Consider the following 143105-nt stretch of genomic DNA (forward strand, 5'->3'; position numbering starts at 1 on the left):
GCCCAACCAATTGAGCTTGAGAATTTACATCAGTTTTCTCTCTTGTCAGCTGTAGGGTTAGGAATAAAACTGCATCGCTATGAGGTTGGCTACTGCTATGTGATCACACTCAGTTGTGTTCGTCGTTTTGTGACCCCCATGGACTGTAGCCTACCAGGCCCCACTGTCCATGGGATTTCCCAGGCAAGAATACTGGAGTGGGTTTCCATTTCCTCCTCCAGGGGATCTTCCTGACCCAGGGGATCTTCCTGATCCCACATCTCCTGTATTGCAGGTGGATTTTTCTTTTTTTGAACCAGTGAGAAACCAGAGAAGTTAGTAAAGACTGTGTAAAAATGCTTCTCATCTTTTGTCTGCTTGCATATTACTTGGTGAGGAGGGGGTTCTAAGACCCAGGAGGCATGAGCTGACTCCGGTTTCAGTGAAACCCTTGCCGTTTCTTTGCAGAAGCTGCGTGTTTGCAGGTACTGCCGAGCTTACACACCTGCCGCCAAAGCAGGGGTGCTGTTACCATTTCCTGAGTGCTTACGAAGTTCCAGGCTCTGTTTCACCAACTGATTAAACCTTCACACTGTTCATGGCTAACTTGTTCCCCCCTGTTTTATAGATGGAGGCATTAAGTTTCAGAGAGAATGAGAAACTTGTCCAGTGTAACTCAGATTGTAAGTGGCAGAATCTGAACTTGATCCCATGTCCACTTGGCTCAAGATCTCCATCTTTAATTGCTCCTCACACAGCCTCCTGTGAAGATAATGCCCAGAACTGCCGTGGTGATGGACAAGCTTTTCTCCTTTTCAGAATGAAAGCTTCCAGGGGATCTTCCTGCGCATCTCTTGCGTTGGCAGGTGGATTCTTTACCACTGCCCCATCTGGGAAACCCAGAGGTTCTATTTGAGTCCCCCGTAAAGTGCTATTATTGTGTCGCTGGCAATGTGTGCTCTTAGATTTGCATCCCAGAGCGGAGGCTTTGCAGGATGAGGATGGAGCCTGGCACAATCTACTCTACCGCGGGGTTGTTCCTCCTGGGTCGGGGGGCAGGGAAGGTAGGGGGACAAATCCAAGAGCTCCCAAGCTGCCTTAAGCCCTTGCTCCACGGTTCGATTAGGTTTTCCGCTTCAGTATTACTCTCTTCCTGCAGTAGTCATGAGCTAGTCAGCACCTCTGGCAGCTGTTCAAACCTTAAAAAAAACAACAGTCCTCTTCCCCCTGCAGCCCTGCCTTTGCTCTGTGTCGAATATTTCCTCAATAGCTGGCTCAGGAAAACAGCCGCTAATTTATGACGATCTGTGAGCCCTTCACCTTCCCAGAGCAGTTTACAGTTTTGAAGAAATGGAATCTAGAGTTTCAGGCAGTGAGTCAGAGAGCAATCCCAGCTCGCAAGCACTGGGATATTAACGATGCCCTTCTTACAATGCCATTTTGAGAATGATGGGGCTGATTGGTGCCCCATCTGATTCCTTACCTAATACTTTTATGACGGAAGATACTTTGAGGCAGGCCAACTTCACTTGGAAGTTTGACCTGGGATCGTGCTGATGCTGAAGCTGAAGCTCCAATACTGTGGCCACCTGATGCAAAGAGCCAATGGATTGGAAAAGACCCTGGTGCTGGGAAAGACTGAAGGCAGGAGGAGAAGGGGACGACAGAGGACGAGATGGTTGGATGGCATCACCAACGCGATGGACATGAGTTCGAGCAAACTCTATGGGATAGTGGAGGAAGCCTGGCGTGCCGCAGTCCATGCGGTTGCAGAGTTGGACGCAATGAGGGGCTGAACAACAACATCTCTCTTAAGCTGATCTTGTTGTCTTCATCACCTCTTCCCTTCTTCCATTCCTTAAGCCAGTTTTTTTTTTTTTTTTTTTCCTAAAAGCCTCTGGATTAAAAAAAAAAGTTGTAAGGTAGACTGACTGGTAAAAACTGGGACCTCTGATAGGGCACGTGCTCGTTCAGTGACCAAGTCAGGGATTGTCGATGTATTTGTGTGAGACACAAGCAATGCATGCAGGCCAGTGACAGAGCGTGTGGGTGACGGGTCACTGAGGACTAAAGTTCTCATCTTGTCCAAGCCAAAATTCCGGACACATGATCTGACAAGTACAAATAAATTTATGAGACAACGGAACCAAAGAATTGAAACTGGAATGCATGCCAGAGACATGACAGCTGAAAGAGCCAGAAAGATAACCGGAGAGAGGAGGCTTGCGGGGCAGCAGGAAGAGTCTTGACATTTCTATATTCCTGTGTCATGGGCAAAGACCAAGATGAATAGCCCAATGACCCACGGCGCCCCTTCCAAACAGAACAGGGAATTAGTGATGCCCTTTCTACAGCACTGGAGCAAAAAACACTGTGCACCCGCTCCGCTCCCGACCAGCACTTCTAACTGCTTCTCAAGCATCCTTTCCTGGATGTGCAGGAAGTGCCTCAGAGGGAACGCTGATCTTTGGTCTCAGTTCACGGCTTCATGATGAACAGAACCATCCAAACTAAATATATTGATTTTTTTGTCTTCCTCTTCCTCACTTAAAAATCCAGCTGGCCCCTGAGAACTTTTATTTCTACATTTCTATCACTGCAATGTCTTTTCTATCCCTATTGGCCGTCATGATCCTCTGTTTTAACTGCTTCATTGGTTCCCTAGTTGACATCCTTGCATTCCATCTCCTCCTCCCTATTTTTCCCAGACACACACACACACACACACACTGTCCTCCCAAAACACTTTGCATATTTATTGTCTAGAATAAACTACAATGCCCCACCATAGTGCTGAAAGTTTTCCTTAGTTTAATTTCAAACTCTTCTAACTTCATCTCAGTCCCTGCATCCTGCATTGACTTACACTGGACTAGTCATTTCCTGAAGTAAGCCTCTGTGCCTTTGCAAATGCTGTTCTTCCTTTCCCACTTTTCTCTGTTTTATTTTTAAATGTCTCTTTCTCTGTGGAGCTTGTCCTAGCTCTCCTGATCAGAATGCATCATTCTCTCCTGGGCGCTCCCTACATTGTCCCCACTCGATTCTAGCACATTCAAAGACTAACATGTCTACACCCCCTCCTTGACTCGCCCTCACAGGTGTTGTCTTTAGACCCCAATCACTTAGCCCACTGTCAGCATCTGAAAGATACAAGTGCAAGTGTTGCTCAGTCATGTCCGACTCTTTTCAACCCCATGGACTGTAACCCACTAGGCTCCTCTGTCCATGGGATTCTCCAGGCAAGAATACTGGAGTGAGTTGCCATGCCCTCCTCCAGGGGATCTTCCCGACTCAGGGATCGAACCCAGGTCTACTACACCACGGGCGGGTTCTTTACCAACTGAACCACCAGGGACTTGCTAATAAATGCATAAAGTCAGAGCTGAAATCCAAACTGAGGGAGTTTGGCTTCAAAGTCTGTACTTCTCACCATTAAAGACTATTTAGCTTTGAATCACAATCTTTAGCACCATGACAATGAAGTGTCCTTGGTCATAAGGGAGAGCTGTTAGGAGACATGAATGATTCAACAAAGCTCATCTCCACTAATGCAAAATGTCTCAAATCTTAAGCATTACTGAGGGCAGGTCAGTCCTTTTTATCCCTTAGTTACAACCCAAATAGCTGGACTGGAGCTGTGTGATGTGGCCACAAAAGTCTAAGTTTAAGAAAATTACTAATCAAGGGAAAGAAGCCTCTGAGAATCAGGAGAGTAATGATACTGAACACTTTCCATGTTATAATGCCTGGTATTTTTATAAGCTAACTTGAAAACTCAGAAAAATCCCTCCTTATAGATTAGGCAATGAAAGCTTAGAGACATTAAGTAACCCGTGCAGAAACATATTTAAGTTCCTGAGATGAGATTTGGACACAGTTCTGAAAGACCTCAAAATTTAGACTCTTTACATACGTCAATAAACAAGCAAAATTAATTTTATACATTTTCTGTTGGTACAAACTATTACAACCAAAAATATCTGGATTAAGAATATGATGTAATTTTTATTTTAACTGATAAGCTATTTGTTATCAGTTGTAATTACTGGGAACACAGAGAGCAAATGCTTTTCTGCAAACTACTCCTGCTCTGAATTCATCTTGCACCTTGGTAAGTAAGAAGCACAAAAACCAGTAAGATAAGACTGGAAACATTGTGACGGTGTGTCTGGTTTTCAGGGACACATTGTTGCAACCAGAGTTTCAGCCAGATGAAAAGAAATTCAGCAGGCATGGGCTCTCACTTTGCACCTTCTTACCTGTTACTGTTCAGTTGAAACTCCTTTTTTTTTTTTTAATATTTATTTTTAGGCTTCCCTGCATGTGGGATCTTAGCTCCCTGACCAGGGATTGAACCCGTGCCTCCTGCAATGGAAGCATGGATTCTTTTTTTTTTTTTTTTTTAGTTTATTTTTGGCTGCACTGAGTCATTGTTGCCTTGTGTAGACTTTGTCTAGTTGCACCAAGCAGGATCTATTCTCCAACTTTGGTGTTTGGGCTTCTCTTTGCAGTGGCTTCCCTTGGCGAGCACAGGCTCTAGGAGAATGGGCTCAGCAGTGGTGGTGCACGGGCTTGGTTGCTCCATGGCATGTGGAATCATCCCGGACCAGGGATCGAACCCAGGAAGCATGGATTCTTAACCACTGGACTGCTGGCTGAGTGCCAAAGAATCCATGCTTTTGAACTGTGGAGTTGGAGAAGGACTCTTGAGAGTCCCTTGGACTGCAAGGAGATCCAACCAGTCCATCCTAAAGGAGATCAGTCCTGAATATTTGCTGGAAGAACTGATGCTGAAGCTGAAACACCAATACTTTGGCCACCTGATGTGAAGAGCTGACTCATTGGAAAAGACCCTGATGCTGGGAAAGATTGAAGGCAGGAGGAGAAGGGGATGACAGAGGATGAGATGGTTGGATGGCATCACCGACTCGATGGACATGGGTTTGAGTGAGCTCTGGGAGTTGGTGATGGACACAGAAGCCTGGCGTGCTGCAGTCCATGGGGTCGCAAAGAGTTGGACACGACCGAGCGACTGAACTGGACTGGACTGGGCTGCCAGGGAAGCCCCTCGGGTGGAAATTCTACAAGTTTCCCTGCACATCTTCTCCTGCCCAAAGGGACCAAGTCAATATCCAGTGAAGATAAGTTGAAATGGTACAGTCTTGCTTCCTTTATTCTCTTATATTAATAAGTGTGTGCTGTGATGCTTCTAAAAAATGTTCTAGAATGAACATCAATAAGGAAAGGGGAGGCCCTGGGAAGGCAGCTCCTCCAAAACCTGTTGCTTGTGAGATTGCACAATGGCAAGAAGCATTTGGGCCAAGCTCTTGGCAGAACGTCCTGTCCAGATTGCCTGGCGTCCAGTTCTACTACTCAGCAGTTTCATTCCCATTGGCAGAAGAATTAGATTTTTATTGGATGCTACTCAGTCTCGAGAACATATAGTGATTGCCTAATGGGAGTCCTTGGGCATTTGTTACTGGAAATAGAAGACATTCAAGGTGAAGAGCTCAAAAAATTTCAAAGTGTATTTGAAATTCTCAAAGGACACGATTGTTCTGAAGGACTGAATGTTGAGATTCCTTCTGGCTCTAATATACACTGAACCTCTGCTTACCAAATGCTGGCTTTGAACAATTTAGCATCTCCCTATTTTGTCGAGAGGGCCTAAAGAAAGTGCCCAGAACAAAATTAAAGTTTTACTGGCTTCCCTGGTGGCTCAGCCGGTAAAGAATCCGCCTGCAATGCAGGAGACCTGGATTTGATCCCTGAGTCGGGAAGATGCCCTGGAGGAGGGCATGGCAACCCACTCCAGTATTCTTGCCTGGAGAATCCCATGGACAGAGGAGCCCGGTGGGCTACAGTCTATGGGGTTGCAAAGAGTTGGACAGGACTGAGTGACTAAGCACATATCTTAATTGAAAAGTACAAGCCTTGGTTTCCTTATTTGATTAAGAGAGGTTTTCATAATACCTCCCTCTTGGGATTATGATGATTGAATGTGTGATGGACTGAAAGTGCTTTTGTGAGCTTTTGCTGTCATCCAGCCTTCTCCCTAAGAAGTGGCTGGGAAATAGTTCCAGATAAAACCATAATACTGTTTGGCAGAACAGAAGACCTCATTAGAGTGCATCTCTGCAGACCTCAGCTATAGACGCTGACAGCATAGGTGCTTTATTCTGATGAGAGTCATAAAGATGCACCTGTCCTGAATGAAAAGATGAAGCGGATTTGCACTGAAACTGGAAGGATGAGTGAGCTCTGAACGGAATCAGGAAGGGTGGAGAGCATGGGGTAGGCAAAGAAGAATGTTCTAGACTGCAGAGCCTGCCTGAAGACCAGACGATAGAGAGGGTTTGGTCGGTCGTCCGTCGTGCCCAGACGTGTCAAGGATGTCTAGTGAGATGAGATTAGAAAGGTGACTTGGGGGACTTCTCTGCTGGCCCATTGGCTAAGACCCCCAGTGCAGGTGGCCTGGGTTCAATCCCTGGTCAGGAAACTAGATCCCACACCCTGCAGCTAAGCGTTTGAATGCCACAACTCAAAGATCCTGCCTGACGTCACCAAGATCCCCAGTGCCACAACTAAGACTGTGCAGCCAAACTGAAAAAAACCAAGCTGGTGACTCGGGAACAGATCATGGAGGACCTTGAATGCCACCTGAGGGCTGGGATCAGCTTCTCCAAGAGGGAGTCGCTGAAGACTGTGGGGAAAGGAGACAGACGTGAGGGACAGAGGTCCTGGGTCTCGCCAGGTTGCTTCTCCTAGCAGGGCAACTCACCTCAGAGATGTCTTGGGTGGGGAAAACATGGAGATAGGCTGGCTGGTGGGTAGCTACGGAGTAGTTTAGCAAGAGTGACAGAGGAAAAAAGCAGAAGGGTAGGTATCAGGGATGTGAAGAGACTGAATGGACAGTGCAAGAGGGGAGGCGGTCGAGGACCAGTTTTCCGGTCGAAGTCACTGCCGTGGGTGCAGGCAGAAGCAGCAGAATCGATCTGAATAAAGTCAGTGTTAGTTGCTCAATTTGTCCGACTCTTTGTGACGCCATGGGCTATAACCCACCAGGCTCCTCTGTCCATGGAATTCTCCAGGCAAAAATACAGGAGTGGGTTGCCATGCCCTGCTCCAGGGACTCTTCCCAACCCAGGGATCAAACTAGAGTCTCCTGCGTTGCAGGCAGATTCTTTATCATCTGAGCCTCCAGAGAAGCCCCTGGTGATTTCCTTCCCAGGCTTGTGGTTTTAGGTCGGTTATCAACTCAGCGCACTCCGGCCAATCAGCTCTAGCTTGGACCATTTTGTCCCACTATTGCCAAGCCCTCTGGGAGGTCCATTGACTGCAATGACAGACCCTTCCTCTTGAAGGAGGGTGCCAGCTACTTTCAAAGGAATGGGCCCTACTTTTGGGGCACTCTTTTCTCTATTTGCATCCTCATGGCAACAGAGAACACACTGATCGCTTCTGCCCACAGCTTTGCAACTTAAGATTCATAGAGCCACTGGCTGGGCAGCTTTTCAGGATAGCCTTTCGTTTTTGTGTTCTTTTTCCTTCTTGGCCCAGCAAGACTAGTTAAATGCAGGAAATGAAGATCACATTGTCTGAGTGTGCCCTGACTAAATTCCATTAGATTGACAAGCTCTGTAAGTCCTGATTATTTTAAGTTGTCTTCGTATGCATAAAAATTGTAACCAGCATCAAACATGTTTATTAAAGGTTCATTGGAGAGTGATGCTGGCTTATCCAGACCTCAGGAGAGTAGTTATGAGACAGTCCTGTCGTCTGCCATGGAAGAGATGCTGAATTCTATACAGGAAGACTTCCTGTTCCCACATTTCTGTCCCTTTAGGAGTTGGGGGATGGAGGAGTAGGAAGTCATTGTTGGGTAGAAACATAGTAAAGAGAAGCCTCTTTCTGTCACGGGAAGTCAACTAAAAAGTCCTCTCACTATAAGGAGAGAGTAGAATTTTGCAAAGTATATTGGAAGGAGCAAACCTTAGCAATACAATTAACAGAGATTGTACTTGAAGTACCTCTTACAGAATGGGAGGTTTGTTTCTCTGTGGGTGTTTTGGCCTTTGTCAAAAGGGATGCCATCAGTCTCCGATCCATAGGAGTTTATGACCTCAGAAGAATAACAGAGAACATGCTTTGATATATAGAAAAAAACAGTGAAAACACTAACACAGAAATCACACGGAAGGTTCGCCTTTATTTGCTTTTGATGATGACAAGAAAGCAAGTAAAAACAAATGTTATGTGTAATTGAGAGGCTTAACAACTGCTGATGACTTCCATTTATTTAAGAACCTTTCACTGAGTGGCCACAAAATGTCAGAAGTGCCCGATAACCCAAAGACATAAAATTATCGGAGACATACTTCTGCTCTCAGGCTGGTGTACCAGGGGCGATGGAAGCGCAACCGTTGTGATGCCATCAGATAAGCGAACACGTGGACGATGTAGGAGGCTCTCCGAGTCCAAAGGAGAGCGAGACGACTCTTTCTGGAAGCTGAGGGAGAGCTTCAGAGAAGGGGCAGAGCTCCACCTGGGTCAGCAAGGAAGAGGCTAGAGGAGTGAAAAGACACGGAATGAGCGACCGTATGTGGTTTCATCAGGAGAATGACGAGTGAGGCGGAAACTGTTGTCCTTCTCCACATGCGGGCTAAGTTGCTTCAGCTGCGTCCGACCCTCTGTGGACCACTCTACTGTAGACCTGGAGAAGGAAACTGCAGCCCACTCCAGTACTCTTGCCTGGAGAATGCCGTGGACAGAAGAGCCTGGTGGGCTATAGTCTGAGGGGTCGCAGAGAGTCGGACACGACTGAGCGACTCACACTCTCACTACTACAGACTGTAGCCCACCAGGCTCCTCTGTTCACGGGATGCTTCAGGCAAGAATAATGAAGTGGGTTGCCATGCCCCCTCCAGGGGATCTTCCCGACCCACGGATAGAACCTGCGCCTCTTTTGTCTCCTGCATTGGCGGGTGGGTTTTTTACCACTAGCGCCACCTGGAAAGTCATTCCCCTTATGCTCATCAGATCCCATTAGCCGCAGGTATGGGTGCCATATGCTTCTGAAGACATGACAAGGCTCCTCACCAGCCCAGGGGTGTGGTTTTAATAGTCTAAGCTAATCAAATGCATCAATCCCCCTCACCAGTGGCTGTTTTTGGTATAAGCTGGTGTTATTACGAGCTAAACTGTCTCCCCCAAAGCCATGCTGGAGTAGTCACCCCAGCACCTGTAAAAGGGATCTTATTTGGAAACAAGGCCTTTACAGATGAGATCAAGGTAAGATGAGGTCATTAGGGCAGGTCTTAATCCAGTGTGACTGGTCCTTATAAGAAGAGAACACCAGGGACTTTCCTGGTGATGCACTGGTTAAGATTCCACGCTCCCAATGCAGGGGGCCCTGGTTCGATTCCTCATCAGGGAGCTAGATTTCACGCGCAGTGACTAAGACTCTGTGCAGCCAAACGCGTGCGTGCTGTCGCCTCTGACTCTCTGCCACCCTGTGGACTAGAGCCCACAAGCCTCCTCTGCCACAGAATTACCCAGGCAAGAATGTTGGAGTGGGTTGCCATTGCCTCCTCTGGGGGATTTTCCTGACCTAGGAACCGAACTCGCATCTCCTGCATTGGCAGGTGGATTCTTTACCGCTGAGCCACCCGGGAAGCCCGGCGCAGCCACATAAATAAATATTAAAAAGGAAGAGAACGCCAGGTGATGGTGCAGAAACAGAGGGAGAGCATGGCGTTGAGACGGAGGCAGAGACTGGAGTGATGCATCTATAAGCTGAGAACACCAGGGATTTCTGGGAACACCGGGGCTCCTCCTCGAGGCTTCGGCGAGGATTGGTCCTGCTGACATCTCGATTTTGACCTTCTGCCCTATCATGAGATGATAAATATCCGTTGTTTTAGGCCATCAAGTTTCTAGTACTTCTACACTGATGTCATCCAACGGTTGAATTACCCTGGAATTTCTGGATTTTCTTTATACGGAATAATAAAATTTGCTCCTGTGCCCCCTGAAGAAATCTCTGTTCCCCGCATGTGAAAACGCCTTTACTCAAACATCAAGGGTTAGTGGGGTCGAGAGGACCCATTTGAAGTCAGGAAGTCTTTTGCTTGCTACCAGCTGCTGGCCTTGGTCGCCATTTCCAGTAAGTCCTTTGCAGAAGGGACACTCCCTGAAAAGGAACCGCCTTTATTACTGGTGCTGCAGCTAAGTCGCTTAAGTTGTGTCCGATTCTGTGTGACCCCCTAGACGGCAGCCCACCAGGCTCCTCCGTCCCGGGGATTCTCCAGGCAAGAACACTGGAGTGGGTTGCCATTTCCTTCTCCAATGCATGAAAGTGAAAAGTGAAAGTGCAGTCGCTCAGTCGCATCCGACTCTTCACGACCCCATGGACTGCAGCCTTTATTACTAGGCAGTTCCAAATCCCACTAAGGGTTCTTCCCTGGTGAAGGTGACAGGGCCGTCTATGAGTCTTGAGGTCCTCTGGCCTCCTCGTCCCAGAAATCCTCTCCTGCCCCACCCTCTCCACCATCGAGTATTTCTCCATCCACCCTCTGGGTTTCAGCTTAGGCACCGTTGCTCTGAGAAGGCTTCACTGACTCCTAAGACAGGTGTAGATGCCCTGTTTGGCTTTTTTTTTTTTTTTGGCATGCTGTGTTTTCTTTGCTGTGAGGGCTTTTCTCTAGTCGTGGAGGGCAAGGGTTACGCTTTAGTTGTGGTGCTCAGACTTCTGCTATCTCTCACAAGACTCTAAAGTCTTATGGGCAGAGGGTAACCCTGACCCTGGTGGTCCAGGGTCTAAAACTCTGTGCAACTAAAGATCCTGCATGCTACAGTGAAGACCCAGTGCAGCCAAGTAAATAAATAAATAAATATTAAAAAAAAAATGTCTTAGGGGCAAAGACTGCAAATGTCCCACTTACTGTTTCATGCCCTGTCTAATGCAAGGCCTGTCCCATAGTAGGCAGTTGATAAATATGTGTTAAGGGAGTGAAAGAGGTTGTAGTGCTGACTGTCTGCAACCTAGAGTTTATCCACAGAATTCTGATGAGGGCCACGGAACAGTGGGGTTGGCCAGGGCTTTGGCAAAACACAAGGGAGGCAAGTGAGCCTTTGCCCCCAGCCTTGGGGTGCTAAGCATCCCCGGTGGCTCAGAGGTTAAAGCCTGCAATGCGGGAGACCTGGGTTCGATCCCTGGGTCGGGAAGATCCCCTGGAGAAGGAAATGGCAACCCACTCCAGTATTCTTGCCTGGAGAATCCCATGGACGCAGGAGCCTGGTGGACTACAGTCCACAGGGTCGCAAAGAGTCGGACACGACTGAGCGACTTCACTTACTTACTTCAGGGTCCTATACAGGCTTTCCTCCACACTCCTCACCTTTCTTTTCTTCCCACCTCTACTTCTCTTTCTAGGTTCCTCAAAAATTTTCTAGATCTGGGCCTTATTTGACCTGAATAGGTTAAGGAAAAAAAAAGGGAATCATCATGGGTTATCTAACGTGATCAAGTAATCTACCACTACTTCTCATATGGAAAAAGTTTAAAAATGCTTTTAATACCAGTTAAACTGCATGGAACTACGTCTCCAGAAGAGTCCTAAAAAGTAAGGTCAGGAATACATGATAGGGAGGGAGCAGGAAGCACGTGGGACCTTCCCGACCTTCATAACATAGTTGGTAAGTGGTGCGTACTTCGATCCGGGTTCCAGGAAGATCTTTTGGACATCACTTCACCTTTGATACTTGAGAATATGTTCCATAATGATCCTGGTGTAGTGTTAACCTGATTGAAGGTCAATCACCCCTTAAAGCTGTCGGTGCATTTGTTGCACCGGTTTTTCTTCTATAGAGGAAAGCATGCAGTGTTTGACAGGTGTAAGAATTCTAAGGTCAAGTTTTTTTTTTTTTTCTTTATTAAGAAAACATTTGGGTGTTTCCCGGAGAAGGCAATGGCACCCCGCTCCAGTACTCTTGCCTGGAAAATCCCATGGACGGAGGAGCCTGGTGGGCAGCAGTCCATGGGGTCGCTAAGAGTCGGACACGACTGAGCGACTTCACTTTCACTTTTCACTTTCATGCATTGGAGAAGGAAATGGCAATCCACTCCAATGTTCTTGCCAGGAGAATCCCAGGGACCGGGGAGCCTGGTGGGCTGCTGTCTATGGGGTCGCACAGAGTCGGACACGACTGACGCGACTTAGCAGCAGTTGCAGCAGCATGAATGCACCAAATACTGTGCTGCGCATCCTTGTCATCAGTGGGAAGACATTCAGGAGCCGTATCTAGCGGAGCCTATAGCCTGCTATAGGAGTACAAATAAATATATATACACGGAATAAATTTACTCCAAATGTTGTGAAGCAAAGCAATAGATTGTTGAGATAGTGAGTAAGGTGCGGGGGGGAGGGGGCATCTAGCAGATGAGCAGGGACAGCTTCGCTGAGAAGGTGACATCTGAGCGGAGACTTAAAAGGATGAGGAGTCAGGCTTCGAGGTCAAGTCCACGGTAAGTCAGTTAGACGAGCTCACAGCCTCTCCCGCAGCAAGGTGGGACGTACGGGCAACGAGGCCCCGCTGCCAGCACTAAAGATGGCGGGCGGCCGGGGGCGGGGACAGGGCGTGTCCTCGTAGTGATTGGTCAGACGGCGGTGGGCGGGGCGTCACGTGGGCCGGCGGCGAGCATCCGGGCTCCCGGCGGCGGCGCTGCGGAGGCTCCCGGGAGCCCGGCGGCTGCGCGGGGCGGCGAGCGGGCCGGCGATCGGGGGAGCCTCCCGGGCCGGCCGCGTGGGCCGAGCATGGCGGGCTCCCTGCCTCCCTGCGTGGTGGACTGCGGCACCGGGTAAGAGCCGCGGGCGCCTGCTCCGGCCCCGGCGCGCCTGGCGCCTGGCTGCCCCGCGGCCCGGCCCCCCGGTCTCACCTGGGGTGCCCCGGGCCCGGGTCGCGGCCCTCACCTGCCCAGGGGCCCCCTGACTCACTCACCTTGCTGGGGAGGGAGCCGAAGGGAGACGTGGCCTCCTCGCCTACTCCCGGCGCTCGGCCGGGGCTCCTCGGGACCCCTCCGCCTCCCGGGGGTGCCGGCTGCGCACCCCGCTGCCGTTCCCTCGCCTTCCGCCTGCCTCACGGCGCCCCTGCCTTCTCTTCAGAAGTGGCCCTCGTCCTGGGTCCCCAAGCGCATGCCATTTCTCCTCGCTGATAGGGCTTCTTTATCACTTACTTGTGGGAGGTTTTTACAACCGTCTCCCAAGTTGACATCTTAAAAAAAAAAATGTTTGTTTTTGCAGCCCACTCTGTCCTCTTCCAATATTGAATGGCTCAGTCAGGCTAAGGTCTTGCTTTAGTTTGCCTAGAGTTGCCTTTGCATTTAAAAATGTTAAAAAGGCTCCATTTTGAAAAACAGAAACATGTAAAATGTGGGAAAGGCTGTTGGTGGTAGTATAGTTTCTATCTCTCCCCCGCGCCCCCCCCGCCCCCCGCACCCCCGCCGGACCCCCCAGCGCATTACTTGTGGGCCATGATTGCTTCTTTTGATGTTGAGATATGCCAGAGATACCCTTCGGAAATCTCCCGGTCCATTCCAGTGGCCCAGGCTCCGCTCATTTTTAGGAAGGTGCTCGCTGAATCCATTTAGGTTTTGGTTTAGAAATTCAAGCTTCCCTGCTTGCACTGTAGGTGAAGTGCTTAATAAAATAGCCTGGAAGTAAGTTTAGCCTCTTAAAAAGATTTTTCAAGATGGGATTTTAGTCATTTTTTGCCACAGAATGAATATTCCATGGCACGTTCACCTTAGCCTCGATTCTTTGTAGAGAAACGCACTCGGTTTAGTTTCCTTGACAACCTTGTGGGGGTGTCTTCCTTAATTTGCTACAGTCCATCTCCTACGGATTGTTCTTTCCTTTTGCTGCAGAAAAAGGAGTGGTTACAAGCTGGAAAAAACTGCCTCTTTGCATGTATTAAATTTCCTTTCAGAGATACACACTGTACCAGAAGTTTTGGGGCTTTTTATTTCAGTAGTTGTTTGGCTACCCAGAACCTGAGCCAATAGCGGTGTTGATAGGAACACCCCCCAGGTACTGGCTTCCTTACGTGTCCCCTTCTCCAGCCATCTAGTGTTCACCCCACACCCACCTGAGGTCTGGTTGTGTCAGGAGAGAAGGCAGCTGGTCAAAGAATCTTTCATCCCCACATTTGCACGAGGTTTTTGTGGTTTTGGTCTCATAAAACTATTGAAATACAAAGCATTTCTTGGTACAAGCAGTAAAATGTGCCCACAGGATTTGTCATACCTTTAATAATAGTAAGCTGGGAGCCTTACTCATCGTTCTTGCTATAAATATCAAAAGTGTGGTGCTCAGTTATGACCGTTGGAGGTAGGTGGTATCTCACGTGGCGGTATAACTTCAGGATATCTTTGTTTTCTGGCTCCAAGTTATGTTATCGTCTTCACGCTGTTGTAGGCTTTGTGTCAGGACTTAGAAATAGTGGCCGGGAATCCTCCCAGTGGGTTTCACACGGACATAGTCTGTTGTGGAAATGGTGATGGTCAGTCAGGAATTTCCAGTGTCCAGTGTGTGGCCAGGAGGAGGAGCCTGGAAGAGCCCAGGTTTATTTAAGCATATTACTGCTGCTTGTATTTCCTGCAGAGCCAAGTGATTTTGGATTGACCTTTAACTCAAAATAGGATAAAAAGGGATAAAATGCAGATAAATATAACTAGGACCGAAGACAAGAACGGGCCTGGAAAGTCACCTTAAACTGTAGGTCCGTCGTGTAGCTGCTTTGGTCTCAAGCTTGGGCTTCCTGTATGGGATAGGATTATGAGAGAGTCATTGTCAGTTACGTAATTCCTGTCATCAGGGAAGAAGAGAAATACCTGTTTTTCAGGTGAAAAATCTTTTTCTCGTACTAAATTCTAAAAGGAAAATTCATACTGATAGTGGGCATTTATGATTGAGTAGACAGTATACTAAATGGTGCTTTTTTAAAATAGCAAATAAATTTCATCCTGGGAGCCTGGCCTCATCTAATAAACCCTGAGACCAGCTTGGTGAGCTCAGATGTTCTGGGGGCTGGGATGACATGGACCACGGCTCTGCCTGCCCCACTTAAGTGAGTTACTGGGCTGCAGAGTGTTCGGAGAATAGCCTCACTTTTCCTAACTGAACTTGTAGTTCTGGAGATTTTTGTATTCTTTAAACTTATTTTGAGAAACTTCAAATCTACTAAAAAGCTGCAAGAAGAGTACCAAAAAAATGCTATATAGTCTCCATCCAGCATTCTAACTACTAACATTTGCTTTACTGTTCTCTGTATACTTTATACATCATTATCTTTTTGAACTGTTTGTGAGTTGCAGCCATCCTGCTTTTTACACCAGGGTACTTCAGTATATCCTTTATGAGAACATACAAGCACAGACCAGTGATCAGAACCAGAAAATGTGACATTTATGCCGAGTGTTATCTGCTCTGCAGTCTGGATCCCATGAATGGTCTCGCTGTGTCTCTGGACGCTCAGCTCTCCGCCCTCATCAGCACCGTACACCGTGTTTGCTTGTCATCATGTCTTTTTAGTCTCGTTTCCCTGGACCGGCTCCTTAGGCTTTTTTTCTTTCAGGACGTTGGTATTTTTGGCAGCCAGTTGTTACGGATAATGCTCCTCAGTTTACACTTGTCTGGTGTTTCCTTACAGTAGACACAGGGTGTGCGTTTTTGTCAGGTACCAGAGAAGTCATGTCAGAGCTTCTCAGTGCATCAAATCAGCTTTATTGAGAAGTAGTTGACATATTACATTGCATAAATCTAAGGTTACAGCATGTTGATTTGGTGTGTTTGTACATTGCGGAATGATTATCATATTGCATTACTGACACCTCCATCCTGTCATTGTAAACACCCTTTTCTTGTGATCTAAGATCCACTTGTCTTGGCAACTTTCAAGTATATAACAACACAGTGTTGCTAATATTATCTCTGTGCTGTCCGCCACCTCCCTAGAACTTAACTCCTCTTATCAGGAGGCTTAAGGCAGTTGATGAAGTTCACTTGGATCATTGGATATAGTGCCCCCACTAGAGTTCTCGCTGTGTGGTCACCGTTTTCCCCTTTGTGATTCATGTCTTTTGTGGAGAGAGGTTAGGAGATTGTGTAAATACCCTGTTCTGCCTTAAAACTTTTCACCCATCAGTTTTAGTATCCATTGGTGGTATTCTTGTTCTAATTGATGATTACAGCAATGGTTGCAAAATTGTGTGTGTATTTTAAACTCGAGTATTATCTACATTTTTTAGTTAACATTTTACAAAAAGGGTGCACTTTCCAGTAACTCCCTTTTACTTATCATCTGTATGGGTTACGGTTTTCAAAGAGTTACTTATGGTGATTCTTACTACATTCAATGGTTCATGATTTCTTACTGCTGTTCCTTGTTTTCATGCTTCAGCTGTCCAGTAGTAGAAGCCCCATTCAGGGTGTTTCTGGTCATCTTGAGACATGTCCCCATCAATTTTTGAGCATTTTGTTTTTATCAAAAGACTGCAGTGAAGTCAGTGCTGTGCATTTGTCTTTTTTTGCATTTTTTTTCTGGAGCATCTCTGAGACAGGTTTCTAGAAGTGGGACTTCTGAGTCATAAGGTCCTTTTGCCGGATTGTGTCAGATCCCACCCTGGAGTGTGTGTCTTCCCCAGCGATGTGTATCAGTGCTTACGTCTTCTTACAGACTCATCTCTGTAATTGCTGAGTTAAAGAAGTTTTTTTTTTTTTTTACCAATCTGGAAGGTGGGAAATGATATCGTTTTAATTTGAATTTCTTATTATGTGGGAAGATGAGCGTCCTTCCACCTGATGAAGTGGCATCTGCATTTCCGTTTTCTGTCTTCATTTCTCTAGCCCGTTTTTCTGCAGGTCTTCGGCCTTTTGCTGCTTTAGTTTTGGAAGCTCCTTGTGGATTAGGGTCTATTGAGGGTCCCACAGGCCACCACCAGGTTCAGAGATTTGCTAGGAATAATCCCAGGATGACAGTGAAAAGGTAAACGCAGAAACAGCCGAGGAGAAAGGCGTGTGGGGCGGAGTCTGGGGGAGCCAGCCGTGGGCATCCCAAGTCCTTTCTCAGTGGAGTCACTGACATCCAGTGTGCTGTGTGTGAGACCCTGTTCACTGGGGAAGCTCCTTAGACACTCAGTGCCCAGAGTATCTCTTGTGGGGCTGGTTGTGGCACCTTCCGCCTGGCACAAACCAAAATTCCAGCCCCAGAAGGAAAGGAGGTGTTCAGCATCCACTGTATTTGGGGCATGATGGGAACCCTCCTGAAATCTTAAGTTCCCAGATGCCAGCCCGGGGCCAAGTTCAGTTCAGTCGCTCAGTCGTGTCCGACTCTTTGCGACCCCATGAATCGCAGTACGCCAGGCCTCCCTGTCCATCACCCACTCCTGGAGTTCTCTCAAACTCATGTCCATCGAGTTGGTGATGCCATCTAGCCATCTCATCCTCTGTCAACCCCTTCTCCTCCTGCCCCCAATCCCTCCCAGCATCAGGGTCTTTTCCAATGATTCAACTCTTCGCACGAGATGGAGTTTCAGCTTTAGCATCAGTCCTTCCAGTGAACACCCAGGACTGGTCTCCTTTAGGATGGACTGGTTAGATCTCCCTGCAGTCCAAGGGACTCGAAAGAGTCTTCTCCAACACCACAGTTCAAAAGCATCAATTCTTTGGCGCTCAGCTTTCTTCACAGTCCAACTCTCACATCCATACATGACTACTGGAAAAACCATAGCCTTGACTAGACAGACCTTCGTTGGCAAAGTAATGTCTCAACTTTTGAATATGCTATTTAGGTTGGTCATAACTTTCCTTCCAAGGAGTAAGCATCTTTTAATTTCATGGCTGCAATCACCATCTGCAGTGATTTTGGAGCCCAAAAAATAAAGTCTGACACTGTTTCCACTGTTTCCCCATCTATTTCCCATGAAGTGATGGGACCAGATGCCATAATCTTCGTTTCCTGAATGTTGAGCTTTAAGCCAACTTTTTCACTCTCCTCTTTCACTTTCATCAAGAGGCTTTTTAGAGGCCAAAGTTACAAGCAAACTTTCACCTTCACCTTGGTAGGGAGAGCAGTCTGAGGCCTCCTTCCTGCATACTGAGGCATCAGCCTTTTGTGATACAACTTGCAAATACATTTTCCCTATGTATCATTTGTCTTTTGCCATGCAAAGAGTTTTTTTTTTTTTTTTTTTTAAGCAGTAGGTTTATTTGTCTTTTCTTTATTGTTGTTAGATTTTCAATCATAGTTAAGATGGGTGTTCCCCCTCCCCATTGCCGGATTTTATATGAATCTCTGTTCCACTTGAAATTTATCCTGGGATGGGGTATGAAGAATGGACCTCATTGGAGCCAATTCTATCTTCTTTCCTTCTGGTTGCCCCGTTTATCTCAGCCTCATTTATGAAAAAAGCGTAACAAAACACTGCTTGAAGATACCGCTTTCATTGTGTACTGCATCTGTCTATGCAGTGGTTTATTTCTGGATTCGTTTTGGGTGCCTGAACCTGTCTGCTTCTATGGCAGCATCACTGAGTTTAACTCCTGAGGCTTTATGACTTCATATGTGATGAGGTTGGTGTCCCAGCCACCTCATTTTTAAGAGTATAAATGACTCTTACTTTATTTGATAGTAAATCATCCAGAAAAATAAATCCCTGTGTTCACTGTAAAAAATTATTATTGTCAGGTAATATTGTTTGGACTTTTTAGTCTTTTTTTTTGAACTTTTTATTTTGTACTGAGGTATAGCCGGTTAACAGTGTTGCTATAGTTTCAGGTCAACAGCGAAGGGACTCAACTGTACACCTTGTTAAAAAAAAAAAAAAATGATTTATTTGGCCGTGCTGGGTCTTAGTTGCTTCACCTGGGGTCAGTTGGAGCGTGTGGGATGCTCCCTGAACAGGAATCAAACCCAGGCCCCTGCTTCGGGAGCGCGCAGCCGTAACCACTGGAGCGCCAGGGAAGTTTCTCCACCCCCTCTTGTAAAACGTGTTTTCCAGTCTATTCTCCTTATTATTTCTCCAAATGGACTTCACATGCAGGTTCTTCTTTTAGTCCCCGGGGAAAACTGCTGATGGTATTTTGACTTGGATTGCATTAAACTCATATGTTAATGAGGACTATTATATTTATGATACAGTCTTCCTATCAGAGAATATGGTGTATTCTTTCCATCAGTTCAAGTCTGTTTTGTGCCTTGTAGGAATATTGTGTTTACCTCAGGTAGCTTTCTTGTTAATCACTCAGTTATGTGATTTTCTTTTTGGTTATTGTAAATGACGTTTTCTCTCCGTTACATTTTCTGTTTTTCTTCACTATATTAAAGCCATTTATTTTGTCTGCTTCTTTACTGAATTACTAAATGATTTTTATTGTTTGAATGAATTTTTTCCCTTCATCTTTCAGGCTTTCTAGATAGAGAATTTTGTCACGGGCAAATAGAGATTGTTTTTCCTTTCCATTTTTAGGAGTCTGCTTACTTTTTTCCCTGACACACTGCAGTGGCCATTGCCTCCAAATGGTGTTAACAGGAGTGGAGTTAGTGGGCATTATCCTTTGTTCTTATCTTAGTGGAATAGTTTCTGGTGTTTGTAAAATAAGTAAGATGCAGGCTTTTGGGCTGCTGTTTGTGTGTATATGTACACCCGTACACATACATGTTAAGAAAGCTACCCAGATATGTCTAGAAGTATCTGTCAACTGCTGTGTTTTGGGATGTTAAAGCATGAATGCGTGTTGCATGTTACATGATTTATCATAAATGGGACGTGCGGTTTTCTTTCTTAGTTCACATGGTGGATTTCCTGACGTTGAAGCACTCCAGCATTTCGTAATAATCCCCCCTTGATCATGATGCCTCATTTTTTGATGTGTAGGTAGATTCTGTTAGTACTTTATTTAGGTTTTCCCGTTGGAACTTGGTATGCATTATAGTTTAGTTTTCTGGTGAGTTCTTTGTCAGCGTGTGGGATCAGTGTTACACTGTCTTCGTGAAACAAAGGAAGGAGTTTTCTTTCTTATTCTGTGCTCTAGGGTAGTTTAAGTAATTTTGGAATTATCTGAGGTTTAAGGTCTGGGTAGAATTTCAGTGCTCCTCTGTGTAGTTCTTCTGAGGCTGGTTAGATGCCCCCTCTCGAATTGAATCAATTTTGGTTATGTTGTATTTGTCTAAAAACAATTCTGTTTTATCTAAATTTTTCAAATTTATGTATAGAGTAGCCATGATTTTCAAAAATCTCTGTTTTTATGGTTGTTTTCCTTTCGTCACTTGAATTTATCTGTCTTGTCTTCATCCTTTCTTCTTCAGGGCTTAGCTAATAATATGGCTGTGCTGTGGATCTTTTTTTTTTTTTAAAGGATAAGCTTTGGGGTTCACTTATTCTATTATTTTTCTGTTTTTTTGATTAATTTATTTCTACTTTTATCTCCTCTGCTTTCCTTTTCTTTTTTTTGAGTTGGATATTAAATTCATTTTAATTTTCCCTTTGTATTGAGAAGGCATTTGATGCTGTGAAACTTTGGCTGTTAAGTCTTTAAGATTTATTTTGGATGTGAGCCATTTTTTAAACTGTTGCATTTGTTACAGTGTTGTGTCTGTTTCTCGTTTTGGAGTTTTGGCTGGGAGGTTTGTAGGATCTTAGCTCCTGACCAGGCATGGAACCCACACCCCCTGCACTGGAAGGCGAGCTGTTAACACTGGACCGCCAGGAGAGTCCCCAGCTCTGATGTCTTTAACTGTATGTATCCCTCACTGGGATTTGCATATAGTTTATTGATACCATTTTCAAGAAATTTCTGTGTTTTTCTTTTGAATTCCCCTCTTAACTCAGTATTTCTATACTAGTATGTTTGAAAATTTTCAAGTAGAAGGGCCTTTTCAAATTTTGTTTTTGATTCTAATTTAATTACATTATGCTCAGAGTGCTGTTTATATTCTGTTCTTTAGATTTCACTGAGTCTACGGTATGGGCAGTTTTGTGAATGTTCTCTGTATGCTTCAGAAGAGGTATATTCCCTGTTGGTGTGTTCTGAGTATATCTGTATGAGCTATCTTATTAATGACATTTTTGAGGCCTTCTGCTTATTTTTGTCCACCTCAGTTCAGTCGCCCAGTCGTGTCTTTGCGACCCCATGGCTGCAGCACGCCAGGTCTCCCTGTCCATCACCAATCCTGGAGCTTGCTGAAACTCAAGTCCATTGAGTCGGTGATGCCATCCAACCATCTCATACTCTGTCGTCCCCTTCTCCTCCCGCCTTCAATCTTTCCCAGAATCAGGGTCCACTGACTCATCTTTAACTGAGAATGATGTGTTAGATGTTCCTGTCTTTAGTGTGTTTCTTATTTCTTCTTGTTCTATGAAAGTTACTGCTGCCTTATTTTTTAATTAATTAAAAATTTGTTTATTTAGTTTTGGTTGCGCTGGGTCTTCATTGCTGTGGGGGCTGCTCTCTGGTGGCGGTGCGAGGGCTTCTCACTGCAGTGGCTTCTCTTGTTGCAGAGCACAGGCTCTCAGCACACAGGTTTTAGTTGCTCCATACCTTGTGGAATCTTCCCAGACCAAGTATCGAACCTGTGTCCCCTGCATTGGCAGGCAGGTTCTTATCCACTGCACCACCAGGGAAGCCCTGCCTTATGCAGTAGATCAGGTCTGTAGATTTGGCGGGTGATACAGGCGGCTTCCCTCATAGCTCAGTTGGTAAATCATCTGCCTTGCCAATTCAGGAGACCTGGGTTCGATCCCTGGGTCGGGAAGATCCCCTGGAGAAGGAAGGGGCACCACACTCCAGTCTTCTTGCCTGGAGAATCCTATGGACAGAGGAGCCTGGTGGGCTACAGTCCTTGGGGTCACAAGAGTTGGACACGACTTGGCGACTAAGCCGCCACCACCACCACCACCCCAGGTGGATTGTTGTTGGAATAGCTTCTGTCTTAACGGTCTTTGGGTCTTTCTTCTTGAGCTGGTCACTTTCCCCAGAGAGTGCACTTTTGACCCTCTGCGTGGAGGGCCGGGTCTGTGTTCTGAGAGCCGGGTTGGGGGCAGGGAGCACGTCTCAGCTATCAGGGTTTTCTGTGTTCAGTCGGGTAGTTCTCAGAGTGGTTCCCGGACTCTCCCAGGCCGGTGACCTTGCTTCACACTCCAAGTCTCGCTTTGCACTCCCCGAGTCAGCTTGTGGGGACTCGGGGGTCAGGGAAGAGCAGCCGCCGCCCTGGTGCGGGGTGGGGGCCGCGCTCATCTTGGCCTGTGTTTTGGGCCCTTCAGTCCTGGATCCACAGGGCCCTGTGCAGCCGCCCATCGCGGGGCCTTTCTTCAGGGTCCCGGGGGTGTGGGGCCGGTTCTCAGCTTTGCCCACGGCTGGTTTTCGGACGTTCCCAGGACAGTTAGCGCTGATCCTCAGCTGTCCGGGGCCCAATTACTGCAGTTGCCACCTCTTCTTTTCTCCCTGTTGTTGTGGTTTCTGCGTCTTAGAAAGAATCATTTTGTTTTGGTTTTAGTGTGGCTTCAGGACAGAGTGAAATTAGATCACGTGTTTAGTCTACTGTTTTACCCTGGAAGTCAAAAATCACTTGATAATACCCCAAACCCATAAGGAAGCCACAGGTCACGATATTGTATTTACCAGACATGGAGCAAAGGTGTGCTAGTGGTAAAGAACCCACCTGCCGACGCGGGAGACATAAGACATGTGGGTTCCATCCCTGGGTCGGGACGATCCCCTGGAGGAGGGCACAGCAACCCACTGCAGTCCTGGAGAGTCCCATGGACGGAGGAGCCTGGCGGTTACAGTCCCTGGGGTCACAAAGAGTCGGACACGACTGAAGCGACTTAGCATGTAGAAGTGGACATGTATATTGGGTAATGTAAAACTTACAGACGAAATAGAGAAAAAGAAAAACACAGACTGTTGGATTTAGAGAAAATAAATCAATTTGAACTTACATATTTAACTGTGTCCTGTAAACGGAAACTACCATGTTCTCTATGACAACCTAAGGAATGTTTCAAGAACTTGGTTATGATCATATATTAATTTTTGCCGTATACAGTGTGTGGAGTGTGTGTTATCTAGAATACTACATTAAGGTCTGGGAACAATTTTAGTTTTATCAAAGTCATGCTCTGAAGCAATGTAGTCACTTTTTTTTTTTTAAACAGAACATCTTAGGAGTGGGTAGGGCTGTCCTGGTTGAATTTGGGGTTTGAGACTGGACCTCATACGGGGTCTCACATAAGGGGTCTCACATAAGGGGTCTCACATAAGGGGTCTCACATAAGGGGCCTCACACAAAAGAACCTGCGCCCTGGATGCAGCTTTAAGAACGCTGTTTTAAGATGTGACATCTCCGCTTTCAAACATAAATTGGTTGAGCTGACACTGTCACCTTCTGCTCTAGACACAGGGCTGTAGGAGGGAGATATGTAAGTGCGTAGAGTTGACACTAGTCAGATCAGCCCTCCTCACTGCAGGCAGTTACTGCTGTGTGGAGAGGGGCCTTTAACACGGGGAGCAGAAGAAGCTTCGCACAAGGACCTTTTAAAATGTTCGAGATGAATAAGGATGTGTTGTGTTTGCAGACAGAGAACATTGGGGTACACGTGTCTCTTTCAATTCACGGACCTTTTAAAATGTTCAAGATGAATAAGGACGTGTTGTGTTTGCAGACAGAGACGTTGGAGGCTACACGAGAATAGAGTGGAAGGCGAAGTGGGTGGTGGGTGTCGGAGTGGGAGCGAGGCTTCTCCAGGACCTCGTGAGCGGGTTTGGAAGTTCGACGTGCAGGAACGTTCTGGTTAGTGGCAGACTTGTCACTCTTGGGCCTGCCTTATGCAGCCCTCGGTTCTGTTTCTGTAACCTCGGTCTGTCCTGGCTTCCGAATGAGAAGAGGCTTCGGGTCCGGGATGCTCAGAGGTGGCACTGTGTTTGGGAAGACTGCTGTCTGTAAGCAGGGTTTCTGTGTTTTGAGAATGATGCTTGGCTGTGCCATGCTAGCTGTCCTTTGGGAAGATAGTTTTCAGATAAACATTAAACAAAGCCTTTTAATGTGAACGTTGTCAATCTTAATTCTTCATGTACACGTGCCTGGGAAAATCTTGACTGCTGTATCTCTTCATATATAGGTATATCGGATGTTCACAGAACTGGAAGGGAAATGAGTGTAGGGAGAGACTTTCAAAGTAGAAACTGCAAAGGAAATTGTTCAGGAAAATAATTGATAGATTTGATCATCTAAATTGTTTCAACGATTATCCTTCAGAAAATGTATAATTGCAGGTAAACCACAAATTCAGAAAAATTAGTAATATATGTGAGCAAACATTACATCCTCAGTGTCTAAAGTGAAGTCGCTCAGTTGTGTCCAACTTTTTGCGACCCTTTGGCCTATAACCCACCAGGCACCTCTGTCCATGGGATTCTCCAGGCAAGAATACTGGAGTGGGTTGCCTTTCCTTCTCCAGAGGATCTTCCCACCCAGGGATTGAACCTAGGTCTTCCACGTTGCAGGCAGACACTTTACCATCTGAGCCACCAGGGAGCCCTCAGTGTGCAAAAGTTTATACAAATTGATGATACCGAAAGTCCAGTGGAAAAATGATCTACGGGCAGTTCATGGAAGAAATACAGTTGGTGACTATATATCAAATAATTCAGCAGTTGAATGAAATTATTGACTATGAGATCCTTTTACTTTTTGGATTAGGAGATATTTTCTAGAAACGGTGAGTCACATTTAGCACTGAGGTAGGGATTGATATTGGGCTTCCCTGGTGGCTCAGTAGTAAAGAATCCACCTGCAATGCAGGAGATGCTGGTTCAATCTCTGAGTCAGGATGATCCGTGGAGAAGGGAATGGCTACCCGCTCCAGTGTTCCTGCCTGGGAAATCCCATGGACAGAGAGCCTGGTGGGCTACAGTGGAGTCACGAAGAGTCAGACACGACTGAGCAACTAAACGGCAACAACAGAGGCATTGTTATTACCTTGTACTAATGAAGAAACGGAAGCTGGAGGGATTCCTTTACTTCCTGAAATCCCAGAGCTAGGGCTGCGCTTTGAACCCGGCACTGAGGGCCCTGTTTAACTCCCTGCAGTGTGAATACGTGCTGTCTGGCAGCTGTTTTCACTGTGAACCTTCCCCCTAAGAACTGCTTTTGCTGCATCCCATAGATTGTGTGTGATTGTGTTTTCCTTGTCATTTGTCTCAAGGTATTTTTTAATTTCCTCTTCGATTTCTCTGTTGACTGATTCATTTTTTGGGTCAACTATTTTCAAAGTATACTTATATATGACCAGTAACATGTCTGCTTCATTTTTGATGATTGTGTAGCATTTTATTGAACGATTGCAATCTATTTAATTTATCCTATTGATGGCATTTGCGTGTTTCCAGTTTTTGTTGTTGTTGTTTTCCTGTTATACTGCTGTAGAGGACATTTTTTGTGCATTTCTTTTTATACATGTAAAATGATTCAGTGGGGTGAATTCCTAGAAATGTGCTATTTGGACAGTGGGGTATATGCATTTAAAACTATTTGAATAAAATGGTGTATGCATTTACAGTATTGAAAAATAAGATGAAACTTCTCCTTATAATGAGACTTCAACTTTTTAATTGTAAAGTTAAGTGTAATTTTCAGTGTAAAATGTACTACCACCTTTTTCAGTATTGGCCCAGATTTTGAATGGTTTCGCATTAAATTCGTAGGTGAGTTTAGTGGTGATATGTGCTGCTGCTTTTACACCCATTGATGCTTCCTATATGAGTGAGGCGTGTCTCTGTCTCCGTGTGTATGGAGTGTTCCTCCCATCATATGTCTCATTCTCAGGGGTAATGTTGCCGTTCTGAATAGCATCTTTCCATCCAGTGTGGATTCTTACTTGTTACTGGTAGGAAAGTTGCTGATTCTTGTCTCTTTTTTTGTTAGGACGTGAGCACGAGGATGGGGAGCTCGCATTTTATAAAAATTCAGAGATGACTGCATGTGATATATACTTGAGTCAGCGATTCCTACACTGGTTGGTCTTCAGAACTGTGGCTGACGGTGGTGGGGAGGAAGGAAGGGGATGTTTAAAATACAAAAATCCAGGTGACTTCTCTGTGACTCTGGGACAGGCCCTAGGAATCTGCATTTTTCAGAAGCTTCCCAGGTGATCCGGTCAGTCAGGGTTGGTACTTTCTTTCCAGACACCTTCCCAGATAATCTGAAACTCACCTGCCAGATAATGTAGGCCATGCTACTGTGAGAAGCACAACCTGAAATCATGTTTCTGACAGGTGACCTTTTTTAAAAAAACCTAATTCTCATCATTTATTTGGAGAAGGCAATGGCACCCCACTCCAGTACTCTTGCCTGGAAAATCCCATGGACGGAGGAGCCTGGTAGGCTGCAGGCCATGGGGTCGCTAAGAGTCGGACACGACTGAGCGACTTCACTTTCACTTTTCACTTGCATGCATTGGAGGAGGAAATGGCAATTTCCAATGGTTTTTCAGATTCTTTCCTCTTGTAGATTATTACAAGATGCTGAGTATAGTTCCCTATGCTGTACAGCAGGACCTTGTTGTTATTGTTTTGTGTATAGTCGTGTGTACCTGCGAATCCCAGGCTCCTGATTTGTCCTCCTGCCCCTTGCCCCTTTGATTGTCGTAAGTGTGTTTTCCGTGTCTGCGTCTAACAGGTGAGCATTTGGGGAGCGTTTGGAGCACTAGGACTGTGCTTCCCTCCCCTCCCCTCTCCGTATCCTCATATGTGCCTGCTATGTGGTTTCTGGCTAGCAGGCTGGTTGGAATGTATCTTTGCATAAATGGTGTCTAGAACACCTTCCCTATTTTAAGAGCTGTGTTTTGCTCGATGATTTTTGTAAAGCTGAGCTGTTGTCAGGTCACCTCTAACGGGGCGTGCCAGTCCTTCTAGAGAGAACTGTAGGAGGACCACTTGTTAGTTACATGTACAAACGTTCTATCTAATAGGGTCTCGTTGAGGTTCCATATGGACCTGCGTTGATGAAGATTTTGTTGAAATTTAAAATTTGCATGTCTCTTAAAAAATCTTAAAAGATGTTCCTTACATTGTGAGTATTCAAAGTAAGAAAGCCTCAACTGTGCTTGATGCTGTGTCAAAATCAGCACAGGAGAGTTTATAAAGACGTTGAATCACCATAAAGGGATCTGAGTCATTGGTGCTCTTGCCAGTGTTGTTTTTAATAAAGGTTTTGGTTTTGCCAGGAAGGTGAGGAGGGAAGGCCTCATAGTGGTTAGCGCCTACACCTGTTAATGGTCTCTTCGTGTTGGTTGTGGGGATCATTGCTTGCAGCATATTACTGCCGCCCGGTACCCATGTGACTCTGTGACAGAGGCCTCCTGTGAGGGCTGTGCCATCTCAGCGCGGTGACTTCAGAACCCGAACACCCTGGCAACTGTTGCCGGGCGGCATGCGGTGGCGGCATCATCCGCAGAAGGTGGAATGTTAGAGCTGTGGGACCCGGAAGGGCCGTGTCCATTTGTCCAGCCTGACCTTTGGCCACGGTGGGCCGATGTTTGTGATTTCAGGGCACACAGCTTGGAGATGGGGATGAGACACAGCTGTTGAGGGACACCTGGTATCTTCAGTGTCACCGTCGGCGCATTTTATCTCCTCCACTTCACGCATGAGTGTGTCTGTGGTGTTCAGAGTGGGCACAGCAGAAAGACTGAGCGGTGCGGTTTGGGACACATGAACGCACAGCTTTGGAAACATTTTTTTTTTTTTTTAATTTAAATTAGGAAGTATTTTAGTCCATCCTAAAGGAAATCAATCCTGAATATTCATTGGAAGGACTGATGCTGAAGCAGAAACTCCAATACTTTGGCCACCTGATGCGAAGAACTGACTCATTTGAAAAGACTCTGATCCTGGGAAAGATTGAAGGTGGGAGGAGAAGGGGATGACAGAGGATGAGATGGTTGGATGGCATCACCAACTTGATGGACATGAGTTTGAGTAAAGTCCGGGAGTTGGTGATGGACAGGGAGGCCTGGCGTGCTGCAGTCCATGGGGTCGCAAAGAGTCGGACACGACTGAGCGACTGAACTGAACTGAATCACACATAAAAATAGTAGTAGGCAGATGAAAAATATAGAGAGCACTGCTGTCATGCTTGTTCTCTTTCTAATTACACTTTGAATGCATTAGCTCGCCACCCCTAGGAAGTGGGCTGTGTTATGACCCTGCTTTTACAGATGGAGAAACTGAGGCACAGAGAGACCTGTTGGGCAAAGGAGAGAGCTGGGGTTTGAGCTCTGGCAGTCTGGTGCCAGAGCGCATGGCCTCAACCAGTGCAGTATACTCTGTTGCCTTTCAGAAATATAAAAAGTAATATAACAGACATGAGTGATACTTAGCACCTAATTTTAATAAATGTTAGCATTTTTCTGTACAGCTGACCCTTGGACAACACTGCGGTTAGGGGCACCGACCCCAGCACAGTTGTAAATTTACGTATAACTTTTTACTCTCCCAAAACTTAACTACTACTAATAGTCTTCCGTTGACCAGAAGCCCTCAGTTCAGTTCAGTCCAGTCATGTCTGACTCTCTGTGACCCCATGGACTGCAGCGTGCCAGGCTTCCCTGTCCATCGCCAACTCCCGGAGTTTGCTCAAACTCATGTCCATCGAGTCAGTGATGCCATCCAACCATCTCATCCTCTGTTGTCCCCTTCTCCTCCTGCCTTCAATCTTTCCCAGCATCAGGGTCTTTTCCAGTGAGTCAGTTCTTCACATCAGGTGGCCAAAGTATTGAAGTTTCAGCTTCAGTCCTTCCAATGAATTTTCAGGATGGATTTCCTTTATGATGGACTGGTTGGATCTCCTTCCAGCCCAAGGGACTCTCAAGAGTCTTCTCCAGCACCACAGTTCGAAAGCATCGACTCTTTGGCGCTCAGCTTGCTTTATAGTCGGTCGTGTGCTGTATTTATCGATACTGCTAAGTGTACATCGTCTGTATGTAAGACGAATCACCTGTCAGTCCCTACATCAATATTATATTACATAAAACACTGTTATTAACAGTAGACATCAAAAATGAAAAGGTAATGAAATGTAAAGAAATTCAGATCTATTTACAGTGTAGTTCATGCATTGATAACACTGAGGCAGAGAGTGATGGAAGCAGGTGTAACTGCTGTTACAGTTTCTTGGTAGCCCAGCCTCTACACTGGGGAATGAATGGTTACAGAGTTCTTATGGCAGGCAGTATTACAGCCCTATTCCTGTAGAGTTGGAAACACTGTTGCATTTTAACCACCACCACTGGCCTGTAGTGATAGCCAATCTGCAGGGTCTCCAGTTACTGGGGGTGGAGGGGCAGTCATGCTGTACAATAATGTGACTCCTTGAAAGTAATGCAAGGAGTAAGAAAATTAACACATTATTAAGTTTATATTAAATTTCAGTCATCTTACGCTTGTGTAAGGATAGGCTCTCCACTTGAATGCAGGTCTTGCACACGATCTTCTGTGTATATTCATTGAAAATAAATCCACCTGTAAGTGGACCTGCCCAGTTCAAACCTGTGTTTATGAGAGTCAGCTGTATTTGTTTCAAGGTTGGTTTGTTTCTGAAATGACCCTGTTACACACACACAGTGTAAAGGAGAGATTCAACAGTGTCTTTGTCTTCTTTGTGTTCATTAAAACAATGTCTAAAGTATTAAGCAAAGTCTTTGGTCTTCTTTGCATATAAGTTAAACAGAGTGACAATATACGGCCTTGACATACTCCTTTCCCAATTTGGAACCAGTCTGTTGTTCCATGTCTGGTTCTAACTGTCGCTTCTTGACCTGCAGACAGATTTCTCAGGAGGCAGGGAAGGTGGTCTGATATTCCCATCTCTTTAAGAATTTCCCACAGTTTGTTGTGATCCACATAGTCAAAGACATTGGTGTAGTCCGTAAAGCAGAAGTAGATGTTTTTCTGTAATTCTCTTGCTTTTTCTATGATCCAACAGATGTTGGCAATTAGATCTCTGGTTCCTCTCCCTTTTCTAAATCCAGCTTCCACATCTGGAAGTTCTCGGTTCATGTACTGTTAAAGCCTTGCTTGGAGAATTTTGAGCATTTCTTTGCTAGCGTGTGAGATGAGTGCAGCTGTGCGGTAGTTTGAACATCCTTTGGGACTGGAATGAAAACTAACCTTTTTCAATCCCGTGGCCACTGCTGAGTTTTTCAAATTTACTGGCATACTGAGTGCAGCACTTTCATAGCATCATCTTTTAGGGTTTGAAATAGCTCAGCTGGAATTCGGTCACCTCCACTAGCTTTGTTTGCAGTGATGCTTCCTAAGGCCCACTTGACTTTGAATTCCAGGATGTCTGGCTCTAGGTGAGTGATCACACTATCATGGTTATCTGGGTCATGAAGATCTTTTCTGTATATTTCTTCTGTGTATTCTTGCCACCTCTTCTTAATATCTTCTGCTTCTGTTAGGTCCATAGCGTTTCTGTCCTTTATTGAGCCCATCTTTGCATGAAATGTTCCCTTGGTATCTAATTTTCTTGAAGAGATCTCTAGACTTTCCATTCTATTGTTTTCCTCTATTTCTTTGCATTAATCACTGAGGAAGGCTTTCTTATCTCTCCTTGATATTCTTTGGAACTCTGCATTAAAATAGGTATATCTTTCCTTTTCTCCTTTGCCTTTCGCTTCTCTTCTTTTCTCAGCTATTTTAAGGCCTCCTCAGACAGCCATTTTGCTTTTTGGCTTTTCTTTTTCTTGGGGACGGTTTTGATCACTGCCTCCTATACAGTGTTATGCACCTCTGTCCATAGTTTTTCAGGCACTCTGTCTATCAGATCTAATCCCTTGAATCTATTTGTCACTTCTACTGTATAATTGTAAGGGATTTGATTTCAGTCATACCTGAATGGCCTAGTGGTCTTCCCTACTTTCTTCAATTTAAGTCTGAATTTGGCAATAAGGAGTTCATGATCTGAGCCCCAGTCACCTCCCAGTCTTGTTTTTGCTGACTGTACAGAGCTTCTCCATCTTTGGTTGCAAAGAATAAAATGAGTCTGATTTCGATATTGACCATCTGGTGATGTCCATATGTAGAGTTGTCTCTTGTGTTGTTGGAAGAGGGTGTTTGCTATGACCAGTGTATTTTCTTGGCAAAACTCTGTTAGCCTTTGCCCTGCTTAATATTGTACTCCAAGGCCAAATTTGCCTGTTACTCCAGGTTATCTCTTATATACCATCATGTATGGATGTGAGAGTTGGACCATAAAGAAAACTGATTGCTGAAGAATTGATGCTTTTGAACTGTGGTGTTGGAGAAGACTCTTGAGAGTCCCTTGGACTGCAAGGGGATCCAACCAGTCCATTCTATAGGAAATCAGTCCTGAATATTCATTGGAAGGACTGGTGCTGAAGCTGAAACTCCACTACTTTGGCCACCTGATGTGAAGAGTTGACTCATTGGAAAAGACCCTGATGCTGGGGAAGATTGAAGGTGGGAGGAGAAGGGGACGACAGAGGAGGCATCACCAACTCCATGGACATGAGTTTGAATAAGCTCCGGGAGTTGGTGATGGACAGGGAGGCCTCGTGTGCTGCAGTCCATGGGGTTGCAAAGGATTGGACATGACTGAGCGACTGCACTGAACTTGGTCTTCTCTGGTTCCATCAGAATGTTTTTCTGACTGTCAGCACCACCCCCCGCCCTGCCATTTCAAATGCTGGTTCCTTGCCCAGCAGTTTGACAGTGACTGCCTCTTCTTACACCCCGTGAGAAGTCATTCAGCAGATGTTTATGGAATGTCTGCTACTTGTCAGGGCTATACCAGGGGTGGGAGACAGTCCAGAAAAAGGACCCTGTCCTGGTCATCCTGAAACTCACACTCTAATCCACGTGGAAAGGCAGACTTATTTATATACAAGGTGTGTAATTTTGGAAAGGCCTGGGGGCAGTGGGCCATGTGACCTGTTAAAAGCACAGACTTGGGTGTAGTGATTTCAGTGATTCCCGGCCTGCTTGTTAGCTTCTTGAGGCTTCTTTAGCCTTGGGTCAGTCATTCAGTTTTTATATTTGTTAGTTGGAATATACTTCTAGAAAAATGGTTCGATTGAGGATGGCCTGGGATTTTTGAAGCTCAGTATATATTTCTTTCCTTTCAGTAAGTCCCTGCCCCCTGGGTTGGCTCTGGACGTCTCTTGTGGGTCTGGCAAGCCCTGGAGTGGAGGTCTTGCGTGCCCACTTGTTTTGTGTCCTGAGTAGAACCTGGGAGTGCCCTCAGATGGGTCTTGCCTTTTATGAACTGACTGGATGGGTCTCAGGGCCAGGCCTTGCCCCACCTTCTAATGATACCAGGACCCTAGATCCTTGGAGACTGAGCAGTCAGGCATGATTTAAGTGGGGTTGACTTGCTTTTTTTTTGTTTTTTTTCTTCATAAACTTTGTTCATTTACTGTATGCTCAAAAAAAGTAAAATTAGCAGATGGTTAATGTATATTTAAAAACCACAAAATTAATTTATTAAGATGTGGAATGATTTAATCACATAGAAAATTTAGGACTTCCCTGGTGGGATAGTGGATGGGAATCTGCCTGCCAATGCAGAGGACACAGGTTTGATCCCTGTTCCGGGAAGATCCCACATGCTGCAGGGCAGCTAAGCGTGTGAGCTGCAACTGCTGAAGCCTGTGCTCTGCAGCGAGAAGCCACTGCAGCAGAAGCCTGTGCGCTGTCACAGAGGGTCTCCTCTGCTCACTTCAACGAGAGAGGGCCCTCCCGTAGCACCAAAGACCCAGCACAGCCCAAAACAACCAGTTAACTAACTGCATACCTCCCTGGTGGCTCGGACGGTCAAGAATCTGTCTGCAATGCAGGAGACTCAGGTTCGGTCCCTGGGTCAGGAAGATCCTCTGGAGGAGGGGATGGCCACCCACTCCAGTATTCTTGCCTGGAGAATCCCATGGACAGAGGAGCCTGGTGGGCTATGCAGTCCATGGGGTTGCACAGAGTCAGACATGACTGAGTGACTGACACTTTTCAAGTAAATAAATGAATAAAAGTACATTTAAAAAATTGAGTATCAAGCATCTTGAACTAATTCATAAAATAAGATGAATTAATAAAATGACTTTCAGCGCGGCTAGGAAGTGTTTCTGTTCATTGTAAGCGTTACTGCAGAACGAAGCCTCCTTTCCGGGCCTGACCCCTCAGGACTGCGGGCCTGCTGAGAAGGGGGTGCTCAGGAGTGTTTCCAGGGTTGCATTTCCAGCAGATGGTTCCGAGTGGTGGTCCCCCTCCCCACTTTGTTTTTTTCTTTTTTTTAATATATTTAGGAGATTAGCAAGTGCTTTTGGAACAGATAGTAGTATTTTGGCATTCATTTTCGTTAAGACTTTTGGAATCCATCATACAGAGCATCTTGACAGAAAGTGGGCTCGCTCTGCAACGAGATGATAAAGAGACGCTTCTGTCAGATATTCTCGGGAGGTGGCAGTAGCTTTTCTAGACATATGCCATGACATTTTAAGAAAATTATATAATTTCCTGAGCCCCCTAAAAGTTCACGAAGTTTGCGAAGTAAGTACACTTTGCTGAGAGGCAGCTCTAGAATTAGAGCCCGCGTGTTGGGATGTGGGCTCTCTCTCCCGTTCACTGGCTCTTTGGCTTTGGGCAGCTCAGTTAACTTCCCAGTGCCTTGTGTTTTCTCACCGGCCAAACGGGGACAATATTTACTTCCTTTGTGGGATTCCTGTAAAGGTTAAAAGAGTATGAAAGCACCTTAAAAATCATTAGGGATACACAGATGTGCTGTATGTATGAATGTATGTGTGCAACAGTTTTTCCAGTAGAGACAAGCATGTTTTTAACATTTTTGTTAACTGCTTGCTGATCTGAACTTAGTGCTTGATTCTTAGTCACCACAAGGTTTTTATTTTTAAGTTCATGGGGGTATTTTGAGTCTTGATATTTTAGGACTTGGAGAGCTCATAATAAAAGACGTTAATGGAACACAGAGGAGAGTATTATTATCTAAACCTGTGTTGATGACTTTGTGCTTTTAGGTATACCAAGCTTGGCTACGCAGGCAACACAGAGCCACAGTTCATTATCCCTTCATGTAAGTAAAGCTCCGCCCTTGGTTTATAAAGGGTTGTGTTTTTCATAACTGTTCTAAGCATTCTGATTCTGGTTTTCAAGGTATGTTAATTTATTTGCCATCTCCTTTTAGAAGATTGTCCTGGTTCCTGGGGAGTTACTCATCTGGCTGCCGAGAGTTGCTATTGGCTACGGCTGTCACCTAATTCTCATGCCACCCACCCACCCTCAACATACACCCCAGTCCTCTGATTTTCTTGTGATACAGTCCTTTGTCACAGTCAGTGGCGTTTCAGCTTGGGTGGGCTTCCCTGGTGGCTCAGACAGTAAAGAGCCTGCCTGCAGTGCGGGAGACCCAGGTTCGATCCCTGGGTCAGGAAGATCCCCTGGAGAAGGGAGTGGCCACCCACTCCAGTATTCTTGCCTGGAGAATCCCATGGATGGAGGAGCCTAGTGGGCTACACAGTCCATAGGGTCACAAAGAGTCGGTCATGCCTGAGCGACTTCACTTTCTTTTCACTTTTCAGCTTGGGTGGTTGCCTCCTAAATGTAGCCCTTACGACCTTGTTGCCCTCATTTGGCCTGTGTTACTTCCTGAGACAGCCTGTCTCCAAATGAGTCACACAGTTCGTTCAGGCATACATGTCTGAGCTGCTTGCAAGAGGTGTGCCTGTTGCTTAAGGTTAATTTGTAATTTTAAGTAAGTATAGTTTTATTAATTTAGCACTTTGGTGGATTATCTGTTGTGTTACACTGTTCCCTTTATTGAAGGATTTTTTTTTAAACTGAGAGGCCCAGTGATTGTTGTACTGTGTTCGGAAGCGTCCTGTTCTGTTTTAGTCGGTCGAGCATGCTAGGGGAAGAAACGCCCTCCCTTTTGGCCAGCGTGCCCCTGCCCACTCTTTACGCACAGTCGTCGTCTCCAGGGCAGAATTCTTCTCTGAAACTGTGTAACTGCTGGGTTATTGTTTGGAGACTGTTGACCGAAGAGGTTATGTCAGGCAGGAGTGAGGTTCTGCCTCCTAAATGTAGCCCCTCGTCAGGTAAGTTGTGCTCTTAGAAATGGTCAGCGGTTGCGGGCTCAGGACGTTGGAGTCGCAGGCTCTGGTGCCAGCGTGGAGCGTGGTGGGCAGCCCTGCAGAGCCGGGGGGGAAGGGGCTTCGTCACGAGTATCGTTCGAGGGAGACTAAGGCCTTTTTGGCAGAGATGAGTATTCACGCCACCAGAAAGTGCACCCAGATTCCTTGAGAAGGCCTAACTCACCTCATTCCAGGTCCGTCCTTGCTGGGTCACCGATCACGAGTTTGGTTTTCTAGGTCTCAGTACCTGATTTCCGTGATGGGGCATCCCTGACAGTTGGCATCATTGTCTGCTGCATCTTCATCTTAAATTCATGATTTGGTGTATTCGTTTGCTAGGGCTGCCGTAACGGAGCACCACAGACCGGATGTCTTGACAACAGAAATTAAACGGATGGCACAGCGGAGGCTCTGCAGTCCCAGATCTGGGCGCGGTCTGGGTTGGTCTCCCGTGAGGCCTCTCTTCTCCGTTTGCAGGTGGTGGCTCTGACTGTGGCCTCACATGGCCATTTTTTTCTGCAAATGGCTGAGAGGGAGACCTCTGGCGTCTCCTCCTTTTCACATAAGGACACCGGTCCTGTGGAGTTGAGGCCCCACCCTTGTGACCTCATTTACCCTGTGTTACTTCCTGAGACATCCTGTCTCCAGATACAGTCACACTGGGGTTAGGGCTTCAACATAGGAATTTTGAGGGGACACAGTTCAGTTAAGGGCTTCCCTGGTGGCTCAGTGCTAAAGAATCCGCTTTGCCAATGCAGGAGTCATGGGTTTGATCCCTGGGTTGGGAAGATCCCCTGGAGGAGGAAATGGCAACCCACTCCAGTATTCTTGTCTGGAGAATCCCATGGACAGAGGAGCCTGGAAAGTTACAGTCTATGGGGTCGTAAAGAGCCGGACAGGACCAAGTGACTAAACAACAACAGAATTGGATCATTCCATGCTGAATTGATACCTTGGAATTGGGCTGTCTGATTTTTCCGAGCAGCGTAGTTTTTACCTTCAGTGCTGCAGCTCTAAGAGGCTGACCTTGCAGCTTTTGCTTTAATAAGGCTGTCAGCAGCATGCAGTTGGCCGCCCCACTGACCTGTCATCACCAATAGAGAGGGCAATTGAAGTCAGCTATTAGCAGGATTTCAGTCCAGAAGCTGTCAGGTCCTTGCTGTCAGAACAGCAGTGGCAGGAGCTAGAGAGAAAAATGTCAAGGAGATGGACATCAAGGAAGAGTTACATCACCGGCTGAATTTGTTGCAAGAGTAGAGAAGCTGGGAGGCAGCGCGAGGTGTTTGGGTTGTAGGGAGTGTGGTGAGACAAGTGGAGAGCGGGCCTCAGGTGCCTTGGGCAGCTGGCGGGCTGCTCCTTCCAGCCCGGGGAGCTGAACTGTGTTCTTGGTCACAGAGGCTTTGCTCCCACGGTGGAAGTTCAAGGTGCAGGGTGCCTTCCAGGGAGAGAAGATGGAGCTCGTATACGTGTATGGCTGTGTAGAGATGCCGGAGCAGGGCTTCCTGGTTCTGTGGGCACAGAGGGGAGGCAAGCCCTGATGTGTGGTCATCACCCCAGGCAGAGGGTGGCCGGAGAGCTGGCCGGGAACGTGGAGAATGGAGCTGTGATTTTGTTTTGCATCCCAGGAATCTTCACTTTCCAGGGGCCTTGTCCTGGCCTAGAGAGAGAGGAACAGTGCCCTGTCCTGTTTCACCAGGGTGGCCTGCTTGAGTCTCATTTATCAGTATTTGAGCTTCTGTGCAGAATTCACTTGATTGTTTGAATTTTTTTTTTTTTTCCCCCACGTTGTTGGGAAATGGGGAGCGTGATGGAAAAGTTTTAGGCAGACGAGTGTGTGCGTGCTGATCCCACCCGTAGAAGGAGGGCATGGGAGGGCGGGAGGGGTCAGGAGACATGGAGCACACTTCAGACAGTCCCATGTGTGGAAGGTCAGGTGTACAGGTCCCGTCAGCAGCTGGGAAAAGGCGTGGTGCTGTGGGGGAAGGTCTAGACTGGAGACAGAGCCAAGAGATGTGTTTGTGTTTTGAATGTCTTTAAAGCCTTTATTTTGGTCAAAAAAAAAAAAAGATTATATAACAAAGACCCATTTACCCACCACCCAGAAAGAACAGATGTGAGCACCGTTGCGTCCTGTAAATACATAAACACAGACGCCCTCAGAGCGAGTGCCAGCCCCTCCTCCTCCTCCAGGCCTCCCCACTGCCCCTCCTCCGCTGGGTGTTGTATCCAGTCCAGGCTTCATCCTCATGTCTCAGATGCAGGATGCAATGACAGTTTCTCGTATTGTTTTGTGAGTTTAAACATTTCCAAAATGATATCATGGGGAAGATAACTTCATGTGGTTTTTTTTGGGGGAAAATATACCCCTCAGTACTATGTTTTTTAAGATGTATCAGTGTTGCTCTATGCAGATCTAGATGAGAATTCTTAATCCGTGAATCTATAGCATCTGGGCATTTTCCAGTTTTCCCTGGTATACAAAATGCTGCAGTGTGTCTCTTATCTGCTCGTGCCGGTTTCCCAGGAGTCATAATGAGAAATGGGGTCATGTCACCACTCAGGTGCGCACCTCCTCAGCCTTGTCACTTACTGCCAGGAGGGTGGCTCTTCTGTACTGACTGGAAGCCTGTACTGACCTCCGCGCATATCAGCAGCGGACGGCAGTTTCTGGTTCTGCACATCCTAACCTTTTGAATGCCAATTTCTTGCAAATACCTTCTCCTATTTTATGACATCTTTTTAAAATTTTTTTTTTTATTTTCTTTAAGATACAATTTTAAAGCCTTTATTGAGAAATTTGAGACACTCTTTTAAGCATGGTAATTTCCTATGTATCATGTTTTTGCAAAATTGATTACCTCAAAGTATTTTCCCATGGGATTACCATATGTTTTTACTATAACATTTATTCCAACAAAGGGAATTTATAATGCAGCGCATGTGATTTAAACACATACAGTCAAATCAAATTTGATTTAAATAAGAATTTTGCACACGGTGGCTCAGCGGTAAGGAAAACACCTGCCAGTGGTGGGAGACATTGGGTCCCCAGGTCGGGAAGATCCTCTGGAGAAGGAAGTGGCACCCCATTGCAGCACCCTTGTCTGGAGAGCCCCGTGGACAGAGCCTGGTGGGCTACGGTCCCTAGGGTCGCAAAGAGCTGGGCAGGACTTAGCAACTGAACAACGTGTGACTTGATGTATTCACGTGCACAGCTAGCACTTTAAAAAATTTCACGTAGTACAGTTTTCCAGTCTTTTTATAATCTGTTTCTATTAAAAATGCATTTGTATTCCAATGTCATAAAGATTTTGTGTTTTCTTCTAAGGAAATTTTAAGTTTTTAAAAAGCATGGTGTGGGAGAGAAGCGCGGTTTTCCAAGTGGAAGGCCAGTTGCCCCGCCGCCGTTCGTCGCAGAGCGCCTCTCCAGGCCTGTGAGGCGCCTTGTGTGGTGGGAGCGCTTCTGGTGGTATTTTGTTTCGCTCGTGCATTTGTTTCTCTCTGTTCCAAATTCATTTACAAATTGTTGTAAATACTGTTAGTTTGGCTTGTCTCTTTATATCTGGTAGGTCTGGTTCCTCCTCCTTTTTCTTTCTTAAATACCCTCGGCTGTTCTTAGACCCTTACTCTTTATCCGGCTTCCCTTGTGGCTCAGCTGGTAAAGAATCCACCTGCAATGCGGGAGACCTGGGTTCAGTTTCTGGTTTGGGAAGATCCCCTGGAGAAGGGAAAGGCTACCCGCTCCAGTATTCTGGCCTGGAGAATTCCACGGACTGTGTAGTCCAAGGGGTCGTGAAGAGTCGGTCGGACACAACTGAGTGACTTTCACTTTACTCTTTATCAATAAATTTTAGAATCAGTTTAAGTCCATGAAAAATTATGATGGGATTTTGATTAGAGACACATTAAATTTGTAGAGTAATTTGGAGGAAAACTTGGTATCTCACTGCATTGAATTTTCCTATCCATGAATATGGTATATGTATTTTATTATTTATTTCTATCTCCTGTGTTTTTCAGTGTTCATTAAAAAGCCCATACATAGCTTTTGCTGCATTTATTTTTAGGTACCTTTCTTTATGTTTTCACTGTGAATGTTTTTTGAAATTAAAATTCCTAATTGCCAGCATGGTAGGAATGCTGCTGGATCTTTGAAGTTTTTTTAATCGACAATCTTGCTGTCCTGTCTTACTTGTTCTGATTGCCTGCAGGTTCTTTTTAAGTTTTCTACATAAGCTATTGTGTTAATTGCAAATAATGGTTATTTTGTCTCTTCCAGTCTGAGTTCTTCATTTTTTTTTTTTCTTGACCTGGCTGCACTGGCCAGGACTCCTGTCAGTGACCAGAACTGGGGATGGCAGGTACTTTTGTCTTTTTGAATTTAAAAAGAATGGTTTTGGTCTTTCAGGAGCGATTGCTGTAGGCTTTTGAGGAGATTCCTTTTCAGGTTAATACAGTGTCCTTGTATTCCTAGTTTACTAAAGAGGTTTTTAAAATTAAAAAAAAAAATTATGAATGGATGTTGATCTTAAGGCTTTTTGTGTATCTGTTGAGACAATTATGTGGTTTTGACATTTAAACTTTAATATGATGTATTACATTGATATATTTTTGAATGTTGAACAGTGTTTTATCATTCTTGAAATAAACCCTACATGGTTAGAAATATCAAGTACATGAATTGTATCTGCAAATGTTTATTTGGGATTTTTGTATCAGTGTTCGAAAGTGAGATTAGGCTATAATTTTCCTTTTTTGTACTAGTTTCGTCTAGTTTGTGTATCAAAATTATACTGGCTTTATAAAATGAGTTTGTTAGCTTTCTTTTCTGTCCTTCGGAACAGTTTATGTAAGTTAGGAATTATCCTTTGAGGGTTTAGTAAAATAAATGACATTCTTTTGGGAAATACACTGAATATTTTTATTTTTTAAAAATTACTGTTGTCTGTTAACTGCTGTAGCAAAGTTTGAAATGCTGTGAGAATTGCCAACATGTGACACGGAGACATGAAGTGAGGAGGTGTGGTTGGATAAGTGGAGCTGCTAGACTCGCTGGACCCTGGGCTGCCCCACACCTTCAACTGGTGAAAAACTAAACAGAGCAGAGTGCGATAAAACCAGGCGTGCCTGTGTATTGTTATGGTCGAAGAGCGTTGTGGACGGTGTAGAGCTCAAGTCTTTTGTTTTTTTCATTTAAATCCACTGGACCTGTGTCTGTCTTTTAGCTGGTGTGTTTAAACAACTTACATTTATATGAATTCCCTGGAGGTCCAGTGGTTAGGACTCCATGCTCTCACCGCCAAGGGCCTGGGTTTGATCTCTGGTCAGGGAACTAGGATCCCACAAGCTGTGCAGTGCGACCAAAAACAAAAAAAGACCACTTACGTTTACTGTGATTATTGATTAGTGCTTTTTCTGTTCGTTCTTTCTGTTTTTCATTTCTTTGTTTTGTTTTACCTTTGTGTGGATTACTTTGAGTGTGTTTTAGAATTTCATTTTGACTTATCTGGGGTGTTTTCGAGTGCTTCTCTTTGTGTGTTTTTTTTTTTTTTTAAAGTGGTTGCTCTACCTCTTATATGGGCTTCCCTCATAGCTCAGTTGGTAAATCATCTGCCTGCAATGCAGGAGACCCAAGTTCGATCTCTGGGTTGGGAAGATCCCCTGGAGGAGGAAATGGCAACCCACTCCAGTATTCTTGCCTGGAGAATGGACAGAGGAGCCTGATAGGCTGCAGTCCACGGGATCACAAGAGTCGGATACGACTTAGCAACGAAACCGTCACCTAGCTCTTATGTATACACGGGTTTTCTTAGTCTGATTGTGTTAACATTTACCAGTTTTAGTGACATGTAGAAACCTTATCTGCTATAAGGATAGGTCTCTTTAGCCTCCTTTCTGTTATATTAAGATTTTACATTGAGAAACACTTCAGCGTTAACAATCTTTGCTTCAACTGCCAAACACTATCTAGCAAGCAAAAGAGGAGAAGGAAAGTAATCGTAATTGCCCGTGTTTTCGCTCTTTTCATCAGTTTCCTTCCTTCTTGGTGTCCCAGGATTCCTTCTTTTATCTTGTATCATTTCTCCTCTGTGTAGAGATCTTTCTTTAGCCATTCTTTTAGAGTAGATATGTTGGTGACAGATTCTGTTAGTTTTTGTTCATCTGAGAATGTCTTGATTTGTTCTTCATCTTTGAAGGAGATTTTTGCTGAATATAGAATTCGTAGCAGACGTTTCTCTCAGCAGTTAGAAATGCGCAGTCTCCTTTTGAGCTCCCTGATTTCTGATGGCAGATTTGCTGGAGGTCTTCCGAATTTTCTGTTTGGTCCTTAGTTTTTAGATGTTTGACTATAATGTTTCTTGGTGTGGATTTCTTTGGGTTTATCCTCTTTGGAGTTTACTCCGCCTTGAATCTGTAGGTTTCTTTTGGTTCCTTTTGTGTTTTTTTTTGGTCAGATTTGACAAATTTTTAATGATCATTTCTTTGGATACTTTTTCAGCCCTCCTCCCTTTCTCCTGTTGTCTGGGACTCAGGGTGTATGAATGTTCAGTTCAGTTAAGTTCGTGTCACTCTGAACTGAACTGAACGTTCAGAGCGTGTTCCCGTCGCTCAGTCGTGTCCGACTCTTTGCAACCCCATGAATCGCAGCATGCCAGGCCTCCCTGTCCATCAACTCCCGGAGTTCACTCAGACTCATGTCCATCGAGTTGGCGGTGCCATCCAGCCATCTCATCCTCTGTCGTGCCCTTCTCCTCCTGCCCCCAATCCCATATGAATGTTTCGTCTGCCTTGGTCCAGCCCACACGTCCCAAAGGTACTGTTCATTTGTTTTCCAGTGTGTTTTCTCTCCGTTGTTCAGATTGGGCAATTTCTGTTGTTACGTCTTCAAGTTCATTGATTTGTTCCCCATCCTTTTCTTCTTCTGGGCCAATATTGAGGTTTTATTTCAGGTATTGTGTTTTTTGGCTCTTAAATTGGTGTGTGGTTTTGTCTTTATATCTTCTGTCTTTGCTGTGACCTTCTTTTCTTTTTCATTTGTTTCAGATATGTTTGTAGTTGCTCCTTGAAATGTTCTGTGATGGCTCCTAAAATCTTGTTTGCTAATTCTATTATCTGTGTCATCTCAATGTTGGCATTATGGGCCATCTTTTCCTTTTTCACTTGAGATATTCCTGGTTCCTGCTATGGTGAGAAATTTTTTTTTAAAACCTGGACATTTTGGTTATTATGAGATTCCAGGTCTTACTTAACTCTTAGCTTTTAGCAAGTCATTTCTGGTGTTGCTTCAAGCAGGAAAAGGGGGATACCCCTTGTTAATGCTGGTTTGGGGTTCAAGTTCAGGTTTTCCTCTTGGCCTTTGTTGAGAGTCATTTGGGGAGGGGTTGCATGCTACTGCTGAATGAGGGCAGGAGTTTGGCACCACCCCCCAGGCCTCTGCAGGTACCGTGCACTGGGAGGGCGGCAGGTGGCGGTGCTGACTTCCACGGGGCCTTCTCTGATGGAGCCGCGTGTGAGCCCTGCCTCCCGGGTGGTGTCTACACTGTGTGTGGGGGTTTGCTCTTCTGTTGAGTTTGACTGGAGTCGGAGAGTGGCATGTCTCTATTGCCCCTTTCATCTTTGGCTCGAGATAGCAGGCTTTTGGGGACCAGCTTTGTTTGCTCCCATTGATGTTTCTGGGTCGTTGGCTTCCCTGGCAGCCAGGGTGTCTATGGGACAAAGGAGACCCAGGAAGTCACCCCTGTCTTGGTCCTCGGGTCCTGGGGTCCCCAGCCAGTCTGCCGCTTCACCCCTCAGCATTTTTATGTTTCTTTCAAACATAAAGTCCAATTATTCCAGCAGTGCTTAGAGAGAGGAGTAGGGAAAAGTATGTTTATTCCATCTTTCCAGAAGCAGAACTCGAAGTTTAATGAATTTTGGATGCTTTTGAACTGTGGTGTTGGAGAAGAGTCTTGAGAGTCCCTTGTACTGCAAGGAGATCAAGCCAGTCAATCCTAAAGGAGATCAGTCCTGAATATTCATTGGAAGGACTGATGCTGAAGCTGAAACTCCAATACTTTGGCCACCTGATGCAAAGAACTGACTCATTTGAAGAGACCCCGATGCTGGGAAAGATTGAGGGTGGGAGAAAGAGGGGACGACAGAGGATGAGATGGTTGGATGGCATCACCGACTCAATGGACATGAGTTTGAGCAAGCTCTGGGAGTTGGTGATGGACAGGGAAGCCTGGCGTGCTGCAGTCCATGGGGTCACAAAGAGTCAGACAGGACTGAGCAACTGAACTGAACTGAACTGGATAGGCAGTACAGTCATGTGACATACACATTAAATGTTATTAAAAATGTCCAGTGAAAATTCACTTTCTCCTGCCCACTGCCCTCTTAGATGGGCAGCTAATGATTCTGGTTTCTTGTGCTTCCTTCCCAAGCTAACCCTACATGCACCAGCAAATATTAATATTCACAGACGTGTTTGTACCCAAGTGGTGGCATTCCACAGACACCATTTTGGACCTTGCTTTTTCTTTTTTTTCTCATGACCCTCCTGTGGATTAACACATGGAGAACCGTTTGGCTCTTCTTCACAACCTCATGGTATTTCGTTGCATGGAGATGCCACATGGATGTAAGCAGCTGGAAGGCCTAGGTGTTGACCCTGTTATCTGTTATATTTATTGTCCTACATCTCAGTGTTGGCTGCACACTTCTTGTCTCTCTGTTTCCACCTGAGTCAGGGTCCTGTAGTAAGGTTTGGTGTGCTGGAGAAAGCTATGGGTTACTTATGTGTTTTGCGATGACTCACGTATATATACTCCAGGAACACTCAGAGGTTCTCACTGATAGCCACGCTTTTCTCCAACATGTTCACAAGGACTGCTTGGTCCACATTTTGCTTTCGTAGGGATAAACAAAAGGTTTTGAATATAAGCTCTGTGTACCCACCTTTCCTCTCTTTCATGACTTCGGTTACTTCTGTATAACAGTTAAAAGAAGCACACTTTATGGTTTTGTTGTTGCTAAGGGCCACTAAAACATTGGTCCTTTGTAATTTGGGGTCAGAGTACTTGCGTGTAGCTTTTGGGATTACAACAGAGACTGACTTTGTTGTTGTGTAAATTTTTGAGTGCGGTGGCTTCATTCTCATGAAATTTAGCATGTTTTTCTTTAAGGTGGTGATTTTTCTTTCGTTAGATCGATTGCCCACGGCGTCATGAATGGAAGAGTCTTTGTGTGTCTGCAGTCTCTGACGCTGACTTGGGGTGGGATTCTAGGTTCAGGCCTGGTTAAGTTTGTCCGGCGCCGCCGCGCGGTCAGGAGCTCCGAGGTCTCCGGCAGGGCGCTCGCGGGGCCCCCTGAGGTGCCGAGGGTGCTGGATGACGGCGTGTCCGTGTGCCGTGTGGTGGTGCGCGCCGTGTCCACAGGTGGGCTGTGCTTGTTTCTGCAGGCGCCTTCGTACGCCTTGGCCCTCCGGACTCTTCTGGCCCCTTTCTCAGCCTCGAGGCCCCGACAGGCTCACTGCTTCTCAGCCGAATGCCTTCTCTGGCTCAGTCCCCAGCGTGTCCTGCAGGAAATTCTGGTCCTTCAGATGCGTGCCACCCTTCATAACTTGAAAGCTTCGAGGCTCAATGTGCAGTGGGTTGGGGTGAGAAAAGGAGGCGGGCAGAGTGACTTCTGTCCTTTTTTTCCTGCTTTTGAGGCTGTTACTTGAAGATGCCTTTCTGAGGAAAAGGATTAAAATTCACTCCCATAGCTTTGTTGCTGTTCTTCATTTGTAAATAAATGGGGAATTTCAGATAGTCTACCTTTAAAAATAACTGTATGTGTTTACTAATTTGTTTTGGAATAAAGTTGATGAAGAAGAGTTTATAGGAATTCAGAATGTAACCAGGGGCTAGGAATTGAAATGGAAAATTAAATCTTTGTAAGGCTTTCCACATTAGATGTTAAATTCTGGAGTTAAGTTTTATATGATTATTTACTATTAAGTATATTTCTAAATATCAAGGTTAAGCTCTTATTAAAATTTTTCCCAAAAGTCATTAATATTTTTACATAATACAGTTGTTTGATTATTTTACTTTTCTTTTGTCAGATATTAGCAAAATCTTGGTTTTTCTTTTAATGAGAAGTCAGGTTTTTTTTGTAACAATACTAAAAATGTATTTTAAATCTGACATAGAGCTTTATGAATATGACTTGAGAGCATATAGTCATTTTTCAGTTTACTCTTTAAAATATTTTAAATTTTGTCTCTTTCTATATTTTAAATTTTGGCACCTATTTGATACTCCATGGGCATTTCATTTACTGTCTTGAGGGATTTTTTTTTTCAAATGAAACTAAGAAATTTAGTAATACAGCTTTTGTCAGCTTTGAAAGTAGACCAGCTAAGTTTCTTTGTGCCTTGCTGAAAATAATACTGGGACCTAACAGCTTGTTTCTGTATTACTTTATGTACTCCTCAATAATAGTCTTTTCTGTGAGCACGCTTGACCCCAAATAAAACCCTAACATTGAAATTTTGCTTATACCTCTATAGGGACTATGTTATCCTTTCTTGATGGTTGGAGTGAGCGTGTGTGGTGATGGATGCTTTGTGCTGTTTTCCCTCAGGTATCGCCATCAGAGAGTCGGCGAAGGTGGTCGACCAAGCTCAGAGGAGAGTACTGAGGGGAGTTGACGACCTGGACTTCTTCATAGGGGACGAAGCCATAGATAAACCCACGTATGCCACCAAGGTAAACCCCTCTGTGAGCGCACAGATGCCGCCAGGGTAAACCCCCCTGTAAGAGCACAGCCAGGAAGGGCAGCAGGACAGGTGATGCAGAGGGGTGCTTTGTGTGGAGACGGTGCCCGTGAACGGCAGAGTGCATTTTAATTCTTCTGTTGGAAAAGAGGTTTTTGTTGTTGTTGGTTTGACTCGGGTGTTTTGATGTGGGAGAGCAGGTGAACTCACACAGCCTCGGGATGCAGGACTGACCTGGGATGCTGGACCGTGTGGGAAGCAAGGTCTGCTCCCCTGGGGTATTGCAGGTGGGCTAAATACCCGCCAGATGCGGAAAAGTTGTAGATTGATCAGGTGAAAAAGCAGCACTAAAATTATTTAACTAGACATTTGTTCTAAAAACCCTACAAACTCCACAGATCAAATGGTGTGGTAGGTTAGCTGTACTTTCCCATCTGTTACCTATCCCATTGTTAAGACAATTCTTTGTGCTTAGAAATGGCTGGAGTAGAATATAAGCAATAATCTAATACAATCTTTCTGGCAAAATGCCTGTTACTTCTTTATGTAAGTTCACATTCTCTCCATGCAAAGGCCCTATTTTCTCTAATAACTGGGTCTCTTCCATCTCTCCTGGGCCAGTGTGGTTGTTAAACTGTTGATCTTACTGATACGAACGTGGTTTGGTTTCTCTTGCTCTAGTGGCCAATAAGGCATGGAATAATTGAAGACTGGGATCTGATGGAAAGGTTCATGGAACAAGTGATTTTTAAATATCTTCGAGCTGAACCTGAGGATCATTATTTTTTAATGGTGAGTGACTGGAACTAACAAGAATATATCCCCGTAAATTCCAAGTTGCTTAGATTTTAAGTCCAAGTTTCATTCTTCCCTGCGGAGCTTTAAATTCCTGCTGAAGCTGTTTGTATGAATCGGGGTACTTTTTGGGTAAATGACAGAAGGCTCAGCAAAAATGTCTAGAACCAAAAGGGGCTTATTGTCTCACAAAATGGGAAGGCTGCTCCAGGGCTGGTTATTTCAGCAGCTCAGAGATGGGAGGCGATGGCCAGCCTAGGCACTAGTTCGGCCTCTCATGTTGGTTGCCCCCGGCCGGGATGGCGGCCCGAGTTCCTGTACCACCTCTTGGTGTGTTGGCTTTCAGACGTAGAAGTGCTTCCTAAGAATTAAGAACCCCTTCCCAGAAACCTTCCTGGTAGATTTGCGCCATCCCTCCATGCCTAACCTGGTCCCTTGCAAGGGGAGTGCAGTGACCTTCACAGGTGTGGGTAACCAAGATTCTCCCTGGGGCTGATGAGGGGACCACGTCAGACACCTGGCCCCAGGAGGGCAGGTCCGTAAATGGGCCTCCAGAGACACCGAAAATGGGGGAGGAATGGATTTGGGTGGGAACCCAGCTGTGTACTCAGATGTCCTCCTGAAGTAAGCGTATGACTCTGATTTTGCTTCTTATAGCGGAGGAAACTGAGTCAAGATGTTACTTTGCCAGGATTTAAATCTTACTCTGAAATAAAATTGAGCTGAATTATGGGCCCTGGTAGTGTGGTACTTAATTGATCTTGTTCAAACAAGGTAAAACATGACAGAGAAATGAAAAGAAATCTCTCATTATGGAATCTTTCCCAATTGTTCTCTTCAACATCACATGTTCCCTTCCATGAAATGTTCTTTTTAAGTTAAAATTAATTGCACATAGAAAACACGTGCGTTATGGAGAGAACTTGCACACAACATAAATTGCACATTAAAACCTACATAATTTAGCTTTGGATTTTTTCCATTTAAGTACATTCTCAAATGGTCCCTGGTCCAATTATATAGTTCTCTCTAATGTTAAATATGGAGTGTTCTTTAGAATTATCTGCCTTAAAATATGCTAACTACAAAGACTGTTACAGTGGCCCATGGAATCTGTATATTTAAATCTATTAGAGCAAGTCCTTGAAGGTGCTCTGATCTTTTTTTTCTGGCTATGTCACCACAACTAGAAATTATCGAGGGTGAGTACCGTGTTTTTCTGGCCACGTGTATTTTCTCTCTTGTGCATCTACTGTGGTTTATGTAAAACAATTGGAGCCAGGAAGCTGATGGTGTGTCTGAGTGGCTTTATCTTTAGAGCCAGAGCAAATCACAGATTCCCACCTGTCACATTTGGCGTTTCCCCTTCTCTTGCACATCACGTAACTACCTACCTGCTGGACAGGACTTTAGGGGAGGTGCCACCCAGCAGCTTCCTTCTGTCTGCCCCAGCTTCCCTGCCAGAGCTTTCTTCTCCCTCCACTCGGGATGCCTGCTCTTAGCCTGTGGGGCAGATGCACACCGCTAGGACACAGCTCACAGGCAACGTTTCCTCCAAGAAATTTTTTTCTGCTTGAGCCTGCATTAGCCTGGGAAGCGCTAGTGGTAAAGAACCCGCCCGCCAGTGAGGAGACACAGGACCCGTGAGGTCGATCCCAGAGTCAGGATCCCCTGGAGAAGAAAACGGCAACCTGGCAGCCCTCTCCAGTGTTCTTGCCTGGGAAACGCCATGGACAGAGGAGCCTGGTGGCTGTGGTCCGTGGGGTCACAAGGAGTCGGGCACAGCTGAGCACACACTCGAACAAGATAAACCACGGTCTTGAAAGAAGTGTGGCGTGCTTCATATGAACATGGAAAGGTTCATTGGCCAAAAACGAGTACCTACAATGAACCCTCAGAAATAATCCAGTTTTTTAAAGGTCAGAAAATCCTGTGTTCCACGTATTGTGCTTTGGACTTTCCAGATCAGTTCATCGCACAGTGTGACCGAGGCGTGTCTTTCAGGTTCATCCCCGCAGTCCTCTGTTAATGGGGAAGTTCCAGGGGGTGAAGCTGGTGTAGAGAGATGTATGGTCGAGTCTGAAAGTTAGCTGAAGACATTTATGAAACTGTGGCATCAGATGAAGGCTTCTTGGGATAAGAGAAGCCAATGGGGTTAAATTAAAGGTCCTCAGTCATCCCGCAGATTGTTCTTTATGGCTGTGGTGACCAGATGCCTGGATAGCGTGAGAATGATCTCATCGTGGCTCATGTATTTCAAGACGTTTCAGAGACTCAGCTCCTCTCGGTCATGTGGATTGAGCAGATAGCAAATGGGAGTCCTGCCCTTTTCCCAACACTGATTTGCCCAGAGCTCAAAACAGAATCGCTTGTGTTAGAATCTTGGGGTGCTCTTGAGTGGGAATTGAGTTGTCTCGTTGGAGAGATTTGCAGACTTTTTGAATATGAGTCAAGGAGGAGGAGCAAGCGGCATGCATGCCCGAGAACCAGGAGCAGCAGGAAAGATGGACGTGCCAGCTCAGAGAGAACCGCCCTTCCTTCGTGTGTTTCTGCCACGGGGTCCTCAGTGGCCTGGGTGATGCCCGCCCGTGTGGGTGAGGGCCTTTCTCTCTACTTGGTCCTGACTGCTCATGTCTCGCTGAGACACCTCACAGACACACCCAGAAGCGATGCCGCACCCGCTTTCTCGTCCCTCACGCTGCCGTGTGTCCTGACCCTCTGTGCTGCTTCCCTTCCTGACTCTTGAGAGTGATGTGGACCCACTCTGTCCAGCGTGGTGGTCGCCGGCTGGAGCGGAGGTGGACGGCCCTGGGTTCGCGTGGTCCCACCCCTGACTGCGTGCTTTCCACCTTCCAGCACCTTGTCATCTCCTCTCCTGTTCTCCCCTCCTTGAGGATTTATACTTTTGAAAAGGTTACTTCGCTGCAGTTATCGAGAGTCTTGGGGGTGGAGCATTGTTAGCCCATGTGTTCAGTTTGCTGTCTTCATCAGGCGTGTGGATTGGTTTTGAGGCACCGATTCATTCATTCATTTAGAGTTAGTGCCAGATGATGTGTCACCATTATTAATGAATAAAAATGTGTAACTTGTGTTCATGTGACGTTTCAATCGTGTTTCAGTATTAAAAAAATAAGAATTTGATATCTCTAGTTTAAATCTCATACTAAATAATGGTTTGGGAAAGCTTCATTTAGATTGGTGTCCTAAAGGAACAGTTATGAGTGGGACACAAAGGAAGTGGAGGATTGAGAAAAAACAGATTTATGATTACGGTTCTCAGACCCCATGAGAATTGGCTCTTAATAATGCTGAATTTAATTTGGGAACCAGGAGAACCTAATTATATTGAAAACATTCCCTTAAATGGAAGTATACAGATTTTAAGGTAAATTCTTCCCAGATGGTGAATTGTTTGGTAGCAAGTAATTAAAATGTAAAATGCAGTGGTTTAAGCAAGTTAAGGGTTCTCTTTTTCTTAAATACATTTGTAGTAAGCAGGGCAGCTTCTTTATGTTACTGGAGATCTGTTTAGCACATGGCTTCCATTCAAAGGTTACCTTATGACCACAGATTGACTGCTGCAGCTCCAGTCATAACCTCTGCATTCCAGGAAGGTGTTAAGAGCAGCAGAAGGGAGTCTACTATTTGAGTATCCCTTCAGCCTTGTAAGGAGCTCTCCTAGAAGCCACATCCACCAGCTTTAGCTTCTTGTTGGCCAGAACTTAATCACTTAGCCGTCCCTGTCCAGAAGGAAGTCTGGGAAATGCTTTTCCTGTGGGCCCATGGTAGATCAGTGGTCATTAAAGCAGAAGGGAGGCTGGGTGCTGGGTAGGGAGCTCGCATTGCCTGCCGTAATGACGTGACTGTGGGCATGAAGACAGTGGCAAGACAAGATCCCATTCAGCGTCTTAACACTCTGGCCGGGTGTGGCGAGGTCGCCTGTGCTAGGAGCCAGCAGGCCACTTCCCCAGCTCTGCTCGCCGCCCTGCCTCTGTGAGTCTCTCCGTCTGGATAGATACATCAGACAGCTGTACTGGGCAATTCTGTGGAACTTTGCACACAAGCTGTAACCCCAGATTTCACAACATTTGTAAAGATTTTTTAGTATAGGACTGTAAGTGTGAATTAGAAAATTTGGAAGATATCTGTGGGACTTTTCACACCCCTGTGCCATTAACATACATTTTAATATTTAGCGTATCTTCACTTAATCTTTTCACTGTGTTTTTATATGTTTTTGCATCAGTATTATGTTTTCCATCCCTCTCCCCCCATGAGGGGAGAGGTTTTCATAATCCTCATTTTAGTGGCTATATAATCCTCTATCCAGTGAATACTGCCTGTCTGTTTAGCACTTCCACTATTTTTAGATGTTTACTTTCACTTCCAATTTCTTGGTTTTATAAGAAGTAATATGAAGTAATCTTTGCATAGTTTTGTCTATATTTAGAATACTTGTTATGTTAAAGATATAAAAGTTATGTATTAATATGATTTTGGGGTCCAGAAGTATTAATAAGTTTGAATCTTTAGTGTACTATTTCATACTAAAATCTTCAGTGTACAAGAGACCACATTATTTGAACTCTTGTCGGAATTGGATTAATATTTTTGATTATCTGACATTAATTCGCATTTTTAATAACTTGGACCTTAAACCTTTTTCGTATGTTAGTTGTCTGTCCTGTTTTGTGAATTGCCTGTTCATGTCCTGTGCTGTGTTTTTACATATCAGTGTTATATTGCTTTTCCTATAGCTGTGATTTCTATGAACTTTTTTTTTAACCTAGAAGATTTTTTTAATGTGTTAGTCACCCACTCGCGTCCAACTCTTTGTGATCCCCTTGTACCAACCCACCAGGCTCCTCCGTCCGTGCGATTCTCCAGGCAAGAGAGTACCGGAGTGGGTAGCCATTCCCTTCTTCGGGGATCTGCCCAACCCAGGAATTGAACCCGGGTCTCCTGCACTGCAGGTGATTCTTTACTGTCTGAGCCACCAGGGAAGAAAGATTTTGGCATCTGGTCTATTACTTCATGACGAATAATAAATGGGGAAAAAGTGGAAACAGTAACAGATTTTATTTCTTGAGTTCCACAATCACTGTGGATGGTGACTGCAGCCATGAAATTAAAAGATGCTTGCTCCTTGGAAGAAAAGCTATGATAAACCTAGAGAGCATATTTTGCTGACAAAGGTCCGTGTAATCAAAGCTCTGGTTTTCCAGTAGTCATGTACAGATGTGAGGGGGGGTGGACATAAGGCTGAACACTGAAGAACTGATGCTTCTGAACTGTGGTGTTGGAGAAGACTCTTGAGAGTCTCTTGAAGTGCAAGGAGATCCAACCAGTCCATCCTAAAGGAAATCAACTCTGATTATTCATTGGAAGGACTGATGCTGAAGCTGAAGCTCTAATACTTTGGCCACATGATGCAACTCATTGGAAAAGACTGATGCTGGGAAAGCTTGAAGGCAAGAGGAGAAGGGGACGACAGAGGATGAGATGGTTGATGGCATCACCGACTCAGTGGACATGAGGTTGAGCAAACTCCAGGAGATAGTGAAGGATAGGGAAGCCTGACTTGCAGTTCATGGAGTCGCAAAGATTCGGATATGACTGATAGACTGAACAACAAAAGTTTCTTTTGTGGTAAAACGTACATACCGTAAAATTTACCATTTTAACCATTTTTGAACGTCCGGTTTGGTGAATGGAATACATTCCCATTGTTGTGCAGCTGTTACCACCATCCACCTCCAGGACTGGTTTATCTTCCAGCCTGGCACTCTGACCCTGTTAAAGAATAACTCCCCCCTTTCCCCTCCCCCGGCTCCCCCATCCTCCTTTGTATGTCTGTGACTGCAGCTCTTCCAGGCCCTCATACAAGCAGACTTGAACAGTATTTGCCCTTTTGTGACTGGCATGCCTCACTTAGTATAATGTCTTCAAGGTTCAGCCACATTGTAGCGTATCACAATTTCCATCTTTTTAGGGCCAATAAATATTCTTGTTGTAGGTATGTACCATATTTTGTTTATACTGTGAACTCTTACGTATAATAGGTAGCAACCTTTTGTCAAGAGCACATACTTGTTTTTATCATTTTCCCCCCTTTGCACATTATGTTTTGAGCTAATATACCTGTGAATTTTTATGTAGTAAGCCTATTTTGCTTTGATGTTGACACATAATTTTCATCCGTCTGGGATTTATTTGGAGCACCAGTTGACACTGAGCTCAAACCCAGGAAGAATCCAGGAGCCTGGCTTCATCTGTTTTCTTGCTGGGAACGTCTTCCGTAGGCTCAGTTTTTGCTTCACACCAAACAGGCAGCTCTTGGCTGGGAGACGAGAAACACTCCCTGTTAGCACGCACACTTTCCATGCTGTTTTTGTCTTCTCCTGATCCTTTTTTCCCCTCTACTTAGTTTAAATGCTTTGTTTATCAAGTGTACTTATTAAGGTGCTTGCATTCCTCTTCAAGGTGAGAAAAGATTTTGTAGCTCTCTGTGGTTAATCTATATAATTTCTTCTGGCATGAGTTAGGTTATCGACAGTATAGCTGACATTTGCCCAGCACCTGCTGTGTGCCCTGCCCCTCCCCCACTCAGCGTTTGCATGTATTTACCCAGTTATTTAACCCCACCAACAGCCTTTGTTTTTCAGGTTGATATGCTATGCTATGCTAAGTCACTTCAGTCGTGTCCGACTCTGTGCGACCCCACAGACGGCAGCCCACCAGGCTCCTCCGTCCCGGGGATTCTCCAGGCAAGAACACTGGAGTGGGTTGCCATTTCCTTCTCCAATGCATGAAAGTGAAAAGTGAAAGGGAGGTCACTCAGTCGTGTCCGACTCTTAGCGACCCCATGGATTGCAGCCTAACAAGCTCCTCCATCCATGGGATTTTCCAGGCAAGAGTACTGGAGTGGGGTACCATTGCCGTCTCCGTTTCAGGTTGATAGGAAGCACTTTAAGGAGATACTTGGTAGCCAGCACTGTTGAAACCTGCAGCTGTTACTCACGTGCTTTAGATGAAAGAGGTCTAGAGTAGCAGCATGAGGCTGTGCTGACCATGCAGTGGGTTTGTTTCTTTTTAAGGAAGTAACAGGTTTAATCCCAACACCTTGAGGCTGGCACGTTAAAATAAGTTACATGTTGGGTGACTTTTAGATCCCTTATTTACAGTCTGCTTTTGGTGCCTCTATTATTTCTTCCTTAAGATTGCGTTCTCTCTCCCATCCGGGGAATATATTGATTCTAATTACAGTAATTACAACTTGCTTGGGGCACTGTGTTTGAGCTTTGCCTTAGTTGCTAGACAGGAGTCTGAACCAAAGCCCCCCGTCGACAGCCCGCTGACTTGTTTGAAGAGACAGCGCACAGCACAGAGTCAGAAGGTGCAGAGGACTTCCAGTCCTCGGGGCCTCCTCTCGGCTCTGCGCTGCCGCCCGGTGTGCGTCCTGAGAGGACACGTTCCTGAGAGGACCCGCCTTTCCTGGGTCTCAAGCAGAGGGCTTAGTGTGCAGGCACGGGCACTGCACACGAGCTTGTGTGTGCCGTGGTGACGAGATACGCACACTGCTGTACATCTCGGGTTTACATTTTATTTTAGACTCAATCGTGATGAAAAGCGTTGTGTGAAATGTACCCCTTTATCCGTATGTTCGTGTTTAGTCCAGCGTGCTGCCTGTGTTCACCCTGTGCTGTGACAGGTCTCTGGAACGTTCCCATCTCATTATCTGACACTCTGCCCTTGAAGCAGCTCCCATTCCTCTCCACTGCACACCTTGTTTTGTTTTTTTGAAGTTGTTGACACAGAAGAACATGAAGGCGTGTTCATGTGACAGCTTGTTCGAGGGAGTGTCCCGTGTCAGCACCCATAGAGCCCATGCTTTTTAATCGCTGCGGAAGGTTGTGTTTATGGATGTGGGGTCGTTTGTTGCATCAGTTCTTAGAGACGGGCATTTGGGTTTTTTCCCACCTTAGAAACAGCGCCTCTCTGAGGCACTTTGGTTTTTTTGCGGGGATAGGGTGATGCGATTTTGTTTCCTGGTCTTAGCCGAGAGACTGTCGCTAGTAGGCGTGTCTCTCACTGCTCCTTGCTGATGCTTTTGGTAACAATAACTCACCACATGCCAGGTGCTGCCTGGGTTTAGGCTCCTGTGAGGTCAGCACTAATTGTGCAGAGAGAGGAAGTCAGTTTCCAAACTTAGGAAAATCGAAGGCGGGGCGTGAACCACAGAGCTCTCCTCCTGGGCGGGCTGGTGTGGGCTCGGCTCAGCTGTTTTGCTGCCCGCTATGGTGTCTGGTTTTTATGTGTTTTGTTTGTGTGTTCATGTTTGAAAACTCAGGTTTGATTTTTCTCTTTGATTTTTATTGGGTGAGTTCTTCCTGAGAATTCAGTAATTTTTAAAAATTGTTTTAGTTACTTTTATTTGTACAGTTTAAAATATTTTGAAAGAATGTTAGACTTGAAAGTTTAAAAAAATCTTTACAGATTACTTCCATATACTCTTTCTCCAGCTCCCTCTGTTAACATCTTTCGTAACCGCAATGTAATTATCAAAACTAGAAAATCAACATTGATGTGATGCTGCTAACTCATCCACAATCCAGATTTGAATTTTTCTGGTATTTCCCTTTTTTGGTCCCAAGACTCAGTATTTAAAACTTTTTTTTAATGTAGCTGTACGTTTGTGTATTTACTTGCATTTGTAGGGGTGACTGCTTCCTCCTGTGCTTAGTGACTAAGTTGTTACACTTCCACTTTTTCTCACCTTCTCTTCCTTTCCTCTGTCACCTGCTTTGGACTGATTGTTACTAAACACTGGGCTTCCCTGGTGGCTCAGAGGGTAAAGAATTGCCTGCAGTACAGGAGACCCGGGTTCGATCCCTGGGTCAGGAAGATCTCCTGGAGAAGGGATTGGTTACCCACTCCAGTATTGCTGCCTCGAGAATTCCACAGATGGAGGAGCCTGGCTGTAGTCCATGGGGTTGCAAAGAGTTGGACACGACTAACACTTTCACTAAACATTCTAATATTTACATCGATAACGTTATGTATACTAATATATGTGATACTCTGTCAATAAAACAATTATTTTTTGATTCCATGATACAAGGTTATCAATGTCTTTTTATTCTTTCCTCCTTTCCATGTATACCTCTCAACTTAATACTGGTTCTGATGATTTAATTTACGGTGTTTACATTCTGTTCTATGGCTATAATTCTCAGAAAAGAAAAATCTTTATTTCTACATCTTATATGGATTAATTGCTCACTGTGAGTCATTGGTTGTACTTTCTGCATTTTGATTGTCTGGCTAAAACTTATCTCCTAATAGTTAATTCAGGAAAGCTTCATAGGAATGAGATTCTCCCAGGTTCTTATATGTTTAAAAGTGAAAAGGGAAAGTCACTCAGTTGTGTCCGACTCTTTGCGACCCCGTGGACTATACAGTAACTCTCCAGGCCAGAATATTGGAACCTTTCCCTGCCCCAGGGGATCTTCCCAACCCAGGGATCGAACCCAGGTCTCCCGCATTGCAGGCAGATTCTTTACCAACTGAGCCACCAGGGAAGATTTGTTTTTACAACACAACTGGTTAGCAATGTGGCCACACCCTCCTGCCCTGAGGACCCTGTAAGTGACCCAGTGGTACACACCTGTGTAGTGTTGATGGCTGAGACCGGCTGTACTTTCTGTGCTTTAAGGGTTGTTCTGTGTGCTCGAACATTTTCTGTTGTTCAGTTGCTAAGTCGTGTCTGACTCTTTGCAACCCCATGGATTGCAGCTCGCCAGGCTTCCCTGTCCTTTACTATCTCCTGGAGTTTGCTTAAACTCATGTCCACAGAGTTGGTGATGCCATCTAACCATCTCATCCTCTGTCTTCCCCTTCTCCTCTTGCCCTCAAGCTTTCCCAGCATCAGGGTCTTTTCCACCGAGTCAGCTTTTCTCATCATGTGGCCAAGGTATCTGGAGCTATTTCTCCGCTCTTCTCCAGTAGCATATTGGACACCTTTCGACCTGGGGGGGGGGGGGTCCATCTTCTGATGCCGTATCTTTTTGCCTTTTTGTACTATTCATGAGATTCTCCTGGCAGGAATACTGGAGTAGGTTGCCATTTTCTTATCCAATGAACCACGTTTTGTCAGAACTCTCCACCATGACCCATCCATCTTGGGTCGCCCTGCCGGGCATGGCTCATCACTTCACTGAGTTATGCAAGCCCCTTCGCCATGACAGATGTGTGATCCATGAAGGGGCTGCTCAGACTAAGCGTGCTAAAATCCCACAGTGTTCTCTCAGAGTTCTGGAGGCTTCAGGTCTCTAGTCAGGTGCCATCAGGGCTGGTGTCTGGTGAGACTGTCCTTCCTGACCTCTCCGTGTCCTCCACAGTCTTCCCTCTGTGCGGGTGTGAAAGAGAGCTGTCCGGTCTGCCTTCCTTTTCTTGCAAAGACATTAATCCTGTGGAATAAGGGCTCCCCCATGACCTCATGTACCCCTCTCCCCTCCCTAGAGGCTTCCTCTCCAGATGCGTTCACACAAGGGTTGGGGCTTCAATGTAGGAATTCTGGGAGACACAGCTCAGTCTATAACAAAGGGTAATGTGGAATTTTTTGCCTAAAGGCCCAGAGAATTTTTATTTATTTATTTTTTCTTTCTTTTTTTTTGCAGCTTAAATATATGATGTATATCCATATTTATTGACATGGAAAAGTGTTCACAACATACTGCTGAATGACAAAAAGCAGGTTTATTTATTCTTTTTCTGTAATCCTGTTTACTTCCTCCTCTTTGATAATGGTAGTTATTTTAAAACAGATATTTGAATTTTCTGAAATGTCTTTACCATGATTTTCACCTGATTCGTTTTTTTCTGTTTTTCTGGGTGAATGTTTTTTGGTCTGCCGTTTGTTTTTCCTGTTACTTTTCTGCCTTCCCTCCCTTTCTCGTGCGGTGTTTTTATATGGCCTTTGGCTGGTTTCTTTGAGTTCTTTCCTCATCTTGGAATGAAGGGAGTTCTTCTGGACAGCTCTGCGTGTGAGTTTGGGCCGGGCGCGGGTGAAGAGGGTCTGGGCGAAGCTGCTTCTGCGTGGGTCTTTCTGCCTCACAGCTGATGGCAAAGTTGCCTCATCTGACCTTGTGGCCTGTGCTCTCACAGCAGCTGGGGCTTGGGGAGGGAGGCTTCTCAGCTCTTCTCTGCTCAGACTGGTCTTGTTCCACGCCGGGGCGCCCTGCTTCAGCTCTTCTCGGAGACCTGCGTGGCTGGCCTGCCATCTGGAGTCACCGGTCCTTCCCCTTCTTGGTGTCCTCTCTTGTCCCGGGGGACGGGGGGGTGTTACTGCCCTTGGCAGCTCGCCGCAGGTCTCCTCAGCTTCAGGGTGTGTGGGTGTTGCATTATCGAAGGTAGAGTTTCCTTTTCTGTGTCTGGTTCTTGTTTTGGGGGTGGCTAGTAAGAGCAGAAGTGTTTAGAGAGGTCCTTGCTCTACTGTGTCAAAGCTCCTAAGACATTAGGAGCTGTAAGACCATTTCTTTCTTTTTTTTTTTTTTTTTTAGACCATTTCTTAAAGTACTGATTTCTTTAGAGTACTCCCTGAGTGTGCCCTACCTGTGAAATTAAGAAATGGTACAGCAGCCTAGTTATCATGCTTTTAGGGTAACTCTTTTATGATTCTGCTGTAGTGACATGAAATTTGAGTGAACGCTACATACAGTGAATGTTTTCTTACAGACAGAACCGCCACTGAATACACCAGAAAATCGAGAGTATCTCGCAGAAATTATGTTTGAATCATTTAATGTCCCAGGACTCTACATTGCAGTTCAGGTAAAAGCAGAGTGATTTTTATGATTCTTAAATATCCTTGGCTGTCTCATAGTGGAAGGTGATCCTAAAGGCTCCTGTTGTGAGACTGCTGTGTGTTCTTCCTTTTCTGCACCCTCCACACACACACACACACACACACACACACACACACACACACACTCTATTTGGGTTTGAACTCAAATGCTGTCTGAACATGTTCTGTGATCTGTGTTTTTACTGCTGGTATGGAGCTGTCCAGCTTTTGTCTTTTCACATACATGAGCATCTAAGGTATTTGGGTGACAGGCTTGAGACAATGGTTCTTTTTTGGCTTCTTTCCCTTCTGATCATAAAAAAGAAAAGATGCTATAGAATCTGTTGAAAAACAGAACAAAACTCTCTAGAGAACAAAAATCCCTTTGGGATTTGGGCTCCATGAGCTTGTAGAAGCTAATTGTTCTGAATGTGGGGTTTTTGTTGGTTTTGGTTGTTGTTATTTATCTGCTACTCTATATAAAGGAACTGAGATTTTTGGGGATAAATTTTTAAAAAGTATCTCCCAAAATATTTTCTGCATACTCTGGTCCTTCACTTCTAAGAAAAAGGAGGAGGAGGAGTTACATAGAAAATTAATCTGGGAGATAGCAAATGCCATGACCTCTGGTGGTTCTTACCAGCTTTTCTTTGCAAGACTCTGGTTTATTTTGCGGAAAGCTTGACTCCTTAGGTGAAGCTTACAGAATTTGCATGTTAGTCCCCCATGGGATTGGGATTTGAATTCTTGGGGGAAGATGGAGGGTGGGGAAGGGAAGAAGTTACTCAGACTTGTTGAGTAAGAGAAGGCTTGACTGAACCTGAGAACCCTCAGGTGAAGGCCTTGGGAAGAGTCTCCCCGAAGGCTCATGGTCTCCGTGTCTCCCGTGCAGGCAGTGCTGGCTCTGGCCGCCTCGTGGACATCGCGCCAGGTGGGCGAACGCACGTTAACGGGGATCGTCATCGACAGCGGGGACGGGGTCACCCACGCCATCCCAGTGGTAAGCGGCATCTTCAGGGCCTCACTCTGTGGGCCTCACCTGATCAGAGGTGAGGGAAGAGACGAAGGGAAAACACCCTTCTGGAGTTAAGACACCACTTTAGAGGACATGGCTGTACTCAGCCAAGGTAGCAGGAGTTTCACACCCAGGAGTGTGAGAAAGAAGACAGCGGCCCGTGTCCATGGTGCTGGCAGTTTGGGATCTGCAGTGGGAGGTTCCTGCAGTCAGAGTATCAGCAGTGGTTTGGGGTCTCCTGGGTTCCGCGTGATCCCACGGTACATCACCAGGGGGTTTTCCTGGCTCACGTTCTGAGCTGTCCGCTTGGGTATCAGTAGCTCAGGATGACCTCTTTGGTGTGTCACAAGAGGTGGGTAGCTTGACCCAGCTCCTGCTTTAGAGGAATCACGTCTTGCTTCTTATTTAAGAGCCAAGAAAGGGAGATGCCCTGGTGGCTCAGATGGTAAAGAATCTGCCTGCAATGCAGGAGACCGAGGTTTGATCCCTAGGTTGGAAAGATTCCCTGGAGAATAGAATGGCACCACGCTCCAGTATTCTTGCTTGGAGAATCCCACAGACAGAGGAGCTATAGTCCATAGAGTTGCAGAGTTGGACATGACTGATTTTCACTTTCAAGGGATGATTGTTTATTTTGGCCTGCAGAATACTCTGCAATGTCAGTTTTTGGTTTTAAATTTCAAAGTGTTAGAGAAGTGATTTCTTAATTCAGGCTTCAAGAGAACACTATCTGTTTTTTCTTTCAGTCCAGTGGATTATTTAAATTAATTATTTGAAAGTGAAAGTCACTCAGTCGTGTCCAACTGTTGACCCCGTGGACTACACAGTCCATAGGATTCTCTAGGCCAGAATACTGGAGTGGCTATCTGTTCCCTTCTCCAAGGGGGATCTTTCCAACCCAGGGATTGAGCCCAGGTCTCCCGCATTGCAGGTGGATTCTTTACCAGCTGAGCCACCAGGGAAGCACATTATTTGGTTTGCTCTTTTAAAGATGAATTGAAGCTGCCTGCAGGGGGCGCACAATGGACAGTCAGACCCGCTCTGATTCCTCATCTTCCTCCTGCAGACTCAGATTCAACCCTGTTACTAGTTATCAATGGATACTGCAAGTGTGTTTTTTGCATACATGGGTGCGTGTGTGTGTCTTTTAAAAGTGCAAACTGGTGGTTTTTTTTTAAAAGCAATTCATTTACTTTAATTGAAAAAATAGTCACCATTTCATTTCAGGCATTTGAGAAGTGATATACTAATATGCTAAAGCTTTAATTCCTGGAAGGCCAGCGTTCACTGCAGGGCAAGGTTCCTGTGTCCACAGTCCACAGTCAGGAGGATACAGCCACATTCCTCCCGCCTGCCCCCCTGCCAGTGTGCCCTGAGCCCCGGGGGGGTGAGGAGAGACGGGGCAGAGCCTTCTCCGTGCTGGCAGAGCACCCTCCGCTGGGCCCTGAGCCCTCCCCACTCTTGAGGGCCATGACCAGTGTTGGAGACCCTCGAGGTTACTGCTGAGGGCTGGCCTCCGCGTTGAGGTCATGCCCTCAGAGACAGGGCAGACCTGGGTCTGGACGGTGCCCTGCTTTTTGCCTCCCTCTGGCATCTGGTTGAGGAGAAGAAAAGAAAACTTCTACATGGTGTTCAGGCCCACAGAGAAAGCTGTTGTTCAGCTTTTTATCTGTTTCTTATTTCCAGTATTTTCCTGATTATAAAAATTACATTTGTTGAACAAAATTTGGACAGATAGAGAAGGGAAAAAAAAAAAAGACCTGTAGTACCCACTCAGAGGACTGCATTATGCTTTTGGTTATGTATCTTTCTAAGCTCTTAAACACACGTGCATATATTTTAAGCAGAATTAGAATATTCTGTGTCTGATTTTGTATTCTGACTGTACAGTGTAATCCTAAATTTATATTTTGCATATTGGTTTATCCCTAGTGTATGGTTAAATATTCTGTGTAAAAAATAGTTACTACATAATAGCCCATCCTCTGGGTATAGCATCACTCATTTATTTTCCTGTTGTTGGTTTTGTGGGCCGTTTTAATATATTTAATGCTGCAATGAAGCTGATTGAACACTGGTTGAATTCATTTTAGAAAGTGTTATATATAAAGCATAGATGGTAAAGAATCTGCCTGCAGTGTGGGAGACCTGGGTTTGATCCCTGTGTCAGGAAGATCCCTTGGAGAAGGGAATGGCAACCCACTCCAGTATTCTTGCCTGGAGAATTCTGTGGACAGAGGAGCCTGGTGGGTTACAAAGACGGAGTGACTAACACAAGACATAGAATATAAAAATTGTGAGTGGTTTGTGTCAGAGAGAGCTCATATTCTTATGAGTGTTTATGTTTCTCTTTATTATTTTAATAATTTGTTCATATCTTTTATCTCGATCTTAAAATATTTAATAAATGGCTTGGACTCTTTGGGAAGGCCACAGCTTCTCTGCTAGATGGAGTTACGTCAGAAGAAACCTCAAGAGGAACTCAGGGACTTGTTCCTGCAACTTAACTGGTGATGGCGTCTGTGCTTACAGCTGTTAGGACTGACACGCTGTGACACGGAGCCGCCTCTGTCCGCTCTGTCCCAGGGGCTCGTGGCCCAGGAGACAGGGCTTCACGGGAGACTGAGGGTCCCTTCTGCACTCGAGGAAGCTGGCCTCGCTGACCGTCAGCTCCCTGGAGCGAGCTAGAGGCGCCCAGCCTGGCTTCTGTGGTGGCTGTGCCCGCAGGGCAGTGGGCGGGGGCGCCAGGCTGCAGCTCCTTGCTGGCACCGGCGGAGGACGGCCCAGCCCCTCCCAGCATGGTCCCCCGCGGCGGAGCGCTCAGGGGGGCTGACCAGTCATCCCTGAGCAGTGCCACTCACTGCATGGTGGAGGGCACCACTTCCTGGGCGCTTACTACCTGCCCGGGACTGGCTGGGTGCTGGACTTACCCATGAAGGCTGTGTCACCAACATCCGCCCCATGTGCCCCACGTTATGGATGAGGGCACCGAGGCTGAAACGTGTCACCAGCGTCCGCGGCCCCTCAGCCCATGCCTGTGGAACCAGACCGAGTCCAGGTTGCTGGCATCTGCGTCCTGCCTGCTAACCAGATTGCTGAATTTTCACGACAGGTCCACTTCTCGTTGCTGTAACACTTATAAATAAAACTTTTTCCTTTTCGTTAGAGGAACAAAAGGAGGATTCATCCGTTGTTCTGACTGGCAGCCATACTTTTTGGAAATGAACTGTCTTACAGGGTTTTCTCTTCACATTCTTGAAAACATCAGGTTCTACTGATGGAACCGCACTTGGCTCCAGGCCTGAGTGAGCCCTCCGCAGACAGTGTGGCTGAGGGAAACCCCGTGGTGCTGCGCGGGCAGGGCCGACTCAGCCCGGGAGCCCGTGCCTCCTGGACTTGCTCACAGGCCTCCCCTGGTCTTTTCCCTCCTTCCCTAGGCAGAAGGCTACGTGATTGGAAGCTGCATCAAGCACATCCCGATTGCAGGGCGGGACATCACCTATTTCATCCAGCAGCTGCTGCGGGAGCGGGAGGCGGGGATCCCCCCGGAGCAGTCTCTGGAGACCGCCAAAGCCATCAAGGTAGAGACAGGCGGGGGCAGGCTGGTCTGCCCGGAGAGAAATGGTGTTTGGAGGGTTCCCTTGCTGCCATCCCCCCCGCCCCCCGCTTCATCTTCCTTCCTCCTCCCTCCCCAAGAGAACGTGGGTCTCTATCCGTTTATGCTTGCGGGGGTTCCTGCTGTTAATGAGGGCAGCTTGGTGGCCAGGGTTGAGCACCGGACCCAGGCCAGCATCATTTCAAGAAGCCTAATTAGGTTAGAACTTCAGTTAGCTGAGCGTGTCTGCCTCCCCTCCCTCCAAGTTCATCTCTAGCTTAGGGAGCAGCAGCAGTGATGTCAGGGGTCTGGTGAAGTCAGCCAGCGTTCAGACGCATTTCCAGCACCTGTAGAGTGTGGTTCTGAGCCCTGTGAATTACAGCTCAGAGTAATGCTGTTCCAGGGTGGGGTCATTGATCGGCGCCCCCCACCCCGCCCTCTGTCGTTTCTAGACTGTAATGACCATGCTGGAAAGGTTTCAGGGGCTTTAAGATCAAATCAGTAAGATGAGAAGAAAAACGTCCTACCGGGCCTTTCTAAAAGTGCCTGCTTGACCAGGCCCATCAGTCTGGTCTTTGTGTTTCTCTGTATCTAGCAGCTGACAGACCCTTTTTAAAGAAGCTTTCTTTCCAGGTTGAAAATCAGGACAAATAACTGAAAATCAGGACAAATCACTAGAAATCAGGACAAATTACCGTTTTTTATTAGAGCCAAAATGCAAGAGAGTCTTCATAATACAAGGGTGATTATTATACAGATGAAGAGCAAGGGTTTTGTTTATGGAGAAGCATTTAAGTGTGGGGGTGACACGGGGCCTTGGGCGTCTCCCCTTCTCATAGAGCACACAGCATCTGAACCTCAGGGAGTTTAACCTCCCCTGCCTGTCCCCAACTAAGCACCCAGTAAGGGGCTTGAAGGGAGCAAGGGGGCACTCCCTTTTTTCCCCCCGCCCTCGGTGAGCACAGGTGTTCTGGGGCCGGGGCTTCTGCGAGGAGGGGCCCCCGCTACCCTGGGTGTCCAGGACAGGAGCTTCCAGGGAGGAGGCGCCTCAGAGCCGAAATTGCAGCCCCGGCCCGACCCCAGATCCACCCTCTCTCCTGGGAAGGTCACGGAAGCGTCCTTTAGACTGAAACCTCCCCCATCTGCCCTCCCTTCGCCTTTCTTCTTGTCCCTTCCCCGCCCCCTCTGTCATGCACGTGACCAGCCCTCGGGGTGGACGTGGGGGAGCGGAGCCCTGAGCGGTGACTGGGGGGCTGCTTTCCGGGTCCCCGTGGTGGCCTTTCCTTGTCGCGGGCCCTCTGGGGCCCGGTGCTGACCCTGACCCTGGATCTGGTGCGTTCAGGACGCACAGCGTGTGGCTCAGCTGTGAAGTGGGGCTGAGAGAGACCCCTGTCCCTCTAGCCAGCTGCCTGGCCTGTGGTTAGTCCTCCACTCACTCCTTCCTGAGACCGGGGCGGGGGCGTCCTGGAAAGGTGGTGGAGCCCCTGCACCCCACAGGGGTGGTCTCCGCAGGCCTGAGGCTGGTGGGCCTGGCACTCACGGTCCTGGCAGCGGGGGTTCAGAGCTTAGTGCAGACACGGCTGCGCCCCATCCAGCGTCACTGAGGTGTTCATGCCGTCACTTAGACCAGTTGAGATGCCCTAAGAACTCAGCAGGCCTCCAGGGCAGCGGCACACTTCTGTCTGCAGTCTGCAGACTTGCAGTCGTATGGACTCACTCTGATGTTAACGAGCACAGTGTTGTGGAGCTTATAATTTGACAGAGTATATCAAGGATGGCAATAGGATCTGTTTCAGGGATTCTAGGACACTTCAAACTTATTATCGTGAAACCACCTTCAGTTCAGTTCAGTCTCTCAGTCGTGTCTGACTCTTTGCGACTCCATGGACTGCAGCACGCCAGGCCTCCCTGTCTATCACCAACTCCTGAGGCCCTAAGATGTGCGGTGAGCATGAGTTCTGTGCCTGGTGTTGAACACAGCCTACGTTGCCCACAGGAAGCTTATTTCAGGATCTGGTAACCAAGAGCCACCTGCTTCTCTGCTGAGGTCAGCTCTCAGGACAGGTGGTTGACCAGAGATCCCCAGGGGAGCATCACCAGACGCCAAGGAGACACTGGGCACGTCTCAGGCTGGTGCTGGTGCCTGGGTGAAAACCAGGAGCAGGTTCTCAGGCTGCGGTGCGTGGCCACTCTGTCCTGCCCATTGGCCTCTTGTCCGTGGCGCCTGGCACCTTGTAGCGTGCCGTGTCGTCTGCTTCTTCGTCACGTCGTTGCTTCCTCTCCTGACTCCGTGCTGGAGTGTGTGCTCCAGCGGGCAGGGGTGTGTGTTTTCTTGTGAGTCCTGTGTGTCCACGTTGTAGAGCTGGTGGCTGTGCCGTGTCAGACTGCACAGCAGGTTCACGACCCGTGATCAGCCGTGTTCGGTATCAGGGTGAAGTCGGCCGTGTTCAGTGTGGGGCTGCAGTGCAGGTCTGCTGGCCTGGGTGGACGGCTGTGAGTGCCTGGGCAGGCGCCGCGTGGGGCCCCACGAGGAATAAGGAGACGGGAGATGGAGACAAGATACCTAGTACATGCTGTCAGTACTTCAGCTGATAAGCAGCAGAATATGACAGGGGAGGGCTGAGATGAATAGCCGAGCTGCAAAGCAAGCAGGTTCACTCATAGTCTGGAGCAGAGTCATGAAAAGTCTGTGAGGCCGGACCGCGTCCGCACTGGAGTTGTGATGAGCGGGCAGGACTGGTTTCGGGGTGTCCAGGGCTGGGGGTCACTGGGTCTCGGTCAGAGGCAGACTCTGGTGACTTCGCTGTGTGTGTGTGTCTGCAGGAGAAATACTGCTACATCTGCCCTGATATAGTCAAGGAGTTCGCCAAGTACGACGTGGATCCTCGGAAGTGGATCAAACAGTACACGGGGATCAATGCCATCAACCAGAAGAAGTTCGTCATAGATGTTGGCTACGAAAGGTTCCTGGGCCCTGAGATTTTCTTTCACCCGGAGGTAAAGAGGCGGGCTTTCTGAGAGCAAAGTCCGTCGTGTGTGGTGGAGCGATGCTGCCCCCTGGTGTATGTAGGCAGCAGTCCTCGGGCCGCCTTCCCGTAAGGACCGCCGGGCGCCTGCTGTACCCTCTGCAGCTGTTACAGCGCCGTGTGTTATAGCACCTGCTTGACTGTTGCCCTTTTTAGACCTGGCTCTCTGTTGAAAAAACAGGTAACAAGTGATTAGGAAGATGCTTTAAGAGCAACAGAAGATAATGGAATGGTGTTGCTCTTATAGTAACGAGAAAACTAGTTAACCCCCGCAGACCATCAGTGTGGGCGTAGGAGGGCACGTGACCTTTCCATTCTTTGTGACGGTCTGTCCCAACTCCAGTTTTGAACCCCGTGTTTCCTGCTGCAAATTAAAATTAGTTAGAGCTCCTGTCTGAGCAGCAGCCTTTCCGTCAGACAGGCTTTAAGAATTACAGGCCTCATTGTGTTAACTATAGTCACAAAGAGTTATTATTAACTCTTACAGATACAGTAATGAAGAGACGACATTTTAAGATTTAATAAAATGGGTTGTATTCGTATTTTGGTTTGTTTTTCTAATTCAGTTTGCTTTTGGTAGGTAGGTTACACGCTGCCACCTGTTTCCACTGTGTGTCACCTTTCGTGCAGGCAGATGGCTCACAGTGTCACCTCACCACAGTCTTAACACTCATTCGTGCCCTTTGATATCATAGATTTAAAACAGACACAAAACTGACCATGACCAGTGAACAGCTGGTGAGCACCTGGATGTTACTTTCTTGAGTTCATTAAAGGTGTCCTTGATTTTTAAAGCATAGTTCAAATGTTTAAAATTGAATTCTTTTACACTTTACCTTATTTGACTTACAGAACTGAATCGAAGACTGTTTACTCAGTGACGTGACCGTTACCATATTGTTTCATTGGAAAGCCACCCCTTCCAGCCGTCCCCCTTGCACCTCCGCCAGGCTTCTGGCTCAGGTTTCCAGTGTGATTGTTCATTGGCTGTGTTTTCTCTTGTATCCTGGGCTAATTTTTACATGACATTAATACTCATAAGTGATACACTTGTTCTTACTCACGGTGTTTCCATAACATCACACACATGTGACTTACAGTCTTGGACTGAAGGACTCCTGGTGTCTCCTGACGCAGGAGACACCTGCGTGCTCTTGGCTCCTATGTGATGTTTTCCCCTCACTGAGCCCACACGTGTCGCCGGGACGTGTCACCATCAGTCACCCCATGCACACTCACTTGGGTTCGTTTGACATACCAATATTTGACGTGGTCATTCTAGCCTGATGGTTTTAAAAGTTACAGTACATACTGTATTTATTACAGTCACTTTAAAAAAAAGTTATTGAGAGAAGTATGTAATGTTTCTTTTATGTTTGTACAAAATTCAGTTTGCCAACCCAGATTTCATGGAGTCCATCTCGGAGGTTGTTGATGAAGTCATACAGAACTGCCCCATCGACGTTCGTCGTCCGCTGTATAAGGTATCAGCCGCCTGGGGAGGTGCTCGGGTTTCATCCCACAGCCTAAGGCCCAGCATTCTTAGAAGAACAGGTTCTTAACATCAGTGTGCAGACGTTCCTGTCTCACCGTGGTCTTGTAGGATTTGTTAAAGGCCAGCATACTGGTGAAATGTTTTTCTTGGAGTGGCGATGACATAAATGTTTGGAAATAGGACTCAGTTAACCGGAAGTTTTTAAGTCTTCTTGTATCTTTATTCTTATCTGGCCAGCTGTATTTTAAATTGGACAATTTTAACCCTGCATAGTGACCGATAGCCTTATATAACTATAACTATATAACTATATAACTTCCCCGCCTGCTCTCCCTGAATTCGCTGGTCTTGCTTCACGCATGTTTAGGTTTGTCCCACATGTGCTGTTGCCAGAAAGAAGTTAGATCCTAACTGAAGCGTCGGGTGGGAATGCCCATGTGATAATGTTTTCCAGAATTCTGTGTGACCAGGGAGCTTTGAAACCTGAGATGAGAAAAGACTAGTCTGTGTAATTACTGGATAAAAGGAGATGTTGCTGACAGCTGGATATTGAGAGCAGGAAGTGGCGGTCAGCTGGCCTTCCTTCACCTGTGGTTGCCCTCTGCCTCATGCTCTAGGCCCGCAGCCTCTGCCGAGTCTTACCTTCTCAGCTCGGGGGGCTGAGCTTAGAGGAGACCATCAGGCCCGGGAGTGAGGGCGTACACAGCAGAGTACTGTGTAGTCTTCAAAAAGAATGAGGTGAATCAGTGTAAATTCAGATGAAAAGACGTTATAGTATATGTTAAGTGAAAAGGGAAATCGTAAAATTTATATATACTATTATTTAATTTAAAATGTAGTTTGTGTATGTATATATACATACATCAGATCAGATCAGATCAGAGTCACTCAGTCGTGTCCGACTCTTTGCGACCCCATGAATCGCAGCACGCCAGGCCTCCCTGTCCATCACCAACTCCCGGAGTTCACTCAGACTCATATCCATCGAGTCAGTGATGCCATCCAGCCATCTCATCCTCTGTCCTCCCCTTCTCCTCCTGCCCCCAATCCCTCCCAGCATCAGAGTCTTTTCCAATGAGTCAACTCTTCGCATGAGGTGGCCAAAGTACTGGATTTTCAGCTTCAGCATCAGTCCTTTCAATGAACACCCAGGACTGATCTCCTTCAGAATGGACTGGTTGGATCTCCTTGCAGTCCAAGGGACTCTCAAGAGTCTTCTCCAACACCATAGTTCAAAAGCATCAATTCTTCAGCACTCAGCCTTCTTCACAGTCCAACTCTCACATCTATACATGACCACAGGAAAAACCATAGCCTTGACTAGACGAACCTTTGTTGGCCAAGTAATGTCTCTGCTTTTGAATATGCTATCTAGGTTGGTCATAACTTTCCTTCCAAAGAGTAAGCATCTTTTAATTTCATGGCTGCAGTCACCATCTGTAGTGATTTTGGAGCCCAGAAAAATAAAGTCTGACACTGTTTCCACTGTTTCCCCATCTATTTCCCATGAAGTGATGGGACCAGATGCCATGATCTTCTTTTTCTGAATGTTGAGCTTTAAGCCAACTTTTTCACTCTCCACTTTCCCAGTATGCTACTGGAGATCAGTGGAGAAATAACTCCAGAAAGAATGAAGAGATGGAGCCAAAGCAAAAACAATACCCAGCTGTGGATGTGACTGGTGATAGAAGCAAGGTCCGATGCTGTAAAGAGCAATATTGCATAGGAACCTGGAATGTCAGGTCCATGAATCAAGGCAAATTGGAAGTGGTTAAACAAGAGATGGCAAGAGTGAATGTCAACATTCTAGGAATCAGCGAACTGAAATGGACTGGAATGAGTGAATTTAACTCAGATGACCATTATATCTACTACTGCGGGCAGGAATCCCTCAGAAGAAATGGAGTGGTCACCATGGTCAACAAAAGAGTCCGAAATGCAGTACTTGGATGCAATCTCAAAAATGACAGAATGATCTCTGTTCGTTTCCAAGGCAAACCATTCAATATACATACATACATACATATATATTTGAAAATGTTTTGAATGATATATGCCAGACTTAAAATATCTTTGGGGTTGGGAGATGGATAACTTTTACTTTCTACTTTTTGTGTTTTAAAATTGTTTGAAATTTTATAGTTAAATATTATTTTTATTATTTCCTATGTAGGAACATTCTCCTATGTAGACAGCTTTTTATGGGTGAAAACAAATTATAATTTTATTTTTATTGTTCAGTTCAGTTGCTCAGGCATGTCTGTTTTTGACCCCATGGACTGCAGCATACCAGGCTTCCCTGTCCATCACCAACTCCCAGAGCTTGCTCAAACTCATGTCCATTGAGTCGGTGATACCATCCAACCATCTCATCCTCTGTTGTCCCCTTCTCCTCCTGCCTTCAGTCTTTCCCAGCATTAGGGTCTTTTCCAATGAGTCATTTCTTCGCATCAGGTGGCCAGAGTACTGGAGCTTCAGCTTCAGCATCAGTCCTTCCAATGAATATTCAGGACTGATTTCCTTTAGGATTGACTGGTTTGATCTTGCAGTCTAAGGGACTGTCAAGAGTCTTCTCCAACACCACAGTTCAAAAGCATCAATACTTCAGTGGTCAGCTTTCTTTATGGTCCAACTCACATCCATGCATGACTATTGGAAAAACCATAGCTTTGACTAGATGGACCTTTGTCAGCAAGATAGTATCTCTGCTTTTTAATATGCTATCTAGGTTGGTCATAGCTTTTCTTCCGAGGAGCAAGCATCTTTTAATTTCATGACTGCAGTCACCATCTACAGTAATTTTGCAAGAAAATAAAGTCTGCAAGAAAACAAAGTCTCTCACTGTTTCCATTGTTTCCCCATCTATTTGCCATGAAGTGATGGGACCGGATACCATGATGTTCATTTTTTGAATGTTGAGCTTTACGCCAGCTTTTTCACTCTCCTCTTTCACTTTCATTAAGAGGCTCTTTAGTTCCTCTTCACTTTCTGCCATAAGGGTGATGTCATCCGCGTATCTGAGGTTATTGATATTTCTCCCGGCAATCTTGATTTCAGCTTGTGCTTCATCCAGCCCAGCATTCCACATGATGTACAAGGTGACAATATACCGTCTTGACATACTCCTTTCCCAACTTGGAACCAGTCCACTGTTCCATGTCTAGTTCTAACTGTTGCTTCTTGACCTGCATACAGATTTCTCAGGAGGCAGAACAATTACACCAAAGAAAGTCTCAGACCTACAAAAGATTTTCCAACCTGGAGATCTGGCAAAGGGACCGAGAACCCCAGGGAATTTGACTTTAGAGGCCAGTGGGATTTGATTTTTACTGTTACATGTGCTTAATTAAACATCTCTCTCCTCCAATAAAATGTGCAAGAAAGGGAAACTAGAGACAGAGGAGAGTATTAAAGCTTAGTAAAATTCATGCCTTGTTCTCTTTACTTCTTAAATCTCAGCTGACATTGGCTGTATCTTCATGTCCGTGAAAGCACGGAACAGGTGTGCTCTCTTCAGTCTTCGTTTCATTGTAATGGAGATGAAACTTGTGCCAGTGGCTACGAAGGTTCAGGATGGGGTGAGATTTTTTTCTTTAGACCGTTGAGTTCACTTTCAGTGGAATTACAGGAAGTAGAGATGGCCTGGTAGCCTGAGCTCCTTCCTTACTTAATAGAGGACTGCCCTGGGCCCCAGAATAGACGGACCCAGGTTAAATGGAGCAAATTGGTCTTGGACTTGTAGTTATAAAATCCTGGCTGTATTTCCTGAGTTGCACAGCATGTCTTGTAGCTTATTTATTTTATGCAGAATAGTTTGTATCTCTCAATCCCCTGCCCCTGTCTTGCCTCTTCCCGATCCAACTGGTAACCACTGATTGTTCTCTATGAAGAGTGAAAGTGGAAGTTGCTTAGTTGTGTCCGACTCTTTGGGACCCCATGCACTACACAGTCCATGGACTTCTCCAGGCCGAATACTGGAGTGGGTAGCCTTTCCCTTCTCCAGGGGATCTTCCCAACCCAGGGGTTGAACCCAGGTGTCCCGCATTGCAGGCAGATTTTTTATCAGTTTAGCCACCAGGGAAGCAGATTGTTTCTATAACTGTGTCTTATTTCTTGTTATGTTCATTAGTTTTTTATATTCCATCTATGTGATTTCATACAGTATTGTTTTTTTCTGCCTTATCCCTCTAGCCTATTGCCCTCCAAGTCCATCCATGTTGCTGCAAATGGCATTATTTCATTCATTTTATGGCTCGGTAACATTTCATTGTATATATGTACCACATCTTTATCCATTCATCTGTTGATGGACACTTAGATTGCTTCCACGTCTTGGCAATTGTAAATAAAGTTGCCATGAACATAGGTGTGCTTGTATCTTTTGAGTTAGTACGGTTGTCAGGCTTCTCTATCCCTGAGACCTATGGCCCCCACCGGCCACTGCTCTGCCCGTCACCTCTGGAGGCTGTCACCCCAGGTTACAGGCTCTCGGGTAGGCAGCCTTGTTCTTCGGATTCACTCTGTACTTGTGGTCCCGCTTCCTGTCGTCAGCTCCTCCTTGTGAGCGTGGACATGAGCATGCTGTGGCCAGAACCTTCAACCATGACGTCTGTGTTCATGAAATGCAAGGATGTACGGTTGGTGGGATTTTACGAGTAACTCTAAAGCCCTCTTCTGGTTAGAGACATGCTACATACAAGTGCTTCTGCAGAACACACGGATATCATGCTCTAGAGAGCTGAGTGGGCATGTCTTTGGGATCATGTCTTTCCTCTCCAGTCTTACTGTCATTCTCTTGTTTGTTTCTGATGCTTCTTCCTGCTTGCTGGGCCCACTCTTGTCAGTGTCTCAGGCACCTGCCATGGGGCTTCCAAAATGCTCAGTAAACCACCCAGGAAGTAGGAAGCAGGTTCACACCCACACAAGCTCATGACTGCTGTCTGCTGAGCCCTGATGGGTTACCCACTCAGGCACGAGGCCCTGCAGGAGGCTGGGCTCCTGACTTCTGCTTTCGTGCCTGGTCCCTCCAGTCCCCACAAGCTGAGATGGGCAGTTCTGGTGGCAGAGAGGGTTATAGGGGAACCTGCAGGGAAGGCTCTGAGGCAGCTCCCTGGGGCCCTGAGGCCTGCCCTTAGCTTCAGAGCAGGGTGTCTCCCCTTTGCCTCATCTGCTTCAAGGCACCGCCTGGACCAGGAGGGTCAGGATTTCTTGTGTTTCCCAGGCCCAGTCGCAGAAACTAGGTGGAGTGTATTATGGTGAAGTGAGCAGAAGGCTTATTGTAGGCCCTACTGAAAACACCCGAGACCTCCTCGAGCCTTGAGTTAACATGTTCCTCAGGCTAGTAGGCAAGAAAAAGAAGTTGGTGGAAAATACGATGTACCTTTGAAAACTGAGAATCTTAAAAAAAGCCAAACAATTGTTTTAGACAAAAGGAGGAGTCGTAATCTTAATTTTTTTTTGTCTGGCCTGAAGATAAGAAGGTTATTCATGGTACTTTCCTGATGGTCCAGTGGGTAAGAATCTGCCTGCCAATGCAAGGGACATGGGTTCAATCCCTGGTCCAAGAAGATTCCACGTGCCACAGAGCAACTAAGCCCATGCACCACAACTACTGAGCCTGCGAGCCTCAACTACTGAATCCTTGCTCCACAGCAAGGGAAGCCACCGCGGTGAGAAGCCCACACACTGCAATGAAGACTAGCCTCTGCTGGCTGCAACCAGAGAAAGCCTGTGCAAAGAAGAAAAATTTAAAAATTAATTTTTTAAAAGGGGTATTCACACGCCGCCTTTTTCTGTTTAGTCTCTAAGTGTGATGGAAGTTGGGTCTGGAGAGGACTAGCATGTGAGAGCTGACTCTTGGCCTGTGACTTCCCCACGAGGCCAAGTCATTCCAGGCAGCAGATGCTGCTGGAAACAAGATGTTTTTGGCCCTGGCTGTCTGTGGGCTTCATCCCAGGAGCAGTAAAGTACATAGATGTCTGGGTCTCACCCTGAGATTCTGATATAATTTTCTGGGCATCTGGATTTTAAAAGCTTCCCAGATTTTGATGTGCAGCTGAACTGAGAACCATTGTTAGCAGCTAGTCACTCTGAGGTTTTCTCAACCTGTAGGGAGCTGTTGGCATGGAGATCTCTTCAGGGACAAGTGAAGAAGTGAAGTGAAAGTCACTCAGTCATGTCCGACTCTGCGACCCCACGGACTATACAGTCCATGGACTTCTCCAGGCCAGAATACTGGAGTGGGTAGCCTTTCCCTTCTCCAGGGGATCTTCCCAACCCAGGGATCGAACCCATATCTCCTGCATTGCAGGCGGATTCTTTACCAGCTGAGCCAAGAGCGGAACCCAAATACTGCAATCCCAGCAAAACATGCAGCTATTTTGTGCCTACAGTTTAGAGAGGAAGCTGGCTAAGGTACACAGGATGGTGGGCAGGGGGCGCTGTGAATCTGTCAAGCTGGATGAAGAATAAGGATAGAGCCTCTAGCACAAAATACACTTCATGTTACAGGAGTGGAACTTTTGTTATTTTTAATCCCATATAAGATATTCAGTGGACTTTACTATTAATACAGACTTTGTGTTTCTACTTAAAAAGGTGACAGGCTCTGGCTAGTGTATATGATGATGTTGGCCAGGATGTTTCTTACTGGCATAAAGACAGGGCCTGTCCTATAGAGATAATTATGACTGAGACTTTTTATTTAACATCATGGAATAGACATTTATGTAGCAAAGTAAGGACCTGTTGAAAAGGCCAGTCCACTACAGGGGTTTCAACAAGCAGATGAGTGAAAGGTGTGTTGTGCAGATTGGGGTCCGTGGCCTTTGAGCAAGTCAGCGGACAGCACTATGAAAACACAGGAAAACGTAGACTCTGCGGATGAGCAGAGATGACTATTTCCAGATTAAAATGCATTTAGAAAATTTGAGAAGTAGCCCTGGCCTGACAGCTCAGCTGGTAAAGAATCCGCCTGCAATGTGAGAGACCTGGGTTCGATCTCTGGGTTGGGAAGATCCCCTGGAGAAGGGAAAGGCTATCCACTCCAGTATTCTAGCCTGGAGAATTCCAGGGACTGTATAGTCCATGGGGTCGCAAAGAGTCCAACACGACTGAGTGACTTTCACTCACTCAAAATCTTTAATAAAACAGTAACCACTGCTTATCAGTTATCACTTTGTCTTTCTCCTTTTCTTGAAATATAGGTAGGTAGGTAAATATATCATGCTGTATTTACATTTTGTATCTTGTATATTAACCTAGCATTGTGTTGTGAACATTGTCTTAAGGAATTAACGTTTTTCAGAAGCATTTTTTTATGGTATCTAATGCTCCACACTTCATCTGCTTCGGTATCCAACTGGTTTTCCTGCGTGTTAAGTTTTGGATATTTTTCTAGCTCAGGTCAAGCTTTCCTTCTCTCCCAGGACACACTTGGTGGTGTGTTGACTAGTGATGCTTCTTGATGGGCAGGTTCCGGTCTGAGGTTTGCTGACTTGATGGAGCGGACGCCTTCCAAAATGCTGAGATGCTCGCGTGGGTCAGCGGGCTCTGAGCTCGTCAGGATCTCCAGGCAGGATCCCACAGGAGCTGGCGGGAGGGGGTAACTGGGTGTTGGGGGAACGTCTTTCCTGAGGAGGGCGGACTGCTAGAAACTCGTACCTTGGAAACTTACCCACCACTCTTGTTCCGTGTGATAAAGGATCACCTGGTCTTTTAAATTTTCTTTAGAATGAATCACATTGAACTTCGGCTTTTGTTGAAAGTTTCTCGAGGAGTGTCATTTTTTGTATCGTAACATGTAAGAGTGTAGGCTCCGGAGCCAGACCACGGGGTTTCTTCATGCTGCCTGAGGCGTCAGGCGGCGTCACTTCAGTGCAGTGATGGTTGGCGCTCTCTGAGCCTCTTCCTGCCCTGGAGCATGGTGGGTACGATCAGCGTAATGGTCCCTCAGAACTCTCGCGATGATTCGGTTAGAGAACGCATGCGCAGGGTAGAGCTTGAGCCTGGATGTAGGAAGTACTGTGTGAATGTTAACTACTGCCATTTTATTAGCGTCTCTAAACCTCATGGCCACAAGCTCGGGCTGTGCGGTCAGGCCTACAGCTTACTCGCTGTGTGGCTCCAGACTGTGATTTGACTGCCGGCCCTGCTCTTTTATCTGTGAAATGGTGTGGCAATGCCTGTTTTATAACGCCATGTGAGGCTTACTTACGTGGGACAGCGACCATCACCCGGCACCTTGCTAAATAAGCATGTGGTCACCGTTAGGACTGTTCATAGGCCAGGAATTTGAAATGACACCATAATGTTCTGGTTTAGTTCAGAGAAAATGCTGTGGTATTTTAAAAAATTTTATCCCGATAAAGGGTTGAAATATGCAGTTTTGTTATTTGACTCAGTTAAGGGAAGGCAGGAATTCTTTGATTTAGTAAATCAGTGATCAGTCTTGCTAAGACTTCCAGCAGGTTAGTGCATTTTGAGTTTTTACTTCAGTTAAGATCAGTCGCTCAGTCGTGTCCAACTCTTTGCGACCCCAGGGACTGCAGTAGGCCAGACTTCCCTGTCCATCACCATCTCCCAGAGCTTGCTCAAACTTATGTGTGTCAAGTAGGTGATGCTATCCAGCCATCTCATCCTCTGTTGTCCCCTTCTCCTGCCTTCAATCCTTCCCAGCCTCAGGGTCTTTTTCCAGTGAGTCAGTTTTTCGCATCAAGTGGCCAAAGGATTGGAGCTTCAGCTTCAGTATCAATCCTTGCAGTAAATATTCAGGACTGATTTCCTTTAGGATGAACTGGTTGGATCTCCTTGCAATCCAAGGGACTCTCAAGAGTCTTTTCCAATACCAGAGTTCAAAAGCTTTCATTCTTTGGCACCCAACTTTATCGTCCAACTCTCACATCCATACATGACTACTTTAAAAACCAAAGCTTTGACTAGACGGATCTTTGTTGGCAAAGTAATGTTTTGGCTTTTTAATATGCTGTTTAGGTGGGTCATAGCTTTTCTTCCAAGGAGCAAGCATCTTTTAATTTCATGGCTGCAGTCACCATCTGCAGTGATTTTGGAGCCCAAGAAAATGAAGTCTCTCACTGTTTCCATTGTTTCCCCATCTATTTGCCATGAGATGTTGGGACCGGATGCCATGATCTTAGTTTTTGAATGTTGAGTTTTATGCCAGCTTTCTCACTCTTCTCTTTCACTTTCATTAAGAGGCTCTTTAGTTCCTCGTTGCTTTCTGCCATAAGGGTGGTGTCATCTGCATATCTGAGGTTATTGATATTTCTCCCGGCAGTCTTGATTCCAGCTTGTGCTTCGTCCAGCCTGGCATTTTATATGATGTACTCTGCATGTAAGTTAAATAGCCACGGTGACAATATACAGCCTCGACCTACTCCTTTCCCAGTTTGGAACCAGTCTGTTGTTCCATGTCCAGTTCTAACTGTTGCTTCTTGACCTGCATACAGGTTTCTCAAGAGGCAGGTCAGGTGGTCTGGTATTCCCATCTCTTTGAGAATTTTCCACAGTTTGTTGTGATCCATACAGTCAAAGGCTTTGGCGTAGTCAGTGAAGCAGAAGTGGATGTTTTCCTGGAATTCTCTTGCTTTTTCAATGATCCAACGGATGTTGGCAATTTGATCTCTGATTCCTCTGCCTTTTCTAAGTCCAGCTTGAACATCTGGAAGTTCACGTACTGTTGAAGCCTGGCTTGGAAAATTTTGTGCATTACTTTGCTCTCATGTGAAATGAGTGCAATTGTGTGGTAGTTTGAACATTCTTTGGCATTGCCTTTCTTTGGGATTGGAATGAAAACTGATCTTTTCCAGTCCTGTGGCCACTGCTGAGTTTTGGTTTAGTTCAGAAAATGCTACATTTTAAAAACATTTTATTCCGATAAAGTAGTTGTTGAAATATGCATTTTTTATTATTTGAATTGACTCAGTTAAGGAAAAGGGAGGAATTCTGTAATTTGGTAAATCAATAATCAGACTTGCTAAGACTTTCAGCAGGTGAGTGCATTTTGAGATTTTACTTCTTATTAGAGCTTCATAAAGACTCTGCATGATGGCAATACAGGAGAGAGGGTCCCCCTCAGCTGAAGTTGATTGCCAGAAGGTCCAGATAGAGGTGGACGGGTGAGCCACCTCCATGGGTGGAGGACAGGGTGGCTGAGGCCAAGAAGACCTGTGAGTAGACACGGGCAGGGTAAGCATGGCATCTGAGTGGGCATGGCGATGTCTAGCAAACCCACTCATTTATTCAGTGTGCAGTAAATTCCATTGATATCCCTACCACCCCAAAACCTTTCAGAAATGGAAAGGCCAATCCTACCTCATCCCCCAGGTTGTACTAGAGGAGTCAGTGGCACAGATTGGTGCCTGGAGGGAGGTGCCATCCCCTGACTTGAGTGCTTGGCAGGCCTGGAGTTGTGCTGCGAGCAGCCCGTGCAGCAGCCTGGGGCCATAGGGGCTAATGGCAGGGCTTCAGCTCTTGGCCCGAGAGAGCCGACTGTCCCTCGTTCATTTGGACGTACAGCTGCACCTCCCCTCTTGCGATAGGTCAGGTTCTTTGCCTGCACCAGCCGGCTCTCAGGCTGTGTGGGGCCACGTGAACGGATGAGCGTGTGGAGTGCCTCGTGAGTCCCTGACCCTTGACTGCTCACACTCAGGGAAGGACGGGCCCTTAGATCGGAGGGCGGGGTGCAGGACCTTTGAGACACAGTGACGTCCCGTGGGGAGAGCAGGGCCTGAAAGAACCCGGCGAGACCAGGGAGGAGGTGGGAACGTGGGCTGGGGTGAGATGCGAAGGGCGTGTGTATGGATTAGAGCATAAGACGAGAACCTTAGTGAAATGAGGATTTCCAAAGGGAGCCTCAGTACATATTTGCTCAGCTGTTAAATGCTGAGTTAAAAAATCTTATTTTAAGAGATTGTGTTGGCCTGTGCTGTACAAACAGTGAAGTAAGGTGGGGGGCTTACAGTGTTCTCTCATGACTTCAAAGATGGTATTAGTTAAGGAGGGCATTAGAAACGCTTTCTCTGAGCTGGGGTTTCTGCTGAGAGCTCTCTGTACATGTCTTGTGGTGTCTGCTTAGGAGGCTGTTTCCTTCCTGTAAGTGGGGGGCTTAAATTACAGTATTAAAGTTTTACTATTTGTGATATCATATTGAAAGACTTCCCTTAGAAGAATATTTGCGTACTTTTCTGTGTGGAAATTGGTTAAGAATCCTGTGAGGCTAAATGTTCCTATTTCTAAGGTGCAAAATCATTAAGAGAAGCACTGTTGCTTCCCTTGAAATGAGATGGACAGAATTCATGTATTGGTAATTTCACTTATTTCTCTATTTTTGTTTTTTTCCCACCATTCTGAAAGTGGAACAAGCATAGGTGATAATAGACCAAAGCCAACACTGCCTATTAGCTAAGTTTAAACTCTCAGGATAACTCTGAATAGCCACTTGGGTTGAAAATAATAAGTTTGTGTAACATTCTCATGCTCATAAAACACTAGTTAGCGAACCAGCCTTATTTTCATGAAGCCAGCCAATTACTGCTGGAGAAGGTATGCTGAGAACATGGACAGCAGAGTGTGTCATCTCCTCTGCCTATGTCATAGTTACGAAGACTTTAAGGAAATATTTTCTTCTAGAAATTCTGTACATTTTAGCCCTTAAATCTATGATCCATATTGAGTTCAGTTGTGTGTGTAAAGTAAGATAGTTAGTAAATGTTCATTTCCCCTGCATGGATATTAATCGTTCACCATCATTTGTTGAAAAAGACTATTCTTTTCCTATTGAAGCATCTTGGCAACTTTGTCCAAAATCATTTAACCATGTGTACACAGCACTGTTTTGTATAAATGGATGAATGAATCTTACACGTTATGCCTTTGCAAGTGACTCCAGAGTACATCATGAGAAACGCTGGGCTGGAAGAAGCACACGCTGGAATCAAGATTGCTGGGAGAAATATCAGTAACCTCAGATATGCAGATGACACCACCCTTACGGCAGAAAGTGAAGAGGAACTAAAAAGCCTCTTGATGAAAGTGAAAGAGGAGAGTGAAAAAGTTGGCTTAAAGCTCAACATTCAGAAAAAGAAGATCATGGCATCCGGTCCCATCACTTCATGGGAAATAGATGGGGAAACAGTGGAAACAGTGTCAGACTTTATTTTTTTGGGCTCCAAAATCACTGCAGATGGTGACCTAAGGCATGAAATTAAAAGACACTTACTCCTTGGAAAGTTATGACCAACCTAGATGGTGTATTAAAAAGCAGAGATATTACTTTGCTAACAAAGGTCCATCTAGTCAAGGCTATGGTTTTTCCAGTAGTCATGTATGGATGTGAGAGTTGGACTGTGAAGAAAGCTGAGCACCGAAGAATTGATGCTTTTGAACTGTGGTGTTGGAGAAGACTCTTGAGAGTCCCTTGGACTGCAAGGAGATCCAACCAGTCCATTCTGAAAGAGATCAGCCCTGGGATTTCTTTGGAAGGAATGATGCTGAAGCTGAAACTCCAGTACTTTGGCCACCTTCTGCGAAGAGTTGACTCATTGGAAAAGACCCTGATGCTCGGAGGGATTGGGGCAGGAGGAGAAGGGGAGGACAGAGGATGAGACGGCTGGATGGCATCACCGACTCGATGGACATGAGTTTAAGTGAACTCCGGGATTTGGTAATGGACAGGGAGGCCTGGCGTGCTGCAATTCATGGGGTCGCAAACAGTCGGACACGGCTGAGAGACTGAATTGAACTGAACTGAAGATCTTGCAATGCTTCTGAAATATAATGAACATTCGTTTTTTCATACTCTAATGAATTAATTTGTAAATTAAAAAAATCCATTACAGAGATATGACCGGTAATTGCAGTAACTGGCCCATGACTGTATCCTGGACTGGAGTTAAAAATGCTAGGAAGTGCTAATAGAACAGGTGACAGAATTGCAGTAACAGTAATAGGTGAAAGTTATTGTATTAGTGTAAATTTATGAGGTTGAGAATTGTACTGTGAGTCTTCTTCTACAAGCCAATGCCCAAAATAACCAAGAATGCTTTTAAACTGTGATTCTTAGTAGCTCACAGGTACGCATTTTGTGTGAAGGTGTTAGCAGGAGTCTCTTCAAGAAGATGAGGGTCGTGGTGCTCTGCAACGCCCCGGTGGGGTGGGATGGGGAGGGAAGCTCACAAGGGAGGGAGTATATGTATACTTACAGGTGATACACAGTGTCGTACAGCAGCAACCAACACAACATTGCAGAGCAATTATCTTCCAATTAAAAAAAAAAGATGAGGCTCAGAAGACCCTTGTTTTACTCTATTAAGGTTGCTGTCTGACCCGTCCTAGACTTGGTCCTGGTGTTCTCAGCTCCTAGCCGTGTTGAGGGGGGGCACCTGGCAGGGGCAGCAGGCAACGCTGGGTGCAGCGTTGGTGGGTGGCCCCCTGACTCTTGGCGGGAACCAAGCCCCCTCCTGTTGTTTCTGAGTGATTTTGCCACAGATGACAGGGTGCGGCAGTGATTATCGGTGACATTGATGTTGGGGCAGGATGTTGTTAGAAAGATGCAGATTTGTGATTTGTCAAGAGAAGACGGAGGCCTGTGTGGGGAGGGGTGTGGTAGAAGTTGCCCCCTTGAGAGGTAGAACAGGCAGCGTGATTTTACTTGGTTATGGTGGAGGAAAAGCACCAAGAGACAATTTGTGACGCAGGAGAAAAGCTCAGTTTGTACTTTAAAAAAATATATTTATGCATTTATTTGGCTGCGTTGGGTCTTAGTTGCAACACGTGGGGTCTTTGTTGCAAGCCCGTGGGATCTTTGGTTCTGGCCCACCGACTCACTAGTTGCGGCACGGACTTAGTTGCCCCAAGGCACGAGGGCTCTTCCTTCCCCCACCAGGGATTGAACCAGTGTCCCTTGCATTGCAAGGTGGATTCTTAACCACTGGACCACCAGGGAAGCCCCAATTTATACTTCTTCCTTGATAGCACTGACGTTGCCTCAGTGATTAGCTTCTCATAAAGCTTGAAGTGTATTACTCAGATGACTGAAGGGTGAGTGGGGAATGTGTTGTGGGCAGGTGATTTCACGTGAGGAAACCTCTGTTTTGTGTCTTTTAGAATGTCGTTCTTTCGGGAGGCTCGACAATGTTCAGGGATTTCGGACGTCGTCTGCAGAGAGACTTAAAGAGGGTGGTGGACGCCAGGCTGAAGCTCAGCGAGGAGCTCAGCGGTGGCAGGATAAAGGTGAGGCCTCTGGGCAGCCAGGCGGGGCTGGACGCTGCGCTGGTCTGGGCCATGAGGGGTAAACACGAGTTGGAGCCACTTTCTTAGCCACACTGTGAAGTCACAGTCAGAGGTCTGTTGCCCGGACTCCCTCCAGCTGTGCAGTCAGGACAGGTGCGGACCTCCCAATGCACCAACGCAACTCTTCCCCAGCACCCCCCCTCCTCCCCCCGCCCTCTACGCCTGCCAGCAGTTTCTTCCCTCTTGTCAGAGATCAGGCATGTCCTGTGATGACCAGTACCCCAAGGAAGTGGATCACTTTTCAGTGAGGAACTCTAATGTCCTTTGGAACGTTCTGATTAAGCTCTCATCACTGGAATGAGCATGGCACTCCACTGTGTTCCTCAAGATCATAACCCTTAACCAGCTGGTGGATTTACAGTGTTGGGTTTGGTGTGGGGCCCATGGGAGCAAACCCCGTGTCCTCACCTCCTGGGATCACCCCAAGGTGGTATCATTTCTTGGAGTATTGTTGGGACACCTAAGTGTTACTGCCCCACGGTTTTCCTGATAGCTCAGTTGGTAAAGAGTCCACCTGCAATGCAGAGACCCTGGTTTCATTCCTGGGTTGGGAAGATCCCCTGGAGAAGGGAAAGGCTATCCACTCCAGTGTTCTGGCCTAGAGAATTCCTAGAGAATTCTATAGTTCATGGGGTCGCAAAGAGTCGGACATGACTAAGTGACTTTGGGCTTCTCATGTAGCTCAGTTGGTAAAGAATCTGTGTGCAATGTTGGAGACCTGGTTCAATCCCTGGGTTGGGAAGATGTCCTGGAGAAGGAAATGGCAACCCACTCCAGTATTCTTGCCTGGGGAATCCCATGGACAGAGGAGCTTGGCGGGCAACAGTCCATGGGGTTGTAAGAGTCGGACACCATTTAGCCCTATCTTTCTTAAGTGTTTCTTAGAATTATCTCTAGATGTGAAAACATCTAATTTGCTTAGTTCAAAAAAATAAGCTGGGTTAGTTGCATGGAGTGTTTATTTCTTAAAAATGCCTTTAAATTGAGGTAACCTGCCCTTGTGTTGTATACTTTGTTCTCTGCACCACCTGGGCTGGGATTGGGGCTGGGGCCGTGGACTTGGCAGTGGGAGGGCTGAGCACCTTCCTTTCAGGGTGGAGGTGTTGAGCCTGAAGGTGGGGCCAGCGGGGTGGGAGGAGGGTCCCAGGTGGGAAGGTGTCAGGGTGCCCTGTGCACAGGACAGTCAGCTCACACCACTTCCCTTGCAGCCCAAGCCCGTGGAGGTCCAGGTGATAACGCACCACATGCAGCGCTACGCCGTGTGGTTCGGAGGCTCCATGCTGGCCTCAACTGTGAGTCCTTTCCTGGATTGTGCTCTTTTCATCTCTGTTCTCTGTTGAGTTTGAATTAATTCTCTCTTACCGGAGATGAAATGGTGTGTGCTCTAATTGTGTGTGGCTCTAAACAGCCCCACATTTAATTGAGATAGAAAAAAGACTTTAATGACCATTAGTGGTGCAAATTAGTACCACTAATTCATAAATACCCTTGCAAATTAGGGGTTACAGATATTGTAGATAAGTGAATCTGAAAATAACCTACAATGTCGCATTAATCATTAATTCTAGAAATTTTCTGAGTAATTACTGCTTTTTCTCCTCAAATTTGTGACTAGCTAACGAATTGCTAACTTAGGGCGAGCAAGCACATAGTTGCTCCTAAATAGAAGCTAAATAAGTTTTCTTGCCTGAAAAATCCCATGGACAAAGGAGCCTGGCGGACGACAGTCCATGGGGTTGCCAAGAGGCAGATGCGATTGAGCGCCTGAGCACGCGGGCAACTTTTTAAAAAAACGAAATAAAACTCCCGTTTGGCAGTTCAGGCTCACACAGTCCGCGGCCGAGGTGGGGGAGAGGGTGGCGGTTCGGATGGGGGATTGTCTGCTCTGCTTGGTCGTCTGTCTGATGCTGTTCCCTTGCCGGCGCGTGTGCGTGCTCCTCTCGCAGCCGGAGTTCTTGCAGGTCTGTCACACCAAGAAGGACTACGAGGAGTGCGGCCCGAGCATCTGCCGTCACAACCCTGTCTTCGGGGTCATGTCTTAGTGGCGGCTTGGGCACCGCCCCCGCAGTGGTGTCGGAGCGCAAGTGTCCTTCAGACCCGGAGATGACGGGCCCTGTACATAGAGCGCGAGCGTGGTGTCCCATTGCATGCGGCGCCGCCCGCCGGACAGCTCGCAAAGCCATCTGCGCGCCCGTCCCGCCCCTCGCCCTTGCCCTCGCCCCGCCCCGCCCCGCCCCGCCCCGCCCCGCCCCTCACTCGCCCTGCCCCGCCCCGCCCCTCACTCGCCCTGCCCCATTCCTAACCCTCACCCTACCTCGCCTTGCCCCGCCCCACTCCGCCCACTCATCCCCACCCCGCCCATGTCTCCGCCCTCACCCCATCCATCTCACCGCCCTCACCCTGCCCACCTGATTCGCCCCACCCCTCACCCCGCCCCATTTCCAACCCCCGCCCCACCTCTCACCTTGCCAATCTCCCTGCCCCGCTCCTCTATGCCCCGACCCGGCTCTATGCTCTCGCCCCGCCCCTCACCCCGCCTCTCACCTCGCCCTGCCCCCGCCCATCTCTCCACCCTGCCCCTCACTTCACCCCGCCCTCGCCCCTCACCCTGCCCCATCCTTGCCCCTGCGCCCCCTACCCCTGCCCGTGCTCCCTGCCCCCACCCCCGCCCCTCACAGAGCTCTGCCCCTCGCCCCGCCCCATTCTCGCCCCCGTCCCGCCCTTGCTCCCCGCCCCCTCACTCCGCCCCTAGCTCCCCCCACCCATTGCTCCGCTCCACTCTGCCCTCGCCTCCGCCCCGCCTCTCACACAGCTCTGCCCCACCCCCGACCAGCCCCTCGGCCCGCCCCCTCGCCCTCCTCTCCACCCAAGCTTCTAGTCCACAGTTGGGTTCTGGAGTTCAGCTGCGACTCTTGAGTCATAGGTAGGGAAAACCCTAGAATGTGACAATAGCTCCCCCCCACCCCCCCTGCCCAGGACAGAGTATGGGACTGTAAAGCCTCTTCCTCCCAGACTATTTTTGTAAATAAAATGTTATAAACTTGAAATACAAAATTGATGTTTATATTTCCTATCATTTTGTATTTTATGGTTCTTTGGTACAACTGGCTTGACCGCGAGCACGCGTAGATGTCGGTGTCATGGAGTGTCGTCATAAAGCGTTTCTAATCATGAGGCATGTTCTGACGTGTTTGTAGGCGAGCAAAATAAAGCAGAGCAAAACGTTTTTGCCACATGTTTGCTAGATAACGACTACACTTGATTGAGCGACATGAAGTTTAACCACTAAGCAGTATTGTATGAGAATCATAACAGACAATGTATCTTTTCCTTTTCCTGTGTGAACTTTCTGGAACTTTTATAGAAGATGCCAGTGTGCTGTTGGTGAGCGTTGGATGAAATACTACCTTGCACTATTGTAATAAAAGCACTTAAACTCTTTATAAAGATTTACTGTGGTGCTGTGGTGGTCTTTGGGTTTTCACCTTGGTGCCTGTGGTTTTTTCAAAGAGTATCGAAATTTGTTTCACATCCGCGGAGGCTTTGATGATAACAGAAGTTTGGGGAGGAAGTTTCCTGAAACGGTGTGGGATGCCTGTGATGCAGGGACCACTCCGTCATTCAAAGTGGTGTGGATGGTGCTGGATGAACTTGTGCGAGTGTTGGGGCTTGGGTGATCCTGGTGGTTTCCACCATCCCGTCCCAGGAATTCAGAATTCATGGCTTTAAGACTGGAGCAACTACTCTGACATCTGCTGAGTAGATTGCTGGCTTAAAAGGTAGTTTGCTAAATTAAGGGATTTAGTTTTAGCCCATTCTTCATATAATACTTATGTTCCTGTTTAAGCTGCTATTTTATGGCGTTTCTTCTAGGTCACGAAGTATGTTTTGTTTTTTCTCTAAAGATCTGAATTTGTAAAGAAACATTTGGTTTTATTATTTAAGGTTAAGATGACATTGGGGATAATAAAGGAATCTTTGTGCTCAGTATGGTAAAATCTGGGTTTCCTGGGCTGTAGGTGGCCCCTGCCACTTGTTCCCGATGGTCAGTGACCCAGGCCCTTCAGCGGAGGGTCTCAGGCCACCTGGTTCTTCCTTTGTCCAGACAGTTTCTCCACTTTCTCTGGGGTTGGCTCTGCTCAGAGTCCCAGGGCTGCTGTTTGAATCTTCCAGCCACCACTTTGTCACAAGTCCAGGTGGGTGTGTCTCCTTCAGCAGCCCTCCCACCGTGTACCAAACAGCATACTGGCAGGATCACCTGCCCTGACACCACTTCTGCTTCTGCTCAGAAACCACTGGACCCAGGGGCCCCTCTGCTGTCCCATCTCCATATCAGTTGGCGTCTTCACATGTGGGCCCTTTGCCTCCCCAGCCTCCCGGTCTCTGCGCTTCTCACCGTGAACACACCATGTCTCCTCCCTCCTTCATTCCCACCTTGCCTTGACTTGGCCAGGCGCCAAGTAGATTGGAGTTATCATTTTTTGTTTCTTCAATCAACCTGCCAGATGCCATATGTCAAAGTGAAAGTGAAAGTCGCTCAGTCGTGTCCAAATCTTTGTGACCCCACGGACTATATACAGTCCATGGAATTCTCCGGGTCAGAATACTGGAGTGGGTAGCCATTCCCTCCTCCAGGGGATGTTCCCAACCCAGGGATCACTCAGGTCTCCTGCATTGCAGGTGGATTCTTTACCAGGTGAGCCACCTGCAATGTGCATTGGTCATTCTATAAGGAGGGTAAATGCTTAGAGTTATGGTGGTAGTTTTCAGATTGAATTAATACAAGATCATAATATCGTGAGTTAGGTATTACTGGTTGATGGGTAAAATCAGCCTTCTATGATGAAAATGCCTTGTAGCTCTCAATGAACAGTTTTCTATTAAAAAAATTTCAATGAACTTACACTTTCACAGAACATATTCTAAAATGTCAATAGTTCTTTTTTTAAAAACAACTATTAAGCTTTTAGATAGCATAAGAAATCATGGTACCCTATTTGACAGATGTAGACATAATCTCAACTTTACGATGATAAGCGTATTATTGGGATGCTTTACTTAAAATTTGGTAACTGATGTGTGAGCATTCCCCCTCTAATCCAAATCCCTTGGTATGTAATGTGTGCTAGGGAGCTGCTGATCGAGGATGCTTAGATGTTAAATTATTTTCATTTTCGTTCATAAGGCTTTGTGAATGTATGTTTTGTCGTGTGCATTGACTGGATTGTATAAGGCAAATAAGATAAAAGAGAGCAATAATGGGACCATGATAAGTGTTCAGTAAATTTTAGCCTTTGTTATTCTGTTATAAAGCAATTATTGTGTCTTGAGACATCATATTGTTGTTCCATCGCTGAGTCGTGTCTGTTTTCAACCCCATGGACTGCAGCACACCAGGCTCCTCTGTCCTCCACTGTCTCCTGAGGTTTGCTCAAATTCGTGTCCATTGAGTCAGTGATGCTATCTAACCATCTATCCTCTGCCCCCGTCTCCTTTTGCTTCAGCCTCTCCCAGCATCAGGGTCTTTTCCAATGAGTCAGTTCTTCACATCAGGTGACCAAAGTATTGAAGCTTCAGCTTCAGTCCTTCCAGTCAATATTCAGAGTTGATTTCCTTTAGGATTGACTAATTTGATCTCCTTGCTGTCCAAGATACTCTCAAGAGTCTTCTCCAGCATCACAATTTGAAAGCATCAGTTCTTTGGCACTGAATCTTCTTTATGGTCCACCTCTCACATCCACACATGACTGGAAAAACCATAGCTTTGACTGTATGGACCTTTGCGGGCAAAGTGATGTCTCTGCATTTTGCATCATAATTGTAATAAAATTGTATTAAAAATTTTAAATTGTAATAAAATTGTTTGAGTAGGGGAAAATAAAATTTTAGGACCATGAACTAAATGGCCTTAAGGACTTTCAATAAGAAGGTACTTTTTAAAAAGATATTACAGGACTTCCCTGGTGGTCCAGTGGTTAAGAATCCAGCTTGCAATGCAGGAAACACGGATTCGATTCCTGGTCAGAGAACTAAAACTCCACATGCCTCAGACCAGCTAATAAGCCTGCTTGGTGCAACTGCTGAGCCACATGCCACAATTAGAAGGAAGCCAGCGTGCAGCAAGTGAGATCCAACACAGCCAAGTATTTTTTAAAAAGTCATTTTTTTTAGAAAAGGTATATAGTTGTAGAATCTAAACATCACAGGGTACTTTCTTTTAATCACAATGCTGATATAGCTGAATCATTCTCATCATCCATGTGATAAAGCTATCCTGTTCCTTCACAGCGGCTGTTCCTCCCCTGGTTCTGGGAGCTGTCTCTCTCTGACACCGTGAGGATGCTCAGTGTTGGCTGTATGTGCACCATAGACATGCTTCAGTTGATCGTGCCTGGATTTGACAGTTACTCTTTGGTGTTAACGGCGTGGTTTCAGCAGCAGGTTGGTGCACAGCATCCTGAAGGGGTCCGCCCAGAAGCGGCTTCTTTCTGAGTACCCTTGCCCTCAGCTGCAGCATCACCTGTGCGGGAAGTCTTCTCGGACCTTCCCCACCGAGTCAGTCTCGAGTTACCCAGACACCAGTTGTGCCTGCTGTCCCTCAGTGGACTGAGGTTCCTGAAAACGGGACTGATGTTTGTGCCGCCAGGACCCTCGCTATGTCTGGCACATGGTGGGTACCCAGTAAATATTGAATGAAGGTTCTTTTCAAGTGAAGACTCCATCCCGTTTTCCAGGCTGGGTGTGAGAAGCATTGTGTGTTTGGGTAACCTTAGATGAAAGCTGGGTTTTGGAGGTGTGGGATGTTTCCCATTGGTATTTTAAGATTTGTTAACAATATAAAATATAGCTTGTGCATGGATAAAGGAGATGTGGTCCATGTACAATGAAATATTACTCAGCCATAAAAAAGAATGGAGTATTACTATTTGCGGCAATATGGATGGACCTAGAGACTGTCATACTCAGTGAGGTAAAGCAGAGACAAATACTCCATGACATCCTTTACATGTGGAATCTGAAGCAGTGGTACAAATGAACCTATTGACAACACAGAGCTCGAGTGACTGATGTAGAAAACAGAATTCCGGTTACTAGGGGGTAAGGGGGAGGGGTAAGTTGGGAGGTTGGCACTGACAAGACATGTACACACCACTGTGTATAATGCAGATAACCAGCACAGAAGGACCAGTGCAGATAATTAGAAGCACAGCATAGGGAGCTCTGCTCAGTGCTCTGCAATGACCTATGCGAAGTGAAAATCGCTCAGTGTGTCAGACTCTACGATCCCATGGACTGTACAGTCCGTGGAATTCTCCAGGCCAGAATACTGGAGTGGGTAGCCTTTCCCTTCTCCAGGGGATCTTCCCAACTCAGGGATCGAACTCAGATCTCCCACATTGCAGGCGGATTCTTTACCAGCTGAGCCACAAGGCAAGTCTGCAATGACCTGTGTGAGAAAAGAATCTAAAAAAGGGTGGATATATGTATAACTGATTCACTTTGTTGTATACTTGAAACTAACTGGATGTTGTATGAATAAATCAACTATACTCCAATAAATTTTTTTAAAGAGAAAATAAGATTGTCTACTATAACTCCATCCACCCAATCTAGCTCTTCTATCAAATAGATCAGTGATTGCTTGGGAGAGGATTGTGGGCAGGGGCAGGGAAGGTTGGGAGGAAATGTAACTACCAGTAGGAACGGGGTTTTTTTCTGGGGTGAGTAAACTCTCCAAGGGAGCTTCCCAGGTGGCTCAGTGGTAAAGAATCTGCCCGCCAATGCAGGAGACACAAGAGACTCGGGTACGATACCTGGGTTGGGAAGATTCCCTAGAGATGGCAGCCCACTTCAGTATTCTTGCCTGGAGAATCCCATGGACGGAGGAGCCTGACAGGCTCCAGTCCGTGGGGTTGCAAAGAGCTGGACATGACTGAGTGACTAAACGCACACAAAGTGTCCAAAATTGATCCACAACTGTGAATACACTAAAAGCTGTTGAATTATTAATATATGCGTTAAGTGGGTGAATTCTATAGCATGGGAATTATATTTCAGTAAAGCTGTTAAAAAACAGAAAAAAAAAAAATCCAGCTCTTAAAGTGTAACTCCAGTAAATGTTCTGTAAACCTGAGAGGTAGGTGTTCAGCGCGGTGGAACACGTGTGTGAGTGGACCTCTTTCCGCTGTGTCACTGTCTGCAGTGTGGTCAGTGAGCAAGCCCAGCAGAAGAAATGACCCCCCAGGAATCTTGAAAACATAAGCAGATTTTATGGAAGTGATAACCAGTTCATTCTCCAAGGTAACTAGTATGAATCATGAGCTCGTCTCTGATGGATGCACCCAGAGTTTTGTGATTTCATTGTTTATGATCCCTCCATTGTATCTCATTTGTAAAAAGCACCGTTGTGCCAAACAAGCTTGTGAGGTTAATTGAGCGTGTCGCTTATTTAAAACCACAAGAGAGCCTCATTAAGAATATTTATCTGTTAAATAATTCTTTACTTAGTTGAAATATATTTCATGTGTTTCTTTTAAAACTAACTGTCAGGATTCTTAAATGGCAAAATAATTGTGTGGGGTTCTGATTGGCAATTACATCAATTTCACTTGGTTGGAGGGAAATAAATCTCGTTAATTAAAAAGAGGAAAAGTCCTGTAGTTTGCTATTGGTATCATGGAAGGATTTTTTTTTAATGTTAAAATATGAATTCCTTCTACCCTGTATTATGTCTCAAAAGTAAGCAGCTGTTCATTCTTTGAAGATTGATTTCTCAGGTTTTATCCATTAAAAAAAATTATTTTTGGCTGTGCTTCTGAGGCTTTTCTCTAGTGGAGAGCAGGGGCTACTCTCTGGTTGCAGAGTGTGGGTCTCTCTCGTTGCGGAGCATGGGCTCAAGGGTGCGTGGGCTTCAGTAGTTTTGGCTTCCGGGCTCCAGAGCATATGTAGTGGTTGTGGTTCACAGGTTTAGTTGCTTTGAGGCACGTGGGATCTTCCTGGATCAGGGATCGAACCTGTGTCTCCTGCATTTGTTCAGTTCAGTCAGTTCAGTTCAGTTGCTCAGTCATGTCTGACTCTTTGCGATCCGATGGGTTGTAGCACGCCAGGCCCCCCGTCCATCACCACTCCCAGAGCTTGCTCAAACTCATGTCCATCGAGTCGGTGATGCCATCCAACCATCTCCTCCTCTGTTGTCCCCTTCTCCTTCCACCATCAATCTTTCCCAGCATCAGGGTCTTTTCCAATGAGTCAGTTCTTCACATCAGGTGGCCAAAGTATTGGAGCTTCAGCTTAAGCATCAGTCCCTCCAATGAACATTCAGGACTGATCTCCTTTAGGATGGACTGGTTGGATCTCCTTGCAGTCCAAGGGACTCTCAAGAGTCTTCTCCAACACCACAGTTCAAAAGCATCAATTCTTCGGTGCTCAGCCCTCGAGCTCTCACATCCATACGTTCTTTACCGCTGAGCCACGGGGGAAGGCCTAGTCATTGTTTTTAGCCTGGGATGCTACAGATTATTTCTGCTTATGAGGGTCTATGCAGGTGGCACTACTGGTAAAGAATTCACCTGCCAACTCAGGAGACGCAGCCCTGGGTCTGGAAGACCCTTTGGAGGAGGAAATGGCTGCCCACTCCAGTATTCTTGCCTGGAAAATCCCATGGACAGAGGAGCCTGGTAGTCCATGGGGTCCCAAAGAGTCGGACACAACTGAGCAACCGAGCACACATACACACACATGCGCATGCACACACACACCCAGTCATATATATATATTCCTCCTGGTGAGGGACAGGGAGGCCTGGGGTGCTGCAGTCAGACACTGAGTCACAAAGAGTCAGACACGACTGGGCCACTGAACAACAACAATTATGTGTGTGTGTGTGTATGTTAATAGTATTTACCATAAAGAATTCCAAAAAATTTTAATTGATAAAAGGGAAATACAGTTATAAATTATAACAAATCAATAATCACCAACCCAAGAGTTTATGGTGTCCAATAAAATTTAAATGATATGCCATTGCTTATATTTTCAATATTAAGGGGTCAGATCAGCTGCAGTAATTGATCAGATCTCCATTTAATTCAGTCATGGCTACACTAGCACTTACTGCAGATAAATTTTTAATGGCTTCCCATCAGACACAGTTTGACCTCGAGTAGTCTTTCTTCGTGCTTCTAGCTTGTCTGGCCGTGGTGATCAGATGAGAAGGGGGTCTGAGGGAAGGCTCTTGGTGTTCCTGTTCAGGACAGTGTGGCTGACCGTGGGGACGGAGCAGAGAACTGGCCGCCTGAAATCCTGACTCTCGACTCTGGCATCGCTGTTGGCTTGCTGCTGGTCCTTGTTAACATCAGTTCATTTCTGTCTCCTCCTCACCTTCTGAGAAGTGATAATGTGGGCCAGAGGAGTCAATGACCACAGGATCCCACTGGACGACTCCAGTGATGAGAGTTTCTGGAAAAATGAGATAAGGACGTTGTCAAGGAAACAACAGCAGGCTGTGGTCCAGCTCTCCGTGCACCTCTCAGATTGTGCGGTTGCCTCAGGTTTTTGTTTTTTTTTAAACCAGGAAAAGCCATTGTTTGTTGCATGCTTGCTGGGTTCTGGGTACTGTGCTAAGCCCCCATTCTGTCATCTCACGTTTGCTAAGTGCCCATGAGCTAGGCTTCCATGATAGCTCAGTTGGTAAAGAATCCGTCTGCAATGCAGGAGACCCTGGTTCGATTCCTGGGTTGGTAAGATCTGCTGGAGAAGGGATAGGCTACCCACTCCAGTATTCTATTTTTTTTTAAATTTTATTTTTTAACTTTACAATATTGTATTGGTTTTGCCATGTATCAACATGAATCCGCCACAGGTATACACGTGTTCCCCATCCTGAACCCTCCTCCCTCCTCCCTCCCCATACCATCCCTCTGAGTCGTCCCAGTGCACCAGCCCCAAGCATCCAGTATCATGCATCGAACCTGGACTGGTGACTCATTTCATGTATGATATTATACATATTCCAATGCCATTCTCCCAAATCATCCCACCCTCTCCCTCTCCCACAGAGTCCACAAGACTGTTCTATACATCAGTATCTCTTTTGCTGTCTCGCATACAGGGTTATTGTTACCATCTTTCTAAATTCCATATATATGCATTATTATACTGTATTGGTGTTTTTCTTTCTGGCTTACTTCACTCTGTATAATAGGCTCCAGTTTCATCCACCTCATTAGAACTGATTCAAATGTATTCTTTTTAATGGCTGAGTAATACTCCATTGTGTATATGTACCACTGCTTTCTTATCCATTCATCTGCTAATGGACATCTAGGTTGCTTCCACGTCCTGGCTATTATAAACAGTGCTGTGATGAACATTGGGCTACATGTGTCTCTTTCAATTCTGGTTTCCTCAGTGTGTATGCCCAGCAGTGGGATTGCTGGGTCATAAGGCAGTTCTATTTCCAGTTTTTTAAGGAATCTCCATACTGTTCTCCATAGTGGCTGTACTAGTTTGCATTCCCACCAACAGTGTAAGAGGGTTCCCTTTTCTCCACACCCTCTCCAGCATTTATTATTTGTAGACTTTTGGATCGTAGCCATTCTGACTGGCGTGAAATGGTACCTCATAGTGGTTTTGATTTGCATTTCTCTGATAATGAGTGATGTTGAGCATCTTTTCATGTGTTTGTTAGCCATCTGTATGTCTTCTTTGGAGAAATATCTATTTAGTTCTTTGGCCCATTTTTTGATTGGGTCATTTATTTTTCTGGAATTGAGCTGTAGGAGTTGCTTGTATATTTTTGAGATTAGTTGTTTGTCAGTTGCTACATTTGCTATTATTTTCTCCCATTCTGAAGGCTGTCTTTTCACCTTGCTTATAGTTTCCTTTGTTGTGCAGAAGCTTTTAAGATTAATTAGATCCCATTTGTTTATTTTTGCTTTTATTTCCAGTATTCTGGGAGGTGGGTCATAGAGGATCCTGCTGTGATGTATGTCGGAGAGTGTTTTGCCTATGTTCTCCTCTAGGAGTTTTATAGTTTCTGGCCTTACGTTTAGATCTTTAATCCATTTTGAGTTTATTTTTGTGTATGGTGTTAGAAAGTGTTCTAGTTTCATTCTTTTACAAGTGGTTGACCAGTTTTCCCAGCACCACTTGTTAAAGAGATTGTCTTTAATCCATTGCATATTCTTGCCTCCTTTGTCAAAGATAAGGTGTCCATAGGTGGATGGGTTTATCTCTGGGCTTTCTATTTTGTTCCATTGATCTATATTTCTGTCTTTGTTCCAGTACCATACTGTCTTGATGACTGTGGCTTTGTAATAGAGCCTGAAGTCAGGCAGGTTGATTCCTTCAGTTCCATTCTTCTTTCTCAAGATTGCTTTGGCTATTTGAAGTTTTTTGTGTTTCCATACAATTGTGAAATTATTTGTTCTAGCTCTGTGAAAAGTTCCGTTGGTAGCTTGATAGGGATTGCATTGAATCTATAAATTGCTTTGGGTAGTATACTCATTTTCACTATATTTATTCTTCCAACCCGTGACCATGGTATATTTCTCCATCTATTAGTGTCCTTTTTGATTTCTTTCACCAGTGTTTTATAGTTTTATATATATAGGTCTTTAGTTTCTTTAGGTAGATATATTCCTAAGTATTTTATTCTTTTTGTTGCAATGGTGAATGGAATTGTTTCCTCAATTTCTCTTTCTGTTTTCTCATTATTAGTGTATAGGAATGCAAGGGATTTCTGTGTGTTGATTTTATATCCTGCAACTTTACTATATTCATTGATTAGTTCTAGTAATTTTTTGGTGGAGTCTTTAGGATTTTCTATGTAGAGGATCATGTCATCTGCAAACAGTGAGAGTTTTACTTCTTCTTTTCCAATTTGGATTCCTTTTATTTCTTTTTCTTCTCTGATTGCTGTGGCCAAAACTTCCAAAACTGTGTTGAATAGTAGTGGTGAGAGTGGGCACCCTTGACTTGTTCCTGACTTTAGGGGAAATGCTTTCAATTTTTCACCATTGAGGATAATGTTTGCTGTGGGTTTGTCATATATAGCTTTTATTATGTTGAGGTATGTTCCTTCTAGTCCTGCTTTCTGGACAGTTTTTATCATAAATGGATGTTGAATTTTGTCAAAGGCTTTCTCTGCATCTATTGAGATAACCATATGGTTTTTATTTTTCAATTTGTTAATTTGGTGTATTACATTGATTGATTTGTGGATATTGAAGAATCCTTGCATCCCTGGGATAAAGCCCACTTGATCATGGTGTATGATCTTTTTAATGTGTTGTTGGGTTCTGATTGCTAGAATTTTGTTAAGGATTTTTGCATCTATGTTCATCAGTGATATTGGCCTGTAGTTTTCTTTTTTTGTGGCATCTTTGTCAGGTTTTGGTATTAGGGTGATGGTGGCCTCATAGAATGAGTTTGAAAGTTTACCTTCCTGTGCAATTTTCTGGAAGAGTTTGAGTAGGATAGATGTTAGCTCTTCTCTAAATTTTTGGTAGAATTCAGCTGTGAAGCCGTCTGGACCTGGGCTTTTGTTTGCTGGAAGATTTCTGATTACAGTTTCAATTTCCGTGCTTGTGATGGGTCTGTTAAGATTTTCTATTTCTTCCTGGTCCAGTTTTGGAAAGTTGTACTTTTCTAAGAATTTGTCCATTTCTTCCACGTTGTCCATTTTATTGGCATATAATTGCTGATAGTAGTCTCTTATGATCCTTTGTATTTCTGTGTTGTCTGTTGTGATCTCTCCATTTTCATTTCTAATTTTATTGATTTGGTTTTTCTCCCTTTGTTTCTTGATGAGTCTGGTTCTTGATGAGTCTGGCTAATGGTTGGTCAATTTTATTTATCCTTTCAAAGAACCAGTTTTTGGCTTTGTTGATTTTTGCTATGGTCTCTTTTGTTTCTTTTGCATTTATTTCTGCCCTATTTTTAAAGATTTCTTTCCTTCTACTAACCCTGGGGTTCTTCATTTCTTCCTTTTCTAGTTGCTTTAGGTGTAGAGTTAGGTTATTTATTTGACTTTTTTCTTGTTTCTTGAGGTATGTCTGTATTGCTATGAACTTTCCCCTTAGGACTGCTTTTATAGTGTCCCACAGGTTTTGGGTTGTTGTGTTTTCATTTTCATTCATTTCTATGCAAATTTTGATTTCTTTTTTGATTTCTTCTGTGATTTGTTGGTTATTCAGCAGCGTGTTGTTCAGCCTCCATATGTTGGAATTTTTAATAGTTTTTCTCCTGTAATTGAGATCTAATCTTACTGCATTGTGGTCAGAAAAGATGCTTGGAATGATTTCTATTTTTTTGAATTTACCAAGGCTAGATTTATGGCCCAGGATGTGATCTATCCTGGAGAAGGTTCCATGTGCACTTGAGAAAAAAGTGAAATTCATTGTTTTGGGGTGAAATGTCCTATAGATATCAATTAGGTCTAACTGGTCTATTGTATCATTTAGAGTTTGTGTTTCCTTGTTAATTTTCTGTTTAGTTGATCTATCCATAGGTGTGAGTGGGGTATTAAAGTCTCCCACTATTATTGTGTTATTGTTAACTTCCCCTTTCATACTTGTTAGCATTTGTCTTACATATTGCAGTGCTCCTATGTTGGGTACATGTATATTTATAATTGTTATATCTTCTTCTTGGATTGATCCTTTGATCATTATGTAGTGACCTTCTTTGTCTCTTTTCACAGCCTTTGTTTTAAAGTCTATTTTATCTGATATGAGTATTGCTACTCCTGCTTTCTTTTGGTCTCTATTTGCATGGAAAATCTTTTTCCAGCCCTTCACTTTCAGTCTGTATGTGTCCCCTGTTTTGAGGTGGGTCTCTTGTAGACAACATATGTAGGGATCTTGTTTTTGTATCCATTCAGCCAGTCTTTGTCTTTTGGTTGGGGCATTCAACCCATTTACGTTTAAGGTAATTACTGATAAGTATGATCCTGTTGCCATTTACTTTATTGTTTGGGGTTTGAGTTTATACACCCTTTTTGTGTTTCCTGTCTAGAGAAGATTCTTTAGTATTTGTTGGAGAGCTGGTTTGGTGGTGCTGAATTCTCTCAGCTTTTGCTTGTCTGTAAAGCTTTTGATTTCTCCTTCATATTTGAATGAGATCCTTGCTGGGTACAATAATCTGGGCTGTAGGTCATTTTCTTTCATCACTTTAAGTATGTCTTGCCGTTCCCTCCTGGCTTGAAGAGTTTCTATTGAAAGATCAGCTGTTTTCCTTATGGGAATTCCCTTGTGTGATATTTGTTGTTTTTCCCTTGCTGCTTTTAATATTTGTTCTTTGTGTTTGATCTTTGTTAATTTGATTAATATATGTCTTGGGGTGTTTCACCTGGGGTTTATCCTGTTTGGGACTCTCTGGGTTTCTTGGACTTGGGTGATTATTTCCTTCCCCATTTTAGGGAAATTTTCAACTATTATCTGCTCAAGTATTTTCTCATGGTCTTTCTTTTTGTCTTCTTCTTCTGGGACCCCTGTGATTTGAGTGTTGCAGCATTTAATATTGTCCTGGAGGTCTCTGAGATTGTCCTCATTTCTTTTAATTTGTTTTTCTTTTTTCCTCTCTGATTCATTTATTTCTACCATTCTATCTTCTATTCACTAATCCTATCTTCTGCCTCTGTTATTCTACTCTTTGTTACCTCCAGAGTGTTTTTGATCTCATTTATTGCATTATTCATTATATATTGACTCTTTTTTTTTTCTTCTAGGTCCTTGTTAAACCTTTCTTGCATCTTCTCAATCCTTGTCTCCAGGCTATTTATCTGTGATTCCATTTTGCTTTCAAGATTTTGGATGATTTTCACTATCATTATTCAGAATTCTTTATCAGGTAGATTCCCTATCTCTTCCTCTTTTGTTTGGTTTGGTGGGCATTTATCCTGTTCCTTTACCTGCTGGGTATTCCTCTGTCTCTTCATCTTGTTTATATTGCTGAGTTTGGGATGTCCTTTCTGTATTCTGGCAGTTTGTGGAGTTCTCTTTATTGTGGAGTTCTCTTTATTGAGAGTCCCAAACAGGATAAACCCCAGGTGAAACACCCCAAGACATATATTAATCAAATTAACAAAGATCAAACACAAAGAACAAATATTAAAAGCAGCAAGGGAAAAACAACAAATATCACACAAGGGAATTCCCATAAGGAAAACAGCTGATCTTTCAATAGAAACTCTTCAAGTTCTCTTTATTCTCCACAGTGTGGAGTTCCCTCACTGTGTATGGGTTTGTACAGGTGGCTTGTCAAGGTTTCTTGATTAGGGAAGCTTGTGTCGGTGTTCTGGTGGGTGGAGCTGGATTTCTTCTCTCTGGGGTGCAATGAAGTGTCCAGGAATGAGTTACGAGATGTCTATGGTTTTGTAGTAACTGGGCAGCCTGTATATTGGAGATCAGGGCTGTGTTCCTGTGTTGCTGGAGAATTTGCTTGGTATATCTTGCTCTGGAACTTGTTGGCCCTTGTGTGGTGCTTGGTTTCAGTGTAGGTATGGAGGCATTTGGTGAACTCTTGTCAATTAATGTTCCCTGAAGTCAGGAGTTCCCTGGAGTCAGGGTTTGGACTTAAGCCTCCTGCTTCTGGTTTTCAGTCTTATTTTTACAGTAGTCTCAAAACTTCTCCTTCTATACAGCACCATTGATAAAACATCTAGGTTAAAGATGAAAAGTTTCTTCACAGTGAGGGACACCCAGAGAGGTTCAGAGAGTTACATGGAGAAGAGAAGAGGGAGAAGAGAGTTAGAGGTGACCCGAATGAGATGAGGTGGAATCAATAGAGGAGAGAGCAGGCTAGCCAGTAATCGCTTCCTTATGTGCACTCCACAACTGGACCACTCAGAGATGTTCATGGAGTTATACAGAGAAAAGAAGAGGGAGGAAGGGGACAGAGGTGGCCAGGAGGATAAAAGGGGGGAATGAAAAGGAGAGAGACAGATCCAGCCAGTAATCAGTTCCCTAAGTATTCTCCACCGTCTGGAACACACAGAAATTCACAGAGTTGGGTAGAGCAGAGAGGGGTTAGGGAGGAGACACAGGCGACCTGGTGGAGAAAAAGGAGAGTCTAAGGGGGAGAGAGCAGTCAAGCCAGTAATCTCGCTCCCAAGTAAAAGTGGGTACTGAAGATTGGGTTCTTAAAGGTACAAAATTGATAACAAATACCAAAAAGCAAAAATTAAAAATCTAGAGTAGAGTTTGGAATTTCAGAAATACAATGTTAAAGAAAAGAAGGAAAAAAAAAACAAAGTCACAAAAATTATAAAAAATATATATATGAAGTTTGCTTTTAAAAAAATAGGGTCTTTTTTTTTTTGCAAAGTAATAGTAGGTTATAAAAGTGAAAATTAAAGAAGTAATAGAGGACTTAAAAATTTTTAAAAATTAAAAAAAAAAGAATGATTGTAAAAATAGTAAAAATATATCTAGGACTTTCTCTGGTGTTGTGGGTATTGTGGGGTCAATTCATTTTTGGCTAGTTCCTTGGTCCGGCTTATATTTCTCAAAATCTATAGGCCCCTTCTTATGTAGTCGGTACTAACGACAGGGTTTTAATCTATTGCACCTGTCGCTTCCAAGGCGGTTCCCTCTGTTTTAGCTTCTTCTGTTTGCTGGTCTCTTCAGTGTCTGATTTCCGCCCTGACACAAAGGGGATGGTGGTGGACACTTTTTTTTTGGGGGGGGGGGCTCACTTGTTCAGTTGCGCTGTGGGGAGGGAGGGACGCTGCAAACAAATAACACTGGCGTGTGCTCGCAGTGCCTCAGCCACACTGGGCCTGCCCCCGCTCACGGCGCGTGTACCCTCCCTGCCCACACTGCTCAGGCTCTAGGTTGCTCCACCGTGAACCATCTGAGGGCGGCCCTGGGCTGCCTGCACCTCCCAGGTCTAAGCCGTTCAGGTTCAGGCACTCGGGTAGTCCTCAGAGGCACAGACTCGGTTGGGCCTGCGTTTTGTGCCCTTCCCAGGTCCGAGCAGCTCAGGTGATGAGGTGTTTGGCGAGCTCGGTCGCTGCGACTTGTCGCCTCCCCACTGCTCGGTTTTCTGGGTGTAAAACCGGCGCACCTTCTCAGGCAGATGTTGACCATCCAGAACCCCAAGAAGTCTTAGTTAGCAAAGAAGCCTGCTTACAGTTTTGTAGATAATGCCTCTCTGCGGCTGCGATTGCCCCCTTCCGGCTCTGGCTGCCTGTCACCGGAGGAGGGTGGTCTGCAGCCGGCTGTCTCTGTTCAGTACTTTGTTCCGTGCGCGGGCCTGGCGGTGTCTTAGGTTAGGGCTGGCTTTTCGCGTGGTAGTTATCCCACAGTCTGGTTTGCTAGCCCAAGTTATTTCGCTCAGATAGTGCTCGGGGCATTCAGGCCAGATCCTTGCTCTAAGTGACGCAGCCCGCGCCGCGCCTCCCTGCCCAGCCCCCGCTTGCTAGTGGCGGGTGCAGGCGTCTGTGCTGCTTCTCCGCTGGGGGAGTTACTGTTGGGCTTGTAATCTGTGGGTTTTAATTGTTTATTTATTTTTCCTCCCTGTTATGTTGCCCTCTGTGCTTCCAAGGCTCGGCACAGACTCAGCAGTGAGAGTGTTTCCTGGTGTTTGGAAACTCTCTTTTTAAGACTCCCTTCCCTGGATGGAGCTCCGTCCCTCCCTCTTTTGTCTCCTTTTTTGTCTTTTATGTTTTTCCTACCTCCTTTCGAAGACAATGGGCTGCTTTTCTGGGTGCCTGATGTCCTCTGCTGGCATTCAGAAGTTGTTTTGTGGAATTTACTCAGCGTTTAAATGTTCTTTTGATGAATTTGTGGGAGAGAAAATGGTCTCCCCGTCCTATTCCTCCGCCATCTTCCACTCCAGTGTTCTTGGGCTTCCCTGGTGGCTCAGCTGACAAAGAATCTGCCTGCAATGCTGGAGACCAGGGTTTGATCCCTGGGTTGGGGAGATACCCTGGAGAAGGGAAAGGCTACCCACTCCAGTATTGTGGCCTGGAGAATAGCCCATGGCATCACAAAGAGTTGGACATGACTGAGCGGTTTTCACTTTCAAGGCATACAAACCTGGTGTGGATGGAGTAAGGGCACTCAAAGTGGGGCTGGGTGCAGGAGTTTGGTCTTTCTCTCCAGAGCAAACCCCTCTGTTTACACGTCACAAGACTGTAAACAGAAGACCCGGTGATCAGATTGGCCAGGCATGCCTGGAAGTTTTAGCCGAGGCCTGTAGCTTTTCTCTGGAGACTGAGCAGATGAGGAAGAAAAGAGGGGGTCGGCCAGACCTGAGGACTGCTCAGGAGTCTTCTCTTGGGAAAGCTGACTCATGAGACCAGAGTCTGGCAGGGGCCGCCTGCGAAGAGCTGCAGGATGTTTGTGCCCCACCCTGTAGACCAGCGGGTGGAGGGGATCAGAGCTGTCAGATGAGGGTGGGGGACAGACTCTTTGTGATCTAGGGAAGTAGGCCGCATGGCTGTGAGGATGCAGTTAGTTTTCAGTCTTTTAAAAGATACTTATCTATTTCTTTATTCTGGCCGTGCAGGGTCCTCATTGCTGTGCAGGCTTTTCTCTAGTGGAGAGCAGGGTCTCCTCTCTAGTCGAGGTGCAGGGGCCTCTCACTGCGGTGGCTTCTCTTGTTGCAGAGCATGGACTCCAGGGCGCTCGGGCTCTAGCAGTTGCAGCTCCTGGGCTCTGCAGCTCAGGCTCAGTGGTTGTGGCATGCGGGCTTAATTGCTCCGCAGCATGTGGGATCTTCCCGGGTCAGGGATCGAACCCACGTCTCCTGCATTGGCAGGCCGATTCCTTGCCACTTAGCCACCAGGGAAGCCCAGTTTTCAGTTTTAAAACTGAAAATTTAAAATTTACACTTAAAATTAAAAACGTTTAAAAATGTTCTGCTGAATTAAAACGTGGTAGATGTTTTTCACAGGTATTGTATATTAATGCACGTATATGGGATGTGTTTTCTATTCTATTAATAGAAAAATGGTGCAGATGAACCTATTTCCAAGGCAGCGATAGAGACACAGACGTAGAGAACAGATGTGTGGACCTCGAGGGGGAGGGGAGGATGGATTGAGAGAGCAGCGTTGACGCGTACAGACTACCATGTGGAAAACAGCAGGAAGCTGCGGTCCAGCACAGTCAGCTCCACGCTCTGGGGTGACCTCCAGGGTGGGATGAGGGCGTGGAGGGAGGCTCAAGGAGGGAGGGGATATGTGTACTCCTACAGCTGATTCACGTTGTCCTACAGCAGAAACTAACACAGCATTGTAGAGCAATTATCCTCCAATTAAAAAAATAACAGGTGTTCTTCACTCTTCTTAGCCCTGTGCTTTCTTTCTTTTGCAGAAAAAGAGCTTCTATGATTTGTCCACAGTCAGTGGTATTTGAGAGCTCTTACAGAAAGATTTATGATACAACACAGTATAGATTAGGTGCTCTAACTAGTCATTAAACATAAACTATCAAGAGAAGTAAGTTTGTGAGCTATAAAGGTACAAACGACTGGTGTTTTCCACTGACATGTCTCCTCTTAATAAGGATAGTGTACTGAACTTGCATTTTGATTGTGCAGTCATTTTCTTGAGCTGAATCAGTATGTTTTAACATTTATCCATTAGCTCTCATGTCTATGATAAATTAAACTTTATAGGTAATCAGAACATTATTGCCTGATATCATTACAGAGCTCTGAATTACAGTTTAAGAATGCTATTACAATAGTAAATGTAACTTAAATGTCCCTGCTGCAAAGATGAATAGTATTATGAAGTTTCTGGTAACACGCCCTTCACGTCTGGGTTGATTTACAGTTGAGTAACTTTTAAAGAGCTGATGGCCCTTGTGCTGAGCTGTTATAAGCAGTGACCTTTCCAAGAGGGAGTGTCCTCTGTGATTGGGCAGTGATTCCTAAGCCTCTGATAGTAACACATCTACTAAGTTAGTTGTATCAGTGCCCTGAGAGGTTGTTACATTCATGACATAGGAAAGTAGGTGCCCTGTTTCACAGTGTCACGTTAGGAGGTTATCTACATGAAAATGGAATCATGATGTCCATAGGACTTAATAACCACACCCTGGGATAGTTTTTCAGAGTTTTGTTTATAGATAGCTGGTGGGAGAAGGGGATGACAGAGGATGAGATGGTTGGATGGCATCACCGACTCGATGGACATGAGTTTGAGTAAGCTTTGGGAGTTGGTGATGGACAGGGAAGCCTGGTGTGCTGCAATCCATGGGGTCGCAAAGAGTCGGACACGACTGAGCTACTGAACTGAGTGGGAAGCTGCTATAAAGCACAGGGAGCTCAGCTTGGTGGTCTGGGATGATCTCGAGGTGTTGGATGGGTGGTGGGTGGGAGGGAGGTCCCAGAGGGAGGGAATACACGTGTATGCATATGGCTGATTCGCGTCATCGTACAGCAGAAAAGAACACAGCATTGTAAAGCAATTGTACTCCAACAAAAATACCATTGACACACTCACACAAAGAGATGTACATTTTTGAGCATATGTATTTTTTCTTAAATCTTAAGCTCTACCACTCCAGTGCATTGCTGTAGGAAGCTTTGGGCTGTACGTACTGGAATTATACCTATTCAGTTCCTTACCCGGGGAAGGCTTGTTGCCAGCATGAATAGAATGGTCAGTGGACTTGGAGTTCTGTCCCCAGCATCAGAGATGGATTTGTGGGGACGACAGAGTGACAGACCTGTACACCAACCAGCTCATCTCTCCCCACCCTCCTCACCACAAGATCCTCTTGTTAACACAGGATGAGAAGAGATAGATGTGATCAAAATTCCTGCCTGCGTCCACCGCACAGCATTGGCCTTACTGGATTGCACAGGACTCGAACCAGAGACCCCGTGGAGACCAACAGAAGCTACTCAGGACTTTTCGTAAGTGACCTGTGGCTTCTGGAGGTGCTTGTTATAACAGAGAGATGAAAACCAAGTTCCAAGCTCAAGTATATTTAGGAATCCTTGTGTTAGAGAAGGCATGTTCCTTTTTTCTTTTCTTTCCTTCCTTCTTTCTTTCTAGAAGGCATATTTTGGACTTCCCTCATGGTCCAGTGGTTAAGAACATGCTGGCCAGTGCAGGGGCCGTGGGTTCAATCCCTGGTCTGGGAAGATCCCACATGCCGCGGGGAAACTAAGCCAGTAGACCACGACCACCAGGCTGTGCTCTGCAGCAAGAGAGGCCACTGCAGTGAGAAGCCCATACACCACCATGAAGAGTCGCGCCCGCTTGCAGCAACCAGAGAAAGCCCGTGTGCAGCAGCAAAGACCCAGCACAGACAAAGCAAAACCCAAAAAACCCAAGCATGCGTTTTTACTCAACGGAAGCGTGAAAGTCGCTCAGTCATGTCCGACTCTTTGTGACCCCATGGACTATACAGTCCATGGGATTCTCCAGGCCAGAATACTGGAGTGGGTAGCTGTTCCCTTCTCCAGGGGGTCTTCCCGACCCAGATGAGAGCATTTAACATGCTGGGATCCTTCTAAGCAGGATACTGTTTGCTGCGTTCTGTTCAGTGTCTATCCCTGAAATAGGAACGCCTCTGAGCGCCACTGGTCCAGAGGACAGAGTCAGGGGAGCCCTCCTACTGGGATCCCCCGGGGAGAGCTGTGTTCAGAGGGCGTTGTCCATGGAGAGCCATCTCTCATCTTGCTCTTGGTAGACTTGGTGAGAGAAATTGAGGTTTCTGAAAAGGATTTTTTTTTTACTTTGGAATCATTATGGTTTTTTTTTTTTTTTTTTTTTTACTATGAACTGAAGAGAAATGAAAATTGTGCTTCTGATGGTCATTGGTGATTAAAAAAATTAAGGAAAATGGAAGTCACAGAGGGTATTTTGCAGAAAGACTGTAACTCACAGAATGGGCTGTTTGGCATTCCTTCCTGTGGGTTTTCATTTCTCATGCTCTTATCTGAGAGGACGCACATGTTCAGGGTGTTACCCGCTTCAGGCTGCGTTTGTGCGGTTTTCCTGTGAGGACATGATTTCTATTTATTGGCATTTGCTTTCAAATATGAGCAAAACTCCTGGAGGGCAAGGACCTAGAGATGTTAGTGGTTCCTGCCATGCTAACATGCTGGGGACCGACAGTATGGTGCTCACTGTGACATCAGTTTCTGGTTTTTAGGGAAAACAAACTCCTTTTAAGAGTATGATTAAAAATATGAGCGGTGTGATGCTCACTCGTCTTTGGTTCTCGTGTGAGGAATCACCAGTTTTATTTTTTGTTTATTTAAAAATTTTAATTGACTTTTGGCTCCTGGGTCTTCCTTGCTGCTTGTGGGCTTTCTCTAGTTGCCCAGAGAAGGGGCGACTCTCTAGCTGCACTGCCGGGGCTTCTCACTGGGGTGCTTCTTTTTTGGGGGAGCGTGGGCTCCAGGGTGTGCAGGCTCCAGTAGCTGTGGGGCTTAGTTTCCCCAAGGCACGTGGGATCTTCGTTCCCGGACCGGGATCGAATCCATGTTCCCTGCATTGGCGGGCGGATTCTTAACTGCTGGACCACCAGGGGAGTCCCATTTTCCTTATTTTAATCTCGAGTCACAGTTGTGTGCTTTGGAGAATATTCTTTTTTTTTTGGGTGGGGAGAGGTGGATATTCTTAAAGAGGATAATAATCTTTTTTTTTTTTTTCAATTTAACAGTTGTAGTGGGCATCGCATTTGTGGTTAGTGCAAGGAGTTTCTAAAGGTCATTTACTTGTGGATGTTTTCTTGGTTCAGGACTTTGGAGAGCGTGATCAGTTCTCCATTACATAGGCGCTTCCTGTTATATGACGGGGGAGGGGTGGGAGGGTGGGGGTGTGTCTCTGATTGTACCCCAGCCCTGCGCTCTGGCTGTTTTTCTTTGTGAGAATGTAGTTTTACTTCTGGAAAAAGTAAAAGGAAAAATAAAGATGGAAACTGCTTTCCTTTTAGTTTGGGGAAAAATAATTGGTAGTACAGAAGACAAAACTTTGTTATGTGGAAATAAATGAAGACCCAAGTAAGTAAGAGGCTGATTACTCAGAGCTGTGGGAGCTTGGGGGTCGCCACCGTTCTGTGTGCTTGGTGGGGCAGCTCTGTTGTGGGGAAGGGGGCTCTGGGGTGGAGGCTGTGAGTGCGGGGGACCTGGGGCAGCTGACTTCCTATGTGACTTGTTAGGGGAGTGTATCAGGCTTTCCGCAGTTGGTCCTAAGTTGGGAGTGAGGGAAGAGATCAGAGAAGCTGTTATTGATGGAGTCCTAGCCATTGACTGGGTTGCTGAGCTTCCCAGGGGGCTCAGATGGTAAAGAATCTGCCTGCAACGCAGGAGACCTGGGTTTGATTTCTGGGCCGAGAAGATCCCCTGGAGAAGGAAATGGCAACCCACTCCAGTATTCTTGCCTGGGAAATCCCATGGACAGAGGAGCCTGGTGGGCTACAGTCCACAGGGTTGAAGAGTCAGACATGACTTAGCGTCTAAACCACACAGCCACAAGCTGCCCCTGAGGTTTGGCCTCCTGGGCTAACACGTGATGAAAAGTGAATCCATTGATCTAAGGAAGAGTTGGAACATTTTATTCAAGCCATATTTGAAGATTATAACCTGGGAAGTACATCTCAGAAAGCTCTGAGAACTGTTCCACTCTTTAGAAGTCAAGACACAGTTTTTTGAGATAGAGGGATGTACCTGAAATGATGTATTATTGACAGTTTACATAATCCAGACTTGAGCACCATCAGGGTGGGTCATGTGGGCACTTTACAAGATCAAAAATGTGAAAATGAAGTCTCTCAGTTGTGTCTAACTCTTTGCGATCCTATGGACTGTAGCCCACCAGGCACCTCCATCCATGGGATTTCCCAGGCAAGAATACTGGAGTGGGTTGCCATTTCCTTCTCCAGGGGATCTTCCCAACCCAGGGGTCGAACTTGGGTCTCCCACTTTGTGGGCAGACTCTTTACCATCTGAGCCACCAGGGAATCCCTTACAGGATCAAGGAGGAATGCTACCTTTAAGGAGTTGTCTTGCTGATGCTGGGAGAATGTTGCTCTTTTTGTCCTGGGCTTTCGTTATTGTTGTTGCTTTGGCTGTATGAGGTCTTAGTTGCGGTGCCCAGGACCTTTTCACCTGTGGCGTGCTGCTCAGGGATGGAACCCAGGCCCCTGCATTAAGAGTGCGGAGTCTTAGCCACTGGACCACCAGGAAGTCCCAGGGTTGCTCTTTTAGGCTGAGCATGTTTCTGCCAGTGGGAGAGGTTTGATCCATACGTAATACATATGCATGTGCACAGCAGTTGGGTGGTGGGGGGAGGGAAGAGGTCGAAGGGCAGAGAAGAATGTTTATGTTTAGATTGTTCTTGTCTTGCCATAAGATATGAATTTTATATCACATGCTGCAGGCTGTGGGTCTGGGGCAGGCTGTCACGTTCGGTCTGACGGCCGTCAGGTTGTGTGTTTAGTTTTTCAATGGGAAGGTGAAATTATGAGTAATGTGTGGATGGTCCAGTCTACATTCAAAGCACGCACACTGGCCGCCCAATCTGGAGTTCCATGCTGCTCTGCATGCTGCTGTCACTTTAAGGCAATGAAGCCTTTGAAGTGTTTCTACCACCAACTGCATTTTCCCATAGAAGACTTGGGTGATGGCAAAAAGACCCCCAGATGCAGCCGCTGCACCAGAGTGCTGGTCCCTGCCGTGCTCGGCTGTGCTCTGTGGTCCCACGAGCATCACCCATCCCTGGGCCGCCGGTGGCCCTGGGGGTGGGTATGATGAGGTACCCAACTCTCTGGGGTTTTGTGATGACACAGTGAAACCCAGAAGACAGCTGGGGAGACCTGCATCCATTTCCCGGGGCTGTGCTAACGCAGGACCGCACGCAGGGGCGCCGAAAGCAGCAGAGATGCACTGTCGTACCGTCTGGAGGCCGAGGGTCCAAGATCACGGTGTGGCAGGGCTGGGCTGGGAGCAGCAGGATGCCTGGTCTCGGTGGCCTTCTCCCTCTGGGCCTGTCGGGGCCCACCTTCCCCCTGTTTATAAGGATGCCAATCATCTCAGGTGAAGGGCTGCCCTGCTCCAACATGACCTCATCACAGAGTTACGTCATCAGAGCCACTTATCTCCTGGGAAGTTCCCAGATGGTCCAGTGGTTGGGACTTGGTGCTTTCACTGCAGGGGGCATGCGTTTGATCCCAGGTTGGGGGACTATGACCCTGCATGCTGGTGAGCCAAAAAAAAAAAAAGAGAAAAACAAAAAACTGCTTATTTTCCAATAAGATCATGTTCTGAGGTACTGGAGGTTAGACAAAGACATACAGGTTTGTGGGGAGGCCATTTAATGCATAACGAGACCCCTGAACACACGAGCCTTGTGTTCCTTGGGGCTGCTGGGTGTCTGTCTGCCGTGCTCCTGGGGTCTCCGCAGGCAACTGGGCCGCGTTACCCAGGCAGTCTCCCCACTTGTAAGAGGAGGGTGGTGAGGCAGACCTCATGTGCCTTAGGATTAAAAGAGGGAATAGGTGGAAAGGAAAGGGCTCAGCACAGTTTCTGGGATAGAAGAGCTGTTGGAAATGTGACCAGAAGCCCTCGGTCTGCAGGAATGCAAGGATCAGCATGCGGAAAGAGGAACAGCACGTCTCACTAAGGGACCAGGCGTCTGGGCTCAGGGGAGAAAGTGCTTCCTCCACCTCTGACGGCCCGGCCTGCGTTCCCAGACACTTGCAGACGTGGATGGCCCAGCTCAGGCCTCGCTTCTCCAGGAAGCAGTTGGCAATCAATGTTCTCAAGTTCATTTTGGGCCGTGGACGTTGCTGCTCCTCGCCCCTCTCCCTGGGGCTCTGTTCCTGAGGGCAGGGCCTCGTGAAGAAACTTCTCTGCACACGGAACACTGGCCTCGTCACCAGGCCCCTCGTTGAGTGGTCTCAGGACCACTGTGGGAAATCAGAACGCGGACCCCTGTGTGAAAATGATTCAGAATTCAGGATGGCAGGAGCAAGCTGTTCAGGCTGAGCGCGGAGTCCCTGTGATCAAGCAGCCGCCAGAGTTTCCCAGGAAGAGGCGTCCAAAGGACCACCGACATCTGGGGAAGCAGCCGTGTGCAGGAGGGCAGAGATGCAGCGTGGCCCACCCGCCTTGCAAGGGTTGATGGAGGGGCAACCCCTCCTAGGTGGGAGAGCACAGGCCCCTGGGAGGAATCCCAGTCCTTTGTAAGGATGCCCGTTGTCACCAGGCTGCATTCCTCCCTGGGGAGCAGGAGGTGAGACTGCCCAGGGGTGAGTCTGCCACGCGCCTGGCCGTGCTGTTTACTGATCCATGAGTCTTCCTGTAAAGCCGAAGACAGAAGAAACAACCGTGGCCAGGAAACACATTCTGAGCTCTCGAGGGCACCCGGTGAATGCTCACACTGGGACAGTCAACTAGAGCGGCCTGCCAGGGCCCGCCGCTCTTCCCTCTGGCGTAGCTGGGGGGTCCCAAGTTCAGGCTGTGGGGGGAGCTTGAATGCGGGGTGGGGCAGATGTGTGGCTTGTGGCTCAGCCCTGGGACAGGGACACTCCTATTGATGGACCCGGTTTGCTTCTCTACCAAATCTTGTTCTCCTGGTGAAGCACAAATGATTATCCAGCTTAAACTTGTGTTTGTGTCAGACAAAAGCAAGTGAAGAATTAAAACATTTGCGAGGGTGCATCATGAATATCATACACTCAGTACACTTGGCAGGGGCCCAGGGAACGTAGACAGAGGATGAGATGATTGGATGGCATCACCGACTTGATGGACATGAGTTTGGGCAAGCTCCGGGAGTTGGTGATGGACAGGGAGGCCTGGCGTGCTGCAGCCCATGGGGTTGCAGAGATCCAGACATGACTGAGTCACTGAACTGAACTGAACACTTCCAAAGGGAGATAGTCCGTGAACTAAAGCAAGCTCAGGATAGCAAGAGCTACCATGTCCATGGATTTCAGGCAGGAGCGTCTATAAACTTTCGATCTATTCAAACAATACCTACCTACCTTTTACTTTCACAAGATTGTCTTTTTCTCCCCCACAAAGAGTTTTCGATTAATAAGTGTTTTGTGTGCGTGTATGTTCTTAGTTGCTCAGTCGTGTCTGACTTTTTGTGACCCTTTGGACTGTAGCCTGCCGGGCAACTCTGTCCATGGGATTTTTTTCAGGCAAGAAACTGGAATGGGTTGCCATTTCCTCCTCCAGGGGATCTTCCCGACCCAGGGATTGATCCTGCATGTCCAGGGTTTCCTGCATTGCAGGCAGATTCTTTACCCTCTGAGCCATGGGTTTTGTCAAATTGAGGTTGTCCTTCAGAACAGATTATTCTCATTTCCTATTTGCAAAGCATGTGGTTTATCTCCAGATAGGATAGAGTGAAAACACAGTAAGTTATTTCAGCAGAATTAGGTTGGGAGGGGATTTTAAGAAATACTTGCTTCAAAACTTGCTTCTGCTCTTGAGACTTTCAAATTTAAATAATATTCAGCAGCAGAAAGCTTGAAGAATAATATTGGATGGGCCAAAAAGTTCATTTGGGTTTTTCCTTATGATCTTATGGAAAAACCTGAACTAATTTTTTGGCCAATCCAATATATAGGTTTAGTATAGAATTTAGTATTGGGCCTTCCCTGGTGGCTCAGATGGTACAGAATCTGCCTGTAATGCAGGAGACCCAGGTTCAGGCTCTGGGTTGGGAAGATGCCCTGGAGAAGGGCATGGCAACCCACTCCGGTATTCTTACCTGGAGAATTCCATGGACAGAGGAGCCTGGCAGGCTACAGTCCATGGGGTTGCAAAGAGTCAGACACAACTAATACTTTCACGACTCTCTTTCATACGCCACTTAAAGTTATTATAAAATAATGACTGTACCTAGTTAGAGTCTACAAGAACAAGAGGGCTGATGGTTTCAGAAAACCCAGGAGGACCAACGCATAGTCACGAGGAGAAACGCCCGGAAGCCAACCGGAAGTGCCGAACCACCGGCGCCCCGCCCCACCGGCGCCCCGCCCCACCGGCGCCCCGCCCCACCGGCGCCCCGCCCCACCGGCGCCCCGCCCCACCGGCGCCCCGCCCCACCGGCCCGCCGCACCACGTAGCTGCATCTTTGCTGCTACCGCCCGAAAAAGAAACACAAGCCTGCACGCCTGTGCTGCCGGAGAGGACGTCTTGGTGTGGGGCTGCTCCTCCCCACTGCTGACTTCTGCCGGGCAGACCTGGTCCCATGGGGAATGCCAGCCGCGAGACCACGTGGGAAACGTGTCCTCCCGGGCAGGTGGCTCATGCTGCCTTCTCCTGGAGAAGGCAGTTGAATTGCCCGGTTCACTTCAGGCTTCTTCAGACCCCAGCGCTTTTTCTGCCTGGCTTCCTCACCAGTCTGATCCTAAACATGGTGATTTATGTCCTTTGTCTCTGCATCTGAACTCTGGCTGTGAGGCAGTTAAAATGAAAGCAAATTGAGTTCCTCTCCAGAAGCTGTAGGTGGGAAGAGGCTGAACAAGGAAAGAGCTGAAAGAACAAGAGACACCATCATGTGGGAAGGAAAAAGCTGGAAAGCCAACCCCCCCACCCCCACCCCCGACACACACACTGGTCGTTTTGTCAGAAGAGACAGATACGCTAGTTTCAAATTTGGTTCAATTGTATTTTTAATAGGATCAGATTCTTTTAACCATTTTAGAAATGGAAATGTTATCCAGTGACTAAGCGATATAAGCATAAACTGCCCGGGTGATCTGAAGACAGAGGCTCAATTTTACTGTTAGACTGGCGTATCAGATGTACTAAGGGTTAGAGCAATGAAAAAATGAAAGAAAGAATTTAAACTGCGCTGCTTGTAGTAGGTCTATGACTTCTTTAGGGTGAGTAATGATTCCTGTCAGGCAAGTAAGAAAATATTCCCATTTCATGAATCTAATTATCTACAAACAAGCTTTTCAGGAGTAGAGGAGTTGGTTTAAAACACTTCATGGAGAAGCCTATTTTTTGCCTTCAATATAGTTATTCGTCTAGTGAAAGAGTGGAGTTTTTATTTGTAAATAAAAGGATCTAGTTAGTTTGACTCCTTGTGACAAAAAACAAGTATCAAAAGTAGTTTCAATATATAAGGTTTTATTTTTTCCTGTAGGCGGGCTGTCCGTAGCTGGCATTGAAGTTTACCTGAGTGCCCCTGGGACGTGCTCCTCCCAGTGTTCTGGCCTACAGTCCCTAGAGTGTGGCCACGGTCCTCATAGCCCAAAGTGGTGGCTGGAGCTCCAGCTAACACACCTGCTTTCCAGTCAGCAGGAGGAAGAAAGTGACAAGAAAGGGAGTGCCCCCTTTTCAGGGTACTACACAGAGGCACCATCCCACACTTTCTTGAGCTTGCTTGAACAAGGTGACAGCCAGCTACCAGGGATGCTGGTAAATGTAATCATTTGGCTGAGGGACAGTGGGCCTAGCTAAGAATCAGTGTTTCATGATTAGAAAGTAGGAGGGTGGATGTTGGGCGGTGATGAGCCGTCTCTGCCACAGCAGAGTTGAAGGATCGATGACGTCAAGGACGATAGGGCCTCCTGCCCTGGCCTGAGTTCAGGGTTGCCCCCTCCTGCGATGCTATATGCGCTGACATCAAGTTCTAGTTCCCAAGAGTCAAGCCGGTGGCTTAAAAGCACACCAGTGGGTCTTTATGCTTCTCTTCTTTGATCTAAACTTAAGGAAATAGGACACTTTTCTGGAGGATGCTCTTTGCTGGCCTTGAATTCTCCATCAACACAGCTAATATTGTCTTATTTGGACCGTTGAGAGTAGGAATGAGGTGATAGAAATTGCTAGAAGACCCTTCATTTTAATCTTAGGCTATCGATCTCTTCCTTATCCCCCCTGCCCTCTCCCTGCTGTTTAAAGCAAACAAAACAAATGAAAACAAGGCTCCTGGATGAGTCTGCTAGGCCTGCTGCCGTCAGACTATCACAAACTGGGCGGCTTAAACAGCAGACATCTCTGCTGTTCAGTTCTGGAGGCCGCAAGTCCAAGGTCAAGGTGCCGGCAGGGCCAGGCTCCCCTTCTGGACTCTGGAGGTGGCCCCGGTCCTCCGCCTTCCTTGGTTGCAATGGCATCACTCCAAGCTCTGCCTCCGTCACCCCGTGGCCGCCTGCCCTCTGGGGTCTGACTTCCCACGGCCTTCTCCCGTGTCTCTCCCCCTCTTCTTCTCTTGGCTGTGCCGCACGGCTTGCGGGATCTTAGTTCCCCAACCAGGGCTTGAACCTGGGGTGGAGAGAGCGCCAAGTCCTAAGCACTGGCCCGCCGAGAGAGAATTCCCTCTTCTCCTCTCCTGGTAAGGACACCTGCCGTGGGGGACTAAGGCCCGCCCTTCTCCGGGGTGTGTGCTTAGTTGTTCAGTCGTGTCCGACTCTTTGAGACTCCAAGTCGTCATCTCTGTCCATGGGGATTCTCCAGGGAAGAATCCTGCAGTGGGTTGCCATTTCCTCCTCCAGGGGATCTTCCTGACCCAAGGATCGAACCTGAGTCTCCTGCGGCTCTTGTGCTGCAGGTAGCTTCTTTACCCACTGAGACAAAACCAGCAGGAAGATGGCTTCACTGCAGCAGGGGTGTGGGGCAGAGCACTTGCCTCCGTCGGCCCGACCAGGGCTGTCACGATGAGGTGCAGAGTGGTTGTGGCTGTGGGTCGCACCCTGCAGTCTAGCCGGGCAGCGGGAGGGGGTGTGCGAGGCGGGGTGCCCCAGGACAGGACCAGCGAGTCAAGGAGAAGCCCAAGAGGGCTTCCTCTACAATGCCCCACTGACACCCCGGCCCCCAATTTGCTACCTGTTATGTTTTCTTTTTTCCAGCTTTATTGAGATGTAATGACACAACGGGACTTCCCTGGTGGCTCAGATGGTAGAGTCTGCCTGCAATGTGAGAGACCCGGGTTTGATCCCTGAGTCGGGAAGATCCCCTGGAGAAGGAAATGGCAAGCCCCTCCAGTATCCTTGCCTGGAGAATCCCATGGACAGAGGAGCCTGGCGGGCTACAGCCCATGGGGTCACAAAGAGTCGGACACGACTTTCACTTTCAGTGACACACAGCAGTGTGTGAGCTCACAGCAGTGTGTAAGCTCATGGCAGTGTAAGCTCACGGCAGTGTGTAAGCTCACAGCAATGTAAGCTCACAGCAGTGTGAGCTCACGGCAGTGTGTAAGCTCACAGCAGTGTAAGCTCACAGCAGTGTAAGCTCACAGCAGTGTGTAAGCTCACAGCAGTGTGTAAGCTCACAGCAATGTGAGCTCACGGCAGTGTGAGCTCACAGCAGTGTGTAAGCTCACGGCAGTGTGTAAGCTCACGGCAGTGTAAGCTCATGGCAGTGTGTAAGCTCACGGCAGTGTGAGCTCACGGCAGTGTGAGCTCACGGCAGTGTGTCAGCTCACGGCAGTGTAAGCTCACGGCAGTGTGTAAGCTCACGGCATTGTGTAAGCTCACGGCAGTGTAAGCTCACGGCAGTGTGTAAGCTCACGGCAGTGTGAGCTCACAGCAGTGTGTAAGCTCACGGCAGTGTAAGCTTAAGGTGTGCAACACTGCTTTTGGATGACAGCTTGATAGATTCAAGTTTTACATTTTATAACTAGAAATAACTCACTTGAAAGGCAAATGTTTTAATTATGGTTGCCAAAGCAGAAACGTGGTGGAAAGGGGAGGGGTAAATCAGGATTTTGGGATGAACACACATATACACACTACTGTACATAAAGTAGAAAACCAGTAAGACCCACTGTGTAGCACAGGGAACTCTACCCAATATCTCTGATGACCTGTATGAGAAAAGAATCTGAAAAAGAATGGATGTATGTATATGCATAACTGACTCACTTTGCTGTACATCTGAAACTAATACAACATTGTAAATCAACTAGAATCAATAAAGTATTAAATAAAATTACATCATCAACCCCCCCCCGCCCCACCCCCCCCACAAATTTCTTATTGAGGCACTTAGCTTCTTGAAAGGGCTTCCTTGATGGCTCAGTTGGTAAAAATCCACTCATAATGTGGGAGACCCCGGTTAGATTGCTGGGTCGGGAAGATCTGCTGGAGAAGGGACAGGCTTCCTACGCCAGTATTCTTGGAATAGTGAACAGAAGTCAGAAGTGACAAATGTCCTTTCCCCCGAGGGATAAGGAGAGCAAGACTGAGGGGGAAGACTGGGGGGCACACGTCTTAGCTGACATCTGGTCATTCCCAGATCTATGAAATGTAATGGAAGCTGCCACCGTTTTCATGCTGACCCCTCCCCACCCACCCAGAGCGCTGGGGAAATCGGGTCCTTGCTGCTTGGTGTGAAAGAGCAGAGTTCAGATTCAGAAGGCTGGAGCTGATGGACAAGCTCTGTGCGGACCTTCACAATCCGCAGCTGAAGACACGAGATTCAGTTTCCCATCGACAACATGAGAAGTCAAGCCACATATGTTATAGGGACATATCATATGGGGAGAATCAAATAAGGTAATGTGAAGTGCTCAGTACACCATCTGCTCAATTGCTGCTGCTGTGATGCTGTCTGAAGTTCGGCAGATGTCTGTATAAGAAGCATCGTTCACGGAACATTTGCTGACCAAAACAATGGGCGGTAAGATACGACTGCTGTTCTAAATGTTCGTAATTCTGATACAGAGACGAGATGTCCACAAGACATCCTAAATAACATAAGTCATGTGTAAGTGCTGGAGGCGGCTATGGGTCAGGGCTCTGGGGTCATCGTGACAAGAGATCATGGGGGCACCAGTGGTTGCTGTGTGCTAAGTCGTGCCAGTCATGTCTGACTCTGCAACCCCATGGACCGTAGCCCGCCAGGCTCCTCTGTCCATGGGGATTCTCCAGGCACGAATGCTGGAGTGGGTTGCCATTTCCTTCTCCAGCGGATCTTCCCCACCCAGGAATCAAACCCAGGTCTCCAGCATTGGCAGGCAGGTTCTTTACTTACTGCTTGCACCACCAGGAGTCATTGGGGAAGCCTTCAGGGAGGAAGTGAGACTCTGAGTTGGAGACACAAAGCTAAGCGAACAGAGTTGTCCTTACGGGCTCCCAAGCACCCATCGGCCCAGACTGGGCATCCGTGGCCATGTGCAAGGGTGGCCTAATCGTACAGATCTGGTGGGAGGGCTGTTGGAGGACTCACCAGGATGGCTGGGTGCACACATTTGATCAAGAAGATCAGAATGTGGTGGCAGGAGTGGGTGGTGTGTTTCTCTGAGGTTCTAATTAGGGCTGGCAGCTGGGATCTGTACTATTTCCTTCTGTGCCATCTCAACAAAACCAGTTAAGCCTTATTGCATCCACACACCACCATGCGCACAGGCCAGAAGCAGGCGGAGGCCTGTTGAGCTTGTTGCCTTTTGGCTTCTAATGGAAAAATCAATTTATTCCTGCTTATTAAGCTATTAGTGCATATTAGATTTTACCTTCCGTTTTTCCTGTAAATCCTCCTTCTGCTTCCCCTTTCTCAGGCATCGGGGAAGAGTCTCTTCTGGGTTTAAAAATGGTGAATAGGAGACTTCCAAGCTCAGGGGAATGAACCAGATGCTCACCAGACGTGTCTTGGACCCTCTAAGAACTTCCTTATGGAGTTATTAAATTCCTCAAGGCTTCTAAATTCTACAATCAAGCATCGACTTTATTAATTGCATAGTTAAGAAGTGGTCCCAATGAGGAATATTACCCAGCCGTATAAAAGAATGAAATAATGCCATTTGCAGCTCCATGGATGGACTTAGAGATTATCAAAACCTCAGCAAAGTAAGTCAGAAAGAGAAAGAAAAACACTGTATGATCACCACTTATGTGTGGGATCTAAGATAAGACACAATGAACCTGTGAGACAGACATAGACACAGAGACATTGAGATGGACTCGTGGTTTCCAAGGCCAGGTGATGGGGAGGGAGAAGGACGGACTGGAAGTCTGGGGTTAGCAGATGCAGACTACTGTATATAGAAAAAACAGCAACCCTACTGCAGAGCACAGGGAGCTGTGTTCAGTATCCTGGGATAAACCATAATGGAAAAGAACATGAGAAAGAATGTGTATGTAAGTATAACAGAATCATTTTGCTGTAGAGCAGAAATTAACATAACATTGTAAATCAACTATACTTCAATCAAAAAAAAAAAAAACCAAACAAGAAAACCAATGAAGAAATCTGACTCAGAAGTGGCCCCACTGAGAATCTAATGGCCTCAGCCTTGTTCTAAGGGTACACGAAGTCAGTGACAGGTTGGATGAGCAGCCCTTTCTAAGCAGGGAAGGGAGATTCAGAGTGCCTGTGACAGCACGTTTCATGGGTTCTCTTGGCTGGGCTCTGGGGCCCAGTTGTCTGGCTGCACACTAGTCTAGACGTTACCAGGATGGTATGCCGTGGATGTGAGTCACATCTGTGAGCACGGACATTAAGGAGATCGCCCTCCATAATGTGGGTGGGCCGCATCTCATCAGTTGAGGGCTCTAAGAGCAAAATGTGAGGGTTTCTGGGGAAGAAGGAATTCTGCCTCTAAACTGTAACACAGACGTCCTGCCCGAGTGGCCAGCTTGCCAAGCTGTCCTGCAGGCTTCAGAGTCGAGACTGTAACACCATCTGTTGTTACTGACTTCACAGATGGTCAGCCAACCCTCTGAGTCGCAGATGTGCCAAGTCCCTCCAATCACATGAGTGGATTCCTTAAAATAAATCCCTCGTGGAACACTGCCCACAGACACTTGTACTCCTCCTATTGGATCTGCTTCTCTGCAGAGCCTTGACCCACACCTGACCTCCAGTCCTCTCTGTCTCTGTCGTCTCTCGGGCTCGGGGTATCCGGTGTAATTGCCAGCCAGGATCTTTCCTCCTGACCTGGACTCAGCCTCAGAAATCACCCCAAAGATGCAGGGACTGATTGTGCCCAGTCGGCACCAGAGAGGGCACCTGTCTGCTCTTCTAACTCTAGGGGGCACTCTTTATGGATGTCAGCTAATGGAACAGATACCTGTCGTCATGTTAAGAGATGTGTGATTTTATGCCAGTGGCCACGGTCCATCTGACCCTTGGAAGCAGGTTTCCAGCGCCTGTCCCAGAAGTGGGCACCAGAGGGCGCCCCAGCACCACTGACCGCTCTGGTCCTGCTCGGGCTGGTAGGTTCTGGCTCCAGGCTGACCTCGGAGAGTGTGGGGTGGGGGCGTGGGGCTGGGGGTGGGCCATATGTGGCTGCAAAGTGCTGACCTCATTATCCATCCTCGGAGGTCACTTCCAAGCTGAAATCCAAGAGAATAGAGGACAAATTACATGCATTAACCCTTCCGGGTTATTGAAAAAACTTATCAGAGTTGTTCAGTGGCTCAGTCGTGTCCCACTCTTTGTGACCCCCTGGACTGCACGCCAGGCTCCTTTGTCCTCCATTATCTCCAGGAGTTTGCCCACAGTCATGTCTGTTGAGTCAGTGATGCTATCTAACCATCCCATCTTCCATTGCCCCCTTATTCTCCTGCCCTCCATCTTTCCCAGCATCAGGGTCTTTTCCAGTGAATCAGCTCTTTCCATCAAGTGGCCAAAGGATTGGAGTTTCAGCTTCAGCATCAGTCCTTCCAATGAATATTCAGGGTTGACTTCCTTTAGGATCGACTTGTGACCTCCTGGTGTCCAAGGGACTCATCACTGCAGGGAGTGGTAATGAATCAGCTGGGCTTTGGGGGACAGAGAGAGTGTGCCCATATGACCCTTTTGGCTCTTTGGGAACAAGAACTCAGCGCCAAGGGAAAGCCTGGTTCCAGGGCGCTCCGTCTCCCTGCTGGCTGCACACCCAGCAGCCTCACTGTGCAGAATTTGCCTGGGGGGCGGGGTGCCCAGGCGCCTGAACCCAGGAGAGCTGGTGTGACCTCACCAAGCCCTCGTGCTGGGGGGTCTGGGGGCTTCGTTCTCTCAGAGTTTAAATTTCTCTCTGTCTCACACACAAACACACACACACAAATTACCCAGCATCTTGCCCACCAGAAGCCACAAATCAGAGTGGGGGAAGGGGCTGCCCTCCAACTGTAGGACCGACCCCGATGGTGAGGAAGAGGTCATCTCGGCACAGGACTTGGTGAACATGATTGCGATTCTGAACCAGGAAGACGAAATAGGATCTGCATGCACTAAGGAGACTCAAAGGCGTGTCAGCAGTTTAAGAAAGTTTTTAGCTTAAAATGGTTAAAAGAAGGTTTCGTAAATGAATAAATGGAACTAATGGTGCTCAGTTGCGTCTGACTCTTTTGTTACCCCTGACTGTAGCCTGCCAGGCTCCTCTGTCCATGGGATTCTCCAGGCAAGAATACTGGAGTGGATCGCCATTTCCTCCTCCAGGGGATCTTCCCGACCCAGGGATCGAACCTGGGTCTTTTGTGTCCCCTGCACTGGCAGGCAGCTTCTTTACCACTGAACCACCTGGAAACTAATGGAGTCACCTGGAATTTTCATGCAAGGGCCCATCACCAAGGAGCTGTGTGTTGATTTGTAAATATGAGGGTCCTCTGTACCTTGCTGTGGTGCCCCTGGTTATCATGGGGTGGGCACAGGTGGTGGGTGGGGATGGAGAGAGGGCAGGAGGGTCCCTCCCCTCCACCTGCTGGCAATGCCTCCTCATCTGCTCCCTTCTCCATCTCTCCCCTCTTCCCTCCTTCTTTCCCTCCTTTCCTGCGCTGTGCACCTTTGCCGAGTCTTCGTTCTCTGACCAGGGATTCAACCCATGCCGTGGCAGGGAAAGCACCGTGTCCTAACCGTGTTTCTAACACCTGCTTTGCACTGTGGCGTGTGAGCCCGGATCGCAGAAAGCTTGTTCTTCCCTTGCTACACCCTAGGGTACCCACCACCGCCCTGACCAACTGCAGCTGCCTTCCCATCTCCCCTTGAACACACAGGTGCTCCAAAGGAAGCGTTCAGCACCTTCTCGACCCTTGAGATCTTGCAATCTTACTAGGAAAACTGTATGTTAATATGTAACCAAGGCTAAGCCTCTGATCTATCTGCAAATGCTGCAGGATTTCAGACAAGACACGAGAGTGGAGAGATGCTATTTGGCTGGGCGTTCACTGTCAGGTGGAACGTTTTGGAGGGGTGCCTAGGTGGGGCCCTGGGGCTGGCGTTCAGTTGGAGGGATTGAAGGCAAGCTGCAATGCGCCCAGCCCACCAGCAGGATGATGTAGACAAACTTCATTTACACGAGGAACTCTTTAAATCTGGTTCATACCCGTGGCTGATACTTTTATTTGTTTGGCTGTGCTAGGTCTTCATTGCCACGTGGCCTACTCTCTAGCTGTGGCAGGCGGGCTTTGCATCCCGGTGCCTTCTCTTGCTGCTGATCACGGGCTCTAGCGGGTGACGGCTTCAGTAATCATGGTTCCCAGGCTCAAGAGCACAGGCTCAGGAGTTGTGGCGCTCGGGCTTCCTTGCTGCAGCATGCGGGATCTTCCGGGACCAGGGATCGAACCTGTGTCTCCTGCATTTGCAGGCGGATTCCTTACCACTGAGCCACCAGGAAAGCCGCAAGAAGCACTTCTTATCTGAAGGGAGAGCTGAGAACACAAACTCCACCTTCCTCTAGAGAACAGCCCAGCACACCAAGGTATAGGACTGTAACCCCTCCTGTCTTTTTCATTTATCTTCACGGGAGTCCCAGATTGGCCAGCAGCTTTAACTGCAGTTCTTCCCAAAGAGCATCTATTCCACACCAGGTTTTAAATACAGAAGCCATAAAATTTAGTGGGCCATGTTCTTTGGGCTTACGTGTCACATACACATCTGAGGTGTAGAGCTGTGGCTTTTGAAGCATACACAGCACTGCCTGACTTATGCCTTTCGGGGGTACAGTTTTGTCCTTGGCGACCTAGAGCTATTTGAAAGTCCTTCATCACTGCTGGCCAGAGGGTGTGCCAGTGGTGATCAGTTCAGTTTAGTTCAGTCACTCAGTTGTGTCCAACTCTTTGCGACCCTGGCAGACTGCAGCATGCCAGGCCTCCCTGTCCATCAACAACTCCCGGAGTTTGCTCAAACTCATGTCCATTGAGTTGGTGATGCCATCCAACCATGTCATCCTCTGTCATCCCCTTCTCCTCCCGCCTTCAATCTTTCCCAGCATCAGAGTCTTTTCCAAAGAGTCAGTTCTTTGCATCAGGTGGCCAGAGTATTGGAGCTTCAGCTGCAGCATCAGTCCTTCCAATGACTATTCAGGACTGATTTCCTTTAGGATGGACTGGTTGGATCTCCTTGCGGTCAAAGGGACTCTCAAGAGTCTTCTCCAACACCAAAGTTCGAAAGCATCAATTCTTCAGTGCTCAGCTTTTTTTATAGTCCAACTCTCATATCCATACATGACCACTGGAAAAACCATAGCCTTGACTAGATGGACCTTTGTTGGCAAAGTAATGTCTCTGCTTTTTAATATGCTGTCTCAGTTGGTCATAACTTTTCTTCCAAGGAGCAAGCGTCTTTTAATTTCACGGCTGTAGTCGCCATCTGCAGTGGTGATAGGGTGAGCCATATCTGAAGCTGCCTCCGCTCTCTGGAGCAGATCATACCCTTTCTTTTAATCACAAAAAAGAGAGAGAAATTTTAAGACACCAAGATATCTATCTTGGAACTGGCTCATGTGTTCGGAGGGCCCTCTGTGCTCTATCATGGGTGGTGCTTGAAAGTTTCCAGCTTGTTCTGAGTCTTGGCCCTGCTTCCAGGTGGGGACCCAGAGGGTGGGGACCCAATGTCGTCTGAATAGTGCTGTCCCCAGGGTGCACACGGAACAGCAGACAGCCTCAGACAGAAGCCTGGCCCCTTGTCACCAGCACCACATGGGGGGGGGTCTCTCCATTTCTGTCGTGTTTTCAGCAACTAGAGACTTGAGGTGAAAACCAAGGACAACCTCTCTGCCTTATTCAGAACACCAAGGGTTCATTTCTCCCTAATCTGTGACTTTTCTCAGAGCAGAGATGGTCGATGTGGGAGAAATCCAGATACCGCTTTCTTTTCTCCAGTGTACACATATCAGAGAGAACATGCAGGCAGGGTTTCCTTCCTCGGGGCCGGGAACTGGGAGATAAGCAGGCGGTGCTGTCTTGGACAGAGGCTGGCACCTGGTGGACCTTGCTGCCAGCTTGTTGGTGTCATTGGCTCTGGAGGGAGGAAAAAGGATTACACAGCAGCTGTGGTCATCTGTCCCTTTTGGGATTTTCCCAATTGCTACCACTACGTGGTTTATTTCATTTTCAGATTTTATTGAGACCCTATTATCCTCCAGGGCATCAGTCTCCTGGGCCCCCCATAAAAAACCAGCCCAGACTGGGTGGCTCAACCCGGATGAGTTATCTCCAGGTTCTGGGGCAGGAAGTCCCAGATCAAGGTGGAGGTGGGTGGGTTCCTCCTGAGGGCTCTCTCCTCAGCTTGTGGACGTGGGTCTTCATCTTCCTGGAAAGGTGGGTCTTCGTGTCTCGTGTGCATGTCTGACTGTGTTCAAATTTCCTGCTTTGATAAGGACGCCAGCCATCTCGGAGGAGGGCTCCCCCCTGAGCTCATTTTATCTTGATTTGTGAAGAGCCTATTTCCAGATAAGGTCACGTGGTGAGGTCCTGGGGGTCAGGCTCAATTTTGGGGGGGACCCAGTTTGATCCCCAGCAGCTGGTGAGGGGAGGACGTCCCTCTCTCCTTTTTCCCCCATGTGTCTCAGTGTCTTCAGTTCAGTTCAGTTGCTCAGTCGTGTCCGACTCTTTGCGACCCCATGAATTGCAGCACGCCAGGCCTCCCTGTCCATCACCAACTCCTGGAATTCACTCAGACTCATGTCCATCGAGTCAGTGATGCCATCCAGCCATCTCATCTTCTGTCGTCCCCTTCTCCTCCTGCCCCCAATCCCTCCCAGCACCAGAGTCTTTTCCAATGAGTCAACTCTTACCATGAAGTGGCCAAAGTATTGGAGTTTCAGCTTCAGCATCATTCCTTCCAAAGAAATCCCAGGGCCGATCTCCTTCAGAATGGACTGGTTGGATCTCCTTGCAGTCCAAGAGACTCTCAAGAGTCTTCTCCAACACCATAGTTCAAAAGCATCAATTCTTTGGCGCTCAGCCTTCTTCACAGTCCAACTCTCACATCCATACATGACCACAGGAAAAACCATAGCCTTGACTAGACGAACCTTTGTTGGCAAAGTAATGTCTCTGCTTTTGAATATGCTATCTAGGTTGGTCATAACTTTCCTTCCAAGGAGTAAGCATCTTTTAATTTCATGGCTGCAGTCACCATCTGCAGTGATTTTGGAGCCTCCAAAAATAAAGTCTGACACTGTTTCCACTGTTTCCCCATCTATTTCCCATGAAGTGGTGGGACCGGATGCCATGATCTTCTTTTTCTGAATGTTGAGTTTTAAGCCAACTTTTTCACTCTCCACTTTCACTTTCATCAAGAGACTTTTTAGTTCCTCTTCACTTTCTGCCATAAGGGTGGTGTCATCTGCATATCTGAGGTTATTGATATTTCTCCCGGCAATCTTGATTCCAGCTTGTGTTTCTTCCAGTCCAGCATTTCTCATGATGTACTCTGCATATAAGTTAAATAAGCAGGGTGACAATATACAACCTTGACGTACTCCTTTTCCTATTTGGAACCAGTCTGTTGTTCCATGTCCAGTTCTAACTGTTGCTTCCTGACCTGCATACAAAATTCTCAAGAGGCAGATCAGGTGGTCTGGTATTCCCATCTCTTTCAGAATTTTCCACAGTTTATTGTGATCCACACAGTCAAAGGCTTTGGCATAGTTAATAAAGCAGAAATAGATGTTTTTCTGGAACTCTCTTGCTTTTTCCATGATCCAGTGGATGTTGGCAATTTGATCTCTGGTTCCTCTGCCTTTTCTAAAACCAGCTTGAACATCAGGAAGTTCACAGCTTGAACATCATGTATTGCTGAAGCCTGGCTTGGAGAATTTTGAGCATTACTACTAGCATGTGAGAGGAGTGAAACTGTGCGGTAGTTTGAGCATTCTTTGGCATTGCCTTTCTTTGGGATTGAAATGAAAATAAATGAATGTTTATTCATTTATTTAAAAAAATTAATTTAAAAAAATTCAAAGTTTTTTTTTATGTAAGCCATTTTAAAAGTCTTTTTATTGAATTTGTTACAATATATATATTTTTTGTTTTTTGTTTTGTTTTTTGTTTTTGGCCATGTGGGATCTTAGTTCCCTGACCAGGGATCAAACTCACGCCCCTTGCATCAGAAGGAGGATTGTTAACCACTGGACCTCCAGGGAAGTCCCTTGATTTATATTTATATGTGTTTATGCGCATGTGCTAAGTCACTTGAGTCAGTCCTGCTCTTTGCAACCCCATGAACTATAGCCCACCAGGCTCCTCTGTCCATGGGATTCTCCAGGCAAGAATGCTGGAGTGGGTTGCCATTTCCTTCTCTAGGGGATCTTCCCTACCCAGGATTGAACCCAAATCTCTTGCATTGCAGGTGGATTCTTTATCATTAGTGCCACCTGGGAAGCCCTGGTCTGTGTTTACATCTACGCCTAAATCCATAAAATTTACAACAGCAGGTGCACCCTTCCCAAGACCATGCAAGCGACCTGTGGAACTTCGTTACTGTAACAGGTCAGCATCATGACCCATAAGCCTGGGAAGAGCCAAGCAAACACAGGGTGGCCGGCACTGCTGGGCCTCAGTCCACAGATCACACACCTCTGGAGATCCCCCCTCCACCCCTTGTAAAGGATGTCCCTCCCCTGGACCTTAATTTCTCTCTGGAGCTGGGGGCCCCACCACTCCAAACCCTTAAGCACGGCTCAGATCACTCTTGTGTGACCTTTCCATAATAAAAAGAACCTTTTATGTCAAGTTTGGAGTCAAGGACATCTTCTCTGGTATCAGTGCTTCTAACTAAATCACTGCAGATGGTGACTGCAGCCATGAAATTAAAAGACACTTACTCCTTGGAAGGAAAGCTATGACCAACCTAGACAGCATATTAAAAAGCAGAGACATTACTTTGCCAACAAAGGTCCATCTAGTCAAAGCTATGGTTTTTCCAGTAGTCACCTATGGATGTGAGAGTTGGACTATAAAGAAAGCTGAGTGCCGAAGAATTGATGCTTTTGAACAGTGGTGTTGGAGGAGACTCTTGAGAGTCCCTTGGACTGCAAGGAGATCCAACCAGTCCATCCTAAAGGAAATCAGTCCTGAATGTTCATTCAGGACTGGAACATGAATATTCAACGTTCATTGGACTGATGCTGAAGCTGAAACTCCAATACTTTGGCCACCTGATGCGAAGAGCTGACTCCTTGGAAAAGACCCTGATGCTGGAAAAGATTGAAGGCGGGAGGAGAAGGGGAAGACAGAGGATGAGATGGTCAGATGGCATCACCGGCTCAATGGACATGAGTTTGGGTAAACTCCGGGAGTTGGTGATGGACAGGGGAGCCTGGCCTGCCAGAGTCCATGGGGTCGCAAAGAGTCGGACTCGACTGAGCTACTGAACTGAACAAGTGCTTAGTGAAGTGCAGCCCCTCCCCGACTCCTCCAGGGGGTGGGGGCTGGACCACCCGCTCCCCAGCGGAGACCCAGCAAGGAGCGGCACCGTCCTGGGGAATTTCCTCCATGAGGGGTGGGCGGGAGGTGCAGCTGTTGCCAAAGGCAAGGGGAGTGCGTGACTTTAGGAATGTGTTTGCAAATTTTCTCTTTTCATGTTGGAAACCTTCTGCCCGCGCAATCTAAACTGTTTTAAAAATGAAATCCTGTCCAAACGTTCCCGATTTTGAGTCGCAGACGGTGTGTTGGTTGGTGTGTTGGTTTCGAGCTGCATTTCAGGAGGATCTACTCAGAACTGGATCCGCCAGGGGCGCCTGGGAGGCGGGGCCGGGTGTGCGGGCCCCGCCCCGTCCATCACCCACAGGCGACCCCCGCCATCATCAGAGGAGCTCACAGAGTCTGTGAGACCGTGAGGCTGCTTGACCGGCTCTCAGACAACTGTGCAGTTCCCTCACAGAATTATATGCTTCTAGAATTTTCCACCAGAAGCCTCTGAAGGGATTCTGAGAACCCACTGCTTACTTGGGCAGAGTCTCAACTGTATATCCCCTCTCTCCTTGGCAAATGCGCTGGGAATAAAACTGGAGCTGAGCCTGTGTCTGCCTGTAGTCACCTGCTTAATGCACTGTCATCGTGGGGGTCTCCCAGGGTTGGTGCTCAGAGGGTGGTTGCAGAGACCCCTCCCCCAAAGCCACCGCCCCCTCTCCTGCGTTTGTTACTTGATTTATGTTCCTGAAAATGCACACCAGATTCCCTGAGTCTCCATTGCTCTATTGGCTTCTGCTTTTTGGGGAGGGAGAGGGCCTGTGTGATGGGGGGAGTGGAGTGGGTAGGGGGGGTGTGGGAAGGAGGTGGCAGTCTGTCACGTGGACCTGAAAGTGGGGGTGTGGGGTGGAGAAGCCCCAGAGGAGCCCAGTGGGTCAGGGATGTGTCCTGGGAGAAAGTGATGCTCTCAAGAGGCAAGAGGTGGGTGGAGCAGAGCTGGAGGGGTGAGTGGATGGGGGGTGGTAAGGGCCGGGATATAGAAGGAGGGAGGGATGGAGGTGGGGGGAAGCAGGGGTGGGGTTGTGAGGAGTGCAGGTGCCCAGGGGAGGTCAGAGTGGAGCCCTGGGGGGTGGTGGGGGCTGGGCAGACTGGGGGAGCCCTGCCACCCTCTGGGGGTGATGTGGGCCCTGGGGCTTTGTGGGCAGGCGTGGGGCAGGGAATGGAAGGGTGGGGCTGGGGGTTTGAGGCTCTTCTTGACTCTTGGACCTGCCCCCGGTGGGCAGGCACCGGGCTCCAGGCTGGTCCACATGTCTCCCACTTGTGCGGCCTGCCTTCACGTGCTCATGTATGCCAGGAGGTGTCGTTCCAACCAGGCACGGACCTCCGTTCTGAAAATGTAGTCCGTGGCTCCCCACATTTTCCAGGCACAATCACACCTGCGTCTTGAGTTTGTGGCCTGGTATGATGACAAGAGAGTGTCGTCAAGAGATGACAATAAGAGCTCCTCGTCCAGCAAGGAGATCCAACCAGTCCATCCCAAAGGAGATCAGTCTAAATATTCATTGGAAGGACTGATGCTGAAGCTGAAACTCCAATACTTTGGCCGCCTGATGCGAAGAGCTGACTCCTTGGAAAAGACCCTGATGCTGGGAAAGATTGAAGGCGGGAGGAGAAGTGGACGATGGAGGATGAGATGGTTGGATGGCATCACCTACACAATGGACATGAGTTGGAGTAAACTCCGGGAGCTGGTGATGGACGGGGAGGCCTGGTGTGCTACAGTCCATGGTGTGGCAAAGAGTCGGACACGCCTGAGCGACTGAACTGAACTGATGATGGCAGGAGACCTGGAGGCTCGCCACGAAGTACTCTGTGCCTCCAGCGGCCTCGACATCCCCACCCCAGACCCCACCTGGCGGGCTCACCACCTCCAGGCCCTCCCCATTGCCTTTTCTTCCAAACCTTACCATCCCCTGTCCCCCGAGGGCCCCAGGAGGTAGTTAGCCATATGACAGACTCGGGAAGCGCTGACCTTCTGAGGTTGGGATTATGACAAACAGGAGGGGTGACCTTCGTAACCCAGCCTGCCCGTGAACTGGCTTGGTTTCTCTTTATTTCCATCGCCGCGTGCTGGGTCTGCCGACCCCTGGCTGTTCCGAGTGTGCCGTGTTTCTGGGCCTGCCGCTGTCACAGAGCCCCGGCTGGCCCTGACCCGTAGGGCGGCCGTGGGCCTGAAACTCCAGCACAGCCAGGCCTTGCTTTATGCGACAGGCGTGTTCCTGGAAAACCACCTGTTGCAACAGAGTTTCCTGCAAAAAAGGAACGGCAGGTGAGGTGGCACCGAGGTGCGTCTGTCTGTTTTTCTCCTATGCCTCAGTATAACATTTCCCACTGTTGAATGTGATAGTAACATGTATTAAGTGACAATGAAAATGCAGAGCACATAGTGTGGGCCCCAAGAGGTGGGGATCTAGAGAGGGGATGGGGCCAAAGTCCAGCTTTTTCCCTTTCCCATCCAAGTACTAACCAGGCCCGACCCTGCTTACCTTCAGAGATCAGACGCGATCAGGCGTGTTCAGGGTGGCATGGCCGTAGACTGGCTTTTTCTTTCTAGTCCAAAGATCTTTAGCAAGCTAGTTCACCTCTTTGCCTCATTTTTCTAACTTGTCAGGTGGAGGTAATAATAGTTGCTATATCATAAGGTTGTGCTACTGTAGAGCTGGTGATGGACATGGAGGCCTGGCGTGCTGCAGTCCATGGGGTCGCAAAGAGTGGGACACGACTGAGCGATGGAGCTGAATGGCTGACTGTACAGCTCCGGGAACTCTATTCAATACCCTGTGATAAACCGTAACAGAGAAGAATCTGAAAAAAATGTGTGTATATATGTATAACAGAACCACTTTGCTATATACTAGAAATTAACAGGACAGGATAAATCCGCTATACTTAAATACACGGTGCTGTGGAAGGAGACGGTGCCACGACTTCCCGCAGCTCCAGCGCACCCATGGAGCAGAGCCGAGGCCAGTCTTCTCCTCACGTGACCCCCCGACCCCCTCAGGGCCGGCAGAGGCGACCTGATTTCCTCCTCCCTCATGTCTCTTTGTCACATCAAATTTACTGGCAAAGAGACACCTTGGGTAGTTTCTTGGCACCAGAGGTCTTTGCAGATTTCCTGACTTCTTGGCAGGCAGGCAGCACAATAGGAGAGAAGCCAATCTCACATGAAAGCCCATGGAGCTGGGGTTGGGGGCAGGCACAGTAGCAGGAGGGCCCCGCAGGGGCGAAGGGCAGGCAAGGAGGATTGTCAGCCCCCAAGCCTGCAATGGGCTTCCTTGATAGCTCAGCTGGTAAAGAATCCGCCTGCAATGCAGGAGACCCCGCTTGGATTCCTGGGTCAGAAAGATCCCGCTGGAGAAGGGATAGGCTACCCACTCCGGTATTCTGGCCTGGAGAATTCCATGGACTACAGTCCATGGGGTTGCAAAGAGTCGGACACGACAGAGCAACTTTCACTTCGCTTCACTTCAAGGCTGTAGCCCCTGAAGCTCCCTGCTCCGTGGGCCAGCACCACCCCCCTGCCATGGGCTTCAGGGGAGTTCAAACTTGAAAGAAAACTGCCCTGTGGGTGGAGGACTGTTTACCATCCCACCCAGACCCCGCTCCTGGGGGACCATTGGCAAGGTGCATGTGGTGAAAATATATTTCCCGTAGCTTTCCAAAATGAATGCGCACACTTCCATTTAAATTTTACTTGAATAGCTCACAAGAAGAAAGATCTGGACCCATAATCTGAGATATTTTGTAAACTAGCAAGAGAATTGATTCAGTTCATATAGAGGCAATTTTACTCATAAGAGATTGGTTAGGTCAAAATGACTGGGTTAAGTATAGCCAGTTGGTAAGTAAATTCAATTTTCTGTGGCAAGCATTGTTGCCACATGCCACTGTAAGAGGACAGGCGTGATTTTCTGCAAAAACATACTCCAATACATACAGTTTCCTCTAACAAGCATTTAAAGGAATCTCAAGTTAATCTAAACTTGAGGTTATAGGTAGGGAATGAGGACAAATTCTCTGAAGATGGAGACTGATAACAATCAGACACAGAGCGTGTTCCATTTGACCTTAAAGCAAATTTTGTCTTCCTTGGCCAGGGATATGTTTTGTATATGTGGGTATAACACAAAAGAGCCAGGGGTAAGTGGCAACCTGGAGACTGTTTTCCACATAATATAGAAGTCGCATTTTTATCAGTGATTTTTCCTAGCATGCAAAGTAGTAAAGGAAGAGCAAAGGAAACTCAGATTAAGCAGAATGAAGGGAACAAGAAAGATAAGAACAGAAATCAATGAACTAGATGGCAGATAAATAATAGAGAAAAATCAGTGACACTGAAAGTTGGTTGTTGGAGAAGATCAACCAAATTGATAAATGTCTCAAAAGACTGATGGGGAAATAAAGAGATAAGGCCCAAATTACCAGTGTCAGGAATGAGAGGGAACTATTCTACCTGATAATGATGAGAGACAGCAAAAGAGACAGATGTACAGAGCAGTCTTTTGGACTCTGTGGGAGAGGGAGAGGGAGAGGGTGGGATGATTTGGGAGAATGGCATTGAAACATGTATAATATCATATAAGAAATGAATCACCAGTCCAGGTTCGATGCAGGATACAGGATGCTCGGGGCTGGTGCACTGGGATGACCCAGAGGGATGGGATGGGGAGGGAGGTGGGGGGGTTCAGGATGGGGAACACGTGTACACCCGTGGCGGATTCATGTTGATGTATGGCAAAACCAATACAATATTGTAAAGTAATTAGCCTCCAATTAAAATAAATAAATTTAAATTAAAAAAAAGGTGAGAGAATATTATGAACCGATCATGTCAAAAAGTTCCACAACTTAGAAATAAAATGGATAAGTTTCTTGAAACACAAACTATCAAAACTTACCCAAGAAGGAGTAGATATACTGAATGGCCCTGCATCTGTTAAAGATTGAATTTACAGTTAAAAGCCTTCACATAAAGAAAACTGTAGACATACTGGTGAAGTTTATTAAAATTGTGGGGCTTCCCTGCTGGCTCAGACGGTCAAGAATCTGCCGGCAATGCAGGAGACCCAGATTTGATCCTGGGGTTGGGAAGACTCCTGGAGAAGGGAATGGCTACCCACTCCAGCGTATTTAAGGAAGACATAATATCAGTTCCACACAGGCTTTCAGAAAACTGAAGAGGAGGATACTTTCCAATTCATTCTCTGAATCCAGCATCCGATTGATACCCAAACCAGAAAAAGACAGTTCAAGAAAACACAAAGCCACAAACTAAATAGCCATCATGGATTCAGATGTTCTTAGCACAACATAGCAATTTGAATCTAAAAATATATATATAAATATGTAGTACATCATGGCCAAGAGGGATTTATCCCAGGAATGGGAGACTGACGTTTAAAAATCAGTGTAATCCCATTTGTTTATTTTGGCTTTTATTTCATTTGCCTTAGGAGACAGATCCAATAAAATATTGTTATGATTTATGTCAGAGTGTTCTGCCCATGTTCTCTTCTAGAAGTTTTATGGTTCAGGTCTTACATTTAGATATTTAATCCATAATAAAATCTCTTTGCAGACCCAGGAGAGAAGTAAGGAAGGTGAAAAATGGTCCTCAGCGATCTTCAGACCCTCATCCCTGGAACCTGTGAATGTTAGCCTTATATGGCAAAAAGGATGTTACAGATATGGTTAAATTAAGATCTTAAAATGGGGTGATTATCGTGGATAATCTAGTGTGTGAGTGTGTTAGTTGCTCAGTCGTGTTTGACTCTTTGCAACCCCACAGACTGTAGCTGGCCAGGCTCCCCTGTCCGTGGGGTTCTCCAGGAAAAGAATACTGGAGTGGGTTGCCATTTCCTTCTCCAGGGGATCTTCCTGACCCAGGGATTGAACTCAAATCTCCTGCATTGCAAGTAGATTCTTTACCATCTGAGCCAATGGGGAAGCCCTGGATAATCTAGGTGGACCCAGGATGAATCACAAACGCCCTTGTAAGAAGGGGTCAGAAGGAGATCACCAGGCTGCAGAAAAGGGCAGTGTGACGACTGAAGCAGGTGCTACCCTGCTTGACTTAGAGAGGAAGGAAGGGGCTGTGGAACATTCCAGAAGGAAGACGCTCTTGAAGCTGGAAAAAGCAAGGAAGCAGATTCTCCCCTAGAGCCTTGGGTGGGGCATGGCCTTCCCAGCACCTTGATTTGACCTAGTTCTGGTTTTTATAAAAAATATTTTACTTATTTATTTGACTGTGTCAGTTCTTAGCTGTGGCACTTGGGTTTCTCTCTAGCTATGGAGCTTGGGCTTAGTGACTCCAAGACACGTGTGATCTGAGTTCCCTGACCAGAGATGGAATCCATATGCCCTGCAGGTTCTTAAGAAGGCAGATTCTTCACAGCTGGGCCACAAGGGAAGTCCTGACCCAGCCCTGGTTTTTGACTCCTGACTCCAGAACTGTAGGAGAAGATCTGTGCGCTGTTTTAATTCACAAATTGTGATGATTTGTTAGAGCAGCCATCGGAAACTAGTACAGGAAGAGAATGTTAAGTGAAAAAAAAGCATCTGTCCCCAGGGTCTCTGCAATAGACACCCGAGCTGTACTGGCTTGCTAGGGCTGCTGAACAAAGAAAGCACTGCAGACAGGGCGGAATGCTGCTGCTGCTGCTAAGTCGCTTCAGTCGTGTGCGACCCCATAGACGGCAGCCCACCAGGCTCCCCCGTTTCAGTGTTTTTTCCAGGCAAGAACACTGGAGTGGGTTGCCGTTTCCTTCTCCAATGCATGAAAGTGAGAAGTGAAAGTGAAGTCGCTCAGTCATGTCCGACTCTTTGTGACCCCATGGACTGCAGCCCACCAGGCTCCTCCGTCCATGGGATTTTCCAGGCAAGAGTACTGGATTGGGGTGCCACTGCCTTCTCCGAACAGGGTGGCAAACACAAGAGAATTAGTCTCACGGTCTGCAGGCTGGACATCGGAGATCCAGGGGTGGGCAGGGCTGGTCTCTGCGTCTGGGAGGAAGCACCTCTCCCAGGCCTCTCTCCCGCCTGCAGGTGGTCCCTGGCAGCCTTTGCTGTCTCTTGCCTGTGGACGTGCTGCCTGGACTCCATGGCAGACCCCGGTAAATCTCTGGACACCGCAGCACAGACGAGCTTCCCTGGGCGGCAGCACTTCCCGCGTTCTGTGTTGTCACACGCTGTTGCTGGGAGTTGTGTGTCTCTCAGCTGGTAAAGAATCCGCCTGCAAGGCAAGAGACCCTGGGTTGGGGAGATCCCCTGGAGAAGGGATAGGTGACCCACTCCAGTATTCTTGGGCTTCCCTGGTGGCTCAGCTGGTAAAGAATCTGCCTGCAATGTGGGAGACCTGGGTTCCATCCCTGGGTTGGGAAGATCTCCTGGGAAAGGTCCCACTCCAGTATTCTGGCCTGGAGAATTCCACGGACTGTATAGTCCATGGGGTCGCAAAGAGTGGGACACGACTGAGTGACTTTCACTTGTAACTGCTCTGGGAGACAAACCTGCAAGCTTGTGGCTGGTTCCTCCACCCATGACCTTTTCTCATTGCTGGCTTTAATCTGTACCTTTTCTGTGTCATAAACCATAACCATAAGAATGAGAGCTTTTCCTGAGTTTTGTGGGTCCTTTTAGTGAATCATCAAGTTTGAAAATAGCCTTAGGGACCCCCTGGCACAGTTATATCACACAGACCCCCCACACATCTTGGCTGGAAGTGGAGTTCTCTAGGCGGCGATGAACCACTGGAGTCTTTGCTTGGGCTGCTCAGTCTCTAAGTTGAATCCGACTCTCTGTGACCCCGTGGACTGTAGCCTGCCAGGCTCCTCTGTCCATGGGATTCTCCAGGCAAGAATACTGAGGTGGGTTACCATGCCCTCTTCCAGGGGATCTTCCAAACCCAGGGATCGAACCTGTGTCTCTTAAGTCTCCTGCTTTGGCAGGCAGGTTCTTTACCACTAGCGCCTCCTGGGAGGCCACAGGTGCTCACGTAATAACAGTGGTATGTTTAGTGTTGGTGCCAGAGGCCTTCTTTGCCTCTCCAGGTGCACTCTCTGCCCTTCACCATCTGCTCTGAGCCCTGGGAGGTTGCCCTGTACTGACTCACCAGGTCCTTGGCTCTCTAGCTTCCCATGAGGGGTGGGGGAGCCTAGAGGAAGGTACAGTCACTGTGTTGATTTCTCCAGCTCCTTCCGCTGTGGAGCTGCTGGCTGCCTAACCCTCTGCTGCTCCTGGGTCTCCCCCCTCGGGTTCTGGTGACAGCCCCTTCCTTGTCCCCTCATTCTCCACCAATCCTAGCTCTGGGGACCATCCCCATCTTTTCTTGGATTTCCCTGGATTAATAGTCCTCTTGTTAAACTCCTCAGTTACCAGTTTTGCATGTCTGTTCATTTCCTTTTGGGACCCTTCTGACTGATGTGGTCGATCTTGAGTCAACTCATAAAGTCAGAAATATACTCTATCTGCAGGAATGTTTTTAACGCATCTATATTTTATCAATCACAATCGTGTCACATCCATTCCCCAAATCGTATGCACAATCAATACTATTTACTCAGTATTCAATCAGAGCTTGGTTTGAGCACAGATTTGTAGACCTCTTGTAATTAATTCCCAGGCTCCCAGCAAGGACCTAGAGCTCTGGGCTTGGGAAGCCTTGTCATAGATCACTGGAAATTGAGGCATTGGTCACCACTGCCTTGAAAATTACCTGTAACTGCTGTGGTCCCTAACTTGGCTGTCAGGGAACCACTTTCAGAATGCTTATTCTTAGGCTCCCACTCCATACCTTCTGAGTCGCATCCCAGGTACCTCTGATGATCAGTGGAATCTGAGATCAAGGATTTAAGTAACTGAGAGTTCCTTATGGAGACTAGGCAGTTTGAGTCATAAAATGTTGCTTTTGGAAATAAGGGGGCTTCCCTGGTGGCTCAGCTGGTAAAGAATCTGCCTATAATGCAGGAAACCTGGGTTCAAACCCTGGGTTGGGAAGATTCTCTGGAGAAGGGAATGGCAACCAACTCCAGGGTTCTTGCTTGGAGAATTCCATGGGTAGAGAAGCCTGGTGGGCTACAGTCCCTGGGCTGTAAAGAGTCCACAAAGAGTCAGACATGACTGAGCGACTTTTCACTTTGAAAATAAAGGTCAGTGATGGGGGTGAACAGTTTACCTATGGAGACTTACGGACCGTTGGGTGCACAGAATTTCCAGCGCCTCCTCCCCTCCTGGCTACGAAGGAAGTGTTTCCCACCCCTGTGGCAGGAACTGATCCCAGCCACTCGGGGCAGCAGGTAAAGCTGCTGGGGCTTCTCCGTGGGCTCTTCCCCTGGTGTTGTCATCATGGAAGGTCACAGTGTTCAGGCCATCCACAGGGACAGCTGCTGGACAGTCATCCATGGGGACAGCTGCTGGACAGTCCTCAGACCCTCATGGACCCTCATGGACTTGGAGTGAGCACAGAATAGACCTCATTGGGATGGTTTGGAATCAATCCTAATCACAGCAAAACTGAGCTTATCCTACCTGTTTTTACCATTGTTGAGATATTGCTCAACTATGAATAGTTTATAATTCTAAACCTATAAAGCAACTTGTGGATAAGGGAATGGAAACCTACTCTAGTGTTCTTGCCTGGAGAATCCCATGGACAGAGGAGCCTGGTGAGCTAGAGTCCATGGGATTGCAAAAGAGTCGGACACCACTGAAGCAACTAACACTTACACAGCCTCCTGGGAAAATGCTTATAATATAAGGTGAAGTAAAACAATTGGGCTACAAAGTTGCATGTAGTTGATACATAGTCACTGAAGAATATACATGTGGCCCACACTGAATGTATAAAAGTTAAAATATTTGTGTGAAGATGATGGGGGTGATACTGAAATGGTTTGCCATTCCCTTCTCCAGTTGGATCATAGAAAAAGCAAGAGAGTTCCAGAGAAACATCTACTTCTGCTTTATTGACTATGCCAAATGCTTACACCAATTGCTTTATTGACTACGCCAAATGCTTTGACTGTGTGGATCACAAAAAACTGTGGAACATACTTAAAGAGATGGGAATACCAGACCACCTTACATGACTCCTGAGAAATCTGTATGCAGGTCAAGAAGCAACAGTTAGAACTGGACATGGAACAACAGACTGGTTCCAAATCAGGAAAGGAGTACATCAAGGCTGTATATTGTCACCCTGTTTATTTAACTTATATGCAGAGTACATCATGCAAAATGCCAGGCTGGATGAAGCACAAGCTGGAATCAAGATTGCTGGGAGAAATATCAATAACCTCAGATATGCAGATAATACCATTCTTATGACAGAAAGTGAAGAAGAACTAAAAAGCCTCTTGATCAAAGTGAAAGAGGAGAGTGAAAAAGCTGGCTTAAAACTCCACATTCAAAAAACTTAGATCATGGCATCTGGTCCCATCATTTCATGGCAAATAGATGGAGAAACAATGGAAACAGTGAGAGACTTTATTTTCTTGGGCTCCAAAATCACTGCAAATGGTGAGTGCAGCCATGAAATTAAAAGATGCTTGCTCCTTGCAAGAAAAGCTATGACCAACCTAGAGAGCATATTAGAAAGCAGACATTACTCTGCTGAGAAAGGTCTGTCTAGTCAAGGCTATGGTTTTTCCAGTAGTCATGTGTGGATGTGAGAGTTGGATATAAAGAAAGCTGAGCACTGAAGAATTGATGCTTTTGAATTGTGGTGTTGGAGAAGACTCTTGAGAGTCCCTTGGACTGCAAGGAGATCCAACCAGTCCATCCTAAAGGAAATCAGTCCTGAATATTCATTGGAAGGACTGATGCTGAAGCTGAAGCTCCAATACTTTAGCCACCTGATGTGAAGAACTGACTCCTCAGAAAAGACCTTGATGCTGGGAAAGATCGATGGTGGGAGGAGAAGGGGACGGCAGAGAATGAGATGGTTGGATGACATCACAGACTGAATGGACATGAGTTTGAGTAAACTCCAGGAGTTAAACTACAGGGAGGCCTAACATGCTGCAGGCCATGGGGTCACAAAGAGTCGGATATTACTGAGCTACTGAACTGAACTGATGCAGGGGATGAGTCATTGAAATGAAAAAAATTGTCCTTGAAATGTCTTTAAAATCTTTGAAATTACTCTAATAGTTTTTCTTCCTTTTTCCTCTGTCTTCGCCTCTTCCTCCTCCCTAGTATACTTTTGAAGGAACCGGGAAGCGGGCATTTCTTTATGGTAAAGGAAAGATGAATGTGGAACCTGCTGGGCCTGTGTGAGAAGACACAGCTTGGGGCGGGGGCCCTGAGGCTGTGTGGACCCAGCTGGGGCAGCTGTCCTGGAAGGAGGCCGTTTGGGTGCCATTCAGTCCTTGGAGGTTTGGAATGAGGTTCTTAGAATGTAAACCCAGAGTTTTAGATTGGCTATTTTCATGCTGTTCATATTTTCTGTTCTTACTGTTTTTCTCCTTTAAAATTAAAAAAAGTATTTATGTTTAATTGGAGAATAATTGCTTTGTAATACGTTGGTTTCTGCCACACATCCATAAGAATCAGCCACAGGTTTACGGACGTCCCCTCCCTCTGGAACCTCCCTCCCCCTCCCGCCCCATCCCACCCCTCGGTTGTCACAGAGCCCCGGGTCCTAGCGCCCTGCCTCACGCAGTAAATTCCCGGGCCGTCTGTTTCACGTAGGGCCGTGTGCGCTTCCGCGCTCCCCTTCCCATTCGCCCCACCCGCTCCTCCCGCACTGCGTCCACCCGCCTGTTCTCTGCGTCCGCAGCGCTATTGCTGCCCTGTAGACGGGTCCATCAGGTCCATCTTCCCAGATTCCGTCTCTCTTTCCGCCTTACTGCACTATATACTATGTTTCTTTTTTTTAAGTCAGTTTTTGTTATGTTCCATTTGAAAACAATCAGCCTAAAGCAGTGATTCTCATCCAGGGGACAGTCTTGCCTCTGGGGACATCTGGCCACATCGAGAGACGTTTTTGGTTGTCGTGACTGGGTCGGAGGTGGTATCTAGTGGGTAAAAGCTAGGCAGGTGCCCACACTCTAAAATGTACAAGCAACCCCGCAGCCAAGAGCTGGCAGGCTCATGGGCCCAAGGCTAAAGGAGGAGGGGTTTCTATCTTCCCACAGCTTAGGGATCCCACGACGTTGGGAAGTTAAAGCTCGAGACCTCCAAGGAAAGATGAAGGCTGGGGTGGCCTCCATGGGTGCAGCCAGCTCCCCACCCGTGAGAGCCCCTCTCCGCTTCCTAGTGTTGCCCTGGCCTTCACGGGAGCTCCTTCCTTATTCCTCTGGAGATGCTGACGGCAGCATCTTTCTTTGGTGACAGGCAGGACCAGGGTGTCTGGGAATGATGAGTCCCCCAGGGAAGAGGCAGGAGCGCTCATTTACTTCTAAAAAAATCTAGAATGAATTTTATGAATAAAAAGATTAATTTTGAAAAAGTTTTATTGAAGTAAAGTTGATTTACAATGCTGTATTAATTCCAACATATTAAATATTAACGATTTGCTGTACAGCAAAATGACTCTTATACCCACATGTATGTTCTTTTTCAGCTTCTCTTCCATGATGGTTTATCACGGGATATTGTGCCCTACAGTCGGACCTTGTGGTTTATCCATCCTATACACAATAGTTAGCATCTGCTGATCCCAAACGCCCAATCCATCCCTCCCCGACCCCCTTACCCCCTTGGCAACTACAAGTCTGTTCTCTATGTTTCTGTTTCTTTTCCACAGATTTGTCCATTTGTGTCTTATTTGAGGTTTCACATGTGAGTGATATCACATGGTATTTGTCGAGAAAGATCAGCCTGACCTTGACCAAAATCCCACCCACCAGGAGAGTGTTTGCAGCATTCTCCTTGTTGGTTAAAAGGACAACAGGGTGGGGGTTGCTGGAGAACTTCCAGGGGAGAGCCTTGTTAGAGGGAGTGGTGGTGGTTTAGTCTTCATTCAAGTCGTGTCCAGGTCTTTTGAAAGCCCATGGGCTGTAGCCTGCCAGGATCCTTGGTCCACGGGATTCTCCAGGCAAGAGTACTGGAGTGGGTAGCCATTTCCTTCTCCAGCGGATCTTCCCAACCCAGGGATTGAACCAAGGTCTCCTGAATTCCAGGCAGATTCTTTACTGCTGAGCCACCAGGGAAGAGGGAGGGGAGCTGGTGTGTATTTTGTGTGTTTTGGGAGTTGGGGAGGTGGCTGCTCGGTGCCCCTAGGTGTGGGGTGTCCTGCAGCCCCAAATACTAGGAGGCCTTCAGGTCCTGTCTCGGCTACAGAGCTGCCTCAGCTGCCATCCTGGGTACCACCTCCCACCTCCAGGTGTGATGGGGATACAGGCATTGCCAGTGGGTCCCGTGGGGCAGCTCTGCAGTATTCGCCCTCCACACATGATCAGGCCCACCAGGTCCCTCCACTTGGACCCCATCACAGCATCCACTCTGGGAAAGCTGGTTGCGATGGGGAAGAGAGGATTCTGAAGGCTCAACGCTCAGTGTTCAAGGGCTTCTGGGAGGGACTGGAATGCAGGGCCCACTGACAAAAAGAGGTCGCTCAGGAAGGGAAACATCGGGGCCATTTGACACAAAGGCACCCCAGCCGCCGAGGTGAGAAGGCTTCTTTGGCCACGATTCACCTCAGGTGATCTATTTTCCCCAGCTGTACAACCCCTGACAAGATGAAGTGCATTCCTGACATCCAGAATCTCCCAATAAAGATTTCATTGTCTGGTTCCCCTGTGGGAAGTGAGACGTGAACTTGATATTTCTCTGTTCAACCTTCATCAATAAAAAAAAAAATTTTTTTCCTGGTTGGCTTATTCCTGTTGATTCTTAATGAAGTGGCGTTTTTATGAGGTGCCATTCAGTCCGAAACTTCAGAAGGAGTCAGGAATATGTATGGCATGGCAGAGCGGATGCATTACACGTGGAAATGTGTATGAATGGCTGTATGCATACATAACACGCTGAAATAAATACTACAGTCATCAGGGGTTTAATACACCTCATCCAGAAAGGGATACATCACACATTAAAACATAATTACTGGCTGGAAATGGAAATAGATCACCTCCTAAACCAGATTCATCAGCCTGACTCAAATACATCACCCGCTGAAGCAGAGCGAACACACACCGAGCCCAGGCCATGGCCACTGATTTAGACCCAAAGCACTAATATACTAAATGGGTGACCACCCCTGGCCTGAAATATATTGTTGCCTGGTGAAAAAGATCGCTGTGATGGAGCCGATTGACTGAAAATGAAATCCACGCTGGGAGGGCCTCACCGAGCAGGTGGGCTGTGCTGGGGGTGGGCCTGGCTCCCGGGGCCCCCACTGGAGGCTGGTCCTGCAGGAAGCAGCGCTGGTCGCTGAGTTACTCGGCGATGGACCAGCTCCCGTCCAAGGACATGGAGGAGGCGGCCCCGGAGCAGCCTCCCTCTCTATGAGTCGAGGCTGGCTCCCCGGCTGGCTGCAGGGCCCGGGGGCAGGAGGCTGGTCGCAGAGAGGGATGATCCTCGCTGCATCTGTGTGTATGCTCCAAAAAAATCTACGTTACCCCCTTCTCTAACCTGCAAATGCCACCTTGTGCGTGGGGTGGAAAACCCTTTCCATGCGCTTCCCCAAGGCTGCGTTTCAGAGGTCCGTCTTCCCCAAGCCCACTCGTGATGTCCAATTGTACCGAGTTTACCTCCCACAGGCGCCTGTGTGTGTGTGTAGGTTGTGTGTGAATCGGGATGTATGTCGGGGGTGTGTGTATGGGTATGCAGGTGGTATGTAAACTGGCGTGTGTGTGATGTTTGTGTGTAGGCAGTGTGTGAGTTGGTGTGTACGTGTGAGTTGGTATGTGTGTATGTGTGTGTGTAGGTGGTGTGTGAGTGTATGAGTTGGTGTGTGCATGTATGCGTGCACATGGTATCTGAATTGGGGTGTGCCTGGGTGTTACGGTATGTGTGTGTAGATGGTGTGTGTCAGTTGCTGTGTATATGAGTTGGTGTGTGTATGTGTGTGTGTAGGTGGTATGAGTTCATGTGTATATGTGAGTTCATATATGTGTGTGTGTGTGTGTGTGTAGGTAGTGTGTATTGGTGTGTGTTGGTATGTATGTATGTGTATGTGTAGGTGGGTGTGAGTTGGGGTGTGAGTTGGTATGTGTAGGTGGTGTGTGAGTTGGGGTGTGTGTGTAGGTGGTATGTGTGTAGGTGGTGTGTGAGTATAGGTGGTGTGTGAGTTGGGGTGTGTGTGTAGGTGATGTGTGAGTTGGGGTGTGAGTTGGTATGTGTAGTGGTGTGTGAATTGGGGTGTGTGTGTAGGTGGCGTGTGAGTTGGGGTGTGTGTGTAGGTGGTGTGTGTGTAGGTGGTGTGTGAGTTGGGGTGTGAGTGCAGGTGGTGTGTGAGTTGGGGTGTGAGTTGGTGTGTGTAGCAGTGTGTGAGTTGGGGTGTGTGTGCAGGTGGCATGTGAGTTGGGGTGTGAGTTGGTGTGTGAGTTGGGGTGTGAGTTGGTGTGCATGATGGTATTGCGTGCGTGTGTGTGACTTGCTTCAGGAGGTGGGTTCCGGTCGCTGCTGGTGCTGACTGGGGGCTGGGGAGTGCGGGGCAGGAACGCAGAGGGCTCGGCCGTCATCATTCACAGGCCGGCTAGCTGCCGTCAGGGGGGCCCTGTCTTGGCCGCCGGCGTCGGTCCGCGGAGGAGCCCTCGCTGCTGCCTCTCAGGCCCCTCTCCGGCCGGGCCGCGACTGCTTGGTTCGGGGACAGCCCCCGGGGTGCAGGCGGTGAGGCGGCTCCCCAGGCAGCAGGCGTGGTCGCAGGGTGAGAAGGCTGAGCTCCCTGAGACCTCGCGTGTCACCTCCCAGGTGGCTGCCCAGGCTGCCTTCCCACCAGCAACGATGCCAGTTGCTGCCGCTCTGCCTCCCCACCGGCATCCCGTGTGTCCTGACATCTCATTGTTTTAAAGGGATCTCAGAGAAGTTCTCTCTCTAACCCGTCCCCTCTCTCCTTGCACCTCTTCCCACCTCCCATCCATTCTCCCCCACCCAACACGGCCCCGGGACCCTTGGGACAGCTTAGGGTCTGCTGACCCCTGGGGGAGTCTGCCCAGGCTGGTGGTCGTGAGAGGTGTCCTCCAGGGAGCTGCTCCCCTACCCAAAGTCCTTCCATCCACACGGCTGTTTTGGGAGCTGTTAGAATCGAAAGGACTCTGAGTGCTCATTTCACAGGAATGTTTATGGACGGATAACCCCTGAATTCCCTAGACACCCCCATTCTTGGTCTCTCATGTGTCCCCTGTGAATATTGCTGCTGAAGGACCCTAATGAATTTAAAATCAGAATCCCTAGATCTTAGTTCTCCGATGCCTCCCCCATAAAATGTTCCTATTGAACTCTAAGGGTGAATTTCTAAAGTCTTTTCTGACCAAAGTGATTAAGGGTGAAAAAACACGGAATAAATCTGGCAGAGTTTTGGCAGATGGGTGGGTGGGGTGACGGGTGTCTGCCACAGAGCAGGCTGGCGATGCGTTTAGCTGTCCTGGGCTTGGCCTCTGAAGCACGCTTGCTTTCAATTTCTTCCCACCTTTCTCCTCTGAAGTGACGAGGTCTCTAAAAGCTCCCTTTGACTTTTATTCTCAAACACACAGAGGCTCCCTGGTGGCAGCATAAGGAGCCCTTTCATATAAGTTGATCTTATTGTTCAGTTGCTGTCGTGTCTGACTCTTTGCTACCCCGTGGACCGCAGCATGCCAGACTTCCCCGTCCTTCACTATCTTCCAGAGCTTGCTCAAACTCCTGTTCATTGAGTCAGTGATGTTAGCCAATAATCTCATCCTCTGTTGTCCCCTTCTCCTCCTGCCTTCAATCTTTCTCAGCATCAGGGTCTTTTCCAATGAATCGACTCTTCATCAGGTGGCCAAAGTATTAGAGCTTCAGCTTCAGCATCAGTCCTCCCAATGAATACTCAGGACTGATTTCCTCTAGGATTGATGGGTTGGATCTCCTTGCGGTCCAAGGGACTCTCAAGAGTCTTCTCCAGCACCGCCCCAGTTCCAAAGCATCAGTTCTTCGGCGCTCAGCCTTCTTCATGGTCCAACTCTCACAGCCGTACACGACTGCTGGAAAAACCATAGCGTTGACTATATGAACCTTTGTTGGCAAAGTGATGTCTCTGCTTTTTAGTATGATGTCTAGGTTTGTCATATTCTTTCCTGGACAATCACCGTGGACAGAGGTGCCTGGTGGGATACAGTCCATGGGGCGCAAAGGGTTGGACATGACTGAGTGACTAAGCACAGGTTTGTCATAGCTTTTCTTCCAAGGAGCAAGCATCTTTTAATTTTATGGCCTCAGTCTCTGTCCACACTGATTTTGGACCCCAAGAAAATAAAGTCTGTCACAGTTTCCATTTTTTTTTTAATATGGCTGCTGGTACATGGGGGGCTGACAGGGGACTCTTTGGTAGTTCCTTCCTTCTTGTAAAGGGCTCCACCGCTCTGTGAGCAAGTGACGGGGTGGCCCCAGGCTGCCTGTGACACAC

General features: G+C 46.8%; 1 protein-coding gene across 7 annotated transcripts; it reads left to right on the plus strand.

Annotated features, from left to right (window-relative positions):
* Window positions 1-12677: 12677 nt before the first annotated feature.
* ACTR3B (actin related protein 3B) lies at window positions 12678-105927 on the plus strand. 7 transcript variants are annotated; one of them, XR_011566383.1, is made up of 13 exons: window positions 12678-12838; window positions 34082-34137; window positions 45806-45930; window positions 46620-46730; window positions 58470-58565; window positions 59471-59578; window positions 63031-63174; window positions 66012-66185; window positions 67606-67698; window positions 81834-81959; window positions 88308-88460; window positions 103769-103895; window positions 104038-105927. XR_011566383.1 is itself a non-coding variant. In XM_070788455.1 (12 exons), exons 1-12 carry the CDS (start codon window positions 12795-12797, stop codon window positions 103781-103783), a joined length of 1245 nt encoding a protein of 414 aa, XP_070644556.1. In that variant the 5' UTR covers window positions 12678-12794; the 3' UTR covers window positions 103784-105927. The 7 variants fall into 7 exon arrangements, 6 of the variants coding, with proteins under 6 accessions (XP_070644556.1, XP_070644555.1, XP_070644559.1 ...); XM_070788455.1 differs by having other exon boundaries at window positions 103769-105927; XM_070788454.1 differs by lacking the exons at window positions 88308-88460; window positions 103769-103895; window positions 104038-105927 and adding exons at window positions 83228-83311; window positions 83966-85468.
* The last annotated feature ends 37178 nt before the right edge of the window (window positions 105928-143105 follow it).

Source organism: Bos indicus, chromosome 4 (genome assembly GCF_029378745.1).
Source record: "Bos indicus isolate NIAB-ARS_2022 breed Sahiwal x Tharparkar chromosome 4, NIAB-ARS_B.indTharparkar_mat_pri_1.0, whole genome shotgun sequence".
Taxonomy (NCBI): domain Eukaryota; kingdom Metazoa; phylum Chordata; class Mammalia; order Artiodactyla; family Bovidae; genus Bos; species Bos indicus.

Excerpts from the sequence above, each read along its gene's own strand:
- ACTR3B (XM_070788453.1), top strand. The coding sequence starts at position 12,795 with ATGGCGGGCTCCCTGCCTCCCTGCGTGGTGGACTGCGGCACCGG. Across the intron at positions 59,579-63,030 it reads TCACCCACGCCATCCCAGTG|GCAGAAGGCTACGTGATTGG; the intron begins GTAAGCGGCATC and ends CTCCTTCCCTAG. Across the intron at positions 67,699-81,833 it reads TTCGTCGTCCGCTGTATAAG|AATGTCGTTCTTTCGGGAGG; the intron begins GTATCAGCCGCC and ends TGTGTCTTTTAG.